General features: G+C 44.6%; 14 protein-coding genes, 1 long non-coding RNA gene and 1 other non-coding gene across 42 annotated transcripts in view; 11 read left to right on the forward strand and 5 right to left on the reverse strand.

Annotated features, from left to right (window-relative positions):
• The first annotated feature begins 4,583 nt into the window (after positions 1-4,583).
• Positions 4,584-36,822, forward strand: LOC108092792 (zinc finger CCCH domain-containing protein 13). 4 transcript variants are annotated; one of them, XM_017192562.2, is made up of 9 exons: positions 4,584-4,679; positions 8,764-8,841; positions 15,760-15,841; positions 22,453-22,622; positions 22,920-23,198; positions 31,004-31,523; positions 32,274-33,657; positions 33,907-34,656; positions 34,746-36,822. In XM_017192562.2, exons 2-9 carry the CDS (start codon positions 8,782-8,784, stop codon positions 35,887-35,889), a joined length of 4,389 nt encoding a protein of 1,462 aa, XP_017048051.1. In that variant the 5' UTR covers positions 4,584-4,679; positions 8,764-8,781; the 3' UTR covers positions 35,890-36,822. The 4 variants fall into 4 exon arrangements, with proteins under 4 accessions (XP_017048051.1, XP_017048052.1, XP_017048049.1 ...); XM_017192563.2 differs by having other exon boundaries at positions 4,590-4,679; positions 8,767-8,841; XM_017192560.2 differs by lacking the exons at positions 4,584-4,679; positions 8,764-8,841 and adding an exon at positions 9,653-10,040 and having other exon boundaries at positions 14,785-15,841.
• A 3,010-nt stretch (positions 36,823-39,832) lies between these two features.
• On the forward strand, positions 39,833-44,568 carry LOC108092784 (O-acyltransferase like protein). Its single transcript, XM_017192541.2, has 4 exons — positions 39,833-40,144; positions 40,837-41,560; positions 42,907-43,831; positions 44,119-44,568. The coding sequence occupies exons 1-4, from the start codon at positions 39,952-39,954 to the stop codon at positions 44,248-44,250; spliced, it is 1,974 nt and encodes a 657-aa protein (XP_017048030.1). The 5' UTR covers positions 39,833-39,951; the 3' UTR covers positions 44,251-44,568.
• Positions 44,419-52,821, reverse strand: LOC108092782 (spectrin beta chain). 2 transcript variants are annotated; one of them, XM_017192538.2, is made up of 7 exons: positions 46,654-52,821; positions 46,381-46,577; positions 46,153-46,321; positions 45,612-45,662; positions 45,331-45,437; positions 45,086-45,252; positions 44,419-45,016 (listed from the first exon to the last, which is right to left on the reverse strand). In XM_017192538.2, exons 1-7 carry the CDS (start codon positions 52,700-52,702, stop codon positions 44,830-44,832), a joined length of 6,927 nt encoding a protein of 2,308 aa, XP_017048027.1. In that variant the 5' UTR covers positions 52,703-52,821; the 3' UTR covers positions 44,419-44,829. The 2 variants fall into 2 exon arrangements, with proteins under 2 accessions (XP_017048027.1, XP_017048028.1); XM_017192539.2 differs by lacking the exon at positions 45,612-45,662.
• A 50-nt stretch (positions 52,822-52,871) lies between these two features.
• Positions 52,872-56,545, reverse strand: LOC108092785. The gene is made up of 2 exons (XR_001771450.2): positions 56,293-56,545; positions 52,872-52,925 (listed from the first exon to the last, which is right to left on the reverse strand). It is a non-coding gene; the product is annotated as an uncharacterized LOC108092785 (long non-coding RNA).
• An 891-nt stretch (positions 56,546-57,436) lies between these two features.
• LOC108092796 (integrator complex subunit 2) lies at positions 57,437-62,289 on the forward strand. The gene is made up of 3 exons (XM_017192567.2): positions 57,437-58,267; positions 59,594-61,230; positions 61,304-62,289. Exons 1-3 carry the CDS (start codon positions 57,452-57,454, stop codon positions 62,160-62,162), a joined length of 3,312 nt encoding a protein of 1,103 aa, XP_017048056.1. The 5' UTR covers positions 57,437-57,451; the 3' UTR covers positions 62,163-62,289.
• A 2,503-nt stretch (positions 62,290-64,792) lies between these two features.
• LOC108092786 (rho GTPase-activating protein 190) lies at positions 64,793-76,165 on the forward strand. 9 transcript variants are annotated; one of them, XM_017192545.1, is made up of 16 exons: positions 64,793-64,899; positions 67,124-68,416; positions 68,616-69,292; positions 69,786-70,362; positions 70,506-70,684; positions 70,743-70,985; positions 71,055-71,123; positions 71,564-71,689; positions 72,876-72,920; positions 73,327-73,824; positions 74,430-74,663; positions 74,836-74,888; positions 74,975-75,368; positions 75,427-75,558; positions 75,631-75,775; positions 75,845-76,165. In XM_017192545.1, the coding sequence occupies exons 2-16, from the start codon at positions 67,134-67,136 to the stop codon at positions 76,041-76,043; spliced, it is 4,854 nt and encodes a 1,617-aa protein (XP_017048034.1). In that variant the 5' UTR covers positions 64,793-64,899; positions 67,124-67,133; the 3' UTR covers positions 76,044-76,165. The 9 variants fall into 9 exon arrangements, with proteins under 9 accessions (XP_017048034.1, XP_017048036.1, XP_017048035.1 ...); XM_017192547.1 differs by having other exon boundaries at positions 64,794-64,908; XM_017192546.2 differs by lacking the exon at positions 64,793-64,899 and adding an exon at positions 65,052-65,254.
• A 3,178-nt stretch (positions 76,166-79,343) lies between these two features.
• LOC108092799 (probable ATP-dependent RNA helicase DDX10) lies at positions 79,344-82,320 on the reverse strand. The gene is made up of 2 exons (XM_017192570.2): positions 81,853-82,320; positions 79,344-81,797 (listed from the first exon to the last, which is right to left on the reverse strand). Exons 1-2 carry the CDS (start codon positions 82,237-82,239, stop codon positions 79,695-79,697), a joined length of 2,490 nt encoding a protein of 829 aa, XP_017048059.1. The 5' UTR covers positions 82,240-82,320; the 3' UTR covers positions 79,344-79,694.
• A 713-nt stretch (positions 82,321-83,033) lies between these two features.
• LOC108092791 (calpain-D) lies at positions 83,034-91,198 on the forward strand. 2 transcript variants are annotated; one of them, XM_043209536.1, is made up of 9 exons: positions 83,035-83,604; positions 84,498-85,103; positions 85,844-86,815; positions 87,308-87,639; positions 87,699-89,287; positions 89,370-89,876; positions 89,952-90,218; positions 90,288-90,430; positions 90,500-91,198. In XM_043209536.1, the coding sequence occupies exons 1-9, from the start codon at positions 83,342-83,344 to the stop codon at positions 90,675-90,677; spliced, it is 4,857 nt and encodes a 1,618-aa protein (XP_043065471.1). In that variant the 5' UTR covers positions 83,035-83,341; the 3' UTR covers positions 90,678-91,198. The 2 variants fall into 2 exon arrangements, with proteins under 2 accessions (XP_017048048.1, XP_043065471.1); XM_017192559.1 differs by lacking the exons at positions 84,498-85,103; positions 85,844-86,815 and having other exon boundaries at positions 83,034-83,604.
• Positions 91,199-95,920: 4,722 nt separating this feature from the next.
• LOC108092798 (septin-1) lies at positions 95,921-99,283 on the forward strand. The gene is made up of 5 exons (XM_017192569.2): positions 95,921-96,039; positions 96,983-97,175; positions 97,251-97,509; positions 97,709-98,074; positions 98,203-99,283. Exons 1-5 carry the CDS (start codon positions 96,022-96,024, stop codon positions 98,450-98,452), a joined length of 1,086 nt encoding a protein of 361 aa, XP_017048058.1. The 5' UTR covers positions 95,921-96,021; the 3' UTR covers positions 98,453-99,283.
• Positions 99,284-101,347: 2,064 nt separating this feature from the next.
• On the forward strand, positions 101,348-115,985 carry LOC108092779. 7 transcript variants are annotated; one of them, XM_017192524.1, is made up of 4 exons: positions 103,426-103,537; positions 112,371-113,734; positions 113,812-113,893; positions 113,966-115,985. In XM_017192524.1, the coding sequence occupies exons 2-4, from the start codon at positions 112,422-112,424 to the stop codon at positions 115,235-115,237; spliced, it is 2,667 nt and encodes an 888-aa protein (XP_017048013.1). In that variant the 5' UTR covers positions 103,426-103,537; positions 112,371-112,421; the 3' UTR covers positions 115,238-115,985. The 7 variants fall into 7 exon arrangements, 5 of the variants coding, with proteins under 5 accessions (XP_017048013.1, XP_017048014.1, XP_017048016.1 ...); XM_017192525.1 differs by lacking the exon at positions 103,426-103,537 and adding an exon at positions 110,687-110,793; XM_017192527.1 differs by lacking the exon at positions 103,426-103,537 and adding an exon at positions 110,879-110,945.
• A 723-nt stretch (positions 115,986-116,708) lies between these two features.
• LOC108092781 (proline dehydrogenase 1, mitochondrial) lies at positions 116,709-127,697 on the forward strand. 8 transcript variants are annotated; one of them, XM_017192537.2, is made up of 13 exons: positions 116,972-117,152; positions 118,466-118,729; positions 118,877-119,019; positions 121,921-122,042; positions 123,066-123,152; positions 123,255-123,436; positions 124,133-124,168; positions 124,605-124,669; positions 125,047-125,225; positions 125,300-125,474; positions 125,535-125,888; positions 125,957-126,134; positions 126,214-127,697. In XM_017192537.2, exons 2-13 carry the CDS (start codon positions 118,552-118,554, stop codon positions 126,417-126,419), a joined length of 1,905 nt encoding a protein of 634 aa, XP_017048026.1. In that variant the 5' UTR covers positions 116,972-117,152; positions 118,466-118,551; the 3' UTR covers positions 126,420-127,697. The 8 variants fall into 8 exon arrangements, with proteins under 8 accessions (XP_017048021.1, XP_017048023.1, XP_017048025.1 ...); XM_017192532.2 differs by lacking the exon at positions 116,972-117,152 and adding an exon at positions 116,709-116,884 and having other exon boundaries at positions 118,466-119,019; XM_017192534.2 differs by lacking the exon at positions 121,921-122,042 and adding an exon at positions 122,306-122,427 and having other exon boundaries at positions 116,963-117,152; positions 118,466-119,019.
• Positions 127,698-129,022: 1,325 nt separating this feature from the next.
• On the reverse strand, positions 129,023-131,264 carry LOC108092802 (probable ATP-dependent RNA helicase DDX56). The gene is made up of 4 exons (XM_017192573.2): positions 131,094-131,264; positions 130,281-131,032; positions 129,655-130,083; positions 129,023-129,600 (listed from the first exon to the last, which is right to left on the reverse strand). Exons 1-4 carry the CDS (start codon positions 131,157-131,159, stop codon positions 129,162-129,164), a joined length of 1,686 nt encoding a protein of 561 aa, XP_017048062.2. The 5' UTR covers positions 131,160-131,264; the 3' UTR covers positions 129,023-129,161.
• Positions 130,155-130,240, reverse strand: LOC122319730. The gene has a single exon (XR_006245303.1). It is a non-coding gene; the product is annotated as a small nucleolar RNA Z30a (small nucleolar RNA).
• A 456-nt stretch (positions 131,265-131,720) lies between the features above and the next one.
• Positions 131,721-133,261, forward strand: LOC108092800 (gelsolin-related protein of 125 kDa). The gene has a single exon (XM_017192571.1). The coding sequence runs from the start codon at positions 131,792-131,794 to the stop codon at positions 133,094-133,096; it is 1,305 nt and encodes a 434-aa protein (XP_017048060.1). The 5' UTR covers positions 131,721-131,791; the 3' UTR covers positions 133,097-133,261.
• A 137-nt stretch (positions 133,262-133,398) lies between these two features.
• Positions 133,399-134,194, forward strand: LOC108092801 (mpv17-like protein). Its single transcript, XM_017192572.1, has one exon. The coding sequence runs from the start codon at positions 133,593-133,595 to the stop codon at positions 134,097-134,099; it is 507 nt and encodes a 168-aa protein (XP_017048061.1). The 5' UTR covers positions 133,399-133,592; the 3' UTR covers positions 134,100-134,194.
• A 1,412-nt stretch (positions 134,195-135,606) lies between these two features.
• The window catches only part of LOC108092805 (protein misato), a 2,270-nt gene continuing 45 nt past the window's right edge, over positions 135,607-137,831 (forward strand). The window contains exons 1-3 of the mRNA XM_017192576.2: positions 135,607-135,758; positions 135,809-136,538; positions 136,605-137,831. The exon at positions 136,605-137,831 is cut by the window's right edge and continues 45 nt beyond it. Coding sequence (XP_017048065.1) covers positions 135,678-135,758; positions 135,809-136,538; positions 136,605-137,518 — 1,725 coding nt within the window. The 5' untranslated portion in view covers positions 135,607-135,677 and the 3' untranslated portion in view covers positions 137,519-137,831. The remainder of the gene's footprint in view (positions 135,759-135,808; positions 136,539-136,604) is intronic.

Consider the following 137,831-nt stretch of genomic DNA (forward strand, 5'->3'; position numbering starts at 1 on the left):
GTATATGTTTTCTTTCTAAACGCATATAAGTCGTTTGTCCGAAAAACTTTCTACCTTTTGCTTTCAAAATATTAAGAGGTATGTAGGAACCTTTGGCGGGCACTTAAAACTTCTATCCAATTTAAAAAAAATAAAGAGGTTGAAAAATGTCAATGGGAAATCATATGAATAGTTTTTGGAGTAGGGTATTTTGGGACCTCACGTTTTTCAACATTATACTATATTGTTTTGCAGTCATCAAATATCTATAGTACCAGATTGTTTCCTATTTTTTCGTATTGTTTGTTCGATCATTAAAACGTCGGCGATAACGTGTACTATATAGTACTTTTGTAGTTTTGAATTTTCTTACTTATATGACAGCTATATGATATAGAAGTCCGATCTTTTTATACCCTTGCAGAGCAAAAGGTATTATAATTTCAGTCAGAAGTTTGCAACGTAGTGAAGGAGACACCTCAGACCCCATAAAGTATATATATTCTTGATCGGCATCACGGTCAGAATTCAAATACGTCTGTACGTTTGTCCGTCTGTCCTCCTGTCGGTTTCTATGCAAACTAGTCGCTCAGTTTTAAAGCTATCTTGCTGAAACTTTCCCAAAAGTTGTGTAGTTGTTGCACGTAGTATATAAGTCGGAGCAGGACGGATCGGCCGACTATATCGGATAGCTCCCATACGAGAGAATGAAATAAAAAATTTTCACACCGTTGTTTTTGATCAGATCGACTTGATTTCTTCCAGATGGCGTTTTCTACCTGCAATTGAATTTCAGATTAAATTTTATCAAAATCGGATCACTCTATCATATAGCTGCCATCAGGGCCGGCGGAAGGCGTGGGTATTATGGGTAGTACTACCCGCCTGAAACTTCTGAAGGTGGGTAATTACCCACCTGAAAAACAGAGATGAAAACCTTAAAGTGATCTTAAAAATTGACTTAGCAAATAAAGAAACATAAAATCAGTTCAGAACAATATGTTAAATTTTATTAAAAATTCATGAGACGACCCCCGCTTATCGTTTGTCCGGAGAATTACCCACCTGGAATCAAAACGTTTCGCCGGCCCTGGCTGCCATAGGAAAGATCGAAAAATATATTTATAAATAATGGAAAAAAAATATAAAAGCGTTGTTTTTAATCCCACGAGCATGATTTTCAAAATATGGAGTCTTTTAATAACCCTTTAATTAAGAAAAAAATTTCATTAAAACCCGATAATGTTATTATATAGCTACCATAGGAAAGACCGAAAAATCTATATAGCAATAACGGAAATAAAATTATAACATCGTTGTTTTTCATTAGACAAGCATGATTTTTGAAATATAAAGGTTTCTAACTACTCTTGAATAAAGAATTAAATTTTATCAAAATCGGACAACTATATCATATAGCTGCAATGTGAACAATAGTCGAAAATGTGGAAAACTAATAGAAAAATCGTCATAGCTTCGATGTTGTTTACCTCTTATGTATTTTGTTCAACATATTTGCTGACTGCAAGGGTATATAAGCTTCGGCTTGCCGAAGCTAGCTTCTTTTCTTGTTTTAATCTATTATCAAAAGGAATTGCTGAATGTCGCTTATACGTGCAATACCTACACAATTTTTTGAAAAGCTTCAGCAAGATAGCTTCAAAACTGAGAGATTGTTTTACATAAAAGAAACACACGGAAAGGCGTCTAGATCGATTCAGATGGTGATACTGATCAAAAAAATATATATGTATATATATAATCTGAGGTGTCTTCTTCGCCGCAAACATCAGACTGCAAATTATAATACCCTCTGCAGGGGTACAAAAACGAATTGAATCAATCAGAAGAGTTTTTCCGTGCATCCATTGTTAGAACTTGGGTTTTCAGATCACGTAGCGCGTGCCAATAACAAAAGGCATTTCCTAGTTCCGCTTCACTACCCTTCCCTTTCCGGCCCCTCGGCCTACGGTTCAGCGGAAGAGTTTATCTATGTTTTGGGGAGTTTCTCGGTTCCCGCGATTCTGCGAAATGTCATGAGACACTCGCACACAGACACACATTCTCGAGTGGTGACTACGGGTCTGAGTAGGTGTGTGCGGTTCTTTCCCCCATCCTAACGAACCCCTCGCTCCGACTTTCTAGCTGACTTTGTCTTACCGCCAACGCTTTTAAGCCGGGCCAACATTCCAATCGGATCGGATCGGATCGGGTCTAACCTTCAGGGCAACTTGTCGCTCGAACCAAATATTGTCGCACAACAAGAACCAGAATTTCCTTAGTGCAGCGAATTTTGAATACCCTTCAAAGAGCAATGGTTGTATGATCGGTGACCATATAAATACATTGAGACAAAAATAGTCTGTAGTAAATTAAAAACGTATTTTCTAAGAAGTAAATTAATAAATAATTGTAACGGCAGAACGCTCTTAATTTCAAAAACAATGGACTTTTGTAAGCCTCTTTTAAATTCGTCAAGGTTGGGCCCTAGAAAGTATGCAATGAGATTCAGCTTGTTGCGTTGGGAATTTGGAAACGTACTTACCTGTTTGAGGTTAGGGTATTACCTAGCTCTCTCTCATCGATATGTGTACACATGTATGTACAGCTGTGTTCATAATAATAGCAGTGCAATAGCAACGAAGTAAAACAACGGTAATTTAAGCATATTCCTTTTCGTTAGTTGATCGCTTGATCATTTTTTTTGTAAAATGGAATATAGAGATAGGAAAACTAAAAAAGTTCCATTAGATTTGCTTTTTATTTTTGTTTTTTGGACATTCTTGTGCAAAATCACAAGTTTTGGCTGTTCATAATAATAGCAGTTTTTCATTTTAATCCACAAAAAGTGCCGAAAACATTAAAAATTTTGCAAAAAGTGAGTTTGCTTGAGTTAATTAATATAATTTAAATGGAAATACACAATAACCATGCAAAAATTTTAATTTTAGTGGGTAGAGGACAACACTGTTCAGAGGAAGAGAGGAATTTGATAGCTCAGCTTAGAAAGCAGGGAAAAACCTATCAACAAATCCAAGATATGGTAAATTGTTTTACCAAAATGGTATCCAATGCCATTTATGGCATCCAATGCCATTTAAATATGATTGGAAGTCCAAAACACGTGGGCCGAAACGAAAAACAACCGATATTAAGGACCGACGAATAGTGTGCTTCAACAAAGCGAATCCTCTTGCATCTTCTAGGGATGTAAAAGTGGAGCTGAAGTTGGGGATCAGCGACGTCACCATTCACCTTCGATTAGTAAATGGAAATTTAAATGCGTGAAGCCCCCGAAAGGTGCCATTACTTGGTAAAAGGCATATCCAAGCTCGATTGGAGTTTGCCAAAAGCCATTTGTACTGGCCCGTGACGAAATGGCGCAATATTCTTTGGACAGATGAGTCCAAACTGGTTTTGTTTGGTGGAACAGGCTCAAGACAGTATGTCCGACGACCCCCAAACACTGAGTACCACCCAAACCACCCTCTTAAGACCGTTAAGCACGGTGGCTTTAAAATATTGGTATGGGCTTGTTTTTCGTACAGCGGCGTGGGTCGCATACATATGATCTATGGGATCATGGACCAACACGTCTATGTGGACATACTCAAAATTGTTATGCTTCCTTATGCACAGTGGGATATGCCCTTAAAATGGTCATTCCAGCAGGATAACGACCCAAAACATACCAGCAAATTGGCTAAGAGCTGGTTTATTTAAGAAAACATTGATGTAATGTCGTGTCCAGCACAGTCCCCGGATTTAAATCCGATTGAAAATTTATGGGGGGACATCAAGCGATATGTGGCAAAGAAATCCCCGACTTCAAAGTCGCAGCTTCGGCCATTTGTACCGGACGCGTGGGCGCAGATTCCCCCTAAGCGTTGCCAGGACTTGGTGGACTCCAAGCCACGTAGGTGTGAAGCTATAATAGCCAATAAAGGTTTTACGACAAAATATTAGTTAATATTTATCATTATTGTTATTTGTATTAAGTTATTTTTAAGATTTGTTAAATTTTTTAATTTTTTTTGGTAACACTGCTATTATTATGAACAGCACATTTTGTCGTTATTATTTTGTTATTATGAATATTTTCGAAAATAATGGAGTTATTAAACTGAAACAAATGTTAACATAATTAAAATTAAATATATTATGTTGATGTAAACCAAATTTGTCCCAATTTAGTGTTTATACTATGATTTTTCGATCTTAAACATTTACGTCATCAGCACTGCTATTATTATGAACACAGCTGTATGTATGTATTTATATATTGCGCTTACTTCGGAGTCAGATTCGGACCGAGTTCGATTTCGATTGTTCGGACTGACTGGTCTCTCTTTCGCTCTCTCTGGTGCTCGCAAAGTCGGGCTTGAATGAATGGCCAGCAGATGGACCGACCGCAAAATGGAAAATGACGATCGATGGGTGAACGAGAGGGGGAGGAGCGGCAGGAGGGAGCAGCGATCGCCAATTTCAGCTAAAGCTATGGGCAAAGCAGCAGCCAGCAGCAGCAACAACAACAACAGCAACTGAAAAGCGAATAACAAACGGCAAAAGCAAAGCCAATGGCAGCAGGTAGATCAGTTGTGAATCTGGCAACAAACCATTTGGCTGGGGCTGCTGCTCCAAAACAAAAAAAATAATAATAAAAACAGCGCGATCTTCGGCTCAAAAGTGCGCGTGTGTCTGTGAGTGCCTATCGATATGGATGCATTGTGTTTGTTGTTGTTGTTGTTGCGGTTTCGTCGCATATACATATGTATTTATAAACCGTCTAAAAAAAACATACATACATATGTATATATGTATGTATATCCGCTGATGATGAGGAAAATCCGTTAATAGCCGCCCTTGTGACGGTTAAACCGCTTATCAATAAAGTTAACCCTTTAATGGCACGTGATAATTTTTTAAGGATAGCCTTTTCCCGCGAAAAGAATCCAAAAGCGCGTGTTTCCACTGCGTTTCAGCGGCCAATCTGGCGCCCTATTGGCCTTTTTAAAACATCTGTTTATCCAGCTGCCCATGTGAATGTTGCTGGCTAATTGGCCAACTCCCTGCTCCTCACTTACCACCACATATATTACCACCTCTCTCAAGCTTCGCTTGTTTGTTTTCTTTTTTGTTTTTGTTTTTGTTAAGTGATCGATATGTGATCTACAAAAATGACCAGGGCTAAGTGATCAGAAAAGCGTAAATATTCTTTTTCCGAATATTAGACTTCAATTTCGAGCTTGTATTGACTTGTTTCCGTTCAAAATCTTTCCCTTCTTAAGCTCTTGTTTTTTTAACGGCTATTCCGAACCGCATGGTCGAAATGTGATAGAAAATATAAGTCTGTGATACACTTGAGGCTAAAAGCGTGCAACTTCGCTTTCTTTTAAATCAAAAAAAATGTTATCAAACCTACATTTTTGGTATGCCGTACAAACTCAAATAGAAACTGTGGATGTTACAAGTTATGTATACGTTTCTATCTATCTGATAATAAATATGTTATTTATTAGTAAAAATGCATATGTAATAAATGAAGGCAATCCCTTTATTTTGGCCAAGTGACCTTGTGTTACATCCACATCGCGAGTTTGGATTAATCTAGAACACATCCGTACGTGATATCGTTTATATGGTCACTATAATATGGTGCATATATATTATATATATATTATATATGTATATCGGCATCCGACTTGGGCTACTTGCCAGTAGATGCACAAATCCAAAAGAATCAAATCGGAATCTAATGAAATGGAATCAAGTAGTAGAGCTTATATATAGCATTTGAAAAAAAATCTAAAATCCTAAAAAAAAACAGTTCTTAGATTATTAAACCGTATGTTTGGATCTATTCATTTATCAATCGATCGCTGATAAATCCACTGTTTTTTAATATATTCTGCCCAAGTTAATCTAACGAATTTAGTATTAAATACACAATTATTAGTTTGTTAATTAGTCAATTCACCAGACAGTCTCATGTCCGTTGTCTGTTGGTTTTACTCAATGAAATCGAATTGAGTTTTTTCATTCAAGGCGGGGATCGTGTTAGCAGCGCCGCACTGTGGTTAAAGGTATGACAAACTGGCAAGTACGTCTTTATGTTTGCCTCACAAACACACTCAGCGCCAGACGAATCGCCGTTTTATAATGTATAATGTATGGTATGGCAAATACTAAAATTGTGTGGGCCGAAGAAAGAAAGAAAACAGCAACAAGAATGAGTTTAGCAAAGTCGCGCAAATAACTCGATCGTTTCGTCATTTTGAGCGGCTATCAATATTTGATATACATATGTCCAAATACACCGACATGGCTATATCCATATGTTTGAAAATGTGTATATGCAAATCGATATTAAGATCTACACACGGAGAAAAAATGATAATAAAGAAATAATGAAGCATGAATTTTCCGCAAATATCGTTGTTCTGAAATTATTTAACATCAATTAAAAGTGTTTTCCGGTTTTTTATTCTATCTTAACGTACCCTTTTAATTAATTTATAAATTTATTTGTATTAAATAAATAGTTCAGGAATTTATATTAATTTTGAATTATGCTCCGTAGTTACAGCCTACACTTTTTCTCTGTGTACCGCCTTGACGTTTAGCAATGTAAAATCCTCCGATTTTGTAGATTTGTTGACTTTGAACCCCGTTTATGTGTCAACAGTATTATTGCGTTTAAATTAGTATTTTTCTGTTCGGTTTTTGTTTCTGATTCGGTGTTTGTTTCGAGAACGCTTGAGCTTTTCATTAACAGGCGGGGGCGGGACTCCAGGCGAAGGCGTTCCAAATGCTTTGGCTTTGGCCATCGGGGCCTGAAAGCCAAAAACGAAAACTAAAACTCATTTTGACCAAATGCGTTCGCAACTATGCGGCAAACGGCGAGTGGGCAGCACCGCCAGTTCAAAGTTGTTCGAGAGCAGCAATTATCCAAATGATCAGCCGAAGCAAGAGATCGGAGAAGTGGAGAAGTAGAAATCCAAGTCAAGGAGAAAACAAAGCATAATTAATCCTTTGATTGCACGTGGCACTGTGCTGTTTCTCAAATGCATACGAGCATTGTTTAAACGTTAGCAAGAGAGTTCAGTTCAGTACTAAAATAATAATATAAACTAAGGTTGTTCACACTTGCAGATTTCCTTATTTAGCTTCCTTTAATAACATACCGAAATGTTAAAATTTCAGTGTAAAAACCAAAGTTTGCATAGACTATCCAAACAAAAAAATAATAAAAAATAGAAAGCTTCAAATATACATATGTTATGTTTTTAAACGCCTGCTGTCAAAACCTAAGTCTTAACGAGAAAGGAAGCTAGCTTCGCAGCTTCGGGAGTTATGACTATTTTTCTGTTTCCTATTTTTGGCTATTGTCGTCCGATTTGATCGGATTCAATTCGAAATTCAAGAGTCGTTAAAAAACTGTGTTTTCCAAAAATCATGATTGTCTGACGACTGCAACGATGTTATCATTTTATTTCCGTTAATTCTATATACATTTTTTGATTTTTCCTATGGCAGCTATATGATATAAAGGTCAGATTTTTACGATACTTTTGTTCTCGATTCAAGGGTAGTTGAAAAACTTAATGTTAAAAAAATTATGCTTCTGGAATAAAAAACAACGACGTTATCATTTTTTTCATTATTTATATATATGTATATGTATTTCGATTTTTCCTATGGCAGCTATATGAAATAGTTATCCGATTTTGATAAAATTGAATTCGAAATTCGATAGTAGTTAAAAAACACCATCTGAAAGAAATCAAGTCCATATGATAAAAAAAAAAACAACAAAGCGTTAAAATATTTTTTCTTTAATTTCTCGTATGGGAGCTATCCGGTATAGTCGCCCGATCTGGCCCGTTGCGACTTATATACTGCGTGCAACAACTACACAACTTTTGGGAAAGTTTCAGCAAGATATCTTTAAAACTGAGAGACTAGTTTACATAGAAACCAACAGGAGGACAGACGGACAGACGAACAGACGTATTTCGATTCAGATCGTGATGCTGATCAAGAATATATATATGTACTTTATGGCGACTGAGGTGGCTCCTTCACTGCGTTGCGAACTTCTGAATGAAACTATAATACCCTTTTGCCCTGCAAGGGTATAAAAATTGGCAAAATTATACATTTTGCTTGAGTTTTGACAATTCGCAATGTTGTTACCATTCGATAGACTTTGGCTTTAACTTAAATAAAGGCTTCAGGCTGGCTACCTTTTTTTATACTGAAAACTGTTTGTTTGATTAACAAAGAATTAATAGAATAATGCAAAGAATGATTAGTAAATATAGCATTTAAATAAAGAAAATGTCGAATAATGCAAAGGGATGTAACATTACAGCCAAACTTTTGAAATTAGAAAATGTTTAAAGTAACATGGAACCAAAGAAAACCAAAACTAAGCTGCATTGCTTTTACCTTCAAGTGGCTCCATCTATCAAAATTCAGCGGAGTTTCTGAGATCTTGTAATTAGAGTCTACTTTTAAGCGTACGTTGGATAACGAGTGAGGTTTGAAACACGACTAGCAAAGGAACAAGCCAATGCATTGCAATGCACTGAAGTTTTAAAAGTTATAAAACTACGCCGCATAAATCAAAAGCTCAAATTTAAAAATGCAATTTCATGAACCCAATAGGTAAACCATGTTTGCCTAAGTTAAATTATTTTGTAAATTGTTTTTTCTCTTCACAATAAATAAAAGAAGTTAAAGCTTTCATAAAGTAATCGGAAATAATTTGAATTTGTTTAGAAGAAATCTACAGCGGCTATGGCTTTAAGCAAGACCATCAAATCAAAAGCTGGCGCCAAAGACGAACAAAACGAACTGGTGAGTGCTATATTGACCCTTTTAACCCACCCGCTGTCCTGCAACTCACCGCAGCATTCATCTCGCAACTTACAATCATATTACCTACAGTTGCAATCACAAATATAGTGGTATGTGTACGAAAATAAGTAATAACAAAAAAAAAAAAAACTCTTGCTAACGGACATTAGGTATATTTTGTCTTTATGAATCACTCTTTGCAAAATGATGAACTATAAGAATGCTTGGTAAAATGATAAAGAGTTGTTGAATATTGTCATTATGATATTTGATACGTAAACTTCTAAACGTAAGATTAACAATTACATATTATAAGTACATAACAAACAAATATTCCGTAGCTCTAAAGTATGATATATCGCTATAACAGTGTTAAAATCAACTTTTTGATGGAGAAACATATTTTCTAGAAAGTACTAAAATCATCTCAAATTATGCTGTGAGAACTAAAGCAAAATTTGTTTGTTATTTTCTACATTTTCAATATTAAGTAGCGGACTTTGAGACTCTGGTAATTCAGAAAATATTTATTACACGTACCACTATTTTTGTGACTGCCACTGTGTTCCCCTGTTGGCTGGAAACGTGCTCACATTCGGGCCACGTTAATCGCGTAAGGTGGCTCAGGTAAAGCTCGCCGAGCGGGCAAAAACAATGAATGGCTGCCAGCGTCGACGTCGGCAGAGGCAGCAGCAGCAGCAGCAGCAGTGGCGGAGGCAGCGGCGGAGCAAAAGCAGCGGCTGCGGCCGAAATAAAAAAGCAAAAAGTTTTCAGCTCAGGTGTAACAAACTAACGGTGCAGTTACCGACGGCCAACAGTCGCGAACGCGCCATCGAACACGCCGCTCGCGATCGCGCTCTCATTCGGTTTTTCGTTTTCAGTTTTCAGTTTTCCAGCTTTCCAGCGTTTCCCAGCTCTTCAGCCACTCAGCTTTTCCGTTTCGGGTTTTCAGCTCCTTCGCTTTTCCGTTTCGGTTTCCATTTCGTTGGCGCTTCATTTGACACAACCGCTCGAACTGAAAACCCCCGAATCGATCAAAATTGAATTGAAATTGTGAATGGTTTTGCCTGCTGATTGTCGCGCTGCACTTGATTTTTTGTTCGTGTGTTTTTGCGCTGCTTGCCTGAATGGCAAAGGCAAAGTGCAAAGTGTGAGAGTGCAAGAGATAAAGATTTGGAGAGGAAGAGAGGAAGAGAAGGGTGAGTGGGGGCAGTACACTCGGAAAAAAGCCAGCAAAAGAACACGTTCTTGAGCTGTAAATCGAGGTATCTCGAAGGTATTTGGCTGGAGTTGAGATTCTTTCTAGAGATGAAATATACGTAACACGTATTGTAGTAAATAAATGGAGCTGTGATGCAATATTTATCTGAAATAAAACTAGGGAGAAGATTGTGGAAAATACCGAAAGATAAATTCTGTAGTAATCACCGGCTTTGAAAACAACCAAACCACCTGAAAACTTGGCTGCGCTTCAGAAATAGCTGAATCGAAACATTTTGGAGGTTCGTTCGGCGGGAGAACCTTTTTCGGGCTGTGCAGAAGTGGAGATATTATACTGGAGGTACTGAGGGTACTGGAGGTACTTGAGGTACTGGAGATATTCATGCGAACCGTTCCCGTTGCCAGATCGCGGCCCGAGTGGCGCATACGTGCAAAAAATTAATCATTAACTCGGGCTTTTGCAGTCACTCCTCGCCGTTCGCTTCGTTCGCTTCAGTTTCGTATCTTTTAGTTCGCTTTGCTGCTCGTTTTCTATCCGCTGTCGTGACATTTGTTGTTGTCGTTCGGCTGCATATTTGCAAACAATTTAGTTTGTACTTCTTCGAGTATTTCTATTTCTATTTCCACTTCCACTTCTGCTTCTATTTGTATTTTGTATTTTGTATTTTGTTGCCATTTTGTTGATCTTTGCGTGTTGCATCATCCGGCCCACATGGGCCATCGCGCATACGCAACGTTGGCCCAACGAATTAGTTCTACTACTGGCGCAACACTGTTAGCTCCCTCCCCCCCCTTCCAGCGGGTCACGAAAATATTTTCCCACCATTAAGAGGCCCCCAAAGTCCGAGAGATCAGGCAGTATAACACAAGGCCTGAGAAACACTCACATATAACAACAAATCAAAGCCTGCACACAAAGTGCTGAACACTACACGGCTACAAAATTGGGGTGTTCTCATCAGTATCAGTATCAGTATCATATCATAAATTTATTTATTATTTCGATTATTAATTTGACATTCGAAGGGTTAGCAACATCGCCTTTTCCTTTATTCTTTTACGAATCGAGTACCAAACAGAATAGTAACTAGTAACTAAACTTCAATGTCTTTTAATACATCTTAAATAGTTAGTATTTCTCCATGAAATTCCATGTTCCATTTAAAAAACCTTCTTCTGATCCCCATAGGCATCCCATATTTTGTTCAAGTGTACGGAGCTGAAAAAGGGGGTTGAGTGAGGTGTGGGAGGCGGGGAAATGAGGGGGAGTGAGGGGGTCTTCCACTAGCACCCACAACTAATGCAGTTCTTGTTGTTGTCGGTTTCTCAGACACTGTTATTGTTGTTGTTGTTGTTGTTGGCTGTTAGTTGCTTGTTGCTGGTTATGTGGGGCTACCTTTTTGAAAAAGTTTTGTTGTCCCGTTGTTTATTGTTGTTTTAGCCGTGTTCAACTTGTTTGTCCGTTGTGGTTGTTGTGGGTGAACTATTTAAGATTTTTCCCGCTCTTCTAAAAGGAAACCTCTTTTGGCCTGTCTTGCGTTTTTGGACAGCAGCCACAATTCAATGTCTTTGTATGGCCAAAAGGCGTGAATTAAATGCAACTACAACGCGCCGCTGGGAAAAGGGGCTTGGGAAGGGGTTTTTGGGGATTGGGGATTGGCTGGGAGTTGTTTTGGATACCAATTCGTCGTTGACCAGTGCGTGACTTTTGGGCTCGGCTGAAACTTTGTTGTTTCTCAAGTCGCTTTGGTGGCAAACCAAAAAAAAAAGAGAATAATGTGATTGAGGGTAATAAGATATAGGAATAACAGCAGAATAAAAATGGTGTTGGTATTTACCTGCTCAGGGTACTAGAACTTAATCATCATATATGTAGTTAAGAGCACCTAAAAGATATTTCCGTGTTATAGGTTGCTCTATTTACTTAGTGAGCTCTACTACGAGTTTTAATTAGCGGGCTTCTGATTGCCTTTCATAGGAATGCTGGTCCTAATATCACATTGAAGGACGTCAGACTCATAGAGCATTATTGTGGTGAATACAGAAAACTCTCTTTTAGGTTTCCCAAGAGCCATTAGTCTTGTTTTCTCTCAGTGTTCGGCTGTTGTTGCTTTTGGGTCAAGTAAAAGGCAATGCGATTGCATTAGGAATTGTCAAAGTTTGCCCGAGCTGCGACTCGAAGCTCGCAACTCGCAACTCTCAATTCCAAACTCCAAACTCAAGCGAGATTTTCGATGGGTGATTCACGGCTGGGCGTGACTGCCCCTTCGCCAACGAAAACCCCCTTTGTGTTCCACTGGGCGAACAGCCTGTGACTAAAAAGGAGCCATCGGCAGGGCCTTAAATGGCACTCAGGCGATCCACTCCGAAGGCAGAAGCTTCTCCTCCATATTTTCACGCTTTTTCGCTTGCGGCGGCTTCCATCGATTCCCTTATACAAAACAGCAAATCAATTTGACCGGAAGCAATTACAAAAATGGCCAAATCGCAGTCACAATTGAGCGTGTGTTGTTGTTTGTCGGCCTGACGTCACCGGTGGATCGCTAAGCCGAGAATAGCAAATCAGGCAGCCAGCAAGCCGGTCAAAGATTTCTTGTCCGCCCGCCTAATTATCGATTTGAGAATCGTTTTCCCGCACCTCCCAAATTTGTGGCCTGTGGGAGAGGTGTCTTGGGTCTGGTTCACATCCGTAGGAAGCATCTAAGCTCTTGGAAATATTAAGTGTGCCTTAAAGACAACTGAAAGGTGCCGGTTTAACGAACTTAGGGTATAATCTTGGGCAAAACAAGTAAATATTATGTGTACCCAAAACAATATGAAGATGTCAACAAATCTTCTCTTTCATTTGTGTCCTATAAACTTTGGAATGATTTTAAGATTAAGTTCTTTTCCAAAGATCTTGGTTTCATTATTCAAATTTGTTTATAAAGAAATCAATATTGAAATAAAAACACTTCGATTGTTTTTGATTGAGTAGATTTCCGGCTGAAAGTGGTTTATTTTAATATTCAATTAGCCCAACTGCCGATTTTAGAATCGTGTCTTCCCTATCCAACTTCCTATTTAAGCCCGGCCAAATATCTTCGTGTACATCCGAGTATCCCTAATACAGAAACTGCAGTCAGAGGGCAGCTGAATCGTTTGCACAGGCCACAGGGCGATGGTTTTTGTTTCTTTTCTGTTTCTGTTTATTTTGCTGCCGAGGGCCTGGCGATCTGACCTTTGGGGCCCAGTTGAGTTGAACTGAGCCCAAAAGTTTGTCTTGTCCGCACAACCACTTCCATTTTCCATTTTCGATTTTCCATTTCTCCGCCTTGAACTGTGCACGTTGCCCTCTTGGGTTGTTTCGGCCTCCACATCGACTTGTTGGCCCAAAGGTTGGATGTTGGCTGAACAGAAACAGAGAACAGATACGAGTACAGAGGCTACAGTGCCGGACCGACTGACGGACTGCCAGATCCACTTATGGCCCTTGGCCGCGGGCTAATGAGCTCGCAGAACCGTTCTCGACTTAACGCTTGGCCAACTTAACGGCCACTGAAAGCAGGGAGGAGATTTCCTCCAGTTGTACATCTTGGGGGAATATGAAAACAGAGTGCTTTCCCCTGACTATATGCACGCACAGGTTGAAGAAAGCCCTGCATCAAACAATATTGATTGTAAGCCGGGATACCTAAACCATTTTAAAGGATCTTTTTTTAGGTTTTTGCAAAAACTATAACAACTTGAAAGTAGAAAGATTTTCTTTAGCGGTCCGATAAAAGATAAATCAAATTCGCGTATTTATGATTATTTGTTTGGGTTTTCCTCTCTTTTCTTAGTCAACTAAAGTACACGTCATATCTTTGGGGTTTCTGTAGTAGTTGACCTCCCAAATAGGGTTTTAGGTCCCTCCTTGCAGTCATCAAATATGTTAAACAAAATACATAGAGACTAAACGACATCGAAGCTATGACGAGTTTTCTTAATTTTTTCCATATTTTCGACTATTGTTCATATGGCAGCTATATAATATAGTCGTCCGCCTATAAATTTGAAATTTAATTCGTAATTCCAGAGTCGTTAGAAATCTTTATATTCCAAAAATCATGCTCGTCTAATGAAAAACAACGATGTTATAATTTTATTTCCCTTATTTCAATATATATTTTTCGATCTTTCGAATGGCAGCTATATAATAGAGTTATCCGATTTTGATAAAATTTAATCCGAAATTCAATAGTTGTTAGGAAACGCCATCTAGAAGAAATCAAGTCGATCTGAGCAAAAAGAACGGCGAAAGAATTTTTTTCAATCTCTTGTATGGGAGCTATCCTATATAGTCGCCCGATCCGGACCGTTCCAACTTATATACTGCGTGCAATAACTGCACAACTTTTGGGAAAGTTTCAGCAAGATAGCTTTAAAACTTAGAGACTAGTTTGCGTGGAAACGGACAGACGGACAGACGGACAAACGGACAAACGGACAAACGGACAAACGGACAAACGGACAGACGGACAGACGTATTTCGATTCAGATGGTGGCGCTGCAAACTTCTGACTGAAATTGTAATACCCTTTTGCTCTGCAGGGTATAAAAAGGAAGCATTGGTTTCAGTTCGTTAGCGTTGCAAATTGAACCAGGATTTGATCCATTCCGCCTCGCTGTCACTCTTCTCCCTCTCTCTCTTTCTCGTCGGCTTAATCCACATTCGATTCGATTCCCTTTGGTTTGGTTTAGAGTCCGGGTTTGATCTTCGCAAGCTGGAGCCGTGAATCGCGCTCTGCAATGTGGTGCGAGCTCTGGACTTGCCGCCGAGCAACACCACACACTGGAGCGGGAAGTGCGACTGGAACGGCGACTGGAACGAGCACTGGAACGGGCACTGGAACGGGAACGAGAAGGGGGAGTTGGCGGAGAACTGGAGGGCAGGGAGAGAGGGGCGAGCAAATGTAGTCGGCAGTTAGAGCACAGCCACCGTTGCCGAAGCCACCGCCAGATGATCGAATGGTGGTGATCCTCCTACTGTCGCCATGCACTTGCAGCCGCAGCAGCAGCAGCATCCACGCCCACGCCCACGCCCACACCCACGATACCGCCCACGCACCACCCAAGCACCAGCACCAGAAGAAGCAGTCAGAAGAAGCAGGAGCACCAGAGGCAACTAGAGCAGCCAGAAGCGGAGATTCCCGGAGCAGCCATGAATCCTCATCGGCGTCGACGGGCGACACGGCCATTCCGGCTGGATACCTGCAGCTGCACCACCAGAGGCGCGAGGAGCAGCAGCGGCTGCACCACCAGACCACACAGAACCGACAGAGCCGACAGAACCGACAAAACCGGAGTCACAGAACCGGAGAACCGGAGAGAACCCAGCATCCTAGTCACAGTCGCAGCACCACTGCACCACCACTGCCCCACGGAAGGTGGTTGTCCCTGCAGCCGGCGAACACCGTGCCCAAGCCACCGCGCATCCACGGCCTCCACTGGGCACCGCCACCACCACCGCCACCGCCACTGCCACTGCCACCGCCACACAGTCGCACAGCCCCGCCTCGCCACCACCAGCCGATCCTCTTCCGCGTCCAATCGTCACAGCCCCACGGGAGCTGTGCCACCACCTCGACCAACACCACCGCCACCACCACCACCACCACCACCGACTACGTGCGCCACGTGACCCGCGTTAACTTCTACGACATTGACACTTCGCAGGTCGAATTCGAGCCCAAAGACGACGAGGAGAGCAGCGAGGCCGCGGCAGGCCACTGCGACACAGAAGCTATTACCAAAGAAGGTGAGTTTACCAGTTGAATAGCTACTTACCGAGGTATCCATCAAGAGATACAACCGCATTTATCCTCAAATAAAATAACAACAACACAACCATGCCTTTAAAGTGCTATTGCCAAAGTTGGGGAGTTTGCCATTGTGAAGTATCTTATACCAAAATATCAATCAAGAGATGCCAATGCGATGGATCCTCATTTATCCTCAAATCAAATAGTAACAATACCAGCCACTCCCCAGATCCCTGAAAATGGGTAACCACTAGTTGCAATCCTCCGAATCGCAAACTCAAATGAATTCATTCATGAACTCATTCATGAATTCTAAGAGTAAGTGTACGTAGGGACTCACAGATAGAAATTGATAGCCATCCAACACAGCAATATTTTTTATGGTGTTGAGTTTTACTTATTGAACGAAACCCGCTCGCAAGTAAATGTTTGCTGTTCTTCTATTAAGTCGTTCTGAAATTTATTTATAATAATATTTATAATTTAAATATAATAATAATAATAATAAGAGCGGCTTAGAAAGGGTCCTTGTTCAGCCAGGAATGCAAGTTGAAGGCGAAGAATGTGTTACTTATTTATTGTTTATTATTTCGTGTTTTTAATTGAGCAAAAATTAATATGGAGGTATAGGAAACAAGACGAACATTTCATTAAATAACACCTTAAAAAGCACCCCACCCGCGGAAACAATAAGTTACCGCATTAAAATAGTTTACGAGTAAGTAAAGATACTGCACTTAAAGGCAACAATTGGAGGGAACAGCAATACAGTAGAACTGAATGCCAATGAGAGCGAAATGAACTTGAATCCGACTCAAGTATCAGGTCACTGCGGTCTCCAGTGACGAACTGGGTTCGACAGATCATGTCAGAGGCAGACAGTGATCTACCGGATCGTTCTGAACGTGATCGATCTGAACGTCTCGGTCGTGGGTGAGCCAATCGAGTGACATCACCGCCATTGGCATGTCCAAGCCTTCGAGCGTCAGCCAACAAATTGCCACCAGCGTGAGATCACAGGCAGCAGTGGGTGAGGAGAGCTCACGGGATGCCGATGGATGTGGATAGATGGCAGTGGATTGAGGCAGTCACTGAGTTACTCACTCGGCCATCGATAGCGAATTAGTTGGGCAACAGTGTGTGTAATTCAGGCCGCACAATATTGCCGCTTAAATTGGCGTAAGGCTGAACGACTGGAATAAAGAACAAAACATCATGAATGTAAAGAAGAAGGCTGACTCTCCCACATCAAGTATACGACCCGGTGGCCACCAGAGATGAGAGCATGCCAAACGAAAGCGAAAGCGAAATGAATGCGACTCGGAACCATTTCCATATTCACAGCCCTTCCCCGCTCAGCCACCAATCCCAAATTCCTTTCGCTCCCTGCTCTTCCAATTATGTACCCCACCCGCGGAAATCATAGAAAGTTTTGATTTAATTATGTGATTAACATAACACAAAGGCGCCACTGCCAGCAGAAACTTGCAACGATCAGCCAGCAACCAGCAACCAGCAACCAGCAACTAGCAACTTGCAACTGCAACAATAAGTCGATTACTTGCGGCAATCTGAAAAAATGTATGCACAACAACCGTAAAAAACGTGTAAAAATTAGAAATAACAAGCGGCTAACAACAAAATGCAAATGCATGGAAGACTGCCAACTGAATCGCTGGAAAATGATCCAAGGAAAATGTGTTGCTGCACCAGCAGAGATTTCCCACGTTAGCGAATCATTAAAATCAACTCGCGGGACAACTCGACAAGTCGTACGCAAAAGCAGGAGGAAAAGCGGTGGAAAATTACAATAATTGGTGCACCACCTTGCGACACCACCACCAAACACCCGCCTGTGTGGAAATACATATGTTCTTTTGATTGCGGAGGAAGTAGCTCCTCGCTGACACACCAAGAAAAAACACACATTTTCAGCCGATAAAAGTATATTTATGGCCAACACAACATTTAATAATTAAAATCGTTTACATAAACCACATTAAGTAGGAGCCACTAAATGCATTACAAATATACAGTTTTGGTACATGGGAATAATATTTTTGTTAGCTTTAGATACAAAAGTTTATTTAAAGTCATAAATGCCATGCCTTAAGATATAAAACCAATTCGTACCAATTCGTTACGATAATTGGCATTAAGAAGTTATTTATAAAAAATCGAACTACTATATCGTATAGTTATATAGTTATGAGAAAAGTATGGAAAACTCGACAAAGCGGGAGAAGCTCTATGCAGTGCTCTCTAGCGCTAAAGTTCCAAGGATCGAATTAACATTTGAAAAATATGGAACTAAAAATCTTGTTAGTAGAGATTTGCCGTGATCCTAGTCGTCTTATACCCCAAAGCGCTAACTGCAGGGATGTAAAAGCTAGTATCCTTATTTTTTTTTTTTTTTTTTTTTTTTTTGTTGCAATGGTGCAGTTGTTTGTTGCTGGCATATCTGCCGTGGATAGAGTGTAAAGGACTGGTCCCAGTACATTCCCTTGAGGAACGCCTGCGTTTATGAGAAGTAGAGTTCACGTTTCATTTTTCTGCTTCACGTAGAAATATTTCTTAGACAAGTAAGATCTTAGTAATATATAGTTTCTTTATCTTGAAGAGTAATCCATTGTGCCAAACACGATCAATCGCTTGTTGAACATCTAGAGGACGATAGGATATGAAATAAGATGTACAATAATATAGGAAATATGTGTCAATTAGTTTGTAGTCAACTGACTAAAACATTTTTTACAATAAAGGTCAACCGTGTTTAAACACCAAATTTAAATAAAAAAAAAAATATATATCCTATCATCCTGAAAGAAAATGTGTAAGCACGTAAGAGTAATACAATATCTTGGATGTGCAAACACCCATTGGTACACGGATTAGTACTTTTTAAGCTACTGACTGGAAGCTTATGGTGTTCAAGAGGATATGGAATAAAATCTTTCAACCTTTTACTTTAAAAATAAAAGAGGAGTAGGAGTAGGGAAAGGCAAAAGGATGGCAGCTCCCCCAGAAAAAGCGATACTCCTGGAATTAAAATAACATATACATAAGTATCGAGTATTAATGTATCGAGTATTAATGGGGATATTTTCTCCCTGTTTATTTTGTATTTATTCCCCTTTATCTGGGTGTGGCCAGTGACAAGTGCTTGGGGGGCCCAGAGCAAGGAGGACGATGGAAATCGAGATCGCGGACGGGGGAAGTCGGTTGACAGGCCATAATCGATGCCACAATTAGTCCAAGTGCTGATCGGAGCCAGAGATGTAATGCAATAGCTGGGTGCTGTGGAAAGACCAGCAGACAGATCGCTGGAAAGGGGAGGAAGTCGGCTGAAATCGGCAGAGATCGGCAGAAATCCGCACAGATCGAGGCTTGTTAGGTGGGCGTGGCTGGCTAACACAAATCCACATTAGCGTCAAGAGCCCAAACGGAGTCGATTGAAGCGAATCGGCTTTAGTTCGGTTTTGGTTTTTTCATTCGATTCGAAACAATGGCAAACGAAACCGAGAATGAAATTGCACCCGATATCCAACCTGCTGAAAACCTTCCTCCCCCTCTGCCCCGCCCCTCCCTCAGCCCATTTTCCTGGCCACATTTTCCTTCAGTTTTCCTCTTCGTCTTGTGCCGTTTGTTTTCTTAATTGTGATTGTTGTTGTCGATGTTGTAGTTGTGGCTGTTGTTGTTGTTGTTGCTATTTATGAAGTGGTTGACTGCCCTGATGGAAGGGATAAAGGGGGGAAGCGGGCGGAGGAGGGGGAGGGGGAGGGGGAAACTGAACCAACTGCAGTTGCAACAATGCGGATATGTATATAAATAGCATGTGCAAATGATAAAGATAAACAGTCTGGTCAGGCAAATACAGTCGAACAATAGACGAGGGCCTTGGCACAGTGGCACCTCGTGGGTAACGAATGCTGTTCCTAATAGTTTATCCAGCTTATTCAGGGTTGACTAGTCAAGTTCCTCATTCTAACATCCTGAATCTTTCTATGCCCTTGCAGAGGATATTATAATTTGCAAAGAAGTTTGCAACGCAGTGATTATTTTATTTATAAATTTTATTTATTCACTGGAATCTGTTCAGTGCCTTCTGAACTTAACCTAGCGTAATTTACGAGAAAATGTTTTATGGATACAAAGTAGCCTTAAATACTAAGTAACAATTAATATTAGTGAGAATCAAAAAAGTGAGAACATATAATAAGTATTATAAAATCCTACGAGTAGGGAGATCGGTGGGATGAAGCTTCTTCAGCCGTCGGAGAGAAATTGGCTCAGCTAGGTCACTCGCTAGCGAGTTTGGATGAGGACACATCCCACTCCCCATAATTTGTTTTTGATAGCATCACAATCTGAATTGATCCAGGCATTAAAAGCAAATTAGTTAAATGTTTAAGTAATCTCGCACAAATTTCACCCTAAATTGTGTACATGTCGGACAACTATAGCGTAAAGCTTCGATGTTGTTTAGCCCCTATGTACTTTGTTTGAAAATTATGAAAAATTCGGCAAAACTTGAGAAGTGCTATAGGTACTGTACTCTTAATTAAATAATTAATTAAATACTAAGTATAGTAGCTTCATCGATTGTTTTAAAAGGATCGCAGTTACAAGCGGAAACGTTGTGTTATTATATATGTATTTGTGAAGTTCTAGCTGCAAGGGTGTAGGAGCTATATTCTAGTCCTTTCTTGTAGTAGCTTTAGGGACTAGGTTCCAGCGGTGCCTCATTAGGCAACACTCACTGTAGTTCGATCGACTGCCCAGCCGACTGCAATTGCGGGCTCGAATTCGAAGCAAGACGCGGCTTAGACTCAGATTCAGATTCAGACAGACGCCAGACAACGCGACGTCTCGTTTCGGTTTCTGCCACCGCCGCTGCAAATGCAGATAGATTATATAAGCGACCTTTGATGGTCCAGCGATCTCAATGCAGCCGCGATTCAGACGAGGAGGAGACGGAGCCCAAGCTCCCCACCACCGCGCCACCCGAAAAGTACAGAAACACAGGGAAAATACGCCGACCAATTGTCGGATGTCCGAGCTCGGAGCCCTCGGCTCTCGGCTCTCGGCTCTCGACTGTCGACTCCAAGATCTCTGGGCTCTGGGCTGTGGGCTCTGGGGCTTAGTTTAACCGAGTGCAGGTTGCCCAACAAATGCGTTAGTGATACCAGCAATTTAGAACAGCCGGGGATATCTTTTAATCATAGGAAGAAACTAAGTACTCAAATTTGTTTCCAATTTATTATCTACTTAGAAACTCGTATTAAAATAAATGTCCTTAATTATCTTAACGTATAATTGTGTACTTATTATAATTTAAAATACCTCTATGCAGTAAAAAGGTGCCGTTATTCTCTAAAAACATATGACTATAAAAGCACTCAATTTCGACATAATCTAAATAATTATAACATAATAACGCTAAAAAATTGAGTAATGTTAGCATTTGGTATTTTCCATGATGGTATTTTCCATGATGGTATTTTCCATGATGGTATTTTCCATGATGGTATTTTCCATGATGGTATTTTCTTATTTTCAATAAACCTAAAAAACTGAGACCGAATTGTAGTTTTTTAATAGACTAAATAAAAACGTGACAAGTTGTACGTTTTTCTGTCCGAATTTGTAGCTTTAGCTTTATTTGCGAGGAAAACTAAAAAACGGCCAGCACTGTGTGTAGAGTATAGAGTATAGAGTACAGTTAGCCGAGAGACCAACTTGGTCTGAGTTACGTAATTTGGCGCGCAGCTCGAATGCGCTGGAGCGCTTCACGCCCCTCCAACTTTGCGACTTCTTTTGTTAGAAGCGGCGGAGTAGATCTCAAAATGGGCATTATCCACATGCAAATGAGGCATCTTGGCCAGTTGCAGTTGGCTCTGTTGCAATTGGTGCCAAAAAGTAGAGGCCGCAGCACGAGAGATATTGGGCAACATCTTGTCCTGTCTGCGGATCAGTTAACTTGGCTAAAAGCTTCGCGAAGAGCTTTGATTTCGGCACAAATTGGCTATCAACCAGCCGCTTCGGTCTTCTGTAGCCGTCTTTTGGGATGCGGCTAACAGTGGAGGAGTGAGCTTTGAACATTGTACGTCGCTCTTTTCGGTTAATAGGAACTTTATTTCGTTTGTTTTTGCAAATGTTGGTTAACACGCTAAATGCATATTAAACCAAAGAATCTAAATATCTAGGCGAATCGTCGAATAGTCGATCATATTTTTTCAATATAATAAACATTAGTTAGCCTAGTTCGGTGATAGAACTCCGTTCTATTAGAGAACACAAATTTTAATTAAATTAAAATAAAATTTATCTAAACTAAAAGAGTATACCGTGAGCCTCGACTGTAAGATGCCCCTTTTTCAGATAAACAATTCAATTCAATTCAATTGCTAAGTCAGCAGGGCTGAAACGCCAGATAGGCTGGTGGGCGCATGAATGGGCGTGGCATATGAAAAAAAACGCCATTCGCTGCGTTTCTTGTGCAGTATTTAAACGTGCTATCCAAATAGTTTTATTAAAAACTGTTTGTGTATGTGGAAAATATCTATATTGCAAAACATTAAATTCTATTTTTTTTAAATGATTGCAGAGGAGTGGATAACGAAGCGTAAGACAGAACTCACAACTACCAGACAGATCGAAACGAGGGTGAAACGACAGGTGAAGCTGCAGGATGGCAAGGTAATCGAGGACTCCGGTCCAATTGTGTCCACAAACACCACCGAGGACACCGACAAACAGGAAACGGAAACCACTGAGGTGAGTTTGGGTCTCTGATAGGTGCAGAGTAGGCTCTACTATGAGCAATCGCAAAAATAACACGGTGACATACTCGTATTTTACTGTTCCAACTAACTATTTAAGTTATATTCAATCCTGACGAACTCTCTATTTAGCCAAACTCGACACTTCAATGCTCTACATCGCGTAGAATTTTCTTGCTCAATTCAAAATGTAAAGACAAACCTAGTTTAATATTGTATTATTAGCGCTTCAAAGAAAGCTTGAGTTGGGTTTTTGATTGGTCCAAAGACACTTACGGGTTTCCCCTTTTAGAAGCGCGACCTTGACCTGCCGGATGACCTCCACGGCAATGCCCAGCTGATCGATGTGGCCGCTCTGGAGGCTGGCGCCGAAAACGAGACGCAGTTGGCTCAAATCCAAGAGGTCTTCGGACCGGCGGACGGAGCAGGGAAGCTGGTCAAGCGAATGGTTCCCCGACCGGCGGATGGCCTAGTGCGACAGACGGACGACAAGCGGGTCATCTCTCACGAGGAGATCAAGGACTACCACGAAACGGAGGACGTTAAGCACCTTGGCGACTTCACAGATCAGGTGAGTCTGATTTTGGACAGAGAGGGAGATTACTATACGTGTATATTTACCCCCACTTCGGAACAATTTTTCGTAGTATAGTATCAGATTAGCACCAATATATCTTTTAAAAAACCCGACTTTTTTTATTATACATATCAAGATACCGCTGCTTAAAGCAATGTAAACAGAAATTAGTCAAGCGCAATTTGGTATCAACCAGGAGAATCGTAAACAAAAATTGAATTTACTTTGGGTTCTGTGGAAAATGGCTTAAAACGATCCCCACTAATCGGCGTTTCAGCGGGGAAAGCTCGGATTTTCTTGTTAGAAGAAGACTGACCCCACTCCCGACCTCCGACCCCCCACAGTGGAGCGCTGTTCATCCCGTGCCTAAGCTTCAGCTTTGTTTTCATCTCCATCTCCGTCACGAGTGGTGCGGTGGTTCGGCGGAGCGGTGGCCCATTGTCTGCACCACCAGCCGCTCCAGGCAAGAAGAAGATCGCCGAAGACCGGTTAGGTTGAACGATAACAGGAGCGGTTCGGCTAAGACCTGGTGGCTAAATCTACCTGAGTATGCTTTACTGCATTGACAAAAATTATGCCATTAAAAATGGCAGATAAAATCAAAATGTCTTAAAAATTTTTGGAAGACCTTGTTTTGAAGAAAATTTGGAACTGTGTTAAAATTAAAGTGTCATGTAGTTTTCTTGGCATGTTTTCAAATTCAAAGATATCGTAAAGACGGTTTTAAATATTGTTTTAAGCTTTTTTAAGACATTTCTGAAACGTCAGCTACAAATAAAATTCAACTACAAACGGGCTTTTAGTTTATAAAATTTCGGTTGATTCACGATAGTTAAATTACGATCCTCAACGTGATTCCTTAGTTGCCTTTATATTTTGATTGTTTTCTAGAGTTTATTTACAGTCTTTAGAAATATTGGAGGCTTCTGGGTTTGATATACATTCTATATGTTGATAAATTGATGTTCTATGTATGTTTCTCCAAGTGTTTGTCTGTGTAATCGGAGACAGGACTGAGGACAGGCTAAACCGAAAATTGGCGTAAATAACTGAAAATCAATTCGGCGTGAAAAGCAACAATGTAGGAGCACTGGATAGTTCGCTTTTTTTTATTGTTTTACAGTAAAACCTCAGCGCGGGGAACCAATGAAAACAGATGATTGGTCAACACATTTTGAAAAATGTAGGTACAGGTAAAGATAGACGGTTAGATTGCTGTTTAGACAATATATCATTCGAATACTGTACAACAAGTTAAAGATTAGTTACATTTAAAAGCTTTATGCAGCTTCTATTTGAAAAATTTTAAATTCCACAAGACAGACTTGACCTTAAGTTTTCTTCAGATATAGGCGAGTGCTCACACAGTGGGTGCTCCCTGTATTTTTCTCTGTTTTCTTTAAGCCGCTGTCTCAAGCTCATTCGAAAGTTATTGCTGTTGTTGTTTGGGGCTGCATCCCGCTGTCGCCTCTGCCGCTGCTTCAGCTGGCATCGCCGTTGCTGCCGCGGCCGGCGTCGCTGCCACCAAAAGAGTGAGCGCTTGGAGCCGTTGCCGATCAGTTGCTGTTCAGCGACTGAAGAGAGTACGTCTTGCTTTGCGTTTCGCGTCGCCACTCGCCCCGCCCCGCTCCGCTCCGCACCGCCACCGCATGGTGTACTGTTATTTTTTGTTTTTAAAGTTATCTGTTATTCATCTCCGCAGAAAAGACAATCGGTGAAAGAGGCACGCTAATCGCTTATAAGTTATCGGTAGCGCCACTCTCTCCTCGGCTGTGCGTTGTTGTTGGCATTTGTTTATGAAAACAAACTTCACTAGTGAGTGTTTTTGTGTGTGTGAGTGCGGTATAGCATTGTCTTAATTTAGTTATTAGTGCGTGGGTTAGATGGTGCAACAAAGAGCATCGATAACTTAGTGATGAAGTTGGCAAAAGAGCAACGAAAAAGAATATTCCAATATTTCGTGGTATTATTAAAGCCATAAGCAGCCTGAAATTCCCTTCCCTAAACTATTTTCCCGGCAGGCTCTTTGGGCGTAAAAGACCAACAGAAACCGGTAGTTGGCAATTACCAGAGCCAAAAAGGTAATGCCATTGAAGACGTGTTGGGCCTCTTGTGGTGGTCGTTAGACGGACACTTACAAGGCATCACAGTTTTCCGTCTAACGATATTCGAAACTAGTTTACTTTAAAGGATTTTCAAATTTTGATCTTGTTGGGATGCTCTTTACTCATTTATCGAATTTTTACCGATGTCATTTAACCAATTGATTTTTGACGCAACGCTTTGCTATTGATAAACAAAATCCACAATTCTCATATAGCTTTTTGAAGATTCGTAAGTTTTACTTAATGTTAATATATTTTTTTATATTAGTATCTTTTATATACATCTATATGACAAAACAATGTTGTGCCGATCATTGACAATTAAAATGGTGGTTTGGTGTTGTTGATTTATTTTACTATACTAATAATATAAAAGCTTCGTTTATGCTAAAGTCTTTTAAGATCATTGAATAGCATTAGTATTCTCATAATCTCTGCGTGTTGATAACATTTGAAGATAAGCGTCTAGCTGGTCTGTTGGCACTGTGAAGCTATAATTCCAACTGGTTCTAGCCACGAACTCTAAAGAAGTAGGCGACGGAAGCCAATGGTGGAGGTTGCTTACCCTGCCAAAAACGCTATTTTATTCCTGATTTCTACCTACAATAGATAGGTTCGTTTCAAAATACACTTTTGAGGTAAACTTGCCATTGGATCTGTGGGGCTCAATAATTAGTAGTAAACAGAACTTAGTTGGCAAGTTCTGCGAGCTCAGTTTTTGATGGGTGAATTTGCGGTCAACACTGCAAGGCATACACACTGGGATGCGCGAGAGAGACGGGCAGAGGCTGGCAGAAAGAGAGAGGGCCATGGGAGTGCACACTCTCCCGAAGGCGAAACCTCGGAAACCTCGGAAACCTCTGAAAAACCTAGAGCAGCTGGCTTCGGCCCCGGGGGGACCTGTTCTGAGCCAGGTTTAATCAATAGCCAAAGTGCGCGGCGCGGCTACTGCTGCTGCTGCTGCCGTTGCCGTTGCCAATGCCGCTGCTCCTACTTGGCTTTCTTGGATTCTAGGCGTGTCTGCGGCAGGTCCATGAACCTAAGATACAGATATACACAACCAGCAACCAACAACCAGCAACCAGCAAGCAGCAAACAGCAAACAGCCAAGCTCACACCGGCCGCGCCGAATCGGCGCGAGATATACATAAGTACATAGCACATTAAATTCGTCCATGCCACATTCAGAGAAGTTTTGTGGAAAGCGACCACAAAAAGCGTTTGGAATTTGAATTCGAATTTTGTATCTCTCGGTACATGTACTTCTTTGTCTCAGCGGCAGCCGCAGCCGCAGCCGCAGTCTCCGGGCGTATCTATGTGACCACGTAGCGCTGTGTGAGTGGGTACTTTGCTGGCCGAAAACTCGTTTCGAGCCAGTCTAGGTGCCCCCACATGCTAAACCGAACCAATCCAATCCAGCCCAAACAACTCTAATCAGCAAATGCCAATCAGCAGCCCGCGGAGGTTCAAGGGGCCAAAGGGGGGCCAAACGGGGTCTAAAGGGGGTCTAAAGGGGGCTGAGTCTTACCAATTCACGCAACGGAAACGATAAACCGAGTCTGAAGTCTGAAGCCCACAGAGCTCAAACCTAGCCCAAGTGTACTAACTTCGTTTGGTAGCCGCTGCACAGCTCCTGCTTCAAATTAAACTTCAACTCCGGCTTCAGCTCTCCAAACCCAAAAACACCAGCATCATCAGCCGTTTACACTGGCGAAAACATAAATTTATCGCTTAACTCTTCGGTTAGACCTTCAAACCCAGTACTTCTGGGTATTGTTTTGATAACAGCTTATACCCCCTGTGTATCTCATCCTAAAACTTGAACTTCCCTATTCCCTTGGCCACTTTAAAGATCGCCTATCAAAAGCACAGAAGGAAGACTTGTAGGTTGTCTGATTATTATTTAATTGTCGACGACAATGTGCAGTTAAGTAATGAATTCTGGCTTGCGCCCAAACATTTTCATCGTGGTGTCGCGGATGTTTGCGACCCACACAAACGACCTTTGGTGCCATCTCTTATATAAAGAAAGGGAACCGTTTGGCTTTGCTTTGTTGCCGTGTAGACATCATTATCATGTGCAGGCGCGTTGGCGTTGGTCGCACACTAACTGAATTACAATAATAATAATCGATCAAGAGCTCTGCTCGATTCCGCTCCGCTTCGCTCAGCTCCGTTTGGTTCGGTTCGGAGAGGTTGAGCAACTCCCAAGGCAAACTGGTCTTGCTCGGTCTTGGTCGCTGGGTCCGAGCAATCCACCATACCGCTTACACAGGAAAAAAGGCTAAATCAAGCAATGTTTCCATAAAGCAGATACGAAGCAAGGCCTTTAAAACCCAATGGATTCCCTTAACCATAAAGCTTACGTTGTATTATACTTATTTCAAACTTCAGCGTCTAAAACCCTTTTTGAAAATCGATTCTTCTTGTACTTAAACAAGAGCAATTTTATATAATTACTTTGATGAATTGTATGCTTTGCAAGCAAGAAGTTTAGCTTGAAATCAAATTGGAAGTTCAATCCTTACAACGTCAGCGATAAAGTGCATTGCCTAGTAAATAACTAGTACTTCATGCGAATTGCTCAAATACTTATTACTATCAAAGCTATAACGCATTTTCTATTCATTTTCTATAATCTCTCCGATTGTCCGTATGACTGCTATATGATATCGTCTTTCGATTTTAATAAAATAAGTTTGTGATTCCTGAGTAAGTTTAGTTAGATATCTTCAAAACTGAGAAATCAGATTATATTCAGTCAGGGGCGGACGCAGGGGGGTGTCCGGGGGTCCGGACCCCCCCCAAAATCTCAGACTTTTTCAAATTTCCTTACAGCACACGGCTTTTCAACCATAAAAACTACAATTTTTTTGGTCGGACCCCCCAAAAGAACAAATTTTTTGATCGGACACCCCCAAACGTAAACATTTTTGATCGGACCCCCCAAACAATAAAAATTTTTCGATCGGACCCCCCCCAAAATTTTTTTCTGCGTCCGCCCCTGTATTCAGTATATATATAGAAAGACGTACATGTCTAGACCGACTCAGATAGATGTGTTGACCAGAAATATGTACACTTTTTGGAGTCTCGGCTGTTTCTGACTGCCTTCTGCACAGGTATAAATATAGTACACCACCAAACCTCTGAAAGGAAAATACTGTTCATCATAAATAAATAAGCTGAACTGTGTAGTGTAGGTCGATTTTTGGAATACAAACTTTATTTATAGGTAATTCGAAATAATATTTTCATAATATTTAACTTAAAAAAGGGTCACCCTAGCGGATCACTTTGTTTCTGTGTACTCTGCTTCGATGCCAAGCCAATCCACAGCCAACCCGCCTCTTTAGCTGCCTTTAAAATTTGCTCATTTCTCTTTTCCCATTGCGATTTGCTTTGTTTTTTAGTTTTTCTGCTGGTTTTGGTCACTTGGCATGCCAGGCCAGGCAACATGGCCAGCAAAATGGCCATTTGAATATGCTGGCTACAACATGAGTCTGCATACGAAATGTGGGGCTCAGAAGTACCAGTTCGAGTACCAGTACTCCTCACTCCAGTTCCTCCTGCACCTGGGAAACCCTCTTTCCCTGCCGATTTTCGGAATTCGTTGAAATTCAAATTTAGTTTTTTTAGTTTTGGGATTCGGCCAGGTGAAGGCAATAAAACAAATCAAGATAAATCACAACATGCGGGAAAAGTCGTCAACGCTCATTGGGTTGGCTTAGGATTTGGGGTGGGGTTAGTTTTGTGGTGTGTGATTGTGTAAAAGGAAATAATTTAGCAAGTACATCAAATTATTTTGACTATCTAGGGAAACTAGAGAATCTTTTAACTAATGTCAGCTTTTAAGTATTAGAGAAATCACATGTTAGAGACCGAATCACTTATTCAATAAAATAATACCCCTCAAGGTGATTGCGGTATTTTTGGTCAATGACAAACAGCTTGAAAATGCCAAAATCGCCGAGGGAGGATAAAGGTGAGGGGGCACAAGGGCAAAGAGGCAAAAAGGTAAAAAGAGGAGAAGAGGAGAAGAAGTGATTTGTCCCCGCCTCAAAAGATCGGACTCTGCGTCAGCAGCAACGTCATCGATTAATATTATTCATCGATCGAAGTCCCCTCCCGGCCCTCCATGGTTTTTTTTTTTTTTTTGATAAATCATAGGAGTCAGCAGCGCAAAAAATAAAACAAACACTTGGAAATTTCGTGTCCAATGGGCTTAAAAAAAGTCGAAAAACAGTGGAATGGTGGTTTTGGAGGGGAATTGGTAAATAAATATGACTGACCATTAAGTTTCTGGCTGAAAGCGAGAGAGATGGCATAAAGCAACTGGCTGAGCAACAACAAAACACTTTCTACGCGCGTTACCGTTAACGCAAGGTCGTCGACAAATAAAAAAAAAAAAACCGACAGGTTCAGGGGCGGAGGGGAAAGGGGGATCGGCTTCGAACGACGAAGAGATATAACTCTTCAGCACTTCAGCTCTTTATCCGATGACCAGCGTCACCCAGGCGTGCCATCTGCTCGTCATCCAAGAAATCCAAGATGCGATACCCATTGCGATTCGACCTTGAGCTGCCCGTGTCGAAGCGATCCCTTCTGCAATTCCCCAACACAGAAAAAAAAAACACCTCAGCGGTGATAAAATCAAAGATCATACAAGTGTGCAAATGAGCTTCGCCTTCGAAAAACAAAGAAGATAATGAATAAATCACACATTAAAAGCAAGACCAGTGATTCATAATGCTAAATATCAGCAGATCTAAATTTGATATATAATATGTATTAACAGATCCACTTTTTTGTATCATTTTTACCTTGAGGGTAATATAATTTCGATCAAACATGATTTCTGGTAAATGCCGTTTAAATTTTGTATTAAGCCTCATGTTGCTAGATCACAACAGAAGATCAAAACTTTAATATTTTATAGGACATTTTTTTTTAATCCCGTATTTTATATAGAAATTACACTTAATATTATGAATTAAAACGTGAATCTAGTTTCTGTTGCTGTTCTTTTTTTTTTACTGTAAGCCGATCTTGTCCCACCCCTCGCCACCTCCGTTTTTCCCCCATTCTTGAGGCGCATTCTTGACTTTTACCGTTACCTCAATGACGTTGCCCCATCCGCGTTGGCAACTCGAAAAAGTAAGTGGATTGTGGATTTGTTTTGTTGTTTTTGCTGTCTTGCTCTGAATACTTAAGTGAGGAAGGGGTTAAGGAAAGGGTGCTGTTTTTTTTTTTGGGGGGTGTAGGGGGGTGAAGGAGCCACCATGTGCAGTGACTGCATCGCTGGAAAAGTGATGCAACCATTTGTAGGGGAATGGGGATTGGGCCACAGATGATATGGCTAAACAATCCCATAAGTGAGTTAGGGATAATATGCTTCAGGGTGTCCAACATATGTATGTATGAATGTATAGTTTTTTAGGTCAATAGGTATATATATAAGAGCTATTTTACATTTTGTTATTGCGATCTTTACAACGTTAGTTGAAAGGGGTACTTTATATTACTTCAGAAAGGTCTAAAACAAGCAAAGATATTAGTTATGTGCGTTCAATAAATTTCTACATAATTGTTAAAGGACATACAGAACTATACATATTGAATGTGATATCCGTTTACCAAGTTCTGAAGCAGGAGCCGTCTGTAATCGAAACGATTCTCCATATCCTCCCGCAGACCTACGTGAACGCAGTGCGCGACGGAGTCGAGGACCTCGAGACCGTGCTCTGTTCGCCGGAGAGCCAGCGGCAGCTGGTGCCGCTCGGGCCGCAGGTGGTGGCCAGCCGGAGCAAGTCCCGCAAGACGATCGACTCGGAGGACACGCAGAAGCGCTGTCTGGCCCAGGAGGACGGCACCCTGGTCACCGAGAGCCGGCGCACCACCGAGCACGAGCTGATCCTCGACGACGAGCTGCCCGACGCGCCTGGCGACGCCTCCGATGAGCGCGGCCTGCAGCTCCGGGCGGGCGAGCAGGTGACCACCACGGCGGCCAGCCAGCGGTTCTTCCGCCAGCGCGACGAGCAGCATGTGGACGTGCTAGCCAACGGCCGGCTCCACTCCACCGAGATGCGCTACGCCGCAGAAACCACCCAGATGGACAAGGACGGGCCCGCCGACCTGGAGCGTCCGGGCGACTGGGACAGCCTCTCCGACCGGATGCGCAAGCTGCGTCGCTCCCAGCAGCAGCAACAGAAGGGTGAGTCCCCCACGCCACATTTGGAGGCACACACATGGATCTTTCACTGATCAATGCCCCACGTAGAAATCAATTCCCATCACTCTCATGTCGATGGATATCAGAAGTACTCTTCTAACTACTTCCAAGATATCTGGATAGGCTTTCCCCCAGGTTTTTTTTTTTGTTTTGTACTTGTGATTACCATAAAATTTAATTCGAAATTTAAAAGCCTTTATAAAACCCAGTATTTAGATATGTTCTTGCAGATAAAGAAATGACGTTCTAATTTTGACCAACTAATTTTACATAGATTGTTCGATCTTTTCCATAGCAGCTATATAATAATGTAATCAGATCTCAATAAAACGTAAAAATAATGCGTGGTAAAATAACCACAACGTTGTAGTTCTTGTTCAAATAATTTTATATAGATTTCCTATAGCAGCCATAACAGCAAAAAAATCTACTTTACAAAAATAAACTTAAATAGAATGGTTCTTAACCTAAAAGTTGAATACATTCTTCTTAAACCTAAAGTCAATATTGGATAGAAGCAAGCCCATACATATTCCTCAAGTGAGAAGTGGGAAAAGATTTATACTGCAAAAATATTTAGTTTACGAACCTCGGTCGAGGTTAAGTACTGCACCACAGAATTGGAAAACAACATACTATATGTTATACCTTCATAGAGAGATTAACTAACAAATGCAGAAAAACGAATCTTTCTTCTATGTCACTCAACCACATAATTCGCCATAATTGCAGAGGTGGCCCTCCTGGCGGACCGCAAGGATGCGCTCACCAAGCGACCCCTGGACTTCGATCGCGAGGAGGAGACGCGCAAGGGCGAGACCATGAAGTGGCTGGAGTCGCACTTTGGCAGCGAGTCCACAGCCTCGAACGATTCCCGCGACGACGAGGCCGACGCGGAGGTGGAGCCCACCAAGAAGAGCTACTTCAACGTGACGATCAAGTCGCAGAGCCAGCCGCAGGCGCACATCCACGCCCAGTCCCACCTGGCCCCCACCCAGCAGCATCCGCATCCGCATCCGCATTCGCATCCGCAGCATTCGCACGCCCACCATCCGCATCCGCAGACGCTGCCCAGGAGCGCCGAAAGGGAACGAGAGAGGGAACGAGAGAGGGAGCGAGAGAGGGAGCGAGAGAGGGAGAGGGAGAGAGAGAGGGAGATGGAACGGCATCCCATGACCACCACGTCCGCCACTCTGGAGCGGAAGCCGCCGGCGAACGCGGCACCAGGTCGCTCCAAGTACTTCCAGGGCATCTCGAACTGGTCGGAGCGCAAGGACTCCGGCCCGCCGGTCAACCACTTCTCGTCGCAGGCGTTCCGCGAGGACCTGCAGGAGACCATCCGGCGGAACGGGCTGAGGAAGAAGGAGGTGCGCGGCCAGCCGGGCTCCGCCCAGGGATCGCTGATGGCCCAGGAGCCATCGGCGGCGGGCCAGCCGAAGGACAGCTACGTCAGCCGCGAGGACATCCTGCAGCAGAAGCGCCAGAGCCTCTCCTCCCAGTTCCTCGCCCGCTCGATGCGTGGCTCCCGCGACGCCCTCGACGACCTGGATGCTATACCGGGACCGGGACCGGGACCCGGATTGGGGTCCGGATCGGGACTGGGGCTGGGACCTGGTCCCTCCCTCCTGTCGCCACGGGCACCCGACGAGCCCTCGCACAAGAGAGTGGCCTACGGCCATCGAGGGAGCACCGCCATCAATGGCCACGCCCACGTGGCGAACGGAATGGCAGCCGGAATGGCGAACGGGCGGGGCAAGAGCTACGACCCCGCCGCCGTCCCGCCGACACCCACCTCCACCTCCACCTCCATCTCCACCTCCGCCAATCCTGCCCTGGACTTCGGCGGGAATGTCGGAGGAGGGAGCCAGTTGGGGCTCAACCCGCGACCCACCGTCCCGCAGCGAAGACGTGCCATCGAGAAGAAGCTGGGCGAGCACAGCCACGCGTCCCACGCATCGCTCACCTCCTACGGATCGCACTCCGCCCATCTGGCGGCCAAGGCGCAGGCTCCGATGCCGTCGCAGGTGGGCCAGCTGGAGCCTCCCCCGGACTACTCGCCGCCGCCCAGGAGTCGCAGTCGGTCGTCCTCGCCGCAGGTGGATTACCTGATGACCAGGTGGGCAAAATCAGAAATCGTGTTCTCACTTCGGAAGGTACATGCTCGCATGAGTACGTGCCAAGGAAAGGGTTCTACGGAACAGTGCACGTTTCTGACGAAGCATACTTCTAGGTGTCCTTCAAAGTGGGTTCAAACCTCAAAGTCTTCATTGGTTAAGAGCAATGGAGACCTGACAGATTAACTTAGCATTAATAATCCCCTTTAGCAGCTTGAAGAGCCGGTAACTAACAAGTGTGATCCTTACAGGGAGGTGCCGCCTGCCAGCACGATGACCCTCAGCCGGAAGCAGCAGCAGCGCACGCGGTTCGCGCCCACGTCCAGTTATCCGCCGGCCACTGGAGGAGTTGGGAGCCTCCGCCCGCCCGGCACCACCTCCGCCTCCGTCTCGAACCTGTCGGCCATGAGCGGAGGAGGAGGCGGAGGAGGCGGCGGCACCTCCAAGTCGAGCCGCATGGGCCAGGTGATCGGCAACTCGCTGCGGAAGCTGGTGAGCAAGATCCGCTCGGCGAGTGCGGAGCGCAAGTTCCGCATGAAGTCGGCGGCCAGCAAGTCGCGCGAGCAGTCGCCCAGTCCGGGTCACGATCCCCGGGGAGCTGGTCCGCCGGTGACCACCTACCAGCAGTACAACGTGATCGATGGCCACATCGGCAGCCATGATTCCGAGGACTCCAAGAGCGACAGCCCCAGGCGCAGGGAGCAGGAACGGGAAAGGGAAAGGGACAGGGACAGAGAGAGGGAGAGGGAACGAGAACGAGAGAGGGACAGAGAGAGGGAGAGGGAACGGGAGCGAGATAGGGAACGCGATCGCGACCGCGATCCTCTCAAGCAGGAGACCCCATCGCGGCAGAACTTCAAGCGCGCCGAGTCCGCAGATCCGCAGCTGCAGCACCTGGAGCAGGCCATCAGTCCCAGGCAGCGGTACTACCTGGGCGAGGACCCCTACTCCAGCACGCTCTACGGCAAGGAGAACCTCTACGAGCGGCGGCCACGTCAGCGGTAAGGAAGCTATCTTTGTTGTTTTATATATATTTGCTTTCTGTGTCCTGAATCGATATCCTACATCGTTATCTTGAATTTAATTGCAGAAACGTGGAGCGGCCCGATGAGCGCATGGAGCGACTGGAGCGGGAGGACGACTACTACGAGTCGAGGGCGCCTCCTCCAGTGACGGCGGCCCACACGCTGGGGCGCTACCAGAAGCACGGCCAGCGCTTCAGTGGCTCCACCCCGAATCTGCACCAGCAGCAGCAGGACTACCGCTCCGCGCAGACGCTGCCCCGCAAGCTCCACGAGCAGCGCGCCCAGAGGTTCGGGGGCGCCGTGGAGAAGCAGCCGCCTCCGCCGGGCAGGGGCAACTACCCTGGAGGTCCTGCTCCTGGGCCGCCGCGGGGGATCGCCCAGAACCAGAACCAGAACCCGAATCTTAACCACAACCTGAACCCGAATCCGAATGCGAATCCGAATCAGAACCAGATGCTGCCGCAGGGACCGGCGAAACCGGCGCGCACCTACGCCAAGGTGCTGAACCGGAGCAAGAGCTTCAACGTGCACGGGATGAACGGCAGCAACGACCCCAGTCCCATCTACATCGAGAAGCTCACCCGGAACAACTACAACTACCAGCCGCGGCCGGAGCCTTCTTCGGGCTTCGGGTACGGACTGGGCCAGGGACCCAGCGGCAACTACAAGTCCAACCCGCACCTCTTCTCCGGCAAGGACAACGCGCTGAAGGGCGGCCTCAAGAGCCCGTCGATCGTGAACCTCATCAGCCGCAGCCAGAAGGACCTCACGCGGATCGCGGGCAACGAGGAGGAGGAGGAGGAGCTGCTGGGTGGCTACCCGGAGCAGGACAAGCAGAAGCAGCTCTACCTGCGCGGGCTGCACCAGCAGGCCCCGGACCTCTACCGAGTGATCCACGGCGATCCATCCGAGGAGTATCCCGGATCCCGCAAGTACCCTCTGCAGGCCAAGTACTCGCTCGACTCCTCGCGCTCCCCGCCCTCCGTCGAGCTCAACAAGGACACGGCGAGCATCGTGCGGCGCGGCAGCGAGTCGGAGCACCCGCAGGCCCACCACCACCTCCACCACCACCAGCAGCACCACCAGCAGCACCAGCAGCAGCACCACCTGCAGAGCCACCAACAGCACCACCAGCAGCAGAGCCTGCGCCGCGGCTCCGGAGCCACCATCATCGAGCTGCGCACCGCCGCCGGCGGCCACCGGAAGTGAACCAAGTCCACGCGATGCCCCATCGCCATATCACATACCAGATACCACATACCACATACCACATACCCACATACCATACCATAGTCGAACTCCCCTGAAGATCTGCATTCGCAACTGCAACCTAGAGATTTCGATAATTTCGATAACACCGATTACTGATCACTGAATTCTGATTGCTGAATATGTTGTTCGCATCTCAAAATGTTTCCATGCAAATATGTTTCGGGAAGTTACTTTTTTTCTATAAACTAGTATCATTTTTACTACGGAATTCGAATGGATACCGGTTTTCCAAGCAGTGAAGTTTTGAATTTCTTCCATGACGCAAACAACGTCCATCTTCCGAATCAAATCAAGCTTCTGCATATTTAAAAACACACTTAATTTATTCAACCCTTTTTCTTTTGACAACTAATATTTCTTTGAGGAATGCAGTTTGTAATTTCGAATGAAAGTGTTTGTTCATATGAACCTCTCTTAGCCAAATTACAACTTCGATGAACCGCAGGCGAAAGTTCGACTATATTCCCCTGGCAGGAGCCCCAAAGCCCTTGGGCTTTAGTTTCATTTGACTAGCAGCAAATAAAAATAAAAGGCCAATCGACCAGTTGAGTGTTAACTGGGTCATAAAAGCTACAAAGTTGATGGTTGATCAAAAACGAAACGAAATAAGACAACAATATCTATGCAGATGTAACGCGGAAGCCATTTCCACTGTCCTGTCACGCCTCTTCCAATCGTAATTTGATAATACTATGATGCCTACGCCTAATTGCATTATCTATTTTACCATTTTTTTTTTTTTTAATACTAATATTAACGTTTGTTGTATAGATACCGTTAAATGAATAAACTAACTAAAATAACTAATATTAATTCGATATTATTGTAAAATTTTGATTAATAAACAAACTGCAATTAAAATTAAAAAAAGTGCCAAAATAAACAAAACTTTGGTTGGATTGCTTGAGAAATGATTTTTATGTCCTCCATAAGGGTATTTTAATTTCAGTTAGAAGTCGCAACGCAGTAAGGGAGACACCTCAGATCCCATAAATAACGTATGTATATATATTCTTGATCAGCATCATAATCTGAATCAAACTAGACGCGGGAGTCTGTCCGTTTGCCCGTTTAAACTAGTTTCTCGGTTTTAGAGCCATCCTGCTGTATATGCAATTCGTTCCGACAATAGATAACACAAGTTATTTCTATAAAGATCGAATTCTTTAATTTGTAAAGCTGCCGCTGAATTGAGAAAATGAATAAAAAATTCACATAACTACAGATTAACTATAAGTACAATTTATCTCTCATGTTGTAAGTTTCGAACTAACTACAGGAAACAATAGATCAAAATCTTGTTACTATTGATTTGTGATAAGTGCTAGTACTCGCCGAATTGAATATTAAAGAAATATATATCAGTTTTTAAATAGTTTAAGCCAAGTTCATTCACTGGCATTAGCTTATGGCGACTTAATAAAATAATATTGACTCTTCGCAGCCCATAAAGACATAACGATCAATTTCTAAATGATACAAAGTAGGACCATGATAATAAATATTCCCGATACTCTAGGGGTAAAAAGGTATAATATATTTGTTGAAAAGTACATGTAAGTTAATTTAATGTAATGTTATTTGGATGTAAATTTGGATGCTATATTTGGACTCAACTTATGAATACGCAGCGAACCACAACCACTTTTTCCGCTTTTCTATTTTAACGTCGAAATTTTGAAAAAATTAAGGAAGTAAAATATTGCGATTTAATATACAGATGCTAGTGGCAAATACGCAACGAGTTTTAAAAATGCGTTACGCCCACTTTTACGCTCCCTAACCGCAAAACACTACCGCGCCCACATTTTTGATGGCTCATCATTTTATATGATTTGAATTTAACTAATAAATGCGCAGCGAATGCCGTGTTTTAAAATTTGCCACGCCCAATTTCTCTGCACCTCCACCTTCCCCTATGCTGTACATTCTGTTTCATACGCAGCGAATTGCTGCACGGTTTCCGACGCAGGTGGCTCAATCACTTATGACGCCACCTCCGTATCCGACAACCCATCAAGTTCCATATCTAATTTGATATATAGTTTTTAGGTAGTAAAAAAAGTATGCTTTACCAGGAACGGAGATCTCGGCAAGGTTATTGCTTTGTTGCATTAGGTGAAGTAAATATTAAGTTAATTAATTAAACATTTTAAATTCTGTTTAACCAGTCCTTTTAAAATGCTGGGTAACACTTTTTGCTATCTACAGTTACAACTAATGCTCACAAAGTAAAACAAGTCAGAAATCAAGCTTCGACGAACCATACATATTATATAAACCCTTGAAGTTAAAGCATAAATGTAGAAAACAATTAGACTCACATAAAAGTCTATACCAACAAGATTTTTATACCCTTGCAGAGCAAAAGGGTATTATAATTTCAGTCAGAAGTTTGCAACGCAGTGAAGGAGACACCTCAGACCCCATGAAGTATATATATTCTTGATCAGCATCACCATCTGAATTGAAAAACGTCTGTCCGTCTGTCCGTCTGTTCGTTTCTACGCAAACTAGTCTCTCAGTTTTAACGCTATCTTGCTTAAAAAATTGTGTAGTTATTGCACGCAGTATATAAGTCGGAACGGACCGGATCGGCCGACTATATCGGATAGCTCCCATACGAGAGATTGAAAAAAAATTATCGGTCCGTTGTTTTTGATCGGATCGACTTGATTTCTTTCAGATGGAGTTTTTAACCACTATCGTATTTCGGATTAAATTTTATCAAAATCGGATAACTCTATCATATACTGCCATAGGAGAGATCGAAAAATATATATAGAAATAAGGGCAAAAAAATTATAATTATGCTTTTTATTTCACGAGCATGATTTTTACAATATCAAATTTTTTAACTACCTTTGAACCGAGACAAAAATTTCATAAAAATCAGACAACTATATCATATAGCTGCCGTAGGAAAGATCGAAAAATCTATATAGAAATAACAGAAATAAAATAATAACTTCGTTGTTTTTCATCAGACAAGCATGCTTTTTGGAATATAAAGTTTTCTAGCGACTCTTGAATTACGAATTAAATTTGATCAAAATCGGACAGCTATATCGTATAGCTGACTCATGAACATTAGTCGAAAATATGGAAAATGAATAGAAAGCTTAGATGTTGTTTTGCCTTTATGTATTTTGTTCGAAATATTTGATGACTGCAAGGGTATATAAGCTTCGGCTTGCCGAAGCTAGCTTCCTTTCTTGTTTCCTATTGTCTTTACAACAATCTTTACAACGTCAGCGTTCATCTATAATTTTATGAAAGCTTTACCATATATGGTAGTTCGATCTATATGGAAATCACTTTTTTAATATCTACTTTTTTATTCTATTATCGGAACGAATTGCTTAATGTCGAGCAGAATGATCTGACGATTTTGGTATTAATTTTCTATAATTCCAACCTATGACAGCTATATGGTATAGTCGTCTGATTTTGTTTTGGTTTTATTCAAATTATATATAAATTATTCAATCTTTTCTTGTCAGCTATAGAATATAGTTTAGATGAAAACAGACAGTCGGACAAACAAACAGATGCACATGGGTATATAAATTCAGATGGCAATGCAGATCAAGAATTTATATACTTCCGTTTACCTCACTGCGCTGCAAAACTCTGACCAGAATTATAATACCCTCTGCAAGGGTATAAGCATTAATTTCCGAGTAATGAGTGAGTTTATTTTCGGGTTGTAACTTTAGGCATTTAAGCTGTTCGAATTGGATGTTTCTGCTGCGTAAACCTCAGTCGGGAAGTCTAGCGTTTTCGCATCCATGCCAAGTAGAGACGAGCTCAAGACCATAAAAAAGACTGTTCGTATCTTGGAGATCGTCACGGATCATTGGGGCTTAAGTAAGCAGGGTTGTGCGGGTTGTATAGAATCTGATTCATCCGAGACACCGAGCCAGTTGCGCCTCGTCTGTGGAGGCACACTGAGGTGATCTGACGATCCGCCAAACAACCAATCCGCCGATCGCAATCATGCTCATCCTTTTGCTTCTGGCCCAAGTACTCGCCGTGTTCGCGGATGATGGTGGATGTGAATCAAGATCCCTGCTAAAGGACCTCGTGCGAATGGTTCCCCGACATCAAAATGCCACCTTGTCCGCGTGCGAGGAGCAGCTGGTGGAACTGGGAAGTGCCTGGGAGAGCCGACAGTCCTGGGCGCTGAAGGGTAAGTGCGAAAGGACAAGCTGAATGACTCACCACACCTTGTGTGATTTCCAAAGCTATAACAAGATGTGATATTTAACTTGTTGCACAAGTTCTATTTAAAATGGTTTCCGTTTGTTAGTCCAACTACATGGTGTACTGTATGTGTGTACTTCTTCAGTTATATGGAATATTCCATTACATTTGTTAGTCTTACTATATCAGCTATAGTATCTTTCATGTTTTTTTGTACTTTAAGAGTCGTTGCAAAAAAAACAACGAGGTTATAATCTTTACTTCATTATTTTCTTATAGAGATTTCAGTCTATTCTATAGCAACTACAAGTTATAGCAATCCGATATAGAGTCCTCTGCAAAGTTATAAATGTCAAATAAAACCAAGTATACCATAAATGTAAAATGTAAATTACATACCATATACCATAATTTTATAATAAATTGAATTAAAGTTTGGGCTTAAAATTGAAATTAAGAGCAGCACTTAATGGTATGATAAACGACTCTTTTGCTATTTTGAATGACATACTCGTATATTGCCTACTATATAGCAATTAACATAATGGATTGCTTCATTTCGCAAGGAATGCCGATGTATAATTAAAATGTAAATGTAAATGTAAAATTCAGCTAAAGTGAATTTGTTACATACAGAGTTTGGACTACGTATTTTAAAAATCAAGTTTAATTCGCCAGCTCTGGATGCCTCCGGCGAGGGCTTCTCCAACTTCATGATGGGCCAGAATTCGTGGCTGGGCAGCCGGTTCACCTGCGGCGCAGTTCACCAGCCGGTGCTCCAGGACATGACCGCCGGGAGTCGCCATCTGCTGCGCGACGTGTCGCCCTTCGCCTTCGACTACGTGGTGGCCTACATCGAGTCCAACTCGCCGTGGCAGCTGCAGGTGTCCTTCAGGCGGAGGCCCCTGCTGCACGTCGGGCTCTGTCTGCCGCGGAGCTGCGACGTCCCGGAGGTGGAGCGCCTCGTCCGCAGGTCCCTGGCCGCCGGGAGCACCTTCCGCAGCTGGGAGATGGACGCCCAGCTGGCCTACGCCAAGAAGCCGCAGCTGGAGCCGCACTTCTTCCAGAGCGGAGCTGTGCGGCTGTTCGCCCTGGTGGCGGGCGGAACCCTGCTGCTGACCGCCGCGGCCTCGATCGGCCTGGGCCGGCACTCCCGCATCCTGGCCTGCTTCGACGTGACCAGCAACTGGCAGCTGGCCTGGCAGCCGGCCAGTCCCGGCCAGGAGAACCGGGTCATCAACGGGCTGCGGGTGATCACCGCCTTCGCCCTGATCGGCTTTCACGTGGTCTGGTACAAGTACGCCTCCGTGGACCCCTCGGGCGAGATGCTCAGCAAGGCGGGCTCCATGTTCATTCGACACTCCTACTGGCCCAGCATGGTGGAGATCTTCTTCGTGGTCAGGTGAGGACGCCCCTCAGGGGCAGGGGAGCTCTGAACGGGCAGGTGCTTACTCAGTACAAAAACTAGTCAGTGTTCAAGCATCCTCAAACATCGGGTGTCACATGCAGAGATCTATAGTAAAACCGCTTGGAAAGGCTTGCGAATTCACGCCACAATCTGTCTTCGGAGACAGCGAGATACTTTCCGTTTCCGTTTTTGAAGCATACTTCTAGAACTGTTTCCAATGGTTCTATATCCCTTTTTTTCAGTAAAAAAGTAAAAAGTGCATATTTATTATTTAACGGGTATATTGCTACCTATGTGGCAGCTTGAGCAGGTTTTAAATATAGGGGTTAACAAAGGGATGGTACAAGATTATACATTAATTCTATTCGTGTGTAATTTAATTAGATCAGTCTTCAAGGGTATTAAATATATATTAATGGAAGGTCATGTAGGTGGTATCTTTTGAGTCTTCTTCTCGTTGGTCTCCTAGTTGGCCTCATCGCCAGGGAGTTAGGATGCGAGCCAAGGCGTCTGAAATTGTCTTCAGCATGCGTTCGACAAACATCGCCAATCTTTGGGATTTTGAGATCTCTTTCAATATCTCTGGTTCTCATGAACCAGGGGGCAGTACAAATCGATCTTAAAATCTTGCTTTGCGCTATGCGTATTTTGTTCAGATTGGACTTAGACGTTATGCCATAGACTTGTAATGCACATTTTCAGATTGGACTGAGAATGGTTCTATATCCCTAGAGACTTCGATAAAATGATGTTGTGTTATACAACACCATTCCGGAAAACTGAAGTGAAATGTAGATTTAATTCAAAAACTCATAGCTGTTTTAATTGAATTTCGAACTTTATGGGGAAATGTTTTTTTCAATACTCCTACCAATCTAGTTTCGTAATATTTTTCTTCTGAAAATGTAGCTAAATATGTGCGGTAATATTTGCATTTTCACGTTGTTTAGGTTTCTGTTGTACTTCGTGTACTGCTCAATAAGTCTCTGTAATCTGGAGAGTTTATAAGTTTGTACTCGTTTTCGAATCAATCAACTTGAACTTAACTCTAAACTAGAGTTTCATATGCACCGCGGAGACAAATGAGTAAGGAATACATACACAGATTCATTGATAGCTGCACCAAGATCTGATCCTGATGCCTGATAGATAATATTATGTATAGACTTTCTGTGTTAATATACGAGGGACTCGCATAAGAACCGCGGCTTCTTCAGCTTCTTGAGCCAAAAGCGGTCTTGTAGTGCTCAGTAGGTCGGGGACTTCTCAGTGGCACCTTCCGAACCCAAACACCCAAACACCCAAGCACCAGTAACCAAAAGTCTCGTCCACGATCGCAGCGGGTACCTGACAGTCCAGAACTTCTTGAAGGACGAGCAGCGGCAGCAGGAGATTGCCGGAGACGGAGTCCACGGCAACGGGCGCCGCCTCCTGGGACAGTTCGTCCACCGCTACTGCCGCCTGGCGCCGCTGCAGTTCGTGGTCATCCTGGGCGGCGTGGTGCTGGTGGAGTACCAGCGGCAGGTGTCCGTGCGGCAGATCGCCGATCCCCAGGACGAGCTGTGCCGGCGCCACGGGCTGTGGAACGTGCTCTTCATGCAGAACCTGTTCCCCCTCCCGGAGATGTGCGGCTCGTGGACCTGGTCGCTGGCCTGCGACATGCAGCTGCACATGCTCGCCACGCTCCTGCTCTTCGCGCAGACCAAGCACCCGCGCGCCGTCCGCTGGACCACCTACCTGCTGCTGGTGGGGGGCACGCTCGGCGCGGTGCTCGTCATGCAGCTCCGGGGCACGGACTACCGCTTCGACGAGCTGTACGCCACCAACCAGTGGACCTACACGAGTCCCCTCGTCCGCATGAAGGCCTACCTGGTGGGCGGCGCCTTCGCCCACAGCCAGGTGAGGGGCCTGGCCTCGCCCGTCGAGCAGCTCCTGCCGAGCCCCTGGGACAAGCTGGCCTCCGCCCTGGCCATCGGCTGGGTGCTGCGCCAGATGACCGGCGACCGGCTGCCTCCCATCGGCCCCATGTACGTCGTGATGCGGCTGCTGGTCACCACCTTGGCCGGCCACCTCATCGTCTGCGGCTCCAGGTCGGATCACGGCGACTGCTGCGCCCCCACCCGCTGGCTCCTGGACGTGCTGCAGTCGGAGGCGCTGCAGCGCATCAGCCGGTTCACCTACGCCATCTACCTGCTGAACCCCATTGTCATCATCCACTTTTACCACACCTTCAGCAGCGAGGTCCTGCCGGACAACACCATCACGGTAAGTCTGTCAACCATTCGAGTACATATGGTGTTCGTAGGAGTACAGATTCCTTAATTGGTTGATACCGATATATAGTATAGTACGAGTATATAGTATTATACTAGTATAGTGCTCCTTGAAGTACAGTTCCCTTCTAGTTATAATATTAGCATAGTTTCTTTACCCAACCCATAATTACTATTATCGATTCCCATGGCTCCTACATGGCATTAAGATTATGAAGGAACTGTATACCTTTCGGTGTAACCGCATAACTGCTATACTATATCTCCCGCTTAATTCAGCTCCTGTTTACCATATCCTACTCGGCGATCTGCTACGTGATGGCCATTGTGATGACGCTCCTCTTCGAGATCCCCTTCAACAAGCTAACCAAACTGCTGATCACCCCGAGGACCGCCAAGAAGAGTTCGTAGCCGCCACTGGCTTGCTTCCACTTGCTTCCCGATGCACCATTAGGCACCTCGACTCCACTTCAACTTGTAATCTTTGGAACCAAGTCGAGTGACCTCCATTCTGGATACCGAACTTCGTTTGCCACAAACGAGAGCGACGATAACTGATCAATTCGTCGGCAATTGGTGTACTTTAAAGGAATATTTCGTTTATTTATCGAATACATTGAAATGCATACACGAGTTGGTTTCCTCAAATTTTTGTGGTTTTTGTATTTTTTTATCTTTATATTACTTTGTATTTGTTTAAATAAATAAGATACATACGTTTAATCATAATAGCAGTATTTATCGTGCAAATTTGATAAGCATAATAATTGTTTACGTTTGCTCGTTTTTCTCTTGCAAGTTTTTGTCGGTTTTTGTTTTTTTCTCATTACGAAATAAGTTTAAATATATGAAAAAAAAATATATATTTGCTTCCTCTTAATTTTTGCTGTATAATTTTTGTCGTTTTGTATTATATCATTCCTCGTCATTGTTTTGTTTTGTTTTAATTAGCTGCTCTTGCCTATGGTTTACGGCCTTACGGGTGTTAGTTTACTTTTTCTTTAAAGTAAAAAACGATCTGCGCTTTGGTTCGTCCTTTTGTGAGGTGGCTGGCAGGGTCTGGGATCTGCTGGCGGCCACCGCCGTCGAGTCGCTCTGGGCTTTCAGGGAGGTCACCCACTGGGACATCTCGGTGTCGTCGTGGGCCTGCAGCAAGAACAAGGCGCCGTTGGCGAGCCTGCAGGTCGTCGGGGAAGGAAGTCTCGTTAGTTTCAGTCTGAGCTGGCAAATCTCTGGCTCTACTCACTTGACTCGCAGCACGTGCTTCTTCTTGGTGTAGTCACTGGCAATCTCAATGGCAGCGTTCTGCAGGTCGTAGCTGGGCTCGCCGCGGAAGGTCAATTCGGGATTACTCTTGTAACCCTTCTGATCTTTGTAGAACGAAATGCGTCCGGCCCGGGCAGCCATGTAAACCTGTGAAAGAAACACACATTTGTGTGAGCCATAGGTTCAAATTGAAGCTTATGTGGTGAAGCCAGGATTCAAGCTTACCTTGTCCCAGGATCGGTTGGAGGCCTTCTTAGTGGTCGAGTCCCACTCGTGCTTCCGTGTCACGTAGCCCTCGTGACCCTCGCCGGCGGCTGGAGTTGCGCCTCGTTCTGGGGAGCACACGTAATGGGATTAGTTTGCAGTTCCGAATCGCAGGGGGCAACAACCAAAGAAATTAAAACACAAACACAAACGAATGAGTAACTCCAATGGGACCACGTGTGCCAGATGCCAGATGCCAGATACCAGATGCTGGTCTGCGCCTAGCTTACGTGCGGTTATACCTGTTTGGATCTCGACAACGCGCTCGAACTCGACGGCCGTGTCTTTGGCGGCTTCACGGGTTAATTCACGGGTTGATTGGTTAGTTGGTTGGTTAATCCGTGGCAGGGTGAGTTTGTTTGAGTTTGGTTTAGTAGGCATGAGTGAATGACAGAGAACGTTTAGAGATAAATTGTCTTATTTGATTGGACTCGGAGACTTGGTCTTGGTCTTGGTCTGGGTCTTGGTCTTGGAGGCGGGATCTTGATTGCTATCTTGACGAGGACACGGGCAAGTTGACAGTGACAGTGCGGCTGGGAGGAACGGGGATGTGGATATGGATGTGGGTTTGGCTTTGGATGCGGAAATGCAAATGGAAATGGAATTGGGGGAGGGATGCTGGACTATGATATGGTATTGTTGAACATACTCCTCGTGCAGTGCACAAAATGAGGGACCAAATGCTCAGTTTTAAGGGCATTTTTCGTGTAGTGTTCCCAGTATTTTCAACAATCCCATGTTCTATATTCCACTTAAGATGGTTAAGATGGGTAAGCCGCTTACCTGAATCGTCGTGCGAGGCTCCAACGTCCACGTCGTCGCGCCGCTCAGCCTCTCGCTTGGCCTGTTCCGCCGCCTCCGAGGCGGCCTTGGCCTCCTGCTCCTCCTTGATGCGCTGTCGCTCGGCCTCCTCCGCCAGCTCCTGGCGCCTCTTCATCTCCTTAAGCTCAAACTGAAAGCGAAGTGAACGTAATATACGTTATACGTGTTCCCGCCGCAAAGAACACTTACTGTTGTCAAACGCTCAAGAGCACTGAAGCGCTCCTCTTGGGCGGCTGCGGATTTCTCAAAGGCCTCGTGCTTCTTGATCAGGTTCTCCACCTCGTCGATTGTGTGGCCCAGCTCCGAGGAGAGCAGGTAAGGCTCCTGGGCGATCAGCCAGGCCTCGGCCACGGCAGCGTCTCTGGCGAACTGGTACACCTCCAGGACTGTTCGGAATGGAGTGGACGGACGGGGGGATCAGTTATGTTAATCACAGAGGACCACAAAAGAGGTTGTACTTACTCAGCTGGAGGTTCTCCCAGCGCTCCTCCCAGCGGCGGAGCAGAGCATTGCGGCTGTTGCTCAGCGAGAGCAGGCGATCCTTGATGTCGGCGGAGGCGTAGTGGTTGCGGGTGAGCAGCTCCTTGCCCAGCGAGATGCAGGCCCCGAAGTTGTCCTCCCGCGTGTCGATCTCGGCCTTGAGGCTCTGGTGGTTGTTCATCAGCAGCTCCACGCCGGACACGTCGCGCGGCTTCTCCGAGGTGTTCATCTGGCGGACGAGGTCCTCCATCCAGATCATCAGGATGCGCACCATGTTGAAGAAGCGGAACAGGTCGCCGGTGTCGGCCAGCTTCTGCTTGCGGGCGTCGCACATCGCCTGCAGATTGTCCCAGGCGTGCAGCACCTCCTGCTCCCGGTTGGTGATCTCCTTGGCCTTCTCGCCGGCGTACGCGTCCTGCAGCTTGGCCGACTCCTCCTGGATCTGCTGCACCTGGGAGTAGAGCGTGGTGAGGTCCTGCAGGAAGTTGTAGTGCTTGCGCTGCAGCGTCGACACGGAGCCGGCGTCGCGGCCCAGCTCGTCGGAGACGCCGTGCTGCTTCTCGAGGATGCGGCCCAGCACGTCCTTGCAGTCGTGGAAGAACTTGTGCAGCTCGCGGGAGGCGGCCAGCATCTGGGTGCGCGTCTCGATGAGCTCCAGCAGGTCCTGCCACGACTCGTTCAGGTTGTCCTTCCACTCGGCGATCGTGGCGGAGTCGGAGTGCCCGGCCTGGATGAGGTTGTCGGCGATGCCGTTCACCTTGGCCACGCGCTCCCCGCCCACGGCCTCCGTGTCGCGGGCGAACTCGTTGAAGCGCTCCGACAGCAGGGTGACGTGGTCGAAGTCCTGGCCCAGCTCCTGGGAGCCGGCCACCACCTCGCGGTCGGTGATCCACTGCTCCAGGTCGTCGACCTCGCGGCTCAGCATGAACAGCTGCAGGGCCTCGTTGAGGCGGGCCCTCCGCTCGCCGGCCAGGTCCTTCAGCCCGGCGTACAGCTTGTCCAGCTGGGACTGCTTGACGGCGACGGCGTCGCCGGAGGAGATGTCGTCGCCGCTGAACTGGCGCGCCACCTCGCCCAGCTGGCGGATGGTGTTGGCGTAGTCCTCCACGGACTGCTCCAGGTTCTCGTGCTTCTTCATCAGGTTCTGGGCGCTGATCTCGTCCTTGCCGCGGTCCTCGACCATCATGTAGAGCTCCTGCTCGCTCATCCAGGACTCGGCCTCCTGGGCGTCGAAGAAGTACTGCTGCACCTTCTCGGACTCCAGCAGGTGCTTGCGACGGCTCTCGATGGCGTCCTTCAGCTCCTGCCACTTCTGGGTGAGGTCGCTGATCAGCGCCTCGAACTTCTTGGCGTCCTCGTGGCCCTCGTCGATCAGCTTGCGGCCGTTGTTGCAGATGGCGTTGATGCGCGGCTCGTGGTTGTCGATCTCCGTGGCCAGCGACTGGTTCTTCTTCTTGAGGACGTGCACGTTGAAGAGCGAGTTGCCATAATCGGGCGAGTTGGCCACCGGCAGCTTCTCGTCGATCCAGAGCTTCTCGTCCTCGACATCGCGGCAGAACTGGAAGGCCTCCTTCTTCTTCTCGAGTGCCTTTTGGCGCTCCAGCAGCGGCGCCTTGATCTTCTCGAAGCGCTCCAGCACGGCGGTCTTCTTCACGACGATCGGCTCGATCTTCTCCTCGGGCACCGTCTTCTGCAGGTACTCGGTCTGCTTGTCGATCTCCTCCACCTGGCGGGCCTTCACGGCCATCTGGGTCTGGATGACCTGCTGCTTCTGCATCAGGATGTTCACGGAGGTCAGGTCGTTGGCGGTGTCACCGCTGACGATCTGCTTCTCCAGATCGGTGATGTACGAGTCGATGTCGTCGCAGGTCTGCTGGACGAGCACCTCGCGATTGGCGTCGAACAGCATGGCGCCCTTCTCCTTGGTGTGCACTTCCAGGTCGTCGAACTGCTTGGCCAGCTCCTTGAGCTTCGGCTCGATCACGTCCTTGAACTCGGGCTTCTCCTTCGAGAGCTCCTGGGCGGACTTCTCCGCCTCGAAGAGGCGCTCCTTGTTGGCGGCGATCTCCGCCTCGAAGGCCTGGTGGCGCGTCCACTTCGAGTGTATGGTCTTGGCGCTCCTGTACGACTCGTCCTGCGAGGTGGCGTACTTCTCCTGCACCCACTCGGCCAGCTCCTCGAGGTCCTGCAGGAACTCGTGCAGCTTCACCTGGTTCTTCAGCTTCTCGTGCTGGTCCAGGGCGCGCTTTCGGTTGTCGTCCCGCCGCCCGGTGATGTTCTCCGCCCGCTTGCCGATCTTCTCCGCGTCGAAGTGGTCCTTCTCCACCAGCGTGTCGGCCACCTGGAGCAGCGTGTTGATCTTGTCGTCGTTGGCCTCCATGGTGGTGAGGAAGGCCTCGTGGCGCTTCAGCTGGTTCTCGGCCTGCTCGAGGTTCACCGGCGTGTCGTCCTTGCTGAGGAAGTGCTCCTGCTGGCTGAGCAGCACTTCCGTCTGGCGGGCGTCGCGGTTGAACAGCTGCTGGTCGAGGCTCTGCGAGAGCAGCACCTGCCGGTTCTCCCACATCTGGTGCAGCTCCTCCCAGCCGTCCTTCAGGGCGTTGAGTCGCTCGCGCAGGAACATGTACTGCGGGTCGTCCGAGGTGCTGCCCTCGGAGGTCAGCCGCTCGCCGTACTCCATCATGTTCTTGTAGTCCTCCGTGTAGTTGTCGATCTCCTCGCGGATCGACTGGTGCTGGTTGAGCAGCTTCTCGGCCTCCGGCAGCGAGGTGGGCGTGTCCTCGGAGGCCACGTCCGTCTGGGTCTTGGTCAGCCAGGTCTGGAAGTGGTCGAGGTCGCGCAGGAAGCGGTGCAGGTCGCCGGCCTCCTCCAGCTTCGAGTCGCGCTCCTTGAGCATCTGTGTCAGCTGCTCCCAGATCAACTCGATCTGGGCGATGCGCTCGCGGATGATCTTCGCCTCCTCCGGGTGCTCGTCCTCGATGCTGTTCGCCTCGCGCTCCAGGCTCGACAGCTTCGCCTGGATGGCGGCCAGGTCGCGGTCCATGCCGCTGAGGCGTCGCTGTAGGGTCATCACGCCAGTGAGGTCCATCTCCAGGCTGTCGGTCTCGGTGAGGATGCGCTTCTTGTCCTCGATCCACGAGATCGTCTCGCGGCACTCGATGTAGAAGGTCTGGACGCCGTGCGCGGACTTCAGGTCGTCCATCTTCGCCTCGGCCTTCTCGCGCAGCGTCGACCACTCCTGGTTGAGGTGGTTCTGTCGCTCCAGGATCTCGTCGGAGTTCGGGTGCTCGACGTGGAGGAGCTGGCGGGCCAGCTGGTTAACCACGGCCACGCGGGACGCGTTCGCGTTCATCTCCTTGTCGAAGCCCTCGAAGCGGTGCTTCATGATCTCCACGTCCTCGATGTCCTTGCCCGGGGTCATCGTGTCCAGCATCTTGGTCTTCTCCTTGATCCACTGCTCCACGCCGTCGGCCTCCGACATGAGCTTGTACAGGCTGAGGGCGTCGAGGAGGCGCTGCTTGCGCAGCTTGGCCAGCTCGGTGAGCTCCTTGTACCGGTTGTCGATCGCCTCCAGCCGCTTGTCCACGTTCGCTTTCTCCGCCTCGTTGAGCTTGAGGCTCTCCGCCTGCTTGTGCAGGGCGTCGATCACCTCGGCGTAGTTCTTCAGCTCATCGGCGACGTCCTTGTGCTTCTTGAGCAGCGACTGCACGTTGGCCTCGTCGCGGCCGACGTCCTCGCTGGAGACAATGCGCAACGTGTCCAGCATCCAGTTGTCCACGTCGTCGGCGTCGGCGAACAGCTGGAAGTACTCGACGGCGTTCTCCAGCCGCTGGCGCCGGTACTTGGTAAGGTCCAGCAGGTGGTCCCACTTGGAGAGGATCTCCTTCAAGCGGTCCTTGATGCGGTCCGCCCCGAAGTGGCCCTCGGTGATCAGCTCCGAGCCGACCTTGGCCACGTTCTGCAGCTGGGGATCGTGCGAGGTGATCTCCGACTCGAGGGCCTTGTGCTTGCTGAGCATCAGGTTGACGGTGGTCAGGTCGTGGCCCACCTCGTCGGTGGAGACGATCTGCTCCTTCTCCTTGATCCAGTTCTCCTCGTCGGCGGTGTCCCAGTAGAACTGCCAGAGCTTGCGGCTCTCCTCCAGGCGGCTGCGTCGCTCGACGGCCAGGCGGACCAACTCCGCGTAGGCGTCCTCCAGCTGCTGGACGCGCGAGACGATGATCTCGGGGTCGCAGGGCTTGTACGACTCCGGGTCGTCGCTGAGGAACTTCTGCGAGTTCTGCACCACCACCTTGACGCGCTCGCCCAGGATGTTGATGTCGGCCTCGACGAGCGAGTGCTTCTGCAGCAGGTCCTCGACGCCCATCAGGTGCTTGCCGTAGTCGTCGGTCATCAGCAGCTGCTTGATCTCCTCCATGTTGTCCAGGATGTAGAGCATCTCCTGGAAGTTCTGCTGCAGCTGCAGCGAGATCTCCAGCCGCATGCGGCGCGCCCTCAGCAGCTCCAGCAGATAGGTCCACAGGCGCATCACGTTGTCCTTGCGCAGCAGGATGCGCTTCACGTCGTGGTAGCGCTCCGACTCCAGCTCATCGCAGACGGCCACCACCGCCTGGACGCGCTCTTCGTACGCGAATATGTCCGTCTCGATGGCCTCGTGCTTCTTGGCCGCCGCCTCCACGGCCGCCAGGTCGAAGCCGAAGTTGTCCTGGCTGACCAGCCGCTGGTTCTCCGACAGCCAGGTCTCGCGCATGGACGCCTTGCGGTCGAAGCGGGCGGCCAGCTGCTCCAGCTTCTCCTGCCGGATGAGCTCCTCGCGCAGGGCCAACTCGCGCTCGTGCTCGGCCTTCTCGAGCCGCTCCCAGGCCTTGTTGATGTCCGAGATCATCTTGCCCTCCTTGGGCGTGTAGGGCTTCTGGTTGTTGGCCCGCATCTTGGACTGCAGGGTGAAGAGAAGCACCTCCAGGTTGCCCTTCTCCACGAACTTGGGCGGCTTCTCGATGGTGCGGTAGTTGGAGAACTGCGCCAGCTGGCCCTGGACGCCGGCGAGCGAGTTCTCGAACTCGCGCTCGCCCAGCGACTGGATGGTGGTCTCGATCCACTTGAGCAGGTCGCTGGTGAAGTGCTCGTAGTCGTGGACCATCTTGTCGTTCTCCATGGCAATGCCCACCACCTTGCCGATGCGCTTGCCCTGGACCGTCTCCTGCTTCAGCTTGCTGAAGTAGTGGTAGTAGGTGACCACGTACGTGATGATCGACTTCTCGTCCGGGTGCTCCACGAACACGTCCTCGGCGTCGAGGAGCGTGGCAAGGCCGAGCTTGTCCTCGGCCACGTCGAAGGCGTTGTTCAGGTTGTGCATGGCGTTCGTCTTCGAGAGCTTCTCGAACTGCACCAGGTCCGGACGGTGTTTGTGAATGATGGCGTTGAAGGCCAGGCCGTCGCGCCACGAGGTGGTGAAGTTGCGCACGTTCACGTTGTGGTAGCCGGCGGTCTTCATCTGGCACCAGAGCAGCAGGGCGTCCTTGGCCGACTTGGTCTCCTTGTTGTCCACCTCCTCGATGGTGATGTCTTGGATCTGGAAGCGCAGGATGATGGTCCAAATCAGGCCCAGGTTGAGGGAAGCGTTGCCGTCGACAATGTCATGGGAGCCGATGTTCTCCAGGTGGACGCGCTGCTCGCGCAGGAACTGCAGCGCCTTGTCCACGTTCTCCAGGCAGTGAATGCGCATCTTGCCCTTGGTGGGCTTGGGCAGGCGCTCGCCGGAGAGCACCTCCAGCAGCTTGATCAGGTGCTTGCCGTCCCGCATGTCCACGTACAGGTCGGCGATGCGGCAGTTAACGCGGCACAGGTGCGAGTTCACCCACTTGGTGAAGGTCTTCTTCTGTACGCTCTCGCGCTCCTCGGCCAGCGCCTTGATCCTGGAGCGCTCGAACAGCCGCGAGCTCGAGTTGCCGCCATCGTACTCGTACTCGTCGATGTACTCGTTGCCAGGACCCTGGCTGGGATCCCAGCGAACAATCGAAATGTCCGTCGTCATGGCCTATGGGGACCTACGGTTTCCACAGTGCTATCGTGTTCGGTTGTAGTTCCTAGTGCCTCTCCGTCTATCTGTCTAGGAGGGTGTCTTCTGATGTCTGGTGTTTGGTGTCTGGTGTTTCGTTTCGTTTCACGGGAGCTCGCCACTCCCCGTTCGTCGTCGTTTTTTCCTCGAGTCTATCCTTTAAGTCCAAACCGAATGTGTTGCCTTCAGAAGAGAATCGCTGGAAAAGGCGTTGGGAAAATCGGTTAGGTTAGAGTTTAGTTGACAGCAGCGATTCATTTCGTTGGTGATTCATTTCGTTCATTTCGTTTCACTTTTGGGCTTGGTTGGGATGGCGTCACGCGGGTCGCCGGGGTCACCACTAGAATGTCCGATCGCAATTGCGACTAACGCGATTACATCACTCCGTGGCCGAAAAAAAAAATGGAAACATAAAACTGGGGGGCTCTCCCCCAACCGGATTCAAATGGAAAACCGTGAAATTGCAGGAAATTCAATTCACAAAAACCATCGAAACAGCACACAAAACGAAATATAGTATTTATGTACATATATATAGCTCAGTCGGTGGCGCGACCAAAATTTATAACTACTATATATATGTACATATAACAAGTAGCTAATTATTAGAGGATTGCTTTCTTTTAGATGCGGGTTTAATTCGTTCGGGCGTTTAGTTTTGAATGCACCAGAGGTTATCGTATTTAATTGACATTTAATTGGTAATTCAGACTCAAATGGTTCTCTGGGAACCCTTATCAAGCTTGTATCTGTCGTGTGATAATATTCACATTAAATTAAATAGTAATTTTTGTCCCTTAAAGTAATCTTATGTCTAAAATAAAATTACAAATTAATTATTTATTGTGAACTCAAAACCGAATCATTATTTGACGGTGAATAACTAACGTTTTAACTCTGCCTTTTTGGCTTTACTATCTTTATGACCTCAACTGTAGGTAAACATCACACACTTAAATAAACCATGATAGGACTAGCTTCCATTTTCATCACAATTTTTTTTTAATGTGTATGTTTTTACCCATTTGCATGAGCACGTATGTATGTATGTATGTATGTATGTTTGCTGGTATTTTCGCTTTATCGACGTAGCCAGCGATATGTAATTATGTGACCTATTCACACGGTGGACGGCCCTCGAAAATCCATTCAGTTTCACACATCGCAGCGCTTTTCACACTTTTGCAAGCTTTTGGGCTGCAGTGAAAATGAGCCAAGTACTCGGCCGGACTTTTCCGTTAAATGTTATTTTTGTTTGCTCGTCGCTGTACTTTCTCCCGGCTTTCACATTTTAAATAAGGAAAACAAAGTAGGTAGAACTACATTTTAGTTTAACACTTTAAGGGTATAAATCTGAAATTAATCGTCATTGCAGTTACGCTTTATTCATATTAATTATTAATTCAATAGTTATTTCAGATTTCTTACTCTGGCTTAAATGGGTTACCCCATTAAAATTATTTTTAATCTAATTTCTATTGATAACATCCTTTTAAATTAAAATTAAATTTTTGTTATGATACTCAACTCTTTAAATTTGTTTCATTGATTCCTTTAAATTTTAGTAGCGAAAAATCAATACACATTTATAGTGTACTTTTTGTAATATTTTTAATCAAGTTCTTGTAAATTTTAAATCTAGGTTTCGAGAGCTTCATTGTTTGACACACACAATATAATTCGTTTAATTAAACTGTTTATTTTTATTTTTCAAGTATAGTACACAAAAAAACATAACAACAGAGCCGACCTAGGTCAAAAATGGGAAAACTGATAAAAGGGAACTTTTTCTCGGCTGTGTATAACAGTGTGTTTTTGTGCTAATGTCCTTTGACCTTTATTCCCATTCGCATTTGCACAGGTTCTGGGGTCATTCCCTTCTACGCACACAACAACAAAACCTATGAGTTGTCTATTACCCCTTTAATTATCCTCCTACTCTTCTTCTTTTTTCTCCACAATTAAGCTACTAATTCCATTTGTACTAATTTTATGAGAGCACCACCACAACAATAACAACCATAGTACGAGAATTGGTAAAACAAACAAAAGCAAAATCAGCACACGCACACACGCAGCTTCTATCTTCGTATTACGTAATATTTTTATTAAAACGAAGCTTAAAACATTGAGAGAGCGAGAGCGAAAAACAACAAAACTGGAGCGACAGAGCGCGCGAGTGTATCTATGTATCTGAAAGGTGGTGCATTTGAAATAGAAGTGGGAGCGACAAGGAGAGAAGCGAGGGTGGAAACTGCATAAGTCGCTCTCGCAAGCTAGCTCTGTGCCCATTGCACACCCCCTTTGATTGTTAGTGCTTTCAAGACTTAATTATGATGGCCGATCCTCTTGTTTTGAGTGAGTTCATCACAGAGAGAGAGAGAGACCGAAAGAGAGCGGGGCGTGGATATGGATGTGTGTGCAACTGTGAGTTCAATTAAACAGGCCAAGAGTTCAACTTTGGACACTTGGATATAAAACCACCACCAAAATTGAGTTCAGTTAAGGGAAAACCAGTTTTCCCTGCCATTTATGACCAAGTTAATGAGTTTTCGGCGATCAATCGGTTGCCATACGTATATATGTGTTTGTGTGTTGTGTTTACAACTGTACGTGTGTGATTTGTCACAAACAACAACAAGGTGAAACGCAAACAAACAAACACACGTTGAGCAAGTGCAGCTATATGGATTTATGAGTTTTCACTCCATGCGCCTGGGTATTGGTGAATTGAAGTGTTCTCTTTTCACGAAAAGAAACTTCAACTCGTGACCTCTGAGGGGTGGTATAAGGGGGGAAGGCGGTGGGGCAAAGTGAGTGGGGAGTGTGTTGCCTATTTTTAGTGTTGGTGAGCACGTAACTGTATTTCAGCCAAGTGCATAGGCGTATTCGTATCTATGAGGAAGAAAAGAGCGGACCGCTTGTATTTCATAAACTCACAAACACACAAATGTCTTGATATACATATATATATCTCCGATTAGGCGATAGCCGTGGGTTTCGTTTTTATCACCAACTGACGCAAGTGTTACTTAAGGCTTGCGCTCCTTTTCACTGCACTGTTTTGTTTTGTTCTATGACTTAATTTTGGCTTAAACATCTATGCATTTGGTCTAAGATACAAAAAAAAAAAAAATGCGAGCCACACACGTCCAATTCGATTACAGTAATGAGGCACACACACATTCACGCACGCTACGCGCTCTCACCGAAAACCGAATGATGTCATCAACGACAGCAGAGGCAGAGGTGTCGGCAGCGACGTCGACAGCGGCAAAATATATGAGTTAGCAGGCAATTTTAATCGATGATGTTTTTATTATGTACATATGTAGCAAAATCACTCTGTAAAATATTTAGCACACTTCTCGGCCGCACTCTCTGTCCCACACACTCGCAATCGTTAGATACTTTTGCACTCCGCTCTCTTTTGCCACTTCTGGCTTTTATTGGTGGCTCCTTTTTCGTGGCCTATTCACTTGGGCGTTGGTCTATTTCACATTTTTCTGGCCGCTTCGGCTCGCTTTTCGCGCCGTTTTCACTGCACTGCGGCGTCTTCCACTTACCTACTCGATAATTTTGCAGATCTGCTCGCCCTAATTGATTCATAAAACACAGTTAATTTCATAGATTTAGCACGTTTGACTAAAAATCTTCGGTCTGGCGGATGAACTTCACTTGGCGAGAATGGAAAAAATGTATGTATTCAAAACATCGCGTTGCGAACGAGTGAACGAAGTGAACCAGCGCGAGATGTCGCTAAAAAACGCCGACTGCGCAGTGTGACCGTATCGTGCCGTGTCCAGTGATATGGCTATAAAATAGCTTGTGTGTTTACTAAACTTATAAGATCTGCAATTAGCAATTACACACATATGTGTGTATGTGAGATACTATGTTTTGAAAAGGGGGAGCAAAAAACTTAGGATTCGAAACAAAATTAAAAAATAATACGTAAATGTACACTTTTGCCCTTAAAATTGCTTAACATGTTTGGTATGATTTCAATCGATTAAGCCATTGGTGTTGACGCTCAGTATAGTACTTAATATAATTAAACTGGACAGAAACAACATTTTATTTTAACTATTAATTTAAATCAGAATTTTGTACATATATATGTATGCAAACATATATTTCTTGATCAGCATCACTCAAAATAGTCTTTCAGTATTGAAAAAATCTCGTTCAAAAGTCGTGTTGTTATTGCAGGTTAAATATCATTTATACATAATTTGCATATACATATTTTTTTGCTTATTAAAAACATTATGACATCACAAAATAAATATTATTTGCTTAATTTAACATTTTAATAATATTAATTAATAATGACCGCTTAATATTTTTAAATATTTGATTAAATGGATGTCTGGCATTGAATCTGGCTATCTTTTGACATTCTGGGCATTAATGTCTTTCAGTATATTCAGTATATAACACCCACAAATTATTTTGCATTAAGCTATGTTAGTCAGTTTTAAAACGTATATCTTCGGATCTTGCAACCTGGGCACACTGACACCGAGTGTTGACTTTTTGATGCGGATTGCAGAGGATTCTCGGATTCTCCGGCATTGCCTTTCTCACATACCGCTCGTCGAGAATAAAGAAGATCCGTGCCGGCATCTCCAGCACGGAAACCCCGCCGGCCAGGCCAAATAGCGGCAAGACCATCGGACGAGCACCGCCAGGATCAACAAGTTGGGACAAGACGAGGACGAGATGCCGGTTAAGTTGTACGATGTGTCGCCGCGCGTTTTCTGCGCCATGCAGAACCTGGATATCACCCTTTTGGCCAGCTACCCGGAGGCGGAGATCCGCCCGGTGCTGCCGTCGTTGGTTCGGATGAGCCTGCTGTCGCCGTTGGACAACACAGAGTCGTCCATGGAGTCCCGCAAACAGATCCTGGCAGTGCTAATCGGCATCGAGGTGGTGAACAGCATTGTGTCCTACCTACAGGTTAACTACCATGAACTGGAAAACGAGCTGAAGAAGGAGCTGCAGGCGCGGCAGAAGTCCGCCTTTTTTGAGGGCCAGCAGCATGAGTTCGGTCTCCAGTCAGGCATTGCGCTTGGCTTCGAGCGGGCGGACGTTGCGCGCAAGGTGCGCGTGGTGCTTTCGGAGATCTTTAACCTGCAGCAGCAGGTCTCCGAGCAGAAGCCTCCCGCCCATTCGGAGATGCTGGACGACGGCATCTACCTGGAGGAGGTGGTAGACATACTGTGCATTGCCCTGGCCGAGCTTCCCTCCCTGCTCAACATCCTGGAGCTGACGGACGCTCTGGTCCACGTGCCCAACGGGTACCGCATCATCTGCGCCCTGGTGGCCAACTTCCCCGACTGCTATCGCGACGTCGTCTCCCATGTGATTGCCAACTGTGACGAGGACGGCAGCGACGGCAAGCACCGGTTGATGCTGCTCATGGGGCTCAGCGAGATGAATCCCTCCCAGGCACTGGCAAACAGGTCCATGTGCGTGGAAATGCTAAAGGTGCCGTCGTTTATGCTCAAGCTCACGCTCAAGCACCCTGAGGATCTGGTGAGTAGGGTAATATTTGCGTGGGGACCAATAGTAGTGTCGGGCACCGTAAAGGTTGTTCAATCTCAACAAACCTATCTTTAAAACACCCCTCGTTGTTTTCTGTCTACCAAAATTTTAAAAGCAGGCTAAGAAAAGAAATCATCAGCTGAGGTGATCTAGACATGTACGTCTGTCAGCCTGTCCACTTGTCTGATTCTGCGCACACTAGTTCCTAATTTTCAAAGCAATATCTCTGAAAGTTTACCAGAAGATGTGTAGTTATTGCAGGTGCATATTAGTCAGAATGTATCAGCGGACTACATCTATAGCTCATATAGGAGATATCGGAAAATCAAATAATTGAGAAAAAACCATAACTTCGTTGTTTTTTACCATACAGTTATAATTTTTGGCAGATGGAGTTTTCTAACGACTTTGGAATTACGAATTTCGACAATGTACACAGTGACGAACATAATTATTGGCACAGTTGGATTGTTCAACTTTGACCTCTTAACATGGGGATATTAATATAAAACAAAATATATTTACATAATATAATTAATTAACAACACAACCAAGTTTATTTTAATATTTTACATCTTATAGTTAATTTTTAAAATTAAAATAACGAAAACAAGTGCCGAATCTTCCTGAACAAAATTATTGGCACACTTGCTTTTAATTGGAAATTTTGGCACAATTTCACCGATTTGGCCAGTTTTTTTTTTAACACCTTTATTATTATCCCCTGAGTGGCATGGTATAACTTTTTCCAGCTTAAAGTATCAAATTGTCTTTTTTTTAACCTTTTTTTACATAAAACAAGGGGTAAACATAAAAACTCTACATTATCGGACCGGAAAATGATGAAAATGAAAAAAGCCACTAAACCATTGCAAGCATCGGGCAGCGTTTTAAGGGCGTCTAATCCTTGAAAAGTGTTCAGCGCACAGGTTGACGAAAACTATTCAAAATTAGTTGAAAAAACGTCATAGCTTCAATTTTGTTGCTTCGATGAAGCTTAATACCATACACTTGGTCAAAATGCAGCAATTCGTTACGATAATATAATTTTAAAAGTTATATCTATAAAGATCGAACTGCAGGTTTTTTAATCAAATTTACTTGGTTCTGTAGAGCATATACTTTTTTCTTATTAACTTACCCAGAACCAATTAAATAGCTTTCTGGTTGTAAACCTTGTAGTTAAAACATTATTTTCATTTTTTCCCTTCAGTATGAAGCAATTCGAGAGAGGCCATATTGCTATCCTCTTCTGTTTCGCGGCCGTACACGAACCTTTGGCAAAACAATAACAATTTAAACTTTGCTATCCCACAGATAGCCTTCCTCACTGGCCTGCTGCTGGGCAACGACCAGAACCTGCGCTCCTGGTTCGCCGTCTACATCCGCTCCAGCCAGAAGCGCAAGGGTGACGCCCTGAACCTGGTGCGAGTGGAGCTGCTCCAGAAGGTGGTCCAGACGACGGCCAATGCGGCGGAGCTGCGCGACTTCAATCTGCAGGGCGCGGTGCTGCTGCGACTGTACTGCGCGCTGCGCGGGATCGGTGGGCTGAAGTTCAACGACGACGAGATCAACGCCCTGTCCCAGCTGGTCACGAGTTGTCCGCAGGCCACGCCCTCGGGAGTGCGGTTCGTGACGCTGGCACTGTGCATGCTCATCGCCTGTCCTTCGCTGGTGTCCACCATTCCGCTGGAGAACAAGGCGGTGGAGTGGCTTCAGTGGCTGATTCGCGAGGATGCCTTCTTCTGCAAGCGCTCTGGCACCAGCACCTCGCTGGGTGAGATGCTCCTGCTGCTGGCGATCCACTTCCACAGCAACCAGATCTCGGCCATCAGCGAAATGGTCTGCTCCACGCTGGCCATGAAGATACCCATCCGGCCGAACAGCACTAACCGGATCAAGCAGCTATTCACGCAGGACCTGTTCACCGAGCAGGTGGTGGCCCTGCACGCGGTGCGCGTGCCCGTCACGCCTAACCTAAACGGGACCATTCCGGGCTACCTGCCGGTGCACTGCATCCACCAGCTGCTGAAGTCGAGGACCTTCCTCAAGCACAAGGTGCCAATTAAGTCGTGGATCTTCAAGCAGATATGCAGCTCGGTGAGGCCGGTGCATCCGGTGATGCCAGCTCTGGTGGAGGTGTTCGTCAACACGCTTATAATACCCAACCCCACGGGCAAGGTGAACATCGACCACATGCACAGGCCCTTCACCGAGGCCGAGATCCTGCACGTGTTCAGCACGTCCAAGCTCACCTTCTTCGCCGAGGAACTGCCGCCGATGGTGGAGAGCGACGAGCTGAACCAGATCGAGGTGCACTGCCCGCTCACTGCCCAGCTGCTGATGATTTACTACCTGATGCTGTACGAGGACACTCGGCTGATGAACCTCAGCGCCCTGGGTGGACGCAAGCAGAAGGAGTACTCGAACAACTTTTTGGGGGGCCTGCCCCTGAAATACCTGCTGCAGAAGGCGCACCACTACCACCACGACTACCTATCGCTTTTCCACCCCCTGCTGCGCCTGATCATCTCCAACTACCCGCACCTGAGCATGGTGGACGACTGGCTGGAGGAGCACAACCTGGCCCAGGGCAGTGCCACCGTGGTGGTGAGCAAGCGGGAGCTCAAGCCGGAGCAGCTGGACCGGGCGCTGGCCGCGATCCAGACGAAGCCGCATCTCGCCATCCGGGTCTTCAAGCAGCTGCTTCAGATGCCGCCGGAGACGCAGGCGCAGTACGGCCAGCAGCTAGTGCAGCACCTGCCGGTGGTGTTCGCCAAGTCGGTGCCGCGCTACATCAAGGATCTGTACAACGACATCTGGCTTCGCCTGAACGCCGTGCTGCCCACCACCTTGTGGATCATGTCGCTGCGCGCGATCACCAACAGCTCGGACTCGATTAACCGGAGGAGCTTCGCCAACGAGAGCTTGCTTGAGCCCATGGAGGTGCTGAGGTGAGTACCCCTGAGTTCCACATTGCTTTTACGCGGCGTATGTAACATCGCTTTCTGCTTCCTCGCCCATCAGTTGCCCCCGCTCGGTGTTCTGCTCGCCGTATTTGCTCATGATCCTGCTGCGCATCCTTAAAGGCAGCTTGGCTGCCTCGAAGACCTATCTCAACGTGCACATGCAGCAGAAGCAGGTGCTGGATAAGAACGGCCTGGTGCAGACGGACGCGGACCGGGAGGAGCTGAAGACCACGCTGATCGCCTCGCAGGAAAGCGCTGCCGTGCACATTTTGCTGGAGGTGCTCGAGTACATGGCCAACAAGGCCTCGGACCGGGTTTCGCGTCTAGAGCTGCGCGAGATACAGGGCATCATTGGGACCTACGTGCACCAGGCTTTCATCTCGGAGCCGTCGCTGGCCAAACTGGTGCACTTCCAGACGTACCCGAAGTCCGTCATCCCCATGATTGTGGCCAGTGTGCCGTCAATGCACATCTGCATTGACTTTGTCCACGAGTTCCTGAACGTCACCGAGATGGACAAACAGATCTTCACTATTGAACTCACCTCCCACCTGGTCCTCAACTATTCGATACCCAAGAGCCTGGGCGTTTCCAAGTTCTGCCTAAATGTGATCCAGACCACGTTGTCCCTGCTGACAGCCTCGGCCAAGTGCAAGTTTCTGCGGAATGTTCTGCCGGCTATGGTGCGCTTCGTGGAGACGTTCCCCATCCTGGCCGACGACTGCGTCAACATCCTGATGACCACCGGCCGCAGCCTGCACTCCCAGTCGTCCCTGGGCGTGACCACCATGCAGATGCCCCTCACCGAGAGCGCAAAGCTGTGCTCGTACCGGGACGCCCAGCTACACATCATCATGATCGAAGACGCGTTCAAGGCGCTGGTCACCGCCGTCATGCAGAAGTCGGAGCTGTATTAACTGGATTGGATCCCCCTCGTAACTCTTAAGCTCAACCCCTTCTCCTGTCACACAGCTGATTATAATAGTGCTTGTAAAATTCATAACAACGACAAATGACCAGAATAAACATTCACTGAAAACCTGAGTTCAAAGTGGGAAACTTATTCGCAATGAATACAATGTGATTCAATAAATTTGTAGTCAAAGTGCAAAACTAATCGACTATAGGCCAAATAGGCTCTGCTTACGCAGTGTGTGCAGTGAATTTCATTTTGATTCGAATATTTAGGCATGGTGCAAAAGTACGCCTAATAACAATTTTCATACCCTTGCAGAGCAGAGGGTCTTATAATTTCACTCAGAAGTTTGCAACGCAGTGGAGGAGACACCTTAGACCCCATAAAGTATATATATTCTTGATCAGCATCACGATCAGAATCCAAATAGGTCTGTACGTCTGTCCGTCTGTCCTCCTGTCGGTTTCTATGTAAACTAGTCTCTCAGTTTTAAAGCTATCTGGCTGAAACTTTCCCAAAAGTTGTCTAGTTGTTGCACGCAGTATATAGGTCGGAACGAGCCAGATCGGCCGACTATATCGATAGCTCCCATACGAGAGAATTAAATACAAAATTCTTACTCCGTTTTTTTTTGATCAGATCGACTTTATTTCTTTCAGATTGCGTTTTCTAACTGCTATTGAATTTCGGATTAAATTTTATCAAAATCGGATAACTCTATCATATACATAGCTGCCATAGGAGAGATCTAAATATATATATATATAAATAATGGAAAAAAATTATAATGTCGTTGTTTTTAATGCCACGAGCATAATTTTTGGAACATAAAGTTTTTTAAATACTCTTAAATCGAGGAAAAATTTCATAAAAATCGGAGTACTATATCATATACATAGCTGCCATAGGAAAGATCGAAAAATCTATATAGAAATAACGGAAATAAAATTATTACCTCGTTGTTTTTCATCAGACAATCATGATTTTTTGAATATAGAGTTTTCTATGGAGTCTTGAGTTACAAATAAAATTTCATCAAAATCGGACGACTATATCAATATCAAATTAATACAAAAATCGTCATAGATTTGATGCTGTTTAGCCTTTTTGTATTTTGTTAGACATATTTAATGACTGCAAGGGTATATAAGCTATCTTCCTATCTTGTTTAAAACATTTTTATACACTCAAAGAGCCCACAAACGCAGATTAACATTTCTGTTTAAACAACCAAGGAAATCTAACGCTTACCTATGTATGTATGTACATATACACCCATGAAATAAACATTTAGTTTCTAAAATATTTGAAATCAAAATGTTTTCCCAATGTTTGTGCCATACTGACAATGTTAGCTTCTTCGTGTACTACTTTCCAAATTTAATATGTTTAAAAACAGCAGGTTTGATAATTTTCCTATTGTTTTTTTTTTTTTTTAATTTTGTTCACGTTAGATTTTTTATAAAATTTCATTCGAGCTATTTTACTTACAAACTGACAGACTGATAAAGTACATATATTTAATTGGATAGTGAGCTAATAAAAAATACATATGTTTTATACCGATAATCCACATGGAATGTGTAACATTTGAATCAAAAGATTTTACCCAAACAGTACAGGTATGTAAAGATATACAAAATAATTTATTTAATTTATAAATGAAATACAAAAAAAAAATTTAAAAATGTGAGTTCTTAATGATCTCTTAATTTATGTTCTTTTATTGGCTGCTTAAAATAGTTGCCTGAACGCGCATCTTGATCACCGAAACAACCGAACTCAAGAATATTATTTTTGAAAGAATTCCTTAAAATTACTATGAGCACACTGTGCGCATGCGTAATTCGCAATGTGCCAATAATACGTTTTGAATAAGGTGCAACAACCCATGTCTAGTCACGGTCTTCACCTAATTGGAGTTGCTACTAAAGGTTAAGTAAAGTTCTCATCCTGCTGGCGTATATTTGCTTTGGTATTTTACTTCATAAATCGTTTGTACAGTAACCAATTAATTTTTAAAGCCTACTTACACCAGTGTGATGTCATGAAGTTATTAGTTATTGGGTTAACTCCGTTTTTTTTTTTTTTTTTTTAATTGGTTTATGTTTACTAAACTTTATTCGGTTACCCGGATTACTTCAAAAAAGTGTTGACGATGCGTAAACTCCATTTATCGGTTAACGTTTTAATGATTTTTTTGGTTTTAAAAGCTAAAAAGCGTCTATATGGCCGCGTGTAACCCAATAAATCGGTAATCGTCCAATAAACTCGGAATTCAAGTATATATTGATGCAATTTTCCTACTTTTTATTTTCCCCCTTGGCATCCGCGAAAAATCCAAAACAGCTGTTTTCATTTATTTTTTAAGTGACAGGCCGTCAACGACAGGCAAAAATTAACAAATATACCAAAAAATACAAAATACTCCACTGCTGTCAACCTTTAGTAGGTAATGCAAAGCCTATGTTAAAAAAAACGGAGTGACTATCGAATTCTATAACTCCACCCTAGTGTGAATAGGATTCGAGAGCTGAATATACCCGATGTTTTGATACGATTGTTTTTAAGCAATTATCGATGTTGCAGAATTTCCTTATATATCGTTGGTATAGAAAAATCATCGATTCTTGTCCCAGCTCTAATTTTTGTTGTTGTTAAATTAAAGCTCGGATGTGAATTACTAGTACTGAAATTTTAAATTCGAACCCCCGCATTGGAGTGCAAGTGCATTAATTGTGAGTAGCGTACGTGCGTGATTTGCGACTCGGCTAGTTTTAAGTTTTGATCACTTAATCGGAAGTCCTGACTATTTCGCCTCCTTTTTACAGTGTGCGTTTTACGATGCTGATTCGTAATTGCTTCTTTTGTATACGTTGTGTACGCGGTGCTCTCCTCTTGCTCTCTCTTTCTCTTCGCATTCTGTGTGTTCGTGTGTGAGTGAGAGTTTCGTGGTGGGAAAAATAATTAAAGCAAATACAACTAACGATTGTTTCTTATTTTGTTAAGTGTTTGGAAAAGCCAAGAAACACGGACTTTATGAAAACTGTCACCAAGACGGATTAAACCTGAATTCCTTGTGCGCAGCTGCAGGTAATTGTGCACACAGAGCGAGATGCCGTGATGCTTGGAGTGTCCGCGCAAAAGCGAGATGGCTAGACGGATGCGGCAACAGTGTTTTTCTTTTCTGCAACAAATCTGAATTTTCAAAAATTGTGTTATTCTCTCTCCATCTCTTTCCCGCCACACCCGATTGTGTTGTAATGGTACCGTTGCACTTGCAGTACTCCCACTCCCGCTCTCTTTTCGCCTCCCTTCTTCCAACAAACAATAATAACCGTGGGCCTCCCATTTTGTCTTTGTCGTTGTTGTTATCACTGGATCGGCTCTCTCGCTCTCTTTCTCCATACTGTTGTTGTTGTGCAGCCCGGGGAATGTGCAGGAAATCTGTTGCAGCTCCAATTTCGCTTCTGCGCTGCTCACACTGCACTTGCTAATCATGTGTGCGTGTATGTGCGCCGGAAAAACTCAATTAAAGCCCAGCGGGGAATTTATTATTTCCACTCTCATCGAGGCTGCAACACACACAACACACACCCACAGTCGCACACTTGCACTCCCACTCGACAATCATTTGCGAGATTAACAGCAACAAATTGGAGTGCACCAGCAACAACAAACAGTCACATCCACCCACGACAGCGCCACTCTCTTTTCCGTTCGCCTTTCCATCTCTCTTTCTCGCACACTCGCTCTCTCTGGAGCGTTTCAGCTCTGGAGAGTTGCGCCGTCGTTTGCAGCACCAGAAGCACAAAAGCAGCGACGCGGCAGAGCAGCCGCCGCAGTAAGGACGGAAAAAGGATTTGTTGCAGACTGACTTTTCCTATTGCCGAAAATGTTGTAAAAACTAAGCATATAAGCACAAGAACCAGGTAAAGCAGAGCCCAGCCAGCGTTGTGAAATCGATTCGTGGAAAGTGAATAGTGAAAAATAGCATAAGCGGATTTTTTGCTTAGCGCCGGCATTTGAAAATCGCTTTCACGTTTTTTTTTTTGTCACACCGCAGCAGCCAATCTTTTGCTCTCGCTCTCTTGTGCTTTTGGACCCCCAATCCGTGGATGTATCCGTAACTGCGTAGTTGTAGCCAAAATGAACCCATGACAAAGTCCTAGACAGGCGAAAAGTGGGCGAAAATGTGAAGGTCCTGTGGCCAATTGGACCAACGGACGCGGGGCACACGTCTTTCTCCAACTTGAATTTTGCACAAGGTTGTCGTTGACAATAGCCATTGGTTGGCATAAGACAGCAAAAAATTGTGAAAAGTGCCCATAAATAGTAGACTCTGTGAAAGCGAGATAAACTAGTAGCGTACCTTCAAAAAGCCAAAAGACCTTTTCTTATCACATTCGTCAGATGGCCGACTAACCAAAACCGAAATCTTTCTGACAGATTCTTAAAACTTGCACAACTATCAATAATACCATCGGTTGGCATAATTTAGCAAACACGTTGTCAAAAAATTAAAAAAAAACTAGTGTAAATATGTGTATGCGTTTATATGTTGTCTTTAAAAGCCTAGGAGATTCTAACTCTGCTTTGCCAAAGAGAAAATTAACATTAAAACAAAAGTTTGTGGACCTGATATAATGGATGCGTTACCTACTTTCTTCTGTAATCTGTAAAATCAGTTCTGTGCAGTCCAATCTTATGTTAAACAAAGGAATCCTGAAAAATAAACTTTTGTATTTTTGAGGCCCTATAAAGCCAACACTGTCATCTACTTATGTGCATAATCATAAACAAAATGTTTTCTAAATTGTAATTAAATATACCATCTCGTCGACCTAATTGTTTAAAGTCGTTCTTTAGACCACAAAGCCCCGGAAAACCCTGTTTGCTCCCTTTAATCTTTAGTCTCTGGATCTATTCACTTATCCAACCCCTGACTTTGACTCCTTGCAGGTACGTCAAGATGCGTCAGTTTAACATCTCGGTCATTGGACTATCCGGGACCGAAAAGGACCGCGGCCAGGTGGGCGTGGGCAAGTCTTGTCTGTGCAACAGATTCATGCGCCCGATGGCCGACGACTACTTCATCGATCACATATCAGTGCTGAGCCAGAGCGACTTCAGCGGCCGGATCGTGAACAACGACCATTTCCTCTACTGGGGCGACGTGCGTAAGACGACGGACGAGGGCGTCGAGTACCAGTTCAACATCATCGAGCAGACGGAGTTCATGGACGACTCCACCTTCCAGGCCTTCAAGGTGGGAAAGATGGATCCGTACTCGAAGCGCTGCACGGCCACAAAGGTCTTTTCCGCGGAGAAGCTAATGTACATATGCAAGAACCAGCTGGGCATCGAGAAGGAGTACGAGCAGAAGGTGATGCCCGACGGGCGGCTCAGCATCGACGGCTTTGTGGTCGTCTTCGACGTGAGTCCGGTGCCCAACCGCAGTGTGGAGAAGCAGGTGGACTTCGTGCAGAACGTCATCGCTACCATACTGAAGAACAAGAAGCCACTGGTGCTGGTGACCACGAAGAACGACGACGCCTACGAGCTGTACGTGCGTGAGGCGGAGAAGATCAGCCAGCGGAAGGACTACAAGAGCACCGTGCAGCTGATCGAGACGTCGGCCCACGAGAGCATCAACATCGACTTGGCCTTTCTGCTCCTCGCCCAGATGATCGACAAGGTTAAGAACCGGGTCAAAATCATCTCCTATCAGGAGTCGGCCAAGTCGCGCAAGGAGCTCCTCGACACTCGATCGGAGGCGGTAACACGGTTGATTCGCAACCAGATCACCGACTACCACGTCCTATGGTCGCAAGGCTCCAAAATGCTTTCGCAGTACCGCGAGTGGAACGAGTTCCTCAACATCTTCGGCCACGAGGCCGGCCAGAAGCTTTTTCGGCTGCACATGAAGAAGCTGCGCGACGATCATCTGAACAAGAAGCTGCACCAGTATTTAGACAAGTTCGCTTTGGCCCTGGAGTACCTGCTACCGGACATCGGGGCCTTGAACATCAGCGACGACGATGCGTGGGAGTGCGCGAGGAACTATCTACAGAATCACATTGAGTTCGAGCAGTACTTTTTCGAGTGCCCGCAGGCCTCGTGGACGGACCTGCTGGATATGGACGAGGCGGAGGATGATGCTCGCATTCCATTCGATGTTCTGGAGACTTCCGAGGCGGAAACTGTCTTCCGTAATTACTTGAACTCGGTGCAGCAGGACAAGAAGAAGATTGGGTGAGTTGTTTATCAGTATATATATAGTTTACAACCATACACCTTTATATTCCATATCCAATGGAAAAAGCAAGTAATAAAGGATTGAAACTCATCATAGTATTGCCTCATACGATTTAATATTTCTTTGGGTTTACTCAATTGAACCTAGTGTATTATAACAATATTTACAATAATCTCACTTCAATCCCTCCCCCAGTTGGAAGCAGCAATTCAAAATGCTGCTGGAGGAGTCGGGCTTTGTGACCCCCGGCAAGCAACTGTCCGAGGTGCGGGTCCTCTTCATGGGCCGCGAATGCTTCGAGGCGCTCTCGGAGCACGACTGCCAGCAGATCTACGACATCCACCAGGACGAGATCATCGAGAAGAGCAAGCAGAACTTTGTGGAGCTCTTGCTAGAGCACGCGCAATACTTTCTGCAGTTCAAAAACGTGGACAACATCACGCAGGAGGACGTCCGCCAGATCACTGATGTCATCCAGGAAGACTCACGCTACAAGATGCTCGATCGCTTGGATCAGGAGCGGCGGGTGATGCTTGTCCAGCACCTGCGCTTCATCCACTGCCCCATTCGCGACCACTGCCCCTTTTTCTACAACTGCGTGGACAACCTGATCGAGGAGGTGCTGTCCGACAAGTCGGCCAGCAACCATAAGACACCCAGCGGCGGTGGCTGGAAGAGTTCCGGCAGCGACCGCACGCTCAACCTGCTGATCGTCGGCTCCGAGCACCTGGCCAGCGATCTGCTCAACGACATCCGCATCTGCACCGGGAGCAAGGGCGAGTACATCTACGAGAACCAGACGTATTATCTCAACTACCGCATTGCCAACGGCGACATGGAGGCCTTCAAGGCCATCGACGTCTACTCGAGTGGTAAGATCACAGTTTTATATACTCCACTCCTCAGGGTGCAGGGACTTAAAACTCATAATGAGTACACCTTGTCCAGTTAATTGCGCTTAATTGCCAGCTGCGCCCACTATGCTGCCATGAATGGGTATTTAGAAAACGATCACACTAGCGAATAAATGATTGCTAGAAATGATATCATTTATCTTAGTCACTGCTTTTTGATTATGAATTCTCAACTTGTGATCATCGGTTGTTTTTGTTTTTCGTAAACGAAAAGGTTGTACAAAATTCGATTATTGCTGTTTAAAACCCTTGATGGTAAAACAATCAACACACTTCCTACTATTTTCATTCAATTATTCCCATTATTTCTAAGACAATGTATTTTCTTTATGACCTGCAAAGTAAATGATGTTATTTTTAAGGGGGTTTATTACGAACCTTTTACACGCATTACCTTTAATTGAAGCTTTGTTGCTCCCTTAAACCATTTATTTTGAATATTTATTGCTAGGCCTCATATGCGTGTACTCAAACCAGCAATCTTTTGAGACGCTCAAGGACAATTTGGAGCGCACGCTCCTATGCAATCTGGAGCTAGAGGACAAGTTCGAAAACCTGCCGATAGTGCTGGTCTACCAGCCGCAGGACCTCAGGGAGAACGAGGTGGACTACTTGCGCAACGAGGGAATGCGCCTGTCGGAGATGCTGCACTGCGACTTCATCGACCACACGCAGAACCACCAGAAGTACGTCTACGACATACTCAACATCGTCATCCTGTCGCTCAAGCTGACCGAGATGAAGAGCTACGAGTCATACTCATCCAACCACACGGATCTGCGCATCCTGTGCTGCATCTTCTGCGGCGATCAGTACGACATCGAGAACATTGTCCGCCCTCTGGTCGCTGAATCGACTTTGGTCAAGGCCAACTCCGTCATCGTCGACGTCTTTATTGGGGACGCCAAGCGGCGGGTCGAGTTCATCCTGTCCTCGTATCACGGCACCAGCCAATACCGCGATGAGCTGATCCATGGCTATATTTACTTTTACTCCGCCAAGCGTCGATCTTCGCTGGCAAATCTTAGGTGAGTTATTCTCGCTAACGAGAGTACTTCCTTTTCAACTCTTGAGTTCAATGAATGAATGAATTTATAAGTCTAATTAAATAAACGGACTGCAAAACGTGAATTATTATTAATCATCCTTTAACTTTGTTCTTTGTGTTTAGCATCCTGGCGGCTCAAAATGCCAACATTCCATTGCAGATTATCTCGGTGACCGAGAGCGGGGGCGTCAATGCCTTCTTCAACAGCGATATTTGCCAGTTTCTGATCACCGAGGGCAACGCGGTGGCCGATCGCTTCAAGGGAAGCTTCATGACCTTCTCGGCGGATCAGTATATCAAGTGTAGGTGTACTTCGGAGAAGTTAGATATTTCGAACTTAACTTTATGCTTCGTTCACAGTTGCGTTCTATAATCCATTTTTGAAGACGGCCTGGGACAACAAGTACGAGGTTGAGAACCTGCATGTGGAGGAGTCAATTACTGTGGATTCGGGCGAGGGCACGTTGGAGAACTCGGTTAACCAGATGCCTCGTCCGCCGCCCCGCCACGAGAGTTACATGCTGTCCAACACGTTGGGAACCGATGGTTCCGGCAGTGAGAATTACGAAATGCTTCCTACTCCATCTCTCAACTCATTAAATGGTAGGCGATCCATTACAAGGAACAAATTCGAACAAATTTGACTGTACAGCGTACTTTCTCATTTTGCAGAAGAAAGAGATATATCATTAGATGAAATCTACGATGACAACAACGAAAAGCCCAAGCACCTGCATCAAAGTAAGTTCCATGCTGGCCACTGACCCCAAGAGTCCAAGCCAACTGCCCCTCAAGCTAAACCAGACCCAAAAACAAATGAAACCAAACTCATTCAGAATTCGTGCTCCATAGCCAATGAACTATACCCATATACGATATATATATCCATGTATGAATATTCATTCAAACCATCCAATCATTCATTCACTCAACTATTCATCCATCCATTCCATTGCCAACTCGTGGAGATCGAGATCATGCCATACCATGCCATACCATATACTTATATGCGCCATATCTATATATACTCTATATTGATAATTATTAATTAATGATTAACCTTAACCATTTTTATCGATTTATCTCTGTGTGTGTACTTGTTGTTGTCGTTTTGCCTATTGCAAATCAAATTATTTGCTCTCAAACAAACAATACTCAATAAAAAAAAACGAAAATATAAGGATTCCAGATATTCCCTCCTCCAACAACTCCTCCAGAGCCAGCCCCTCCAGATCATCAGCTCATTACATGCACATATAAGAGTCAATTCGTTTCGGCTTCAGAATCAAGTTTGGAAGAAATAACATGTAATCTAACTATTTGAATATATTTCTCCTATATTATCGTTTATATCTCTTATCTCTATCTGTCTCTCTCTCTCTCGTTATCATCTTTTCGATTTTGATTTTGTTTCTTTGTTGTGATCACTCGAAAAACACCCACAAAGTTTCACCACCCTCTCACTCCCCAACCTCGTTTTCCTCTCTTTGACTCTTACTTTTTTTGCTAAGCCTTCCGATATCCTTGAAAAGAGAGCTGTCCTGATATTACCAAGAAGTTATGATTTTAGAAAACCCCTCTAAAGTGAAATAATTTAGGAAGCGAAGAGACTCGAACTATGACAGATTGCCTTTGAAACTCTGTAAATATTTGTAATATAATGTAATATATGTATTTAAAAAACTTTGCTCAATGTCTTGTCAAATGTACATTCGAGAAATCCCAGTGCTTTGAACCCTTAAACCCAGTTTATGGAGGAACTAGCTACCAAATGAGGAATGCAATGTATACAATTATTTATATTCTTTAAAAACTAAAAATCATCTGCCATAAATGAAAAACATAATCGAAGAATACAAATAATTGTATAAAATAGAACTCCAGAAATCTCCTTCTTGTCAAAAAGTATATATTCACAAGTTTTGAAATTTTTTCAATTCAAATAAAGTAAAAGTATTTTATGGTCGTTAAAATGTAAGTAATACCGTTATTTCACCGTTAACTGCAGCATTTCCAAACAGGTCTCTGCAAGGATATCTCACCAGATTTAGCCAGAGGATCGTAATCAGTCAATCCACTTCCATTTGCTCCACTTCCTGAATGTTTCCAACCCGTTTTTACCCGTTTCTTTGCTGTAATTTCTCTTTGGTTTCCGTAAGCTCTTCAGTTTCAGTTTCGTGTGCCCGGAACTCTGTCTGCCAGCAACGCTGAATATGTATATATTCCACATATCCATGGTCCCCGACCCCTGACCTCTGACCCCCGAACCACGAACCACGACCCACGACCCCAGCCAAAAAACAAACCCACAGCCCAACTTCAATGGGAATCGATTGTACAAATGTTCTTTCGTTCGTTTGCTGTTCCCACGTTCCCCTTTTGCTTTGCTCTCTATTTTTTTGTGGAACCCCTAGACGGAGTTGAAATCTGACGTTTTTAAATCTGACGAATCCCGTGTGTTTGCTCTCGTTTTTCTCGTTTCCCGACAAGCAGCGGATGTCAGCGGGTCCAAGGATTCACTGGCCACCCACGATGCAGGTTAATCTCACGCTCCCTCTAAGTTGTAGACATTAGTTTAAGCCCGTTTGTTAGCATTTGCAACCACTCCACACACTGCCTGACAATCGAATCCCCCCGGCACGTACCCCTTGAGTTGATTTTTCTGCCTGCTCCTGCATTCTCACAAACCCTAGACTATCGCGTATGGTGGATATTGGTTTAGTGCACATCTTTAAGTTCAATGCATGTCACTCGCTGTAAGGTTCAAGGCTTGAATGCGTCTCAGGAAGTTGTGCACAGACCAATGTCCACCGTAGGCCGTAGGTGTGATGATAGCTTAAGAGCCACACGTCTTGCCCTGCGAAGGGAACATCCTCCGACCGGGCTAATTGTGCATCTCTGCTTCTCTCCCAACGCGGCTAACCGTTCACCGTTCACCGTTTAGAGTGGCTGGAGGACAAGAGCGACGGACGGCGCAACATGAACAAGAACTCGATCTGGAACAACTTCAGCGGGTCGACCCATGCCTACACCACCGGGCGCCGGCACATCGACTCCAACTTGAACAAGATCCGCCCGAAGGGACCGAGCCAAACGCTGAAGGTGGGCGAGGCGCCCAGCCGCAACTGCCCCGCCATGAGCTCCTCCACGTTCACACTGCCCACCCAGCAGCCGGGCAAGCTCAACATGAAGAACTTCCAGATGGTCAGCGACGCGGTGGCCAAGATGAACTTCACCGGCTCCGGCTCGGGCTCGGGCTCCGGTTCGGGGTCGGGCAGCACTGGCTTGGGTCTGGGCCTGGGCCCCGGGAGCGGCGGCATGGCGGACTCCTACCTGGAGCCGGGGGACAAGGACGGCAAGCGCTACGACCACGCCCAGTTGGACGGCGAGGATGAGGACTCCGAGGAGCTGGCCGAGTACGAGCAGATCTACGAGAACGAAGGTATTCACGCCCGGTTGCCAATCCGGCCCGAAGGGTCTTCTCCGCTAGGTTCGCTAGGCCCTCCCTAACTCTCCCCAACAAACTTCCCCGGATCACAGTATTTTAACAAAGCCAGATCGAATCATATATATAATTTGTAAATTGTTAGGAGTAGTTGGAAGTTGAGAGGTTTCCAAATAAGGAAAGGCATTTTCTTAAAAAAAAACTTAACTGAGCCCTAAATTAAATTATGACTGTTCTTTAATATTTCGTTGTCATAAATAGATTTTTTTTTATATATTCATGTTTCGTTAATCCATTTGTAGGACTGTGCTACCTTTTTTAAGGTAGGAACATTCTAGTTAGTCTAATACTTTTATGTTTGCTTCCTTTGCATCTAATTTTAAGATAGATATCAAAACAGCGAGTAAAGTGATTTGGATTTAGATTTAAAGTGTCTCGATAAGATGAAGGTCCATTTGGTGAAGGAAAACTAGTCATCGAATCTCTTTCAAAGCTTTGTCTCTGTCCACGCGCCCTTTCATTCCCGTTCAGCCCGCACCAGCACTATAGTCCTTTAGCCAAGCGGATCCCCTGCCCATACTGATTCCCCGTTTCGTCCGCAGACTGCACCGAGTCGGATAGCTGCGCCAGTTCCACGGAGCGCCGCGTGCGCCAGCAGAACGCCTACTACAAGGCCAGCAAGAAGCCGGTGGCGGCCAAGAAGCAGAAGAAGAAGAAGGTGGCCATTCCGGTCCAGACGCCGCGGGTTCCCCCGTTCGGCTCCTACGTGAGTCCGCCGGAGATTCCCCTCCACTACCAACGCATGGGCGTTGGCGGCGGCGGGCCAGGTGAGAAAAGTATGTGTCGTGTTCTGTGTGCTCCTCTACACTTGTATATGGGCTAAGTGGGGCTCAGCCCACCCTGCATTATGCACCACTTTTACTTAATTTGGCACTTGACCGTAATATGCAACCATTCAATCGGGATTCCCCGGCTAATTGCTTGACTTGTCCTTCATCTTTTATGTAGAAAAACCCGAGCCAGGCGTTCCCGAGTTCATGAAGAGCGACAAGTCGCCTGAGGTGAGTGGTGCCCGGACCAACTACTCCTACTCCTACTAAAGTTGCATTACGAACTGACATGACTGATATTCCCCCACGCCTTGCAGTACTCCATGGTGCCAGAGCTGGCGGCTGCCGTCATCTTCGGCGGGGAGAACTTGCCGGAGTACAACATGAACCCCAAGTGCTTGAAGGACTTTGAGAAGCTGGAGAAGCGCCGCATCAAGGAGGAGGCAGCCAAGCTGCGCAAGCTCCAGGAGAAGGAGAAGGAGCAGGAGAAGAAGCTCAAGCGGAAACTCAAGCAGAACGCCAAGGGCCTGGTCGAGTCTGCGGAGGCGCAGTTCGGCAAGCTGATGATCAGCTCCGAGCAGGGCGAGATCCCCATCTTCCTCAACAAGTGCGTCGAGTTCATCGAGAAGGAGGGCCTGGACTCCGAGGGCATTTACCGGGTGCCCGGCAGCAGGGCGCACGTCGACATGCTCTTCCAGCGATTTGAAGAGGGTAAGGATATGCATAGATCACATAGATTGTTAACCCCTTGAACCCTTCGTTTGTGCAGATACCAACACTGAAATTGATGCACTGGATATTCCCGTCAACGCAGTGGCCACGGCCCTCAAGGACTTCTTCTCCAAGCGCCTGCCGCCGCTGTTCAGCAAGGACATCATCAAGGAGCTGGAGGAGATTGCCGGTATGTAGCAGCCAGTACTCGTTCGAATCAATTCGGGCATAGCTAACTCTTTTTCGCTTCTGTTCTTTGCAGGATCCCGGGGCGTGGGCAACTCCAAGCTGAATGTGGAGGTCAAAACTGACCGAAGTTGCCGCTTGATAGCTTTAAAGTCGCTGCTCCAGAAGCTGCCGCCCACCAACTTTGCCATACTCAAATACATATTCCAGCACTTTGTGCAGTAAGTGCACGCAATGCAACCATTCTGACTTGTCGATACTGACCCAATGTGTACTCCCACTCCCTGCAGCGTCTCGGACAACTCGAAGCTGAACAGCATGGACAGCAAGAACCTGGCCATCTGCTGGTGGCCCACACTCATCCCCATCGACTTCACCGACATGAGCCACTTCGAGCAGCTGCGTCCGTATCTGGAGGACATTGTCCAGACCATGATCGACCAGTTCCCATATCTGTTCTGCGGCAAGGACGCCTTCGTCATGGTCTAGGCCTAGATCCCCACCAGGCCGTGGCACACTTGGACTTCTACTTGACCGCCGGACGCGAAGCCAAAACGAGATAGTTAGATTCAATGTGCGTTTGTGTTTGTGTGTGAATGTGGGCGCCATGAGTGCCATGTGTGCTTTGTGTTTTTGGGTGAACTAAGAGCATGTTAGTAGTAGCCATAGGAAGGAAGAGGAGGAATCAGAGAAGGAGAGCAGGAGAGAAGAGGCGTTAGCAGGAGGCAGCCCATCGATCGATCGATTCATTCAAATGAGGATCAGCAGCCAGGCATATACATATTTATAGTAGTATATAATGTACGTGGGTCTATTGTGTGCAGTGTGTGGTGTGGTGTGTGGTGTGTGATTTGTGATTGTGTGTGCGAGCAAGCGAGCGAGCGAGACAACAGAACTTGGCTAAGTAGGGTATATTTATTTTTTATATATACAATATATATTTTGTATCGATGGCTTTGTTGTGTTTCCGTGATATATGTAAACGCGTCAAGTATTTTCTCTGTGTGGTGCGTCCTTTGCCGTTGAATCCATTGAGTGAGACCTCCCCTCTCCAGCCCCCGGCCCCGGCCCTCGGCCCCATCGACTCCGCCTCAGCCTCCTTTGCCACCCAACCCCCAAACGCGCCCATCCTGTCGAAAGGGGCGGGGCGGGGCGGGGGGCACCAGCGACAACGCACAAAAACCACAAGATTTAGATGAAAGAGCATGGGGATGAAGATCTAGGATGAAGATGGTTAAATAAAATTTACTGTGTATCTGTGTATGTTATAAATGTAATTGTAACTGTATGTTTAAAATAATGCGCGATCAGCAAACAAATTTCCATATAAACAATAGCGATAAAATGCTAGATATATAATATTTGTTTAAATACCACTAAATGTCTGTGTGTCTAGTATAGGAGAAAGTTGAGAAGGAAGGAGGAGAACGAGGAGGTTTTGGGAGGAAGGACAACCGAAACCGAAACCGAAAGGAAGATAAACAAACACATAAAAACTCAATAAGAACAACCGAGCAAAATCTAATTTTCGAGCTAAACTAAATGTGCATCTCAGTGTGTATGTCTGTATATGTGTGTTTGTCATCCAAATAGATATACACTATATAATTATATAGCTACCATATAAGCGAAAAATGATAATTACTACGAAACGGCAAAGGAAATCTCCCACAAAAGCAAAGAAAATAAAACTCAAGTTTCCCCCAAACTCGAATCTCCACTGATTGTCTAATTGATATTTGCATAAGCCAGGCATATAATCCTTATTGTAATACTCTCTCTTTCTCTATCTGTCTCTAAAAACAAATTGTGTGTGTACTGTACTGTATTAAATTAGCGAAACAACAAATTATACAATTTCTACCAATGTACGCATATTTTAAACTAAAAACGAGGAGCAGATATTCATGAAAGGTAAGCAGGAGAAAATAATGATGACAGGCAGAGGCAACAAGAAAAAAGAACGAACAGATTATAGACAACATACGCCTAAGTGTTATTCCTTGTAATTGAGCATTAATTTTTTATATAAAACCCGAAACTTAATTATGTAATTGTGTATCTTGTGTCTGAAACGGACCTCAAACTTAAAGGAAGAAATTAACGCGAGATCTGTTGCCAAACAAAAAATAAGCACTCAAAATAAAACAAAAAACAAAAACAAAAACGAGAGAAAAAGAAAAGGAAACCTTAACCATTATATAGTATAATTTGTATAGATGTGTGTCTATTGCATTACATATATATACCGTCTATATATTACCGTATATATGTGTATGCATTTATTTATATACGCTAAACTGAGAAAAACAGCAAATATGTCTAACGAAACGAAAAATGCAAAAGAAAACGAACAAAAAAATTGTAATTGACGTGATGTGTAATGATATTTTTAAAAGCAAATTTTATGCCACGCCCATGCCAAGCAGCCACGCCCCCTTTTAAACGAAAAGAGGGTCCCCAAAAAATCCCTCTTCCCACGCGAAATTTAGCGACTACCCCGTCCCGTCCCGCTCGCCCCGGTTCACCTCTCACTTCACGCGCCGGATCTCGAAATCCGGATCTTGGATCCTGGATCCCGGAACCATGTCATATGGCGTCCACTGCTACTGGGCTCCATCCAAAGGGCAGGCTGCGATGTGGAGGCGCTGCAACCAAAATGGGAGAGAACAAACAATGAAATCAAATCAAACAAAACAAAATAAATTTGTGGGCATTTTCCAAATATTTGTGAAGCATTTGGAAATCGACTTTTTACTGGGGGTGTTCAGGGAAGCCTTAATTTCTATGTGCTAATTTTATTTAACCTTATCTAACTAAGTTATTTCTCATTCATGGTATGAATAAAATATTTTCTTTGATTTTATTTTAAACTTCATGCATGTTTTTAAACAGGTTCATTCCTTATGAGTTGCATTGAAGACTATGTCTCAATTTCAGCAAAGGACAGCTTCGGAGAGCAAGCTTCTGCGACCCCATATTTTTTAATTTCTTGGACCTAGAACTTCAGTGAATACAAGGCTAGACTCATCACAAATTTATGGTACAATGATTCCACGTCAGCAATTAGGTGCACTAAGTACTACATATCTAGATATGTCTAATTTTCCATTAATTTTCACATATCTTCTTTATCAGCTATATGATTCAGCTGATTTTATATTATTATATAAATTGCTTGCAGTTGACCTAAATGCATAAATCGAGGTTTGAACAATTTGCCATATCTTTTATACCCTTGCAGAGGGTATTACAATTTCAAGCAGAGAAGTTTGCAACGCAGTGAATAAGACATTTCAGACTCTGAAACATGATCAGCATCTTTTGATTCGATCAAGACATGTACGTCTGTCTGCTTCCATGAAATCTTGTCTCTCAATTTAAAAAATTTTAAGGCATCCTGCTAACACTACCAAAAATTGTTTAGTTATCACATGGAGTATATAAGTCGGGACGGAACGACTTAATCGGATTTCATGAAAACCGGAAAATACATTATATATGTAGCTACGATGGAAAATTCGAACAATCTGTATAAAATTAGAGAAAAGTTTTAGCGACGTGTAGGTCAACTTAGATGGCGATGCTTATTAAAATGCTATACACTTTAAAGGGTGGGATATATCTTCTTCACTGCGTTGCAAACTTACAGAAATTATTTCAAAATTAAATAAGCCCTATGCTACTTAAATCGTTTCGAATTTTTAACCTAAAAAAAGAGTATGAATATTTTATGATCTTTATTAAGAAGCCATAACAGGAATATCATATAAAAAAGTAAGGTTCAAGAATTTTTGATAGTTTTTTATTGTCTTTAACAAATCTTTTTAACAGATTTATAATGTTTCATTTTTATCGAGGAAATCTATAACTACTTTTTTTTTTTTTATTAATTTAATAGGGATTTTAAATGGTGTCTAAGGTTTAATCTTTATATTAGTCAACTAAATTTATAAGTTAAAGATTGTGTATGGTTATTCCAGCTCATAAAATCTGTACTCAGCGCTAAATAAAACACAAATATGTAAGTTGCTTTTGATAAGCACAAATAAATGCAGATAACACAAATGTATTTTTAATTATAAATTATTTTATATTTAATTGGCATTCATTTATTTACACAGTGGATCCTCTAATTGCTCAGCTGCCCAAAAGACTGGCTGCAATCGCCTCCGTGTCCATTAGAGTCATCTTATTAGTTAGCTTAGACTTTTTGTATGCCGGCTCCTCATCGGAGTCGTCCTCGTCCTCGTCATCTTCATCCCTATTTTGTGCCTCGTCTGAATCGGCCGACTCTGACTCAGATTGCGCCCCTGCATCCCGATTTGATGCAGTGGTCTTGTTTTTGTAGATCTTGTCGGGATCTGGCAACCATGAGAGATCCACTGAGTGGTCACTCTCGCTACCGTCATCGTCAGCTTCTTGCTCCTTGTCTTCCTCCTCCTCCTCCTCCTCGTCGCTTCCCTTGGCCTCCTCCGCCTTCTTCCGCAGCTTCTCCCGTTGCAGCTTGTGACGTTTTTTCACCAGCTCCCGGAATCGCTGCTTATCGTACTGATCCTCCTCGGTAAGCAGTGCCTTCGACAACATCAGGTTGATCCCTCCGTCATCGTCATCATGGTTTTCTGCTCGCTGCCTGGCACTTAGAGCCTTCATTTGGCTGCGACCATCTGCTACGGTTTCGCCCTCTTCATCGAACTTGAGCTTGGAGTTGACCTGCAGGTTCTTTTTTAGCGCCTTCTTGGCCAGCGAAGCCTTCGTGACCAGCTTCTCCCGCTTGGGCACCACTAACGGAACCTCGGGCTCGTCCTCTGTGCCTTCTACCTCGTCCAGTTCTACAGGCTCTCCTTCGACATCGTGATCCTTTCGTTTCACCTTGATAAAGTCCTCGTCACTGCTGCCATCATCATCTTCGCTAGCGGCGCCAAAGCTTTGTTGCTTGGTTATTTTGGTGAGCAGGGGATCGACACCTGATGGGACATCGCTCTGTTCCTTTTGCTGCTGCAGCTGCTTCTGCCTCCAAAGGAACTTTTCGAGGAAGGGAACGCGCGGGGTGACCGCTAGGCCCAGTGACTGAGCGAATGCATCTAGATCCAGGCTAAAGACGTTAAACAGGCGCTTGTTGCGCATCAGGAATACGGATTTTATGTAGGACAAAAAGGCACGCTGGGCGGTGGCTCTTAGCTCGGGAAATTGGGCCAGAAAAGCCTCAATCTTCACGCGCGGCGAGAAAAGCTTCTTGGGGTCGATCTGGACACAACGGATGTCCAGACCCAGCTGCTCCTTAAGCGCACCAATCATGTACTCCTCCTCGCTAGGTGTCAGCACCAGAAGACACTCCCCGCGCGTCTTATTTCGCGCAGAGCGACCCGCTCGGTGGATATACTGCGAGACATCCTCCGGACAGTCCAGCTGCACCACCCAATTGACGGCGGGAAAGTCCAGACCGCGAGATGCAACATCCGTGGAGAACATGACCACATGGCTCTTGCGCAGAAAGTCCTCGTATATGGCGATGCGACGATCCTGATGGAGAGTTCCGTAAAGAGCTAGAAGCGGGCTACCCGGTCGCAGCTTGCAGAAGATCTCGTACAGATACTTCGCCTGCTTGCAACTGGACACGAACACAATGATCTTCTGCTTCAGATGGTTTTTGATGAACGACCACAGCATCGTAATCTTGTCCTCAAGATTCAGCACCACATAGCTTTGCTGAAGGAGCTCAGGCACGGCCAAGACGGCAGTGCTCGGTTCCTTCTTGCCACTGGAGGCTTCTTCGCCTGGCTTTTCTCCTCCGTACCCCACATAGACTGGGTCTTTCAGATTGAGCCTCGCCAAGTCCTGCACCGTGTTCGTTTGCGTGGCCGAAAAGAGCAGCGTTTGTCTCACCGGTGGAAAGTTCTCAATGATGGAGTTGAGCGTCTTCTGGAAGCCCATGTCCAAACAGCGATCGGCTTCGTCTAGGACCAAAACCTCCATGGTGCTCGTATTGAAAAGCGGGTTCTCGTCCATGTGCTGTAGCAGGCGACCTGGTGTGCAAATCAGTATGTTGCACTGGTCCATGCGGGTCCGCTCAAACTTCAGGTTCTTGCCGCCGATGATGAGACCGGCGGAGAAGTCATGGTGCTTGCCCACCTTTTTCAGGGTCTCGAAGATCTGATAGGCCAGCTCGCGGGTGGGCGAGATGATGATGGCACCAACGCCATCGGTACGCGACCATTTGTTCATGAACAAATGCTCCAGAACCTACAAGAGATAGAAGTTTTATTTCCCAGTAGAATCAAACCATCTCCTTACTGACCGGTATGAGGAAGGCCAGGGTCTTGCCACTTCCTGTGACCGCCGCACCAAGAACGTCCTTGCCCTGCAACGCGGGTCCAATGCTCTCCCGCTGCACCTGCGTGGGATGCACGAACTTGGATTCCGCTAGCGCCTTTTGGGTCTTCTTGGACAGCGGAAACTGTGCGAACTTTTTGACGGAAGAAGCATCTATCTCAGCGTACTTGGCCTGCAGTTCCTTGATCTCAGCATCGGTGGCGGCCAATCGGGACTTGTTGAACTCCTGCCGAGGACGTTTCTGCTTATTGTCGCCGCCTCCCCGCCCACCAGAAGACCCCTTGCCCTTGCCCGATCCTGATTTCGATCGTAAACCCGGCTTGAACGGTCCCTTAGGCTTCTGACGCTGCATTCCTTTTATTTACTGTTCAAAATAAACTAGATTAGGCCCCGATTGAAAGTTGCACGCGGTTCTGTTAGAGCTGATAGCCAGAACCGATTTACAGCCGTCTTATCGATGTTTTTCATAGTGGCAACATATCGATGTACTTCTATTCTACGGAAAAAAAAAACAGTAAGGGTATTCTTTGAACTTGAAAATTATATTGAAGACAAATACTGAAATTGTGGTATATTTTCACTAGACTACGAAATAAATGTAACGTCTAATTGAAAAGTTTTACTTGAAGAGCGGGGTTTCGTCCATGTAATGCAATACCAAAACAATTAAACTTTTATTGCAAGTTTTATTACGATAAATTTTCAATATCAATTTACAAAAATGAACTAGACTCACATTAAATTTCTGAAATATGGCTATCTATTTCAACAGAATTTTCAGTCATCCACTTAAAAAATGTCAAGTTTGCAGCAATTATTGCTATCATATTGTTATAATTGGTTATAAACGAATAAAAAACAATGACATAATAGTAATTAATAATAAATTCGGATTCACACAAGTTCAGTTTTACATGGTGTGGTTGTCTTCAAAGAGCCTAAAACTCTAGAGACATAACTTTTCTTTAAAACTTTTTGGCTCCGAGAATCACTCCTCTACCTATTTTCAAATATCCTATCATGTACGTACATATGTATTTATGTATGTTTTTTAAAGCTATGTGATGAAAATTACATTTTCGGACGTGCAGTTTAACAACACTGGCAATGCGGGGTAAAAAAGCTTCCTGGCCTTGACAACCCTGCCGGGCAGGTGTCTGCGCACTTCGACAGCCCTGGCGGCAACAGTTAAAAAATGGTGTGAAACGGCGACGGAGAACGCGGCGTGAAACTGTTGGAAGCCATCGCTTGGTCCTCGTTTTGGTCCCGGGTCTTGGTCTTCCTATTAATCTCCATCTCCGCCCGGTCACCAGCACACCAACGCACCACTTCCACTTCCGTTTCCAACGCCATTGCCATTGTCAGTTCCAGTTCCACTCCCCCACCAGCCAGCTCAAAACAACAACAACAAAACGAGTAGCTTGCAACTCAGAACTTAATTCTGGAATCTTAGAATGGGCACCATCTCATCCGTGCTGCAGTGGTCGTGTACCAAGTGCAACACAATCAATCCCACGGAATCGCTCAAGTGTTTTAATTGTGGCACCGTCCGCAAGGTGTTCCCCCAACAACAGCAACAACTGCACCACCAGCAGGCGACGCCGCAGCGAAGGGTCACCGCCTCCTGGACAGCTGATGATGCACTGGAGCAGGCGGAGAAGGAGCAGGACAAGGAGAAGGAAAAGGATAAGGAGAAGGGCAGGGCGGCGGTTGCCAGGTAAGCGGAGCGGTCGCCACAAAAACAAACAGCCTGTGCCTGTTTTAAGAGTATGTGTGCCTTCTTGTGTGTATGTCCCTGTGCGTTGAGGGCCAGTGTTGACATTGGGGGACGGAAAATGCTAGGCAAAACTATTTTAACATCCAGAAAATTAAACATGCAGAGATTTACCAAAGATAAGCGACTTCACCACATGCAAGCAGTACTAAATCGGATTTTCTAAAAAGTGTTTTTATCACTGCGCAGTTGTATTCCTGTTGAAATCGTTATACTTGCGCTGAGACAACGGTTCTAGTGGCTTAAATATTGCAATGCTCAATACAGTTGTTTTAGAAATTTGGTTTTCTTTTTTTTTTACGTTTCTGAGTCTTCGAAGACGAAATAGAAAATGCAAATTAGATCTGTTAACACCGTACATAAAACCATCAAGTTTTGTCCCACTGTGATTTCAAATGATGGCTTTGAGTAACCACGCTAAATATGTCCTCAAATAATAGCTACATTTTAAGGGCACTGAATTTAAAGTTCTAGTCGTTTATAAAACGCCTTATTGCATAGACTAAGAGGTCAGCACTGGTGATTGTCCCTGAGCGTATGTGTGTGTGTGTGTGAGAGAGAGCATGTATACACAGAAGCGGCAAAAGCAACAACAAAACAGCGGAGCTGCGAGAATTGGGGAAAATCGATTTGGATAAAAAAGCATTGTTTACAAGTTTATCGATTCGCGAACTCGCTCGACGAGCGGAAGAGCAGAAGAACTCCCGAGGCGAACGGACGAGCGGAGAGTATGAAAATAGCCAGTCATTGAGATAACCTTTGCGGTCAGAAAGTCGGGAAGCCCCCACAAATCCCATCCGAAACCCGACGAAAAACCCCATTTACCTATTTTGCAGGAACGAGTACAAGCATGTGTACAAGTCCCTGCTGCGCGGATGCTTGAAAAGACCTCAGCGGAACAGCCAGAACCTGCCCGCCAATTGCGTGGACTGCGAGGACACGCGCAAGTACATCAAGAGCTCCATCGAGCTGTACCGCCATTTCTCCAATCCGGCCCTGAACCGCCGGTGGGTGTGTCACGCCTGCACCACGGACAACAACTCGGTCACTTGGCACTGCCTCATCTGCGACACGGTCAGCTATCTGGCGCCCATCTATAAGGACGCTGTGGCCGCCGATCGCGGCCAGGAGCTGGCTGGCAGTCTGGGCAATCGCGGCGAGCTGCTGGCAGCGGACCACCAACACCACCATCACCACTACCTCCATCAGGAGCTGGAGGAGCAGCACCACCACCAGCATCAGTTACATTCCCAGCACTCGCACAAGAGACACCTCAAAGGTAGATCTGTGTCGGGATCCGGACTGCGGCGCACCCAGAGCCTGAGTACCGCCATCGACAAGAGCGCCTCGGGGCGCAGCTGCCACATTTGCTATGCGAACAACCAGAGCAAAGACATTTTCAATTTGCCGCAGGTCAAGCCGGCGCCCCAGTTGACAGGTGCGTTGTGTAGTTGTCTTCAAAATCATTCCACCACATCAGAAATAAGGGGTTATTCATAAAAACATTATGCACCGAACCTCTGATATTATGGCTTTCTTGGTTTCTGAAGCTTACCGCGCTCGCGGCTCTAAAATTCGCAACTTGTTTTGGCTGCGTGTGCATGGTAACGCTAAGGATTCTGGTACGACTCTCATTCAATTAATGTAATAACATGTCACAGGTAACCTAATACAAAATTTAATTTATAGGCCATTTTATTTTCGGTGTATAGTAACGACGACAGTTATATTGAATTTGAAGAATATAAGAAGAAGAATTACAAGAATATCACAAAACGGTAACCTAAAAACGACAATAGATAACGGTACATATGTTTAAATAATAGTACGGGATGAGGATTAGTAGATAAAATTCGTAGCTAAATAAGAAATAAAAAAAGATTTCGATTAGAGCCTTTGGGATATTACCGGTCAATCTTGAGAAATCCATTTTGAAACGTTTTTAGGCTTGGAAGTGAAATAATATAAAATTAGTGAGTTGCTTTGAGGTGGTTACACATGTTTTTATTTAGCCAACGAAACGATAAAACATTATATATGGATCTTTATCGTCCAGAAAATAATGATGGTAATGTGTAAGGTAAAGTTAAACTGAGTTTCCAAAATAAAGAAATTATCATTATTGTTAAGAGTTTGAATCAGTGAAAGAAGTATGGCTCTAATCCCATTGTGTTTCTCGCAGGGATTCCCCCGTGGCCTCCTGCAGCAATTCCCGTTTCGCCATCGCTAACGACACATTTTGCCGGCGTAAGCAGAACAACAACAACAAAAACCAGAACCACAAGGTGGTGCGCGAGAGCGGGGCCAAGCGAAAGTATAATTTCACCATTACCACGCTCTCGCGATCGGCAGCGAAGGACTCCGGCCAGAGCCAGATGAAGCCGCTGCGCCAGCCCCTTAATCTGAACTTGAATCAGAATCTCCAGCAGGAGCAGCAGAAGTCGGCAACGAACGCCCAGCAGCTGCAGCGGAAGAGCCAGCGGGAGCCAGCAGCAGTGAGTATGAATCCAACGCAGTTCACCATTCCGCGGAACGGCGTCTTCATAGCCGTCAACGAGTGGTCGGAGCCAGTGGCCAACAGCTCCTACGGCTCCTCCAGTTCCAACCATCACCACCATCATCACACCAACAGCAGCACCAACAGCAACACCAACAGCAACACCAACAGCAACAGCAACAACAACAGCATCAGCAACAGCATCAACAACAACTGCAGCTCCGGCAGCAACAACAAGTTGTACGAGAACGAGTGCGTGGCCCTGGCCCAGCAGCAATTGAGAGCAGCTGCTGCTCAGGCGGCACAGGCTGCCGCCACGGCGGTGGCTATCTCCAGCTCGCCCTCTGGAAAGGCGTCGGCGGCGGAGACAATGCCACAGCCACAGTCACAGCCACCGCCACAAGCCACCATGCCCATTTACGCGCAGGTAAACAGACAGCACAAGCTGAAGAAGAAGCAGCAGCAGATTGCCAACGAATCGCAAGCGAACAACAATGGCAGCGGAGAGGCCACGGATGTGGTTAGTGAACCCCTCGCGGGACTCGGCACAAGCACCGACGGAAGCGGCGAGGCCAGCGAGTCCGAGTCGCAGGTGGACGAGCATTCCATCTACGCCAAGGTGTGGAAGGGACCACGCAAGGCGACCGAATCCAAAATGTAAATGTCGGCGAGCGGGCCAGCGAGAAATACCCTCACCCGTCCAACTTCCTATCCCGTAAAAAAAAAAAAACTTGGTTCCTGCTTATCAGTTCAAAATGTTTATTTGCTTGCCGATAATTTCTGTGGCGCTTACTCACTCGGTCATTCTGTTAGCTTCTTTCCCGGGAACCAGCTTATTGTTTCGTTTTGTTATAATTTCTATTTTATTTATTTAGGCTAAATTCTAACCTATTTTTGTATAATTTACACTTATGGCGGACTCACCAAAGGTTGTCGTAACAATTGCCAAAACATCTCATAGAAACTATTTTAATCGATGCGTGATTATTATTGGAATAATTAAATAATCAAATGAATGTGGTCTTGTTGGCTATGACAACCTGTGGCCAGTGCGCAAAGAAATATGTTTTTGAGTTTGTTATTCCCCCCCTCGAATGCATTTTTCACTTGATTGCCATATAATTGATTGTGTCGTCTTTCGATTTGCAGTTCGCATGATCCAGGGAGCGGCAGCCGCCTAGCAGTAGCCACATCCGCAACAGCAACAGCAGCGACGGCGGCGGGAGTCGGAGCGATAGTTGCAGCAGCCGGAGCAGTTGCTGCCACGCGCCACGATAACAAGGCCCAGCTGGGCAACAGCAACAGCAACGGCAGCCGCAGCAAGATGTGGACATGCATCAAATGTTCCTATGCCTACAACCGACTCTGGCTGCAGACGTGCGAGATGTGCGAGGCCAGGCTGGAGCAGCAGCAACAGCAACAGCAGCAGCAACATCAACAGCAGCAGCATGTAGGTGTGTCATCCCTTGTCCAGGAAAAAGGTAGTGCAAACTGCTTATCATCAAACACCGCCATATGAAAACCCAATCTCCGTTGACAGAGACCCTGCGCGACGAGCCCTGGACCTGCAAGAAGTGCACCCTGGTGAACTACTCGACGGCCATGGCCTGTGTGGTCTGCGGCGGATCCAAGCTAAAGAGCATCTCCTCCATCGAGGACATGACGCTGCGCAAGGGCGAGTTCTGGACCTGCAGCCACTGTACGCTTAAGAACTCGCTCCACTCGCCGGTGTGCAGTGCCTGCAAGTCGCACCGCCAGCCGTTGCTCTCGATGGCCATGGACGCGGTGCGGGAGCGACCAGATGGCCAGTCGCACGAGGAGCAGGATGCGGCGGCCACCGGGACGGGAGGCGGCAGCGGCAGCGGCGCTGGGGTCCATCATACAAGCGGCGGCGAGGTCAAAGCACCCACAGCTCTAAATCTCCCGCTGGCGGCGGTGGCGTTGCCCATGCCGCTGCTGCAGATTCCAACGGCAACGGCGGCCGGTTTGCGTGGCTCGCGGAGCCCCTCGCCCAGAATGCAGCCTCTGCCGTCGCTACAGCAGCCCCAGCAAAGGAGTTCCAGCTCCTCGGGCGCCATCCCCAAGCGACATAGCACCGGCGGCTCCATTGTGCCCAGGAACATCTCCATCGCCGGTCTGGCCAGCTACAACCTGCACCAGGGCCAAGGCGTGGGTTCCGCGTCGGTGGTGGCCGCACCGGGTGCCGGGGTCGGTTCCAGCGCGAAGAAGTGGCAGTGCCCGGCGTGCACGTACGACAACTGTGCCGCTTCCGTGGTGTGCGAGATCTGCTCGAGTCCGCGCGGCCTGGCGAGCGCTGTGCTGGGCGAGGCTCTGGCCAGGAAGTCCATTCGGGTGGCCCTCACTCCGGCGGACATACGGCAGGAGAGCAAGCTGATGGAGAACCTGCGCCAGCTGGAGGAGACCGAAGCCCTGACCAAGTGGCAGAACATCATCCAGTACTGCCGCGACAATAGCGAGCTCTTCGTGGACGACTCGTTTCCGCCGGCTCCCAAGAGTCTGTACTACAATCCGGCGGGCGGAGCAGCCGAGGGCAATCCCGTGGTGCAGTGGCGACGACCCCACGACATCAACTGCGACGGCGGCGCGTACCCGCCGTGGGCTGTGTTTCGCACTCCGCTGCCGTCGGACATTTGCCAGGGAGTCCTCGGCAATTGCTGGCTGCTAAGTGCACTGGCCGTGCTGGCGGAGCGCGAGGACCTGGTCAAGGAGGTGCTGGTCACGAAGGAGATTTGTGGCCAGGGCGCGTACCAGGTGCGCCTGTGCAAGGATGGCAAGTGGACGACGGTGCTGGTGGACGACCTGTTGCCCTGCGACAAGCGGGGCCACCTGGTCTACTCGCAGGCCAAACGCAAGCAGCTCTGGGTGCCGCTGATCGAGAAGGCCGTGGCCAAGATCCACGGCTGCTACGAGGCCCTGGTCTCCGGTCGGGCCATCGAGGGACTGGCCACGTTGACGGGGGCGCCCTGCGAGAGCATACCGCTGCAGGCAAGCAGCCTGCCCATGCCCAGCGAGGACGAGCTGGACAAGGACCTGATCTGGGCGCAGCTGCTGAGCTCGCGGTGCGTGCGATTCCTCATGGGCGCCAGCTGTGGCGGTGGCAACATGAAGGTGCGTTTCCAGCTTTCATCGAGCAATCATTCTCCATACCCCATATCCTATATCCTATGTATATCCCATATCCTCACCGTAGGTGGATGAGGATGAGTACCAGCAGAAGGGGCTGCGGCCGCGTCACGCCTACTCGGTGCTGGACGTGAAGGACATCCAGGGGCATCGACTGCTCAAGCTGCGCAATCCGTGGGGCCACTACTCGTGGCGTGGCGATTGGTCGGACGACTCCAGCCTGTGGACGGACGACCTGCGAGACGCCCTGATGCCACACGGCGCCAGCGAGGGCGTCTTCTGGATCTCGTTCGAGGACGTGCTCAACTACTTCGACTGCATAGACATCTGCAAGGTGCGCTCCGGCTGGAACGAGGTGCGGCTGCAGGGCACCCTGCAGCCCCTGTGCTCCATCTCCTGCGTGCTGCTCACCGTGCTGGAGCCGACGGAGGCGGAGTTCACGCTGTTCCAGGAGGGGCAGCGCAACTCGGAGAAGTCTCAGCGCTCGCAGCTGGACCTATGCGTTGTGATATTCCGCACCCGCTCTCCGGCGGCGCCGGAAATTGGTCGTCTGGTGGAGCACAGCAAGCGGCAGGTGGGTGCTCCCCATATAGCAGATTAAGGAGTCAGCCAAGCGTTACTTTTCCCCGTTGACTTTTCCCCACTCCAGGTACGCGGCTTTGTGGGCTGTCACAAGATGCTGGAGCGGGATATCTACCTGCTCGTGTGCCTGGCCTTTAACCACTGGCACACGGGCATCGAGGATCCGCACCAGTACCCGCAGTGCATCCTGGCGATACACAGCTCCAAGCGGCTGCTGGTGGAGCAGATCAGTCCCTCGCCGCACCTCCTGGCCGATGCCATTATCAGCCTGACCCTGACCAAGGGTCAGCGGCACGAAGGGCGCGAGGGCATGACCGCCTACTACCTGACCAAGGCAAGTGCTCCGAGAACGATGGGTGATCTTTGGGGAGTGGCCGCCTAACCAGTTGACTTTCCCTTGCAGGGCTGGGCGGGTCTGGTTGTGATGGTGGAGAACAGGCACGAGAACAAGTGGATCCACGTGAAGTGCGACTGCCAGGAGAGCTACAATGTAGTCTCTACACGGGGCGAACTCAAGACGGTGGACTCTGTGCCGCCGCTGCAGAGGTGGGATCCCCTCCTTGTCTTTGTAATATGTATGTGTTATTTTTCATTTGTGCTTGTATACCCGTGCAGGCAAGTGATCATCGTGCTCACCCAACTGGAGGGCAGTGGCGGCTTCAGCATCGCCCACCGGCTGACCCATCGGCTAGCCAACTCGCGCGGCCTTCACGACTGGGGTCCACCCGGTGCCACCCACTGTCCGCCCATCGAGAATGTGCACGGACTGCACGCCCCGCGGCTGATCACCTAGGCACAGAGGCACCTAGGCACCACGCAGGCATCGAATTGCGAATTGGCATCGAGAATGGCGCGGAGGAATAAGAAGCGAGCAGCACACATATTCCTTTCGGTGTCCTCTCTCGATGTGTTCTTTTACGTATCCTGATTTGCATGCGTCTCCGCTCATTTCTACCCGTACTCTAGTCGATGTTTTGTAAACGTATCACATCACCGCAAAAAACCAAAAGCTTAAACCAAGCAACAAACAAAGGAAACCATATATATGTGTATAGATCTGTGCAGATATGATATGTGTGTTTATGTTCTAACGCGCATTCTCAATCCCGGAGCAGATCGGTTGGGATGCGGCGGAGTCCGGAAACTGAGATCCGGAGGCCCCGCCACAATTCTCTGAAGATCAAATAATTTAAGTTTTGATTTGAGCGCCGATGATTATGGATTATATAGATATGTATTGTGAATTTAAGTACATCCAATATTAATATGTGTATTGTTTTAAAAATAAAGACTACAAGTTATAAAAGCCAAAAACTAGTATAATAATTTCAAAAGCAAATTTTGCTATAATAAACAGCGTTTTTTTGCTGTGTAGCCAGTGACAGCAGGTTATAAATTCCCAAGATCTTAGGGAAAGTTTATAACGAAAATTTGATTACGCATTGTTTTCAACGAACTATGCTCTGATGCTCCGTTGAGAAGATTAATCTTATTGATTAGGGCTAGTTACTCTAGTTACTGTGCTTTCACGTAATTTGTATTGTATTGTAATCTTACGTCAGTTACGTCGTTTTTTTACAAACATAGTATCTTGGTATGGTGTTGTTGTTTACGAAACTGTGCTTTCACGTAATTTGTATTGTATTGTAATCTTACGTCAGTTACGTCGTTTTTTTACAAACATAGTATCTTGGTATGGTGTTGTTGTTTACGAAACTGTGCTTTCACGTAATTTGTATTGTATTATAATCTTACGTCAGTTACGTCGTTTTTTTGCAAACATAGTATCTTGGTATGGTGTTGTTGTTTACGGAATTCGGTAAACCCTTGCAGAGAGTATTTACAGGGATAATATCAGCCAGAAGTTTACAGCCCAGTTTACGAAGTATGTATATGACATTCTTGATCAGCATCAGCAGCTGAACCGATCTAGCCATGTACCGTCTGTATGTTTTTATGTAAACTTGTTTGTTTCTCATTTTTAAAACTATCTCGGTGAAACTTTACTAAATGTTGTGTTCATCAAATATTTCTTACAATATACTTAGATAAAGGCTAAACAACATCGGAGCTATGTTTCTACCTCAGGGAAATAAGTATATGTACATTGATATTTTTAACAAAAAAACGATTTAAACAAAACAAATCAATCCAACTTTTATTGGGGTATGTAGTACTCCTATGTGCAAATAAAAATAATAATAACAAACCTTTTATTTTCTTAAACTTATTAAAGAACTGAATTAATTAATAATAGTTCATAGGAAATAAGTATATGTACAAAAATAAACTAGCGTGGTTTGAATGAAGAGTGGAAGTCTTTTGGTCAGCAAATTAGTCCGGAATTGTTTTTTTTTAAGAGAAGAGCTTATTTGCAAACCAACAAATGTAAGTTGATTAGTGTTTGTGTGAAAAATGTAAATATAAATACGGTTTTACCATGGCATGCCACGCGGAGACCATTTGTCAGCCGAAGAACGCGGAATAATAACAGCAATGAATGAAAACGGATGTAAAATTTCCAAAATAGCTTCTAGAGTTTCTCGACACCGACATACCATTATAAACTTTATTAAAAACCCGAAAAAATATGGTGAAATAAAACGCTCTGGCAGACCTAGTAGCATCGACAATAGGTGCAAACGCGAAATTGAGCACCTAGCTGTAAACAAACAAATGTCGTGCAACGAGATCAAACGTCATTTACATCTTAATGACACTAGGAGACGGGTCCATCAACTTTTAGTTGAAAATAAGAACCTTAAATATAGTTCCCGAGTGCCTGTACCTAAGCTGCTACCACGCCATCTAAGCGCACGATTATCCTTCGCGGAAAAATATAAATTTTGGACAGAGGAATTTCGCAAAGTAATTTTTTCGGACGAAAAAAAGTTTAATTTAGATGGTCCAGATGGGTGTCAAAAGTATTGGCGCGACATAAGGCAACCAAGGCAAACCCGGCATAAGCGAAACCATGGCGGAGGCTCCTTGATGGTTTGGGCTGCTTTCGGGTATGCGGGAAGGTCTCCAATTTGTTTTATTCCTACAAGAACAAATGCAGAGATATATACTCAATTGTTGGACAATGTCCTTATCGAGTTCGCTGGAAACCTTTACGGGGATAATTGGACTTTCCAGCAAGACAACGCACCAATCCACACTACACGGACCACAAAGGAGTTTTTTTCGTCAAGAAAAATTCCACTTTTAGAGTGGCCAGCCATAAGCCCCGACTTAAATCCTATTGAGGATCTCTGGGGCATCCTTTCGGCCAGAGTTTATAAAAATGGCCGACAATTTGACACCATCAAACAACTGAGAGACGCTCTGGTCGTTGAATGGGATCAAATTAATGATAATATTCTTAAAGGATTGGTGGATTCTATGCCGGATCGCCTTAACAAAGTTATAATAGCAAAAGGAAAGCATATAAACTATTAAAATAACTAAAAAGATAAAAAATACTTACATAGATATTGATATTATAGGAATTACTGAAAATGTATATATACTTATTTCCTATGAACTATTATTAATTAATTCAGTTCTTTAATAAGTTTAAGAAAATAAAAGGTTTGTTATTATTATTTTTATTTGTACATAGGAGTACTACATACCCCAATAAAAGTTGGATTGATTTGTTTTGTTTAAATCGTTTTTTTGTTAAAAATATCAATGTACATATACTTATTTCCCTGAGGTATTTCTATTTATTTTCTATATTTTCGACGATTATTCATATGACAGCTATATGAAATTTGATTCGAAATTCAAGAGTCTTTAGAAATCTATATATTCCAAAAATCATGTTTGTCTGGTGGAAAACAACGGTGTTATAATTTCATTTTCGGTTATACTATATAGGTGTTTTGATTTTTCCTATGCTAGCTATATGATATAGTTATACGATTTTTATGAAATTTTTTTTTAATTTAAGGGTAGTTAAAAACTGGAATTTGTAAAAGTCATGTCAATATGATAAAAAACAGCGGCGTAATAATTTTTTTTTCAGATATATCGTATATAAACTCAAAGTCTTCCTCGTCATTTTAAATAAATAATGCGAATATGTTTGTACACTTTTGTTTATAATAAATAATAATTGATTTTTACATTTTTTGTCATATAAGGAATGATAGCCTAATCTTAAAATTCTTACGTTACCAAAAATATAGGAAAATAGTGGCCAGGAGGCAACTTATTATGGCCTGATCCTAGGATCTGCCTTACGGAGTGCCGCGTCCGCCGCAGGCTCTTGCTGGAACTATCCTGCTTGACTTGGCTACAATAAAAATTGCCAGCAAGTAAAAACTGAAGGAATATGACTGCCTCTACGGCATGGGACGATCCTAACGAGGAGTGCAGCGAAAGTCCTCGATGGTTGGAAAGATTATGGAGGACGAGGACAGGACCCAAAGGCTGACAAGTTTGCTGGGGATCCAGTTCTAAGTAGAAGGAGAAACATTTAGTTATATTCTTTCACGCCATGTAGTTAGTGGTTAGATGCCTTTCAAGGATGCTTAGTGGGGTATTCCCAAGTCTGGTTCAATATTTCTGGGGGATCTGGCGAATTTAAAGCTATCTTTTATGTTTTGAAATCCGTGATTAAGACTTGCAAAGGAATCCGTGAAAGAAAGTGTTCCAAATTTGGCAACAGCAGAGAACAGCACGAGCTGTTGGCGCCACACTCCCGATGAAGGGCGATTGTACGGTGGCGGAAAGCTCGAGTTGTTGGCATTCAACGATTTCAAGGGACTTCCGGCGCCGGTTGGAATACTCGAGGAGAGCCTCTTCTACTTGCTCTGGGACTTCCACCTCTCCTTCTATTTACCCATAAAACAATGCCTAACAAGCGATTATTAGCTTCGTTTTGCTCCACACATTCGCGGAGAAAATAGCGCGCAAACAATACGATCACTTTTGAAATCTTGGAGTTTCAGTTAGAAAACTGTATGAAACCACATTTAAACCGGAAAGTGAAGTGAACATCAAAGTTGAAGGTATGTAGATTCTGTTTTTATATTTGTTATTAGTTTTGCATGCTATTTGTGGTTATAACAATAAATGCTTATCAACCGTTATTTTTCATGTTCTGCAAAGATAAAAGTTTTTTCCCCCTCTGATGAAACACGAACGAGGTACTCGCCGTCTTTAACAGACTCTGAACGGATTTGCAGATATTCGCAGACGATTTTCAGAAATAACACCTATTAAATATTAATTAATCTTAAACTTTTACCTTCGCAGAACATGAAAAATTTCGGTGGATAAACATTCATTGTTATAATCACATATAGCATGCAAAACTAATACAAATTATAAAAACACAACATACATATGTACATACATTCAACTTTAATGTTTTATATTGTTTTTTAACAAAACACTTCACGATTTCAAAAGTAGAGTGGACGCTTACAGTTGATCGCTTGGTTTGCGCGCTATTTTCTTTGCGAATGTGTGGAGCAGAGACACTGGCTGTTTGGCCTACAACTGCCGAGCCTTTGTGCGTGGGTACGCGCAGGAGCATCAGATTCAACCCAGTCCCGCTACAAGGAAAACATGTGCCGACAGTGCGCACAGAACGGCCAGTGCGCGGAGCTACAAGAACCCGGTCAACTGCCGGAAATGCCGATTTAAGGGCTACGCATCTGGGCACCACATGCTGTCCCAAGCTGCATTGTTTATACGGAAGTGCTGGCAATTGCAATCAATGCTTAGCTTTAAATCGTCATATATTGCGCGTTTAAGCGTTGATTTATGTATTTACTCACTCCCGGTTAATTCCACAACCTCCGTTGTTTAAATAAAATTTCAAAAATTTAAGACCGATAGCCTTGCTGTTAAGTATTAGGAATGATATTTGGCCAATACCATTGAAAAGTTTTTACTGTGAGACTTAACTCTTGTAACTAATTAAAAAAAAAGTTCCGTTAAGGCAAACAAATTTATTAAATGTAAAAATATGGCAAAATTCTTTTACTGGTATAACTTTGGTATATTTTAAATTGAGAATGGTATTTTTTTGAGAGCAAAGCGGTACATTTTCGTATCTGTACCGCGGTCACACTAAGTTGCGCTGCTATTTTGTTCGTCATTACGTTGATTTCTTCGTTCGTTTCGTGTTTTATTTTAAAATGGCCGATACAAAGGGCGTGAGTAACCGCTGATTATTTGTCCAAGTGCCGACTCTTGTTCCGTTCGGACGCGGTGAAATAGAGAGAGATTCTTTCCCTAGTCTATGTGGACTGCATCTGCATACCGGAGATGCGACGATGCCGACTCTGCCGTCGCTGTTGATTTGTTTGCCGCTCCCTCGTCACTCGTCCCCCGTCTCAGCCTGCTTATCGGGCGGTTCTCCTCCCCGCTCGTTCTTAAGCTCGATTGGAGTCGGTGGAAGGCGGGGATGGGAGTGAATATCAAGTGATTCACAACATGTCCGCGGCATCGCATTATTGCTTTGTTTCCGGGATCCTTCTCGCTCTCCCTCTCTCCTGACGCCTTTGACCCACATAATACCGCACATTGCTATGTAGAAACGGCAGGAGAAATGGGTGCAGACTGCTTGGGAAGCCCAAGAGAAATTTCCACTGCGCGTGATGGGCATGCAAATCGAGTCAAACAGTCGCTTTCTAAGATCGAAAACTCCAAGTGTCAAGTTCACCATAAACAGATCACTAAAAGCAAATTGGTTGCTTCTTAATTCCTTATAACTAAATTTTCCAACTCTTCTCTATAACTAAACAATCTTCAATCTAATTGTTAAAAACAAGATCAATTTGGTTCCACATTCAAAATTTTTGGTTACATATTAGCGTCCGATCTGTTACAAGAAAAGCTTTTTTGTATTCAGACAAATAATTGTTTTTTATTTTATACACTCAGAACAGTCTGGACTAAACATCCACAGGTCATTGTTTTTAAACTAATTTTTTGCAATAGTAAACACTTCTTTTTATTTGTCTCGTTTGTTGTCAAGTCTGAATCAGATCAGATGACGGTTGCAAAGCAATATTAATTTTTGTTTTTGTTTACCTTTTTTTGAAACCTCAAATTATTAATTAAACGCATAATTTTTTTGTATCCACTCTGCATTAGTTTTCCAGCATTGAGACCCCCGGCTACGTGGGCTTTGCCAACTTGCCCAACCAGGTGCATCGCAAGTCCGTGAAGAAGGGCTTCGAGTTCACACTAATGGTGGTGGGCGAGTCCGGACTGGGCAAGTCTACGCTGGTCAACAGCCTCTTTCTCACGGATCTCTATCCGGAGCGCATCATCCCGGATGCCATAGGTAAGCCCTGTTCTTGTCCAGTCACTGCTTTGTTGCCCAACCACACCGAGTGACCCTTCCTCTTTTATTTTTCAGAGAAACAAAAGCAGACGGTGAAGTTGGAGGCCTCGACGGTGGAAATTGAGGAGCGGGGCGTTAAGCTGCGACTGACGGTTGTGGACACGCCCGGATTCGGCGATGCCATTGACAACTCCAACAGCTTTGGAGCCATCCTCGAGTACATCGATGAGCAATACGAGCGCTTCCTGCGCGACGAAAGTGGCCTCAATAGACGCAACATTGTAGACAATCGCATTCATTGCTGTTTCTACTTTATTTCGCCCTTTGGGCATGGGTACGTTGCTTTTCCATCAATTTAAACATTATTTATTACTGCAATAATAAAATATTACAGGTATTTTAGTGGTCCATAAAACTAAAAAAAAAAAAAAAAAATTAATTTTAAAATCCTCCCATTTTTAGGGATTATCTATTATGCCATTGCTATTGATCGTACTAACATTTATTTGTTTTTTTTTTTACTTGTACTTCAGCCTAAAACCCCTTGACGTGGAGTTTATGAAGAAGTTGCACTCCAAAGTTAATATTGTGCCCGTGATCGCCAAGGCAGATTGCTTAACAAAAAAGGAGATTCTGCGACTCAAGTGCCGCATCATGCAAGAGATCGAGAGCCACGGCATCAAGATTTACCCACTGCCAGACTGTGATTCCGACGAGGATGAGGACTATAAGGAGCAGGTGAAGCAACTGAAGGAAGCTGTGCCTTTCGCCGTCTGCGGCGCCAACACCCTGCTCGAGGTCAAGGGCAAGAAGGTTCGAGGTCGCCTCTACCCGTGGGGCGTGGTCGAGGTTGAAAATCCCGACCACTGCGACTTCATCAAGCTGCGCACTATGCTGATGTAAGTGGTTCAGGCGAAAGAGCAACACTGGGATACGAAAAGCATCCAGTCAGAGAGTCTTAGCATTTCCAAGTACATCTTGTATTTAGGTGTAACCACCTCTGATCCTCATTTCTTCTCCTTTATAGCACCCACATGCAGGACCTTCAGGAGGTGACGCAGGAGGTGCATTACGAGAACTACCGCTCCGACCGACTGGCCAAGGGCATTAAGGGCAAGGAGAACGGCGTGAAGGCCGAGCGGGATAGCACCTCGCAGGTGGTGGCGAACAGCGTGCTCGGCGAGAAGGACCGCATTTTGCAGGAAAAGGAGGCCGAGCTGCGGCGCATGCAGGAGATGCTCGCCCAGATGCAGGCGCGCATGCAGGCCCAGCAATAAGTAGGCGGGTATATATTATATACAAGCCCTAAATGAAGGCGGCAATCTATAGTTATACACAGAAGTCGTATATATATATATATACACAACATATATTTTGTACGCAGATTTTAGTTGCGATCGCGCTTTAATTCTACTCTCAATTGTAAAACGACGGGCGCTAAGTATTCTGTATTAATTTCGCATTCTCCATATACATATATATTCGTAGGACTTAGGTATACACACCCTTTAAATTTATACAACATACACCTGCCGCGTATGCAAAACGTCTGCAATGCAATTGCTCCATCAAAAACAAAACAAAACCATCAGCGAACTCACATCATATCACTCCTATCAAGCGAAACACACATGAAAACAACTGTATTCCTACTATGTATTTAGAAGCGATTAACAATGGATTATTATTGTACTCTGCATTTAAGCTAAGCAAATCCAACCCGACTTATATTGCATGTTGATTAATTTTTGTCTGTTTACCTTCTGTGTAGTTTCAAAGCGAGCGAATTATTTAGGTTATACTTACATGTGCGTAGCAGCCTTCCGCTCCGATTTTACTCAACAACCATGGGGTGTTCTCCTTCAGTTCCGCCCGATTCCTAAGCACGATCTGATTGAACAAGCAGTGATCCCTTCCTAGGCGGCTCCAGGATCCCGTGGTTAGTTGTATACACTCGGCTTGGCAGACTGCCCGCTAAAAAGTGCACTCCTCGAACGTATAAAACAAAACCAAAATGAGAAATCTCTTTTATTATGTATATGAAGTCTTTTTTAACCCAATATAATCCTCTATGAATACATATATATGCTTTTTATACAATTTGTAAATCAGCGCGTCTCACGCATTTTGTTTTTATGGTTTTACGGAGGGGTTTAAGTCGAGTTCAACTGTGTTTTTTACATTGGCAAATTGGCAATCACCTTGTGGCTGCTCTGGCAAATAATCTGAAATGGTTTTCAAAATTCTAATTAAAATTGTAATTTAAACTTGGCTGTCTTTCTAAAGCCCTCTTAAACATACATCGGTAGTTGATTTATATATACAAGGTAACCAAATGAAAACCTTTCTACTTTTAGACTTATTTTCTGTTTTAGGTAACGAGAATAAAAGTATTTTTGCTTCGTGGTTTGTTCACCATCATTGTTATTTGACTGAGCAAAAAAAATTAAACGAAGATTTAAATTTTAACCTAACCGCTTACCAATTAGTTAACTTTTCGATACGAGTCTGAGATTTTTGAAAATATTCCGTATATTTCTTATTGTATGGATGCTTATGTTTAAGCTTGTACACCCTTGCAGTCATCAAAAATGTCGGACAGAATACGTAAAGGCTAAACAACATGAAGCTATGTCGATTTTTCTATTAAGTCTTCATATTTTCGACGATTGATCATATCACAGCTATATGATATAGTCGTCCGATTTTCATGAAATTTAATTCGAAATTCCAGAATTATTAGAAACTCTATATTCCAAAAATTATGCTTGTTTGGTGGAAAACAACTATGCTATCATTTTATGTCCGTTAATTCTAAATGGATTCCTCGATCTTTCCTATGGCAGCTATATGAAATACTTATCCGATATTGAGCGCCATATGAAAGAAATCAAGTCGATGTGATCAAAAACAACGAAGTACCCTTTGCAGAGCAAAGGGTATTACCTATAATTTTGGCCAGAAGTTTGCAACGCAGTGAAGGAGACACCTCAGACCCCATAAAGTATATATATTCTTGATCAGCATCACCTTCTGAATCGAAATACGTCTGTACGTCTGTCCGTTTCTGCCCAAACTAGTCTCTCAGTTTTGAAGCTATCTTGCTGAAACTTTCCCAAAAGTTGTGTAGTTATTGCACGCAGTATATAAGTCGGAACGAGCCGGATCGGCCGACTATATCGGATAGCTCCCATACGAGAGATTGAAAAAAAAAAATCTCACTCCGTTGTTTTTAATCAGATCGACTTGAATTCTTCAAGATGGCGTTTTCTAACTACTATTAAATTTCGGATTAAATTTGATCAAAATCGGATAACTCTATCATATAGCTGCCATAGGAGAGATCGAAAAATATATATAGAATTAATGAAAAAAAAATTGATAACATCGTTGTTTTTTATCGTACGAGCATGATTTTTTGAATATCAAGTTTTTAAACAACTCTTATATTGAGGAAAAAATTTCATAAAAATCGGACAACTATATTTTATAGCTGCCATAGGAAAGATCGAAAATTCTATATTGAAATAACGAAAATAAATTTATAACATCGTTGTTTTTCAGCAGACAAGTATGATTTTTGGAATATAGAGTTTTCTTACGATTCTTGAATTACGAATTAAATTTGATCAACATCGGACAACTATATCATATAGCTCCCATATGATAGTCGAAAATATGGAAAATGAATAGAAAAATCGTCATAGCTTCGATGTTGTTAGGCTTTATGCATTTTGTTCGACGTATTTGAGATCTGCAAGGGTATATAAGCTTCGGCTTGCCGAAAATAGCTTCCTTTCTTTTTTTTTTTTCAATCTCTCGTATGGGAGCTATCCCTTTGAAGAGAAACATACAGACGTACAGACGTATATCGATTCAGATCGTTATGCTGATCAAGAATATATATACTTATGGGGTCTGAGGTGTTTCTTCACTACATTGCAAACTTCTGACTGAAATTATTATACCCTCTGCCAGTGAATAATAACAAACTTTCAGTTCTTTTTATACGAGAGTGACAATTAAATACAACAAATTATGTACTGAAAAGCCAAATTATTTACCTATTTCCGTGAATGATAATCAAGAGCTGTTATTTTAACCCCAAGACTGACGGTATTTAGCGATTGGATTTGGGAAAATGTTTTATCGGTATTTTTTCATCGAACGGTCACATCACGCACATGGTGTGCGGTAACAATTTTTTTTTTTGCCGGTAAAAATATGTTAATTCTGTCATGATCCGGACGATCTCCACCCGCTGGTTGCTCCAACGTGCGGCGGGCAACCCATGCTCTCTTTGGCTGGTGGCAAGGTCCGGGGACTGCTCTGACCGTTGCCTGGGCACCACGAACCGGGTCAAGGCCAAAGCCGCAAAACCGGAGGAGCACCTATCCAATGAAGGGGAACCTTCGCAGGCGGAGCTGCTGCGGGAATTCGCCCGCATTCCGGTGGAACGCATCCGTAACTTCAGTATCATTGCGCACGTCGATCATGGCAAGAGCACACTTGCCGACCGGCTGCTGGAACTTACGGGAGCAATTGCTCGGAACGCGGGGCAGCACCAGGTACTGGACAGCCTCCAGGTAGAGAGGGAGCGCGGCATCACTGTCAAGGCCCAGACCGCCTCTATATTTCATCGCCACAAGGGCCAGCTGTATCTGCTAAACCTTATTGACACCCCCGGTCACGTTGACTTCTCCAATGAGGTGGGTTAAGACCAGATAGCCGATTGCTCGTGCTAATACTGTAAATTCTCCAGGTCTCCCGCTCTCTGGCTGCCTGCGACGGCGTGGTCCTCTTAGTGGACGCCTGCCACGGTGTCCAGGCCCAGACCGTGGCCAACTACCACCTGGCCAAACAGCGCCAGCTGGCCGTGGTCCCTGTGCTCAACAAAATCGACATTAGGCACGCTAGGCCCGATCAGGTGTGCCAGGATATGAAGCTGCTTTTTGGCATCGAACCTGACCAAGTGCTGCGCGTGTCCGCCAAGTTGGGCACTGGCGTGTCGAAGGTACTGGAAAGTGTCATCGATATCATACCGCCGCCGCAAGTTAAGAGAGAAAGCGAGTTTCGGGCCCTGATTTTCGACAGCTGGTTTGACAAGTACCGAGGGGCCCTTAACCTTATTTATGTGCTGAATGGCAAACTGGAGCTAAACCAGGACATTCAGTCGCTGGAGACCAAGAAGGTGTATCCCGTGAAGAGTATCTCTGTGTTAAGGCCAGCGGAGTGTCCAGTTCCAGAACTCTCTGCCGGTCAAGTGGGCTTGATTTCCTGCAACATGCGGAACAGCAAGGAGTCCATTGTGGGCGACACGATACACCTAAAGAACCAAGCTACCAGCGCCGCAGGAACCTATCGCCCGCAACAGCCACTAGTTTTCGCCGGCGTTTTTCCTGCAGACCAGTCAAAACATGTAGCCCTACGCAGTGCCATCGATAAGATGGTACTCAATGACTCGGCCGTCACTGTGAAAGTAGACTCTAGTCCGGCATTGGGTCAAGGTTGGCGTTTGGGCTTTCTGGGTCTCCTGCACATGGAGGTGTTCTGTCAGCGCCTGGAGCAGGAACATGGCGCTGAACCCATAATAACAGCGCCCTCGGTAACATATCGATTGGTATTGAGCAACGCAAAGCTGATCCGGCAGCAGGGACGCGACACCATGGACATATCCAATGCAGCCCTCTTCCCGGAGCCCCACAGCATAAAGGAGTACTATGAACCATTGGTTTTGGGCACGATCATCACGCCCACCGACTATGTGGGCCAGGTGATTGGGCTGTGTGTGGAACGACGCGGATTGCAGCAAAGCTCGGTGAACATCGACGAAACGCGTGTGCTTATGAAGTATGTCCTCCCGCTTAGCGAGATCATCCTGGACTTCCACGATCGCCTTAAGTCAATGAGTTCGGGGTATGCTAGTTTTAGCTACGAGGACCATGGCTACCATCCGTCGCACTTGGTACGTTTGGATATTCACCTAAACGGCAAGCCCGTTGACGAGCTGTGCCGCATCGTCCATGTGTCGAAGGCCACAAGCGTGGCCCGCCAAATGGTTCTCAAGCTGCGCGAGCTCATACCGAAGCAGATGGTGCAGATCGCCATCCAAGCGTGTGTGGGCAGCAAGGTGCTCGCCCGGGAGACTATCAAGGCGTATCGCAAGGATGTTACAGCCAAGCTGTACGGCGGGGATGTCACCCGGCGTATGAAGTTGCTCAAGCAGCAGGCGGAGGGCAAGAAAAAGATGCGTATGTTTGCCAACATCCGCGTGCCGCACGAAACCTTCATTAATGTGCTCAAGCGGTAGGATCAGTCGCAGCCAAAGTATCTCATCTCGAAAGCGTTTGCGGCATCTTTTGGTGAGTGTTTTTTGTCACATTAATTATTCAAGCTTATAGTTGGACGATAAAATATTTTCTTATTGAAGTACAACCTGTTAGGCCTAATGCATTTCAAAGTTAATTTACCGAAAACAGAAATTTACTTTTGGAAGCCGATGTCGTGTACTTTGTTTTAAAAATGTTTGAAAAACCTTATTTCCCAAATCGTTCGCGATTACTGATTTGGCAATTATAGGGAGAAAACCTCGCATTGTACTTTTGTTTTAATATGTGGCGTTTAAAAACTGTAGGCGGTTTTAGAATAGAGTTTCCGGAACTGTTCCGCTAAATAGCAGGGTTTTAGCTACGTATTAGAATAAACGTTTCTAGTATCAAGCTGATTAAAGCAATTGAAAGATTGCAAGTAACTTAAACAAAGTGTGGATGCATACATAAATAGTTAAAAAAAAAGAGTAACAAATCTTATTTTCTTAATAACTTCATAACTGATTTAAACAAATCGGATGTCATAATGCGCGTGTTCTCATTTCAAATCCACCAGCTCCAAAACATTCTTAAAGTCTTGATTTCATATTATATTTCACATGTAGTGTTTTTATACCCTTTCAGAGCAAAAGGGTATAATAATTTCAGTCAGAAGTTTGCAACGCAGTGAAGGAGACACCTCAGACTCCATAAAACATATATATTTTTGACTAGCATAACGATCTGAATCGAAATATGTACGTCTGTCCGTCTGCCTCCTGTCTGTTTTTACGCAAACTAGTCTCTCAGTTTTGAAGCTATCTTGCTGAAACTTTACCAAAAGTTGTGTAGTTATTGCACACGGGCCTGATCACTTCTTTGTTTTTTATCATATCGACTTGATTTCTCCCAGATGGTGTTTTTTAACCACTATCGAATTTCGAATTAAATTTTATAAAAATCGGACAACTATATCATATGGCTGCCATAGGAGAGATCAAAAATCTATATAGAAACAACGGAAAATAATGATAACATCGTTGTCAATCGGTCAAGCCGTCTCGGAGAAATATTCCCCACCGACTTAGAAAACATGGTTTCGAGAAGAACGCATTTAAAGTTTTGGCTACTAGTTGAACTACGTCGGAGACGTCTTTACAAATACGCTCCTTACTATTTACCGGATTACTTTGAAATTTACAGACAATATTCTCAAATAAATATACATACATTCAAAAAAACATAGGCAAAAAAGAATATGAGTATAACACCTTAAGAGTGTTGCCGCCTGCAATGGCAGTTGTTCGATTTTTAAAAAATATAATTTAAACTCAAGTAAAAAAAAATTCATTTTAATTCATTAATTTTTAAAATCCCGTAGCTTATCTCTATAATAATTGGATTTTAAAACCAGGGCTTACTCTTTTAAACCACAATGAAAATAATACTATTATGTATTTTCTTTAAATTTAATAGTTTTTCTATAATCACTCAATTAATTTGAATTTTATTTTATTACAATTTTAATAAAACAAGTTTCAAACCTGTTGCAGCTTATGTATAATGTTTTCGTCTAAAAAATATCTCGGGGAGAGACTGCAGCTTATCGTAAGGGTCCCGTCAACCGCCCCCATTGTCCTCTCCAGTTTGCGCGGCTTGTGCTATTCGTCTTATCAGTGTTTGCCTGTTGGCTGAAAATAGAACAATTCCGTCTTATCAATATGTATGTGGTCGCTGTGATGGGCGTGGTCGTTATAGGACGCCCATTTTCTAAAGTTCATTAACATCGGAACTAAACAAATCTATCACAAAAGTAAACCGAAAAAGTCTGTGTGGGATAGAAATTTAAATTAGTTGGAAGAGTATTTATTTGATAGGCTTATTGCAACTATGTACATATGTTTTTGCGGATTACACTGTGTGACAAAATTTAACGAAATGTTTGTTTGAATTACTTTTTGATTGTTTTCGGTTAAGGGGCATAAGTTATGCACAAAAATATTTATGCCACCTTCTAAGTGATAGGATTTCTTTTTTTATGATAAATTTTATGAAATTATTATTATGAAAATATTTAACACAAAATATTATTTTTTTTTTACTTCCAATAAACTATTATTTTTTTTAAAAGTGAAATTTTTTTCTGATTTTTTTTGGCTTTTTCAGAGGTATCCTCGCGTAACAAGTTCCATACGTAGTCGCCCAGAGTATAGAGCTGGGAGAAAAAAATTTTAAAGCATTGTTATAAAAGCCTAACGGTATATTTGCTTAATATATTTTAATTAATAGATATTGAACTTGCATAAAACGCTTATAACGGTGAAAAAATATTTTCCCAATATGGTATTATAAGGCTGTGAAATATGCAAAAACACGCGTTTTTGGGACCTTTGAGTGTGCGTAGAAGCTGATTGGCTATTGATATTAACAAATCCAAAAACTTGTATTCTTATTTTGACTAGTAGAAGTGAAAAATAAGAAAAAATCAACTCAAACATTTTTTTGTCGCACAGTGTTATTTACACTAAAAATAGTTTTGAACCAAAAACCATCCCAACTTTAATTTAATTATAAAAATCAAAACTTATTTTTCTACTTAATAATAGCCATATTATATTTTGATCGTTACAAAAAAGAAAGATAGCATCGGCGAGCCGAAGTTAATATGCATGTAGGGGAGAGTGGGGTAATGTCGTCAGTGGGGCAAAGTCGTCACTCGCTATTATCTTAAAAAATATAAGGGCTACCAACCCAATTTTTTTAGCGTAAGTGTATTGCACTATTCCTACATTACCGACGGAGTTTGGTAGAATTATAGGTTATGCATAATTATTTATTCATCAGAAAGTGTTTCGGAGCCTCAAAAGTAATTTTTCTCCGGCGCAGACCTTTTTTCTTCCAAGTACATTTTCGATCAAAGAAGTATAAAGGTGAGTTATTATTGTTGAGAAATGTTTGGCGAACACGAGATGGTAGGTTGTTTAACAGCTGATTCGAGTTTCAATTTGTTATTCATGTTTTTATCAAAAAATGTCGCGTGGGGCATTGTCGTCACTCAACGGGTGGGGCAAAGTCGTCACTGTATTATCTCAGACTGAAATACAAACTCGTATCAATTTATTATTGTTTTGTGATTGTTTATGTAAAGTATTAAATATAAAATATAATTTCTCCAAAAGGTTCTTCAAAAAAAATAAAATTCTAAAAAAGAGGTCGCCCAAAGAAAAATCTTTAAGAAATTCTGATTTTTGCTTTCTATCCTTCACTTAGATCTGAATGTGTCAAATTTTTGCAAAAAATAGGTATAGTGTTCCACTTTTTTATATGTATGAATATCAATAAATGTGTGTTTGACAAGTTGAAATAGTTTTGTGCACATGGGTACCTATATTTGCATTCATTATTCTATGTGACGACTTTGCCCCAGGGGGGTGACGACTTTGCCCCACGATTTTTCAATTTTCCAATTTTGACTTCTTTCAGATAACAGTTTCGTATTAATAAACAAGTGAGAGAATGTCCGAAATACTTACTGCATTTTATAGCCAGATCTTTTCCGAATCCAACAATGTATATTACATGATAAAAATAAGTTATTTTATCAACAAATTACGCAATTAAAAAAAAAGTGACGACAATGCCCCACTCTCCCCTACTTGCATTTGGACTAAAATTTTACAAACGACTAGACTAGCCTCATCTACTTCTCTCCTTTATAATATAATATAATATTATGTAGGAAATTTAATCGCCATTAAAAGACTAAATATTTGAAAAATCATGTCTGATAAAAAAAAACGACCTTATAATTTTTCGTTCGATTAGCTTTTTAAAAAAATTAACACGAAATTCAATAATCCATAAAAAACTCCATTTAAAAAAAACTTTGTCAATATGATAAAAAACATCGGCCCAATAATTTTTTTTCCCCGTTATTTTGCAAAATCTTCAATTGGAGTTATTGGATTGGACCAATCCGGCCCGTTCCGACTTATGTATGTATGTACATACATGTGTTCATAATATGTACAGTGGCTCGTAGCTTATTTCAACCAGCACCTCAAAAAAAAAACTTTAAAGCCATATATCTAGCAAACCATGAGAGCTAATATAAAAATTTAAATGGGGATTTGTAGTGTGAGCCTTCAACTTAAGATTTTTGTTTAAAATTTTTTTTAGCATTTTTTAAATATTCAATAAAATTTTTTAAACAAAAATACTGCTTAAAATACTGCAGCAGCTTATTTCAACCAGCTGAGAAAATATATTTTTTAACTGACTTAAATGAAAAACATGAAAAATGAATACATACTTGTTTTGGCCACCATTGTTGTCAATGAACATCTTAAACCGTTTTGACATCGATTCCACCAGCTTTTTTCTCCCTAATAGAACTATTTTTCCCCACTCTGTCACCATAGCGTTTTTTAGAGCAGATTTGTTAAAAAACTGGCGTTTTCTGATATTTTGGTACTTAATTGCCCAGAAATTTTTCATTACGTTTGTGTCTGGTGCCTAAGCGGGGGTTCCATCACATGTAGGCAATTCCAAATCAGCCAAGACTGTACAATATCCGATTTGATAATTATAATCGACTTTTAACTAATCAACTCAAATTAACTTTTGAGAAAATGATAACTTGATAAGGTATAAATGTATTACTAATTTTTTTGTTCATTTAATCAGTCCTTTTAAATTATCGTTTGTTACCTTTAAACAAAACTTAAGGTAGAAAATTCAGTCATTGCTTAGCGGGTTTTTACTCCACTTGGTTTGGCCTTGACAGTATCGTTTTTTTCAGTGGGTCGCCCGTTGAAGAAAGCCACTAGGAAGAAGAAGAAGCCGAGACAGGCAAACACAAAAAATCGAATTTCCCTGACCCTGAAAACTGGCACCAGATTACATATACACACACACACACGATACAGACAAGGAGAGAAAAAGCGCTAGATACAGTGCATAACGGTATCTTACCGCCCAGCCGCCCCAAACATACGTAACTACGGTGCGCTCTTCGAAGAGTGAATCCTAGTCTGAATTAATGAATTTAATTTAGATATGGTTTTCTCTTTTAATAGGAAAGTAGAGATTCTTACAAACCTTTTTTAATTTTATACTTATAAAATATATGTGTGTATGTACAGCTGAAGTACGATTAGGAAATTTAAAATATTAAAATTTTTATCGTATTTTGGTTGCAATTACAATCTAACAGGAAATGTTTTATGTTTTTGGAATAATTTTTTTAACTTTGTTTTCTTAAACAAAGCAATCTTAGTGAAGTCAGAGCGGAATAAATAAGTACATACTGAGGGTGCACTGTAGATTGGAGATTGTGTGTGTGAGATAGCCAGATTGTCGGCTCGCTTGTGTCGCTCTCCCAACCAAACCAACTAAAAAGAGAGAGGAGAGTGAACTGAAGTGAACCTCCAAACCTGAACCGTTTGGGTCGGGTGGTGAATTGGTGCAGGAGGTGGCGGTGGGTAGGTTGTTGTTTTGCCGCTCATCTCGCTTCGCGTGTGTGTGTGTGACCTTGAAAAACAATAACATTGTTGTTGCCCCTAGCTTGGGCAAAAATGCAAATTGCAAACAAACCGAATCAGCAGCCGTTCGAGCAAAACTGTTAAATGTGGTTATGCAATAAAAAACACGGCAATTGTTTCGGGGGGGTGGATGTATATAATGTATAAGAAATATAAACACTCACAACTTTTACATACATACATATTTATATGGTAGCTTTGCTGATTAACTTGTTGCAAAAAAAGATGGACAAGTAGATAAAGAGTAGAAATGTTCTATTACTTTTAGGTGTTAATTATTTTCTTTAAGTAATTCGTCACATTTTTGTCCAGTACTTGTCCTTGTTATACCCTTGCAGAGAGTACTATAGCTTCAGTCAGAAGTTTGCATCGCAGTGAAGGAGACGTCTCAGGCCTATTAAAGTATATGTATTCTTGATCAACATCACTATCTGAGTCGATCTGGACATACATATGTATGTAAATGTATGTATGTACGTCTATCCATTTGTCATTCTGCCGGTTTTTTTTTGATTTAACACAAAATTAAAGTTTTAAAGTTATCTTCCTGAAACTTGACCGAAAGTTGTGTAGTCATAGAATGTAATAAGTTTATATATGTATACATAAGTATGTCAGAATTGCCAAGATCGGACAACTACATATATCATTTAGCTGCCAAAAGAGAGATTGAAAATCTTTATAAAATTATTAGTACAACAATTTTTGAATATTAAGTTTTTAAACGACGATTGAATAAAAAAAGTTTCGGCTCCCCGAACTGAACTTCTTTTACGCTTACTTTTACTTTACTTTTTTTTTACTTAACATTTTTACCAACTTTAAAAATGTAGCTTTAATTTTTCTTTTTCTTATGAATTATTCCCATTAATAAATTGGTTTAATCATCCTTGCTGAAAAAAAAAAACATTTTTGTATAAAAAGAAGTTGGTTCGCATTTGTCAACCTGTTTAATTAAAAAAATTTCGACGAAACTTCTGTTTTTATATTTTCAATCTCCCTTATAAGAAATTTCTGTGCAATTCTCCGTTAGCAACAACAACAAATGCAAAACAGCTGAGCGCGCGCACCAAGTGCAACAGAGATAGCTGCCGCAAACTGTTACTTTGTTATTGTTTTTGGAGAGAGACCTACCAGTTCTCTGTGAATGTGAATATGGATGCGCTGAGAATTTGGGGAGCTCAAGAGAACTCACTCATACAGAGGGGCGTTTGCAGAAAGAAAAAGTAAAATAAAATACATTTATCTGTAATGTTGTTGTTGCTGCGCGCAATTTAACGTCAGCACCGACGCTGCGTATTGTGGGGCAAGTATTTTGCTATTGCACTTTATTTATAACAAAGTGCTTATTTCACTTTCTAATAAACTTATATAAATATTGAATTTTCTAAAATTTTCAATTTTAATTGAATGCCTGAATTTATAAAAAGTGTATAAATAAGCTGTTAGTCTTTGAAGTACTCAATACAGATGTGCTTAAGCTTCTCTATCGTTTCACAAAGTTATTCAATTTTTGAATTCAATTAAAATTTTTTTTTAATAGCACTTCATATTTTTACCACGACCATATTAGTTTTATTTGGCCCAGAGTGCGAAGCGACGTCTCGACATCGTCGCCTTCGCTGCCGACGTCGCTGCCTCTGGCCGCCGCACAAAAACACAAAAACAGAAAACACAGTCAGTTTTCATTCTCATTTGACATCATCAACATTGAAATTTAATTAAACGAGAGCAAAGTCTTCGATTCGGGGCAACAATTTCACTCAAGTAAAACGCGATTAAAACAAACTTTTATTTATGCTCAGTTTGTATAAAACCGTTTTCATTTAAAATTTTTGTTTTGTGCGAAAAAATCTAGAAAAAATATAGGCGACGCGCAAGAAATAACAAACGTCATCAGCTGTTCTTTGTTTGTGTGTGTGAGTTTGATGTGCGGAAGAAATTTGTGTGCTTGTGTGTTTTTATTTTTTGTATATAAATATTAAATTTAAGTGATTGCTTTTCAAAGTTAGTTGAACACCTAACCTAAAAAAATTAGAACTAACTGTTTGAAGGTTATGAACACAACCGCCCCTCCCCCTTTTCTCACCACCCTCTTTTAAAAACTTGGCCTTGACCGTGTGCATCTGTATGTGTGAGAGCGAAAGAGATAGAAGTAGTCAGCCAACGGTAACCAACAGCTGACAGCTGCACTTTACTTTTCGGCTCAGGTGGCAACGCTACACAGCGATCCTCTTCCCCTCTTTCAATTCCCTTAAAAATAAAGCAAAATAACAACAAAGGCAGTGCGTTGCTCGCACAAACAAATAAGTAGAATAACAAAGCAACAAGAACAACAACGACAATGGGCTTAATCAAGTTCAAAGCGAACTGTGCGAAAAAGAGCGAAGGCAACGCACTCGTACTCTCTTTTCTGGTGCTTTCGCACACACAAACAACTTTACGCTCAGCTGTACACGTAGCCTGTTTTCGTTATTTTGTTTTTCTCTTCCCATTTCTTTAATTGTGTTTTGTTTGTCACAGAATTGTGCAATAGCATAGAAGTATGAAAAAACAACTGAATTAAATATTGGTAACAAAACTATTATAAAACTTATAGGGCCCTAATGCTAAGTTTTGGTTTTTTAAAGTGAACTGTACTGAACTAATAATTGTTTTTTTTTTTTAATAATTGAAACACCATCGCAAATGCGTATATTATTTTATCTTCATATGTATGTACATACATGTATGAAGTTAAAATTTTTTTAAATAATTGAATGTAACTTAAACTAATGGTTACAGAGATACATGAATGTTTATACTAAAAAAATGCAATAGATCAATCCAATCTAAATTTTGGACGAGTATATATGTACATATGTATGTACATACATAGTTCTTACTGTTACCCTTAGCAAATAGTGTTGTAAAATACTGGAAACCAAAATCAGTTTTTTTTTAGTGCATTTACTTATTGTTTTTATTAACTCTATAACTGGTATTCATATGAATTGTCTACCCTTTTTTAGTTTTTGCTGAGAAAGATTATTTTGATTTAATTTCATAACAATAAAGAACCTTGTTTGTGTGCGTTTCTTTTTTTTTTTGTTTTTGAAATTTTCGCATTAAAATAAAAAAAGGAGGGAGGGGAAGTCATCACACACACAAGCACAGCTGATCTCTTCCCATCCTTCTTTCTTTATCTCTCTCTCTCTCTCTCTGGAAATTTGTAAACAACTCAATATCGCACGAAGCCAGAGCTGCCAATTAGTTTTTTTCTCCAGCCAGATTGGCATCGCCGTTTTCTTGCATTTGTGAAATTTACCAACTAAAAGTATCCACAACTTTTCCCTCAATTTCAGCGTAATATGTTCGAGGACTAGACATATAAGTGGAAAACGAAAGCTAAGAACATGATAAACGGCTTGAGCATTGGCGGTGGTCAGCAGGTGGCGCAGGTGACGCCAGCAGGTGCTGCAATAAAATTGCACTTTGCCTACAACAACAACACAAGCAACAAAAATAACAACAACTACAGTGGCCTTAAAACAGTAGAGCAAAAAATGAACAACAACAGCATGACGAGCGGGGTGATGAAAGTGATTGAGAAAATCCGGGAAACAAGTGGAGCATGTGCAGCAACAGGTGGCGTTCAGAAATCGAGCAGCATTATGGGACTTTCTCCTGCAGAAGAATCCTTTGCAGGTCTGGAAACCCCAAGGGCAACTAGTTTAATCCACGAATCCGGCGGGTCTACGGAATTTCCAGTGTCCACGGAAATTTCACCAGGATCCGTAAAAGCAAGCGATGCAAAGGCATCTATGGTTGGCCAAGGATCAGGCGGTTTCATTGACCCTGCAACCCTCCGAGGACTTGCTCCTGTCATAGGAGTAGGAACACTAAGAGCAGCTAGACAAGGATCTGGCCGTTTTCTGGAATACCAAGCAGTGGCTACCGGATCAGCAACTAGTATTTCTCAAATTTGTAAAAATTCAACTCCTGCGTCTCCCTCGCGGGGAGTTTCACTTGGTTGTGGGGCTCTAAGACCATTCTACAAAGATGTAGAGCGTATTCGCACCCCGATTGGAGCAATAGTTTCAATTCCAAACGGAATGGCTGCGGTCAATAGGGTTTCCCAAACAGGAGTAAGCAGTCTTCGCTGGCTGCCCATGCCCGCCACCAAAGAGAAAACATCAAATGGAGAAGAAGCCTATACAAAAGCTGCGTCTAGCAGAGCGGAAGCACATGGATCACTCGAAGAGACAGCCAAACGTGCCTTAGCTAGCCCTCAGCCGCAACGTACCGAGGACCAAGAAAATGCCTTTCGACGCATCGAGGATGTGCACAACTATGCCAAGCTGCAGGACTATAGCAGCGACACCGAGGACGAAGACGAGGATGAGGAAGAAGAGCTCGACGAGGAGGACGAAGACGACGAGGAAGAGGCGCGCATCCAGGTGCAGTTGCCGTTGCAGCAGGAGGTCACGCGCATTCGTCGCGAGGCCGCCGAAGAGCACGCAGACGTGGATGTGGTCACAGTGCCGCTTCAGAAGCACGAACAGGATCGCCATTTGGTAGAGCAGCAGCCGCGGCCGCTGCAGCAGGATCAGCCTGTAGATACCATTCGACCAGAGCACCATGCTCGCCGGCCCATGAATGCGTTTCTCATCTTCTGCAAGCGACACCGCGGCATCGTCAAGGAGCGCTACAAGACTCTTGAGAACCGGTGGGTTGTGGGCTCCTGCAAGAGATTTAGCTCCCGGGAAACTTACTAATCTTTTTGTTTTGCATTTTCCATTTCAGTGCTATCACCAAGATACTTGGTGACTGGTGGGCCGCACTCGACGAGCAGGAGAAGCATTGCTTTACGGATCTGGCACAGCAGGTGGGGATCTAAAAGTTGACAACGTGGTTCAACGACCCCTAATTTGCTTTACACACATGTTGGCTTTTGCAGAACAAGGACGCTTTCTTCAATGCGAACCCCAACTTCAAGTGGTACAAACTGCCGGCTCCGCCGCTGCGCACGCTGGCCACCCGTCCCAGCAACGCGGCTGGTGGACTTTTTGTCCCCAGCGAGGATCAGTCGCTGCAACAGCAGCAGGTGCCGACTCCAGTACAACTGCAGTGGGCGGATCGGGGCGACATGCCGCGAGCTCTGCTGCGCCGCAACTACTTCAAGCTGGCGGATGAAACGCAGATGGGCGAGTTAAGCTCGCTATTGCAAGTCCAAGTGCAGGAGAAAGACTACGCCCTGCAGCAGGTGCTCAGCGAGACCAGCCAGTTTTTATCCGCCCACATGCCAGGTGCCAATTCGAATTCGAATGGGAATGGCCACAAGCGCTCTTTGCTGGACAGCAACTCGAGCCACTCCAGCGAAGAGGAGGCGGTCACCAATGGGTCACCCTGCAAGAAGGCCAAATCCGTGCGCTCCTGCAAGGGCAAGATTTATCAGGAGCTGGTCAACTCCGGTCAACTTGCGGCCATATCCAAAAAAAGCAAGGCTCGCTCGCCGCCGGCAGCAAACCTGGGTGGAAATTTTGTGGACATCCCCGTGGATGCGGTGCCGAATACCCCACCCGTTTCGCCCCCGGAACACCAAGACAGCAGTCCGGATTCCATGCAAAAGCATCCGAGGAGCGCGTCTGAGTCCAGCAGCAGTGGCTTCTTCGACCTAGAGGAGAAGATTAAGGAGCTGCCAGCCCTCAGCTTGGATGCTTACTTGCAGCGCAAGCGCAGCACAAAAAAGAAGAGGAAATTCAGCGGCAGCAAGAAGCAGAGAAATTCGAACAGCTTCAGTGGCGGATCGATGGCCTCTAATACAGGAGCAGCGGCTACCGCGTCCAAAGGAGCAGTCATTGCAGCCAGCGAGAACCTGGTGAAGATTAAGCAGCAGCAGCAGCAACTGCAGGCCGTGGGCAGCCAGCGGCGCAAGGCGCGCAAGGAGAGCATCACGCGGCGTGATGTCAGTGCCATCGAGCAGGAGGTGGCCTCCATCCTGCCGCTGACCATCAACGGAAGTTACTACTTCAATCAGAGTGGTGCTCCCAAGGCCGTGAGTGCCTCGGCCACCTCGTCGTCGACCTCGCCACCACTGTCCTCGAACTCCTCGTCGTCGTCCTCGTCGCTTTCCTCGCAAGCGGCCTTCGACGTGACCTCCTCTACCTCAGATCTACTCATTCTGGCCGAAGTGGCCGCCAACCGCACTGAGCTGACCAAGTCCAACTAGCGCCAGCAGCACCACTAACACCACCAGCACCATTGGCTGTTCAGCATTACCACCAAATAGTTAGCCCAAAACCGAAAACCAAACCGCAAGCTGTACGACAGTCTTCGCAACGTTAAATTTTGTTCTGACGAAATATTCAAAATATTGTCTTACCAAGAAGCATGGTCTTTAAAGGAGGAAAAAGATGCATAGAGTAAAAGTTATCATGTAAACATTTTTAACAGGGAAGAATGGAAATGCAATTTATAATTCAATTTTTTTAATTGATATTTCTGAAGCAGAAATATTCTAAATATTTCATTTCTAACCCTTCAAAACTCTTAACATTTTTTTCAAGAAAAGGCAAAATTACCCATTCGATACTTACAATGCATTGAGCTATTGGCTGGTGGTGCTAAATGGAGATGGAGAAACAGACATTCGTTGATCTACAATTTAGTTAATAATATTATTTAAAAACAGAAAAGCGATCCAGAAGAAGGGATTTATGTATTGTTTGTTATGATGGCGGCATACGACTAACCGCATCAGTTTCACGCGCATGTATCTTTATATTTTGTATTTAGATAACTTGTTCTGTTTTTTTCTTGTTAAGTTTCACCTTTTATTGGGCCGCGTTCGTATAAGCAGCAACAGCCGAACGCTCATTAAATGTTAATATTATTTCTAATATGTAGTCATAATTTATTGCTATATTTGTCAAAACGCAAACAATTTGCAAACAAAAATATATTCATTTTAAAGTGGATACATTGATGTTTTTCTAAAAATAATGGTTAAAGTTTACAGAGTAAAGTAGAAAGGATATTTACAAATCCAGGTGCAGCTATATAGAACGTGAATTGTGCTCAGAAGCATTTAATATCAAAAATAGCAATGCTAATTTTTTTAAATAAAAATATATTTGTGTAATAAAAATATATTTAACGATGAACGAGGAAATACGGAAAAATTGTTCCCGAAAGGACTGTTTAATTAGTAATTCAGCCTCGTCAAGAACGTTAGTACCAGCATGTAATTTGATTTCAGCTCTTACTCAAATCGAAAGCTCTTTTGTGTGTTGAACAGAAATTCAAATTTACGAGCGGCTAGTTATCGACAAAAGACAACTCTGTTTGCTGGGCAGCGTTGCCAGATGCTAACAAAGCTTGACGGTAGCCGGTTAAAAGAAGAAAATAGTGTGCGGCAAAAGAGAGGCTAAGAGGCCACTGATAAGATAGCAATTCCTTGGCCAACCGCCAGGGTTGTAGATAAGCGGCTTGTTTTTAATTGGACGGAAAAGGGGGACAAAATGGCGATACATTTTCGATTCGATTTTTTTTTCCGCTCACGTGCAAAGGGAACAGATGCTGTGGGTGGTGCGCCAAAACCTTCTTGCTCCTCTGCCCACTTCGCACTCCCCCATTGGTTTTGACCATTTCCCGCAAGCTTTTTTCGAAGAGCTTTCGCTGTGTTGGCCTTATTTTCGCCTTATATCTTTCAGTTTGTTCGCGAATTCAGACCCTTGCAGTTGTTCTCTCTCCCTCTCGCGCGTGCTCTCGCTCTCTCCCGCGCAGCAGCAAGTAAAAACTAAAAAACCCTCGAAAAGAACAACATAGAATCGAAAAAACATAAAACTTAATTTAATTGTATTTGTGTGTCTCTGAGGTGAGAAAATGTACCAAAAGAAACAAAAGTTAAAAAGGCTTCTGTGAAAATTTTGTCAAGCACACAAGATTTTCTGGAAATTGTTTGGCAATTTACAAAATTTTTAACAAACAGACTCATACATTTCGGCTTGAACTGTAAATTGTTTACCTTTTTTTTTTGTAGTATTTTTTTGTTTTGTAGTTGTCTTAGCTTTTTTGTTGGTACCACCGACACAAGCAAAAAAAATCGAGGAAAACTGCAGAGCTGGGAAAAATAAGAGAATAAGGTAGGGAAAGCGAAGATACATTTTGACGTGTACATGTATGTGTGTTGTGTCATATCATAAAAGGATCTCTACAGAGAGAGGTGGTGAGATACAAACCGTGTTATATAATAGGCGAATTCGCCGCATAGCAACAAATAAGTAGAGAAACAAAAAGCAAAAAACATTTCTGATGAATTCGCAATTTAAGTTTGCTAGCTCGCCACCTTTCTCTAACCCAGGCAGCCAAAGCGAGACAGGGATTGAGATTGCCCATAATGAAATGTAATGAAATCTGTGCAATGAAACCCGCCAAGTTTATTCGATTTGATTGCAGCTTCTCGTCTGGCGATTTTTAGCGGCTTGCTAATTAATAAAAAAAGAGAAAGGGGGAAAAATAAGAGGAAAATAGAGAAGGAAAGTAGGGGAGAATGAAAAAGAGCCACAATTAACACCAATTAGTGTGTTTGCGGCGCATTTCAATTAAATCAAAACAAATGTCTAATCAAAATCAAAGGGGCTCGCATGCCTGTGACGTCACACAGTAGCAGTTACAATTACAGTTACATTCACAGTTATATAAACCCGAGCCGCGAACAGGATTTTCTCGCCTTCGTGTCATCCTTCGATTCGCTTCGTTGAATTCGCCGAATTTCGGCTCTGGGTTCGCCTCTTCTTTTGGCGTCTTCGTCGCATTTGAATTCGTGCTTTTGCGGCGTGTACAACGCTCAAAGCATAGTCGAGTAAATAATTAAAACGGAGTAAAGAAGAAATCAGAAAGAGGCACAAGATAGATCCAAGTCAAATTTTTTTAATTGAACATTTCGGAGGTGTACTCGCGTACGTGTGTTTGTGTTGTGTGGTGTTTTTCGGCTTCTCACGTTCTTCCCCTCTCTCTGGCTCTCCCCACACGTTTTTCGCAGTTGTATAACATTCTGAACAAGCGAGAGAGGAAGAGAGCGACCCAGAGCGAAAAGCTTTAAGTAAATCAAGCAAAATCAGCTGTGATCAGGGGCGTAGATAAGAGGGTTAAGGGTTAAATAAACCTCTTGTGGCGGGGTTGGTTGAAAAGAGCCCCCAATCTCTTTTCAACCAACCCCGCCATGGTCGGCTTCTATAATTTGTGCTAAAAACAAATGGCATATATATTAAACACATATACATTCATATATAAAAGTAAAATTAAAAAAAATGTAACATTAAACAAATGCATTTTAAAATTACTAGCGAGAGTCGATCCCCCCAAATAAAATCGTGCCTACGCCACTGTCATGCCTTAAATTCGTAGTGAATTTACACAGATTTCGGTGAACTGATTTTGCCTTGTTCTTTTGCAGCATAAACATAAATCCGGAGTCTATATCATTATCATTCTCGAAACCCGGAGAGCCAATAGCCCAAATAAACCGCAGAATCCCTTGTAATGGCTCTACTCCGTTCGCTGAGCGCTCAACGAACAGCCATCAGCTTGGTCTACGGCCGAAACAGCAGCAAGTCAAGCAGTTCCGTGGCCGCCGCAGCCGCCTGTCGGAGCTTCGACCAGCGGGTCAGAAGGAGCAGCAGCGCCACTGGAAAGGGGGTTTCGTCGGAGGGATCCACAGGTGGGCTTAATGGGCCACGCTTCCTGCACTCCGGGGACCGGCCGCTGCAGGCCTCCACTCTTGTCCAGCCGGACCTGGTGGCCGGTGCGACGAGGAAGGCGTCACTGAAACAGGAGTCCTCCCAAAAGAATAACCCCTCGCCCGCAGGCTCGCCGCAGAGGGATCCCCTGGACGTGACCTTCAACGACCCAATCGCCGCCTTCAAGAGCAAGACCACAGGCGAACTTATGCGCGCCTATTTGGTCTACATGATCTGTTCCAGCGAGAAGCTGGTCGAGCACAACATGACGGTGAGTTAGCCAGCGTTCTCCGCTCCTCCCCTTCTGCCGGGTCCTGCGTTCTTGACCCACCAATTGGTTCAATTAATCACCTAGCTCAGCTTTCTCGCTCCTCTTCAGGTTCCGTTTCCTTACAGTTTTGGGGCCAATTCAAAGTTTCTATATCAAACAAATTAACGTTACGGAATCGAATGAAACGCTTGTTCTGTCGAAACTTATTAGTTTTGAATAATACATATAGTACATATTAGGAAATCACTTATTAATTATTGGGGAAACAAATTTTCTGGAGAAGAAAACATTGTTTTCTACTTTTCTTCCTAACGATACTTTTATCTATTTTATAAAGTTAGCTGAAATGTATCCTCCAAGATTTTCTGAGAGGCTTTCGTCTTTTCCCTTTTTCCTTCTTTTAAAGCGATGACTTTAAAGTCGAAACAGGTGGATGCTTTCCTTTTGTTTACTCATTTATATTGTAGCCAAGTGTCTCTTTTCTGATCTGGTTCTTTCCCGTAGAAACTTTCCCTTTTCGGCTTGGGACTTCCACCTGCTGCTCGCGTTCACCTAATTCCGCTGAACGTTTCCGTTCGATTTTGCGTTGTCCTTTCTAAGGCGCTCCCTTTCCCTTCACTGCTATGAATTGTTGGCTAATTGTTGCCACTTTCTGGCAGGTGCTGCAGTCGCACAGAAAAAACTGAATGAGTGCCTGATTGACGGGCGGAAAAGGCACAAACTTTGCCAAGCAAATTGGGGGGTGAGGGGGGTGAGTGGGCGAGAGTTACCTTGCCCCGTTCCCTGTTTGCTCTCGGCTCGTGCGTATTTGCTCAGCGGCACATATGGATTATAAGGAGCGTATAGTATAGGCCATTATATAGTCAGGCCCCCGAATGACCGCCAATCAAAAGCGTCATAAGACCTCTTTCGAATACCTCCCATTCTCACTTGCGTGTTTCTGTAAAATTACGCTGGGTTCTTATCGCATGGGAATCGTTTGATTGCTTATCGATTACTCAAAGTGCATGGTATTTATTTACCTTTTTTCCGCTCTATGCAATTTGCATAAATGGCTGTCGTATTCGCACTGCTCCCTGAGACCGGGGACATCACACGTATGAGGCATTAGTGAGGCATCGACTTTGCCCCAACTCTCGGTTTCAAAGGGATACACTAAAAAAAATCAAGGAACATTTTTGATACCTTTGTGCTTTGGAATTCAGAACAAAATTGAATTTACAAAATAATTAGTTTCAAATTTCTGTAACCAAAAACGTACATATTCAAAATGTTATACATGTTATATGTTATGTTATACATGTTATATGTTATGTTATACATGTTATATGTTAAGTGTTATACAAAATCTGTGAGTAGATTTAATTATTGAGGAAATCAAATTGGAATCAAAACATTTTTTGCCAAATACCAATTTAAATAATAAAATATAAGTTTTTAAATAGTTTACTGATTTTTGAAGCACATTTGGAGCCCCTTTATATCAGAGTGTATTTCCGTTTTTTTTTACTTTGCTGTTTCTATTTACAGTATCGCGTCGATTGCTTTTAGCGACGGAGCTGTGTGGGTCTCGTGATGTGCGAGAATGGGTATCGAGTGGTAAAAAGCGGGCGAAAGTGGGAGGGGCAGTGGCAGGTGACAGGTGACCGGGGGTGGTGTTAGCTGTCGGTTGGGTTTTTTTTCTGGCGGGGCTAGAGCTCAATGGCAAACACCTGTCCTCGGTATTCAATTGTTTGCCAAAAAATGAGGCACCGAAAAACGAACCAACAAGAATGTCGAACACCCCAAAAAATAGAATACGAAACGAGCGTTTATTTTATGTAACCAGTTTCGGCTGATGATGTATTTATATTCTCGGCTGCTTTGTACTCAATTAATTACTTCAGTGCTGTCGACGAAACCGGTTCTTCCCAGACGGAGAATGCCTCCTGTCTGCTCTCTTCTCCTCTGGATCCCATTCATCTCAGGGATCCCGCATCATGTGGAGCGCACACGTGCCCAGGAGTCATTTGCCAAAGGCCAATGCTCCTGTTTTCTCCGTTTTTCCGCTTTGTGGCATTGACTATATGACACAATGGGAACTCCGTGAGCCCCAAGTTTGATGATCCTTTTCTGCCTTTGAACAGGTTGCCAAGTGAGATTCTTGTGACAGTTCATCCCCAGGTGTATAACTTCCAGTTTGAGTTACTGTTTCCTCCCTTCCTTTAGATTTTTATTTGTAAAACCTTTCAGGTAGCCTGACATAAAAACATGCACCTGACCGTCTCCCTAAATATAACATATTTAAATATTAATTTACATATATTGAAGCTTTCAAAATGTTAAATATCTTTAGGTCTTATATTTCTTGCCTAAAATATTTGCATATTTTATTTTTTTGGTTTATGGCTTTGCAGTGGTTCGCCTTTCGTTAAATGTATTCCCGTCTCGTTTGAGGAATTGAATTTAAAAAACACCCACCCTCCTTACAATTATATACATTGCCGCCTCCGCAGATTTTGTCGCATTTCTCTTCGCCGTTTTCGATTCTGTACTGTTGGACTTTGGCAAGATGTTCTGGCCTTGACTTGGTTCACGTTTTTTATTTTGCTATTTGGCCAGAGCCCAAACGATTTATGTGCGATCCAGTCGCCGAAAAGAAGGGGAAGAACAGAAAGGCAATGAGCTCTCGGCTAGAATCAATGGTACAAACGTAGCTACCTCTTTATATTCTAAGATTTCCTTCTTCCTTACAATAGCACAATTTTGTTATCTCAATAAGAAAATTAAATACTTTTAAATTAAACTTTTGACGCCGCACACTGCATAACCAAATATAATACGAATACTAAAACAACAACCGAAAAACTTACTAAAAATACTATACCGCATAAAAACGATCAAACAAACCAAAATTCGCAGCTTATGAAATGGTCAAAGAACGTATTGGGTCAACGGTTATTTACAGCATTGATGAAGGCGACCTTCTATGGCCATTTTGTCGCCGGCGAGGATCAGGTCAAGATCATACCCACATTGGAAAGGTAATTGCCCACCACGATACTCCCACTCACTTATCGCCTTTTCTTCTTTTTTCCGTTTCTATATTTTCTGCTTTCTGCGTCCCCATGGTTTTGTGTTACTCCATGTTTTTATTTCGCCCGCGATTGGGGCGGTGAAACGGTTATGCGAAACCTGCTTTACGCCCACACTTGTATTGTAACGGAATCCTTGAAAAACAAACACGAACTACTCACCCGATCACCGTCGATATCCCACCGATAACGCCGATTATGCCGATAAACAGCTGTTGAAACTGGCGCGCAACCTGCTCGGCCAAAGGCTCTTCGTCCTGCTGATGAAGTCCAGCTTCTATGGACACTTTGTGGCCGGCGAGAATCGGCACACGATTGTGCCCGCCCTAGAGAGGTTAACCTCGTCCTCCCCTCAGCACCCCTGCATTCCTATGCACTCGATACACATACAGCTTTCGTCAAAAACAGTCACTCGGAGCTCGGTTTTCATATATGTATGCGAAATTATTTTTTACTTTCAATCTCAAGAGAGCACTTCAAAGACCTGTCCTTCAAATGCAATCAAATTTAGGTGAAAACAATTGATTTTACTTTAAATTAACCTTTTTAGTACACCAAAGTATTCAACGATTCGAGAAAGATGCAATTTAGTGATTTAGTCAGACTTAATAGAGTGTTACTAAGGGCTGTTATGTTGACCAAACTCCTGTATGTGTATCACGATAATAATTCACGCACTCATATTGCTACTAACGGTGTTAAGTCGTGTACTAGCACTGAAATAAACTCGATTATAAGAGTCATCCCGATCCGATGGCATGCGACTCGCATGAAAGATATTCCTGAGCAAATACTCCCGAAACCCGAATCTAAGCTCGCTCTCCTTTTAACACAAACAACCCGAATATTCATAGAATAAGTTTTCCCAACAAACCGCTAACCAAATCATACGCAAAATTCTTTTAATTTGCTAATACTTTGTGTTTGACATTACTTCTTAAAGCGTGAGCTAATAAATGCCAACTTTTGCAGACTAAGGTCATTCGGCGTCAAGCCGATCCTTGACTATTCCGTCGAGGAGGATATCACCCAGGAAGAGGCTGAGAAACGCGAAGTTGAGTAAGTTCTTGCTACTTCTTTGAATATTAAGCGTCCACTGATAAGAAGTGGATGATTAGGGAATGTGTCTTAAACACTTTGTGTCCCTCTTTCACCTTCCAGGTCTTCCGTTTCAAGTGCAGGCGACAGAAAAGAGGAGGGCAGCATGCCGCAGTACCATGTGGACAAGTCCTTCGCCGATCGGCGCTACAAGGTGAGCAGTGCCCGCACCTACTTCTACCTGAACGAGGCCACCTGTGAGCGGAACATGGAGATCTTCATCAAGTGTCTGGAGGCCGTTTCGGGTATGTCCTTGGCCAGTGGTGACTCCCTTTCGACCCTTTCCCTTGTTGTCGTCCGGCATGCAAGTTCACAAGGTTTCAGCTCACGATCACCGATTTTCATTCCATCCAATGTCGCAATGTCGCCCTCTAGATGTGCACAGCAAGAGCATCCATTTCTAAATTTTTACCATGTAGATTCCTTATTTTTTATTTTGATCTGTTTTTTTGTTTTAAAAGTTATATAATACATCGAGTTTTACCGAAGCAATACACCTTTTAAGCATAATAGAGTATTTGCATAGACTAGCTAAAATAACAGAAACAATTTTCAACAAAAACACTTTCTATTTTGCCTGCGAATGCGTTAATTTGGAACTCAATATACGAGTATCTCTAAAACAGGAAAATAGGGTTTATGTAGAACAGGTCATTCCCCTGAACATAGTTTTCTTAACCTGCGATAGGCATGCATAGTTGAATGGTTTGAAGGCTCGAGGCTTTTCCTGTCGGGATTTCCCCTCGCCTGTTCCATAGTTCCGCCCCTCCGATCCCTCTCTATTTTGAAGCAACTTAAAGTTGATAAATAATAAACGATTTCTTCTGCCCCGCAAATGATCCCAACATGGCACCACCATCCCATCGATTATCGAATATCCCACAAATTCAAAAATCCCAAAACCCAACCGAAACATTCGTTGCAAAATCCAAAATGAAAAGATGACGATCGCAAGTCGCCCCGGGCAGTGGCCACGGGTAAGCCGAGAATTTAAACAACACACACCCCAAAAGCACCAACAAGTAACTCCGAAAACTTTCCAACAAGTATCCAAAATAGCCAAAACAGTAAACCATTGATGGCCAAGTCAGAGTTTCGACAGAGCAAAGCAAACGAGTTCGACTTTTTGGCCATTTCGTGTGCGTTTTTAGCAGATTTGATGTAATGTGTGTGGCTAACCGTAGCCGTTGTCGTAGCGTATCTGTATCTGTATATGTATCTGTATCTTTATCTGTATCCGTATCTGTACGCCGTAGTTAGCGATATATGTGTCGTACCCATAGAACCCGCTTCCCGATCTTCGCCTCTGCCACCGCACCGCATTCACCGATTGCTCTGCTCTTTTTCCAATGCTTTTCATTTTCAACAACCAACCAACATCCAACACCAATTGATCGGACTGTTGACCTGCAGGCGCCACCTTCGGAACCGGCATTACCGCCATTAAACTCACCGCCCTGGGCCGTCCACAATTACTGGTAAGTTCTCCCCAAGAGTCCTTGGGAGTTAAGTGGCTTACTTTGTCCAGGGAACTGGGGTTAGTAGACGTTATAAAATGGCAAATGAAATCCAGCTAATTGGCGTTAATGAACGGATAGCTACTCCCTCTTGAATGCTTAGTTTGCCAATACGAACAAAACGTATCTTGTGAATTGCCTTAAAGTCCAGTCCTAGCAAAAGTAAGCACATTTATTTTGAGAAACATTCCCAAAAAGGGTAATTTTTAAACATGCTTTCATCAAAATTTGATGCTACTATTTTAATTTTAATCAGTAAAAGTTTGAATGCATCTAAAAACAATAATAGCTATGTGCAAGGATTACCTCTTATAACTGCTCTCCTCCGTTCCCCTCAGCTTCAACTTTCCGAGGTGATCATGCGCACCCGCAAATACATGGAGGACATGGTGGGCGGTCAGGGCAATGTGCTGACCCACCACAAGACCATCAAGGATCTCGAGAAGTATTATTCCTCGCTGGGCGACAATAAGGACGTGAAGGAGTTCCTGAACAATGTTACGTCCGACAAGGAGGGGTAAGTCCTGCCCACCGGCAACCGGCAACCCGGCTCATTCCGAACTCATTCCGAATGTTACCGACCTCACTTAGGATCCTGCATCTGTTCCCCTGGTCCGGCATCGTGGACGAAGACTCGCAGCTGAGCGACACGTTCCGCGTTCCCGACCCCCAGACCGGCCAGATGCGTCGACTGATCTCACAAATACCGCCCAAGGAGGAGGAGATGTTCAGGAACATGATCCGTCGCCTCAACACGATTGTGAAGGTGAGCCAATCTAGTGAATCTGGAAAGTCTGGTGAATCTTACCGCTTCCCTTCACCACAGGCTGCTGCCGATCTGGATGTGCGCATCATGGTGGACGCTGAGCAGACCTATTTCCAGCCGGCCATATCGCGCATCACCCTCGAGATGATGCGCAAGTACAACAAGGACAAGGCCATTGTCTTCAACACGTACCAGTGCTACCTGCGCGAGACGTTCCGTGAGGTGAACACCGATCTGGAGCAGGCCAAGCGCCAGAACTTCTACTTCGGCGCCAAGCTGGTGCGCGGTGCCTACATGGACCAGGAGCGGGACCGCGCCAAGTCGCTGGGCTACCCGGACCCGGTCAATCCCACGTTCGAGGCCACCACAGACATGTACCACAGGACGCTCTCCGAGTGCTTGCGACGCATCAAGGTGGGCTGATATCTGATATTCCGTCCATCAATGGTTGTAATAAATGTGCGTTCGCGCGGTAATTGCAGCTGATGAAGGACTCTAATGAGGATGCCAGGAAGATTGGCATTATGGTGGCCTCGCACAACGAGGACACCGTGCGCTTCGCCATTCAGCAGATGAAGGAAATCGGCATTTCGCCGGAGGACAAGGTGATCTGCTTCGGCCAGCTCTTGGGCATGTGCGACTACATCACCTTCCCGCTGGGTTAGTGTCGGCACCACAAACTTCATGCCTTCGCCTTCTCCTTCTCTGTATTGACATTGTTTTATCCGCCCAACTGCAGGTCAGGCGGGCTACTCCGCGTACAAGTACATCCCGTACGGACCCGTCGAGGAGGTGCTGCCCTACTTGTCGCGACGCGCCCAGGAGAACAAGGGTGTGCTCAAGAAGATCCAGAAGGAAAAGCGGCTGTTGCTCTCCGAGATTCGGCGTCGCCTTATGCGCGGCCAGCTGTTTTACAAGCCCAAGGGCAACTACGTGCCCATCTAAGCTGGCCTGGATGGATGGAACCACTCACTCACCCACACATACACACACACACACACGCCCGAGACGGGAATTCGGCTGCCAACCTTATCCGACCTAGGATATCACCAGAAAGTCGATCGCTTCGGGCCTATTTTAATGTTTTTTTTTTGTCGTTTTTATTACTCTTACGAAATTTGCGTACATCTGAAGTATATATATAAAGACTTGTGTATATACCAAGGTCCTGCAAGGGAACAATGGTGTTCTTACTCCCTATGGCCCTTGCAGATCTGCAGGATCTTCGCTCACAAGCAACTTCAATTAGAGACGGCAGCACTGAGCGGTGGTCATTTTTTGATGAAAATATGTACATTTTTACGTCTTGTTGCAACAATTATCTAAACGAGTTCTGAATGTGTGTTACATAAAAAACAAAAAACAAAAAAACCTAAACTTGAAAACACGTGGAGGAAGTAAACGAATGTGGAAACACACATTGAGGATATTGATGAAAAAGGGGATTGAATTGAAGCTAACATTTTTTAGCATCGTAACAAAAAGAGCATAAATCGATATACATAGTATATACATATTATATACAGTGTAACGAGAGCAAAATGTTTATAGAACTATGTACCGATCTATATCTGCATAGAAACATGTATGTGTATGGCTGCATTTTAGTCTAGGTTCATTAATTTGTGCCTGTTCCTCAGTATCAGTATAATAGTCATCCATTCTTCATTTGCGATGTGATTTCTTGTTGGTTTCTCCCTAAGTTACGACCATAAACTATATATTTATATAGATCAATAGCGAGAGAGAGCGTCCATGATAATTGTTCCTTCAGCTAGTGGCCCTCCCATCCGAAATAGTCAAATACTACTGTCCATAGGAACCATGGATAACCGCTCACACCTATACCTAAACCTAGCCAGTTTTATTACGATTATGCTAAATTAACTTAAATCTATATGTTTAATTTAGCAATTAACGAAGCGATATTATAGAAGTCATTACTACGATAGTCGGTGAATTAGACATCGCAACCGAAACCGCCTTCTTTCCCTGTTTTTTGTTTCCATATCCGCTTCCCCGTTTCGATTGCTCAGACAACTACATACTATATAGACAGACAGACTTGACCATATACTAAGGCACGCAGATTGAACCGAATAGTTTTCTATTATTATCCTCATGATTATTATTATTGTATTGCATAAACGCTATAAATAACTGAATAAATAATTGTATGAATGTTAACTATTTCAATGACAATAATAAAATGTTAAAAACGAATGCCTCTTAAATTCACCTACATGACTGCAGTCCGCTTGGGAAATTTCCCAAATCACCGCTAATGGTGATCTATTGCTCCCCGGATTTCGGTTATGATGAGCTCAAACGGTCTCCAGCTGTTGGACAATCATCGCTGTGATTTGCAACGATCTACTGGTAATTTGAGTAATGTGACTCGCACATTTGTTTGCCGCCTGCTGTTCAATTAGAAAGGGTAGGAATGATTGTTGCCCTCCCAGTCTCCCTGGCACATCCACAATATGCTCTTCGCCGCTTGTTAGCAGGCGATAATAACTTGCACTGTGTCTACAAAGTACACAGACAATTAATAGGGTATTTTATTTACAAGTCATTTAAATAAATTAGAAAAGCTAAAGTGGGACAAGCCGAAGTAACTGCAAAAAGAATTTTTCAAAAATAATTTTTCTCTTAAATTGTATAATTTTTTCAAAATGTTTAGAAATACGCATTTAAGCCATATTTTTCTCTTTTCCATACAAATTTTTTCCGACATTGTCACCTTCGAAAAATCATAAAAAATAAAAGAAAAATTATTTTTGAAAAATTCTTTTTGCAGTTACTATTACTTTTGTTTAAAGAAACTTTTTGCATCCAAAAATTTTAGTTTTCAAGACGACGGAAAAAGTCTAAAAGTAGATTTTTTTAAATTGCCCTTTTCAATAAATATCGAATGAGTTAAGAAAAGTATTGTATCATTCAAACGGCATTTAAATTACCTTTCCACTGATACCAAAAGTTAAAAGAAGCAAGTTCAAGTTTCGAGTATATTTCACTTTTATTTTGTCAAAATATTTTTGACCACCCTTTTATATGATAACGTTGTCGGATTTTAGTGAAATTTTTTCTTTTTGTCCATTATTAATATATATTTTTCGATCTTTCCTATGGCAGCTATATAAAAGAGTTATCAGATTTTGATAAAATTTTACCGAAATTCAATAGTAGTTAGAAAACGCCATCTGAAACAAAATCAAGTCGATCTGATTGAAAAAAACGACGTGAGAATTTTTTTTTTCATTCTCTCGTATGGGAGTTATCCGATATAGTCGGCCGATCCAGCCCGTTCCGACTTATATACTGCGAGCAATAACTACACACCTTTTGGGAAAGTTTCAGCAAGATAGCTTTGATACTGAGGGACTAGTTTACATAGAGGACAGACGGACAGACGTACAGCCGTATTTCGATTCAGAACGTGATGCTGATCAAGGATATATATACCTTATGGGGTCTGATGTGACTCCTTTGAAATCTTCTGACTACAAATTATAATACCCCCTGCAAGGGTATAAAAAATAAGCTTATTAAATGTTTTAAGCTGTTTTTATATCTCCGTTAAACTACAAACAGACAATCAGATTTTCCTTAATTTAAGCGATCCATATTTACTTACAGATAAAAGTGACTACAAATTACTATTTTGACCCGGAGGCAGTTGCTTGTCTACAACGCCTTTTTTTTCCGACGGTAAGATTGTCGTCTTGAGCCGAAGTCCACTTGGCTGACCATCAGCGGATCGTTGCTCTGTCGTTCAAAGGCAGCCTTGGCAGCTGATTGACGCGGCTGTTTGGATACCGAAGCTCCAGCGGATGACAGGGATGTGGAGCCAACAACTCGCTTCAGGGCCTTGGGCACTATGTACTCGGGCATATCGGACAGGTGGCTCTGAACTTTGATGGCGCGCAGTGGCTTGTCGTGTCGCAGCGCCTGCAAATCGCGCTTGTTCTCCTCAAAGAATCCTTTCAGCTTCTCGCAGTTCAGGATCTCCGTCTTTATCTCTCGGATGCGAGTATCGTGAACGGCAACACGCGTAGCGGCTCGCCAGCAATCCTGGGCACGGTAACGAAAGGACTCCACCTCCTCCATCTTAAACTGATAGTTCCTGAAAAAGATTCGTGGTCAAAACACAATTTTTCAATAAGGGTGTTGGTCTTACTTGATGATTTGTTCGCCTTTCTGGGCGGCGAAGCTTTGGCACAGCTTCGTCTCCACGGCATCGTTGACCTTAGCCTCCTTCATGCTCACAAAGGACAGAACGGAGCCCTTGTTGTTCCCTCTGGCCGTCCTGCCAGCACGATGAATATAGGACGTCACGTCCCTGGGGAAGTCAAAGTTGATCACGTTGTTTACGCACTGGAAATCAATTCCCCGCGAGGCACTTGACTCCATATCGCCGCTGCGCGACGACTTTCGACTGCCGGCCGGTTTGCCGCCCGGCTGTTCCAGGTGATGTTCGTCGGAGGCAATGATAATGTCGTAGGTGCCCTTGTTAAACTGGCTGATTGTGTGAATGCGAATGTTGGCCGGCAGCTCAGAGTTCAAGACGCAGGCGCGGATGCCGAATTGCTCCAGAAATAAGCGAACCCTGAAAAAGAGAATTAGGTAAAGATGAGAATCCTATGTGTAGCAATGTTAGCATCAGCGGGCCACAGTCTTTGCTATCAGCGAGAAGATTAGTTGATGGTCATGCGTAGGCCAACTGTTGCCAGCTGCCCACTCCTTCAGGTTTGTTCATCATTGCCTTTAGCAGACTTTAAAATGGGATTGTCTGCATCTACTCACTTGTAACAACGATCGATGCTATTTACAAAGATGATGCTCTTGCCGCGTATAAGCCTCAGCTTAAGCAAAGCGTACAATATGGCCGGCTTGTCGTTCTCCTCAGCCAGAATGCGCTGGTGCGTTAACTGGTCCTGCGGGACCAGCTCCGGCTCCTCAAGCTTTAGCGTCACCGGATTGTTTAGGCACAGGCCCTTCATGCGCACCACGTCGTCGGTAAGAGTAGCGGAGACCAAGACGGCCTGGTAAATCGGAGGCAGGTGCTTGAGCAGCCGCTTGAAATCCTTCTCGTAGCCAAAAGCAAACACCAGATCCGCCTCGTCCACCACCAGCGTCTCCACATGTTTCAAGTCCACCACTCCGCCGGCCTCGGCGTGGGCCAGAAGCTTGGCCGGAGTGGCCACCACGATATCGGGTCTTTCCGCCAGGGCATGCCGCTGGGTCGCCGCGTCACTGGAGCTGCCGGCGATGTCCGCCACGCGGACCACCTTCCCGCAGGATTCGACCAGCTGCTCGATCACTGACCGCGATTGCCGGCAGAGCTCCTTTGTGGGCGCCAGGACCACAGCGCTCACGCACTGCTCGCTGGCGTTCAGCTTCGAGTTGAGGATCTTTTGGATGAGTGGCAGAGCGTAGGTAGCCGTCTTGCCGGACCCAGTGCGAGCACGCACCACCACGTCCTTGCCCTCCAGAAGCAGCGGGATTGCAGTGGACTGGATAAGCGTGGGCTGCTGCCAACCCAGCTGAGCGACCGCCTGAAAAGCGAATAAGTTGACATTATAACAACAGGTCAGTGGGAGTAGAAGGGTAATATACCTTAAGGATGCGCTGGTCCAGCTCCATCTGGTGGAATTGCACCGATTTCTGTGTCTTCTGGCTCATGATGGGGGGCGGGGAGAAAATTTTTGGGAAAGTGCGCACAACACGTTTCCGTGCCCAACAACAAAAAGAACGGCGCAAATGTAGGAAACGATGAAGAGCGGCAGCATCGGTCTATCGATAGCAAAGCAATCAGATGGCGGGTGTAAAACACACAAACAGTGTTGCCAACTCTTCTGGTCATAAAAAAGCTAAATTAAGCTAAATTAACCTAAAGCGATATGGTTTGTGTGACACAAACCATATCGCAATGGTTAATTTAAAATACTTGCCTTGTTTCAAAAGTAATTCACCTTCCTTTCGTGCTTTAAAATTTTTTAAAATCCACACAGCTCAATGGTGGTATAACCATATTAATCATTTGTTATAAACCGTTTTATAAAGCACTTTCAACATTAAAAATAATATTGTTACAATAATAATTTCAAATAACATAAAGGCTAATATTAATTTAAAAAACATAAGAAAATTTTTAACTATAATCTCAGAGTAGTAATAGATTTTTAGATTTTTAGGGCACTGTTTATAACCGAACTATCGATAAATTCGTGCTCATCGGTTCGCTTTACAACACTGCTGAGAACAGCACGTGCAGTTTTTTTTTTCTCCGGAAATTTTAAATATTTAGGCGTTCCATGGAGAAAATTTACGAGAATAATATTGGCCAGCAGCCGGAGGTGCTCCGACGCCAGTTCCTGGAGAAGACAAAGGGCGTTCAACTTAAATCAGGCCAAGCGGCTCGCAAATGTTGCGGCGATGCGTTCCTGAACTTCGACGTCCAGGCCCACGACGCCTGGTTCCTGCAGTGTCCCAAGGGAATGGATCCCCACGAACTCGCTGGCAAGCGAATCAAGCTCCCCGGTAGAAAGTACATCGACGACCTGCAGGTGCGTGCGTTAAATTACTCGACATCACGCAGTAAAACTCTGGGCTACGTAACCTCCAAGGGGAAGTATGCGCTCCGAAAACTTCCACTCGCAGGCTACATTGTGGTCAGCAGGCGTCTAAACGCAAAGCAGACACCGGCTGGTGCTAAAGAGCATGTCTTACCCCTTCATCCTGCGCCGCCTAGGCCGATGTGCCGCATCCGTCATCCCTTGTTCGGGCATGGTTATCAGAGACGTATTCAATTGCCCGAGAAGATTACCAGAAGTCTGAGAGAGGCAGGCGAGCAACTCTTACAAACGAAGGCCAGGCTGGCGCAAACTGACAACTACTACATGATGCGCAGAAAACTGCATGCCACAAGTCAGACTCTGGAAGAGAAGGAGCGCGATGTGCGGGACTCGGTACTTACTGGCCAATTGCCGCATTTTATGAAATTCAAAGACTTCTCAGCTCGAGTCGAGCCTAACGACGAAACCCAGAGTTCCCGAAACAGTGGGCTTATACATCTAAACGGGTATGAAGCGGTGGAAATCAAGGAGGAAGTCCAAGAGGAGGAGACCATTGTTATCCAAAAGAAGAAGAAGACCAAATTAAAAGACCGAAATCTTTATACAGATGTGGAAGAAGTAGTGCAAGTTAAGGAGGAAGTTGATGAGGACAGTATCGTCGTCACCAATAAGAAAAAGAAGAATAAAAAAGGTGATCAATCTTTTAAATATGGAGCCGCAAACGATCTGGAAGGAGTGAAAATCAAAGAAGAGGTCGAGGAAGCGGAGATAAATTATCAACCTCTTGAAGAAGGGGTAGCCAGAGATCTGGAAGGCGTGAAAGTCAAGGAGGAAGTCATCAGCCCCAAGAAGGAAAAGAAGCACAAATCGAATGGCGAAATCTCTGCAAATGTCCATGAGGAGTCCAAATCCGCCAAGAAGCAAAGGAAGCGGGAGATCAACGGTGAGGTCGGTGTTATTAACGGCGACATGGTAGTGATAAAGGAGGAAGAGGACGCGGAGGCCCCGCCGCAAAAGCGTAAGAAGCTGAAAGCAGTCGAATAGGCTGGCGATGGACTACTCCACTTTAGTTTCTAGTTGTTATTCAGGTTAATTTACTTTATATATTCAAAGGAGATATATAATTCATTTTTCCCTGTTTATGAAAAAAATGATTTGTTTGACCACAATCTGTAAATATAAATAAAGTATAAGTACTCAAAAGGTAAAGCTATTTCTCTTTTAATTTAGAAACTAAAAATTGATATTACCACATTAAAAAATAAATTGGGGATTTCAAACACGAATTAAATTTTGAATTTTAACGGCTTGTGTAGCCTTTGAGATTTGTGTTCGTTTGTGATCAGAGTTGCCGTTACCAACGCGATTCACTCAGTCATTCTGGCGAATCCAAATTCGACCTCTTTGGGTTCAATTGACAACCCTTTGAGAAACACACACGCAATGTTTACCACAGCGAAACGTGAATTTTGATTGAAGTGTTCAGCAATTGCCGATTTAAAATTGAAAAGTGTCCCGCACTGGGTATAAATTAGCGAGGATGTCGGCGCTCAAGGCGTTCCTAAAGGAGGGCTTCAATGTGGCGGCGATAATGGGTCTGGGCGACACGGTAGCGCAGCTGTTCATCGAAAAAAAGTCTCTAGACGACTGGGATGCCGGACGCACTCTGCGATTTAGCGCCCTCGGCCTGGTGTTCGTAGGTCCTGTCCTCCGGCGATGGTACCACTTCCTTGAGTCCCGCGTGCCCAAAAACCAAACGCCGATGCGCCGCGGACTCACCAAGATGCTGGTCGACCAGCTCCTCTTTTCGCCGCCCTTCACCCTAACCATGTCCTTCTTGGTGCCGATGGTCAACGGCGAGCACATCGACCGGATCCGGAAGCGCATCTTCGACAGCTACCCCACCATCATGGCTCGAAACTACATGCTCTGGCCCGCTGCCCAGGTGATCAACTTTACCTTCGTGCCGCTCAGGTACCAGGTCGTCTATGCCCAGTGCATCGCCCTCATCTGGAACTGCTACCTCTCCCTGGTGCTCAACGGATAGGCCACTCCCTGTCGTCTTCCCCTTTCACAAACGTTGGTGCATACGTACATACATACATACATCGAATAAATTAACTTTGTTAGCTTTACACGTGATTTTGCCTTTGTTTTGGTTACTCTTCGTAGGGGGTATTCGGAGTTTCGTACATGGTGTGCATGGAAGGTTATGCGATTATGGAAAAGGTGTCAATGATTGGTGGCAACACAATAATTATACATTTTTTAATGAATACTTCAAGACTTGGCCTCCGAATCCCTGGAATTACAATTTGCAAAAAACATCAACGAAGCGTAGCAGTGGAACTCGGTCAAATTAGTTTACTTTTAGAAAAAAATATTAAAAAATGTTACCCTTGCGGTTAGAGAACGACTAGACTTATCACAATTCTATAGTAACAATATGTTTTCTAATTTTTTTATTGTTAGTTTTATTTTAGAAGGTATGCTGTTATATGTATTTTATAAGACTTCTCTGGCTTGAACGAAATAAATAATTTCTTTATTTTTATGACAGCTGTATGATATAGCAGTTTGATCTTTATAAACATTACTTTTTAATATTTATTTTCGTTATAAATTAAGTGTCAGGCAAAATGCATGAAAGTTTACCAAAAACGAGCTATGACGATTTAAAATTTTTTTTTGTAATTTTTTCGATTTTTCCTATGACAGCTTATATCAAACAGCTGCCGGTTTTCATGAAATGTTATTCAAAAAAAGCGTCGAAGAAAACAGTAAGTTTTAAAGATCATGATTGTATGATCAAAAACAACGATGAAATTACATACATATTTTGTTTCATAAATTTTTACATCTTTTCTATGAAAACTAAATGATAGATTTTTTTAAATTTTATTCTTAATTCAATCGTTGTTAAAAAACATATTAGACCTCAGAAAGTATATAAGGCTATCCTGTTGAAATTTTACCAAAGGTTTTTTAGTTATTGTAAGATTTCGAGTATTAAGTTTCTTAACGATACTTAAATTGTGAAATTAATTGTGTCAAAATTAAAAAGGCTATGCCATGTACAGAGCTGTCAAAGGAATATTCGTTGAAATTATAAAAAAATACTTTTAAAATCTTTATATCTTTGATGTACATATGTAGCTAGGCATCCGTTTTGCTCGATGCTTAGCAGTTTGTTACGATATAAATATTTAAAGTTATTTGTGCCATAGAGTTGAGAAAATTAATAAAAAATTGGTTGAAACTAGAGAAGTTCTATAGTGCACTTTATTGCTGACGTTGTAAGGATCGAAATAACTATAGAAAAACTCTTGTTACTATAGATTTGTGATAAGTCTAGTCTACAACTAAGTTCTAACTGGAATGTTATTGCTTTTTTTCTAGTTTCCTAAATGATAAATGATAAAAGATCCCAAATGATAAAGGATCCCGTACTTTTTTTTACAGGTGCAGCTAATGTTTCTACCAGCCCGGGGCTCCAACCAATGTTTTTCTGGGTAGAAGAACAAGTTGTGGTCGGTGATGCCAGAAGGGGAAAATGGGATTCTCAGCGGGGTGTTAGACTAACACTTTTAGTGCTTCGAGAGCATTTGTGAAATTGCGGGCTGCTATGAACCATACACGTGAGATTCTCACCTTTCAGTTTGGGACGTACGCGAACTACGTGGGCGCCCACTTCTGGAACCAGCAGGTAAGTAGGCCCACTTTCAAACGCGGATTAAAACGAAACCGTTCTTCCAGGAGGCCAACTTCAAATACGGTGACGAAAGCGACCAGGTGGCCGAGGAGCAGCTCCCTAACAATGACATTCTGTACCGCGAGGGGCTGAATGCCCTCAACCGCACCACCTACACGCCGCGCCTGCTGTCCGTGGACCTGGTAGGAACCCTAGGCCACATTCCAGTCAGCGGCGAACTTTATGGCAACTTTGTGCAGCGGGACCACGAGCTGCTGCCCCTGGGCACCGGCGAGGAGCTGGAGCAGGCTCGCCAGCGGGTGGAGGAGGGCTCGGACTACGCCTCTCAGCAGCTGGAAGTGAAGGAGCAGCCTAAGGCCGCCATTTCCGAGTACCAGCGGGATCTGCTGAAGCAATCCGTGTCTCCCGGCAAGGACTACCGGCTGGCGGAGACAGCAAACAGCTGGGCGGACTTCTTGTACGCCAGGTATCATCCGCGTACCATGAACGTCCTGCCGGGATTGGTCAGGGATCCGAGTGTCCAGGCGCTGGGCACGTACTCCGCCGGTTCGGAGCTGTGGCAGGGTGTCGACTTCAACGACGAGTTCTGCGACCGCATCCGTCTCTATGTTGAGGAGTGCGACGGCCTGCAGGGCTTTCACGTGCTTTTCGACATTGACGACGGCTTCGGCGGTCTGGCCGGGAAGTGTCTGGAGCACCTGAACGACGAGTACAGTCGGACGAGCTTCGCACTGCCCCTGCACTATCCCCGGGCCACTAGTTATGCCCAAGCAGGTGAGTACGACGCGTTTAGTACGAGGCGCCTAGAGACCACTGCTTCCTCTTCCCCTCCTCCCCTAGATCCTCGCCTGGCGCACGGCATCCGGGTGGTGAACAGCGTGCTGAGCTACCACCACCTCAGCGAGCAGGCGACCATGTTCACGCCACTATCGACGCTGGAGAGCATCTGGCGAAACAGCAACCTGAAGTCCCGCAGCCTGCCGGGAGTGCAGTGGCAGGCGGATAATCTCTACCAGACGTCGGCCCTGCTGGCAGCCTTCTTGGACACGGCCACCTTGGGCTACCGGCTGCGGCACACGCCAGAGTCCCTGCTTCGTTTCTGCGACCGCGTCACTCCTGCGGATCGGAAGATGACGGCCGCAGGACTGGCGCTGCCACTCGGACTGGGGCAGGGTCAGGATCTGATAGAGTTCCTGGACCAAAGCGGCGACCGTGCGCTGCTCACGCAACTCACGCCGGGCTGCGAACCAGGCACCGCCTATGTGGTGCAGTCGGTGACGGCGCGGGGCATTCCCGCAGAGCGCTTGAAGCGCCCCAGGGAGCAGGCCGGAAAGCAGCTGCGGATGGCTGCGTACGGCTGCGACAGCGTCTCGCACATGCTGCAACTGTACTACCAGTGCAGCTATCACGGCAGTGTCACCAACGCGGCGGCCAGTCCTCTGCCGCTGCGGACGCAGCTGCCCTTTCCCTACGAGATGTTCGGCGGCGGCATCTCCGGCGATGGCTTCCACTTGCCGGCGCAGGCGGAACGCGTGCCGGGCTCTCGAGTGGATTCCGCACCTATGCTGGCCGCCTTGCAGAACTCCACCAAGCTGGGCGAGCACCTGGACCATCTGCACGCCCAGACACACCGCGTTCAGCTGGCCAAGTTGCAGGCGTACTCCACTAGCGGCTTGGAGCGGGATGAGTACGACGCGGCGCTGGACCACCTGCTCGAGTTCCATGATCACTACGCGGACTCGCAGTATCTGTAGGATGTGGGAGGTCACCGCTCTATGAGAGGGAGAATTTGTGATAAGCCCTAGGATAGTACTCACGATAAACGCTCGCGTTCATTTGAATACCAAGAAAATCGCAACTATTATAATGTTTTACTCTGCAATTAAATTAGATGCTTGTTTGTACAAATAAGAATCTGGCGTTGTGTTTCAAATCTAATTCACGACCACAATTTTGAAGTCTTAAAAACCGCAAACTTATATACATTAATTAATTATTTATTTTTAATAATTTACAGTATTTAAATGCACTAACAGTTGATTGTTTTTTGAGACCATACACCCATAA

This window comes from Drosophila ficusphila, unplaced genomic scaffold (genome assembly GCF_018152265.1).
Source record: "Drosophila ficusphila isolate 14025-0441.05 unplaced genomic scaffold, ASM1815226v1 contig_197, whole genome shotgun sequence".
Classification (NCBI taxonomy): domain Eukaryota; kingdom Metazoa; phylum Arthropoda; class Insecta; order Diptera; family Drosophilidae; genus Drosophila; species Drosophila ficusphila.

Bases quoted from the DNA above. Each gene is read 5' to 3' on its own strand.
- LOC108092792 (XM_017192560.2), top strand. From the start codon at position 15,052: ATGGTGGTGATCCTCCTACTGTCGCCATGCACTTGCAGCCGCAGCAGC. The intron at 31,524-32,273 runs GTGAGTCCCCCA...CCATAATTGCAG, and splicing joins CCAGCAGCAGCAACAGAAGG to AGGTGGCCCTCCTGGCGGAC. The intron at 34,657-34,745 runs GTAAGGAAGCTA...ATTTAATTGCAG, and splicing joins GAGCGGCGGCCACGTCAGCG to AAACGTGGAGCGGCCCGATG.
- LOC108092784 (XM_017192541.2), top strand. From the start codon at position 39,952: ATGCTCATCCTTTTGCTTCTGGCCCAAGTACTCGCCGTGTTCGCGGAT. The intron at 40,145-40,836 runs GTAAGTGCGAAA...TTAATTCGCCAG, and splicing joins ACAGTCCTGGGCGCTGAAGG to CTCTGGATGCCTCCGGCGAG. The intron at 41,561-42,906 runs GTGAGGACGCCC...CCACGATCGCAG, and splicing joins GAGATCTTCTTCGTGGTCAG to CGGGTACCTGACAGTCCAGA.
- LOC108092782 (XM_017192538.2), bottom strand. From the start codon at position 52,702: ATGACGACGGACATTTCGATTGTTCGCTGGGATCCCAGCCAGGGTCCT. The intron at 46,322-46,380 runs GTAAGTGTTCTT...CTTCGCTTTCAG, and splicing joins CTCTTGAGCGTTTGACAACA to TTTGAGCTTAAGGAGATGAA. The intron at 45,438-45,611 runs GTATAACCGCAC...TGTGCTCCCCAG, and splicing joins CGTTGTCGAGATCCAAACAG to AACGAGGCGCAACTCCAGCC.
- LOC108092796 (XM_017192567.2), top strand. From the start codon at position 57,452: ATGCCGGTTAAGTTGTACGATGTGTCGCCGCGCGTTTTCTGCGCCATG. The intron at 58,268-59,593 runs GTGAGTAGGGTA...GCTATCCCACAG, and splicing joins TCAAGCACCCTGAGGATCTG to ATAGCCTTCCTCACTGGCCT. The intron at 61,231-61,303 runs GTGAGTACCCCT...CTCGCCCATCAG, and splicing joins GAGCCCATGGAGGTGCTGAG to TTGCCCCCGCTCGGTGTTCT.
- LOC108092786 (XM_017192545.1), top strand. From the start codon at position 67,134: ATGCGTCAGTTTAACATCTCGGTCATTGGACTATCCGGGACCGAAAAG. The intron at 68,417-68,615 runs GTGAGTTGTTTA...TCCCTCCCCCAG, and splicing joins CAGGACAAGAAGAAGATTGG to TTGGAAGCAGCAATTCAAAA. The intron at 70,363-70,505 runs GTGAGTTATTCT...CTTTGTGTTTAG, and splicing joins TCTTCGCTGGCAAATCTTAG to CATCCTGGCGGCTCAAAATG.
- LOC108092799 (XM_017192570.2), bottom strand. From the start codon at position 82,239: ATGCAGCGTCAGAAGCCTAAGGGACCGTTCAAGCCGGGTTTACGATCG. The intron at 81,798-81,852 runs GTCAGTAAGGAG...TATCTCTTGTAG, and splicing joins CCCTGGCCTTCCTCATACCG to GTTCTGGAGCATTTGTTCAT.
- LOC108092791 (XM_043209536.1), top strand. From the start codon at position 83,342: ATGGGCACCATCTCATCCGTGCTGCAGTGGTCGTGTACCAAGTGCAAC. The intron at 85,104-85,843 runs GTTGTGTAGTTG...TGTTTCTCGCAG, and splicing joins GCGCCCCAGTTGACAGGTGC to GGATTCCCCCGTGGCCTCCT. The intron at 89,288-89,369 runs GTGCGTTTCCAG...TCCTCACCGTAG, and splicing joins GTGGCGGTGGCAACATGAAG to GTGGATGAGGATGAGTACCA.
- LOC108092798 (XM_017192569.2), top strand. The intron at 97,176-97,250 runs GTAAGCCCTGTT...TTTATTTTTCAG, and splicing joins CATCATCCCGGATGCCATAG to AGAAACAAAAGCAGACGGTG. The intron at 97,510-97,708 runs GTACGTTGCTTT...CTTGTACTTCAG, and splicing joins ATTTCGCCCTTTGGGCATGG to CCTAAAACCCCTTGACGTGG.
- LOC108092779 (XM_017192524.1), top strand. From the start codon at position 112,422: ATGATAAACGGCTTGAGCATTGGCGGTGGTCAGCAGGTGGCGCAGGTG. The intron at 113,735-113,811 runs GTGGGTTGTGGG...TTTCCATTTCAG, and splicing joins TACAAGACTCTTGAGAACCG to TGCTATCACCAAGATACTTG. The intron at 113,894-113,965 runs GTGGGGATCTAA...TGGCTTTTGCAG, and splicing joins TTACGGATCTGGCACAGCAG to AACAAGGACGCTTTCTTCAA.
- LOC108092781 (XM_017192532.2), top strand. From the start codon at position 118,552: ATGGCTCTACTCCGTTCGCTGAGCGCTCAACGAACAGCCATCAGCTTG. The intron at 122,043-123,065 runs GTAATTGCCCAC...CAACTTTTGCAG, and splicing joins ATCATACCCACATTGGAAAG to ACTAAGGTCATTCGGCGTCA. The intron at 123,153-123,254 runs GTAAGTTCTTGC...TTCACCTTCCAG, and splicing joins GCTGAGAAACGCGAAGTTGA to GTCTTCCGTTTCAAGTGCAG.
- LOC108092802 (XM_017192573.2), bottom strand. From the start codon at position 131,159: ATGAGCCAGAAGACACAGAAATCGGTGCAATTCCACCAGATGGAGCTG. The intron at 131,033-131,093 runs GTATATTACCCT...TTCGCTTTTCAG, and splicing joins TGGACCAGCGCATCCTTAAG to GCGGTCGCTCAGCTGGGTTG. The intron at 130,084-130,280 runs GTGAGTAGATGC...TCTCTTTTTCAG, and splicing joins AGCATCGATCGTTGTTACAA to GGTTCGCTTATTTCTGGAGC.
- LOC108092800 (XM_017192571.1), top strand. From the start codon at position 131,792: ATGGAGAAAATTTACGAGAATAATATTGGCCAGCAGCCGGAGGTGCTC.
- LOC108092801 (XM_017192572.1), top strand. From the start codon at position 133,593: ATGTCGGCGCTCAAGGCGTTCCTAAAGGAGGGCTTCAATGTGGCGGCG.